Below are 143,698 nucleotides of genomic sequence, written 5' to 3' on the forward strand. Positions count from 1 at the left end.
AATAAATAAATAAATAAATAAAAGATTTAAACTTAAAATATTATCTTTCAGAATTTCTCCCAATTCATTTATTCATCTGTTCAATAAATATGTATTAGTACCACTAAATACCAGACACTGTTCTAGGCTCTTGGGAAATGTTAGTGAACAAGTTAGATGAAGGACCTCGCCCTTGAGAACTGATAATCTAGCAGAGGAAAGCAGGCAGACGATGACCGACAAATACGCTAAGTAAATAAGCAATATTGTGAATGATAGAAAAACAGAACTGTAGACTTGGATTGGAAGTAATGGCAGAGGAGGGGAAGAGTGTGCATGTTTTCAGGCAAGGTAGGCAGGGCTGGCCTCGCTAATAAGGTGGTTTTCTAGCAAAGATTTGAGGGAGATGATGGAGGGGGTCTTGTGGTGTCTCGGGGAAGGGTGTTCTAGGCAAAGGGTCAGTGCAGAGGCCCTGGGCCAACAAACGTGCCTGCCACAATCAGGGGCCAGCATGGGTGCCTCGAGGCCAGAAGGCAGCAGGCAGGGAGTAGAGCATGGGTGGGAGATGACGTCAGAGACAGGGCAGGGCAGGTGCTGGGGCAGAGCCCTTGGGCCTGGCAGACCTCGTGAGGACTGGCCTTTCCCCGAGGGGAGCTCCAAATGCACAGCTGGAACCAGACTCTGCCCTCTTGGCACTCTCAGGGCACAAAGCCCTCTCTAAATCAGTCTCTCCTCTTCCCTTTTGAGTCTATAAGCTACTTGAAGGAGATTCCTGGGTTCTAGGGATACGAGAGAAGGAAGGATGAAATTTCTGTTGGGCTCTGTGGGACAGAGGACACTAAGGGTGGCGACATCCCTGCCTTGCTCCAGACAGCAATGAAGACTCTCAGTCCAGGGCCAGAGTCCACCGGCCTCTGCTGTTTGCCTGTGAAGGGACTTGTCCATCCGTGGGCTCAGGGTTTCAAGAAGAAGCGGAAAGTGACTGTCTTAGGCATGTTCAGCTGCAATGGCTCCTCCCTGCTCTCATCTCTCAGAAGAGGCTGATTCAGGCTGAAGCTCAGAAGGACAATGAGGGCTAGCTTTCTGTCTTCTAGGGAACCTGTTGGTTCCATTTAGGGGCAGCTGGCTCTGTGCCACCTGGGGGCTAGACATGCGGGTGTGGCACATGTGGCCTTTTGGTAGGAAGATAATTAACAGAGCAGTCACCACATAGAGCGTCCACCTTAGTGCTGGAGTAGGGAGGTGACAGATTCCACCTGAGCCTAGGTGAGGAGGAGGAGTGGGCTTCAGCTGGGAGAGATGCCCACTCTGAGAGAGCAGAGGGAACTGCATCTGGAAGGGCATGTGCGGAGGCTTTGTGCAGAGCAGGAGGTTGCTCAGCGGCCGAGGTGAGGAGTGGCGGGCACAAGGGCACAGCTGCAGGGCTTGGCGCAACTGCAAAGGCAGGGGATGAAGAAGGAGCGCATCACGGCTCTCCTAGCTCAGAGGAGCTGGGCAGGTGAGACGTTGCGACAGGAGGCCCACACAGAGGTTGTTTCTGTGTTTCTGCTGGCTCAAGGTGATGGGGCCCCCTGCATGTCCCAGGTGATGATGACATTGGGACAGCAATAGAGGTGGTGACAGCAGGGGACCACGAGTCAGGCAGACCTGGGTTGCATCCCAGCTCCTCTGGTGATTAGTATGTACCATGGGTAGTCACTTAAGTTTTCTGAGCTACAGTTACATCATCAATAAGATGGAAATGATTTTACTATTCAAAGTACTGCCTTGATCCGTGAGCAAGAGGGCTGCCTGGGCTGGGTTTTAGAGAACCCTGCCTTGCGCTTTCTCCAGGCAAGATGGCCGGGGGTCAGGGGGTGCCCTCTCAGAATCCACTGCCTCCTTTCCACCTGGGACCTAGGGCCCAGGGATCTCCTGCTCAGATGGGCCACGTTCAGGCCTGTGTGGCCTCTTCCTGGTCTATGGGGTTTGGATGAAGGCTGGGCTCTCAGGCTGAGCTGCTCCCCTGTCCAAGCTCTGGGTGGGAAAAGTAAGAGGGGGGTCACAGGTGGGGCCTGAGGCCTCACTCCCACCTCCCTTCTTTGTTCAAGGGTCCAAGAATGCAAATCAGAGCCTTGCTTTTGAAGTTGTTATAAAGGCATATTTGTCAAGGCAGGAGGAAAGAACAAAACCTATTTTCCAGTTTATTAACTTGATTTATAACTTTCAAATATTTAGAGACATGGCATGTGGGCCTCCCTTTGTGCATTCACTTTGGGCCTCTCAAATGTCAGGCTGGGACTGATTTGAGCCTTTCTTGCTGGTTTGTTTAAGGAGCAGATTACGCAGCACACCGCACACAGACATGAGCGATCACCTCCCGTATCCTGCCCCTCTCCATTGTGATGTCTTTGAGTTTGTGGAGTTTGCTGTTTTATCTTGTGAACACTTGTAAGAACATCTTCTAGAATACGCTGTGGAATGTGTTTCCAGGCCCAGCACCAGCACATCCTTGGTGACACCTGGAAGGAGGCCTCCTGAACATGCACAGCATTTGTTTTTGTTTTGTTTTGTTTTTTGTTTTTTGGGGTTTTTTTTTTTTTTGAGACAAAGTCTCTCTCTGTTGCCCAGGTTGGAGTGCAGTGGCGTGATCTGGGCTCACTGCAACCTCCGTCTCCTGGGTTCTAGCGATTCTTGCATGCACAGCATTTGAAGGGCACCAGAAATGTCACCACTAACAACAGAAGAGCGGCAACCCTGATGGGCAGGGGAGAGCCTTCTAGACATGATTCTAAGCAGTCCTCTCACCCAGTGAGCCTGGCTACTTTGAGTAATGGAAAGAGCCCTGAGTAGGAGCCAGGAGATCCAGGTTCCAGGGTGGGCTTTTTTACTAACTGGAACTTTGTCAAATCACTTCCTTTGGTTGGATGGCTTTCTTTTCACTAGAACAAGTGGTTCCAGCTCTGCCATCCTCTGACCCCTGATTCCATGACACTCTGCACCTGCTGAATAGACTCTATCCTGCTGGGCAGAGGCAGGAGGCCGGACCAGGAACTTTCAATTAGTGGGGTCTGGCAGTTACTATAAATCAAGGCCAGCAAGATAAAAGAAACAGGCTGGTTTTGAGGCTGGGATGAGAGCCAGCCCAGGATGCTCAGGAACAAGGCGGCACCCCCATCCTGGGGAAGAGCCTGCTTGAACTCAGGGTGAGGTGGCCCTTGACCTGCAGGCAAGACCAGGACCTGCAGTAGAGCTCTGCCCCTTATGGAAGCCAGGACAGGGAAGCCCAATGTCTTCTCCAACTCAATAGCCCACGGCAACATCAGTGATGCAAGAGCGAGGACATAGGGGCTCATTTCATCTCCATCGGCCAATCCCTGATGATACCTTGAGAAACCAAGGTGCAGAGGACAGATTGATGAACACTGGTGTGGGGGGAAGCTTGTTGCATACAGGGATGATCATTCTGTCATCAGGAAGGCCGAGACATGAGGCAGCCTTTGGAGGCAGGAGTGAAACAAGGTGCTAAAAGAGAAGGACGGCCTGTCATTCACCAGTGCTGGGGGGGATTTTTGGGGAAACGGGACTTTGGCTCTTAACATTCAACCCCTTTTCAAGAACTGTACCCCGAAGAGATACTGGGGACAAAGCCTCCCTTATACGTAACTTCTCTCCTAAAATCAGCTCTAACCCACTGCCCTGTAGATGTTCAAACAAAAGGAACGCACACCTTCTTTCCCATCCCCATCCTGGCCAGGGAGGTGGGGAGGAAGTGTATGCAGTGCAGGGTGCGGTTCTATCCCCGGGTCTGCCCTTTGCTGTCAGGCTGCTTTGGGCAAATCCCTTAGTCTCTTGAGCCTCAGTTTCCTCCTCTACACATTGGCAGTACCAAGAGCTACCATGAAGTTCACTGTGAGGATTAGAATTAACGCCTAGAAAATGCCTGACAGTCTTAGACAGGGAGTAGCACACAGGGAATGCTGGCTTTTTTGTTTGTTTCTTTTTCTTTTTCTTTTCTTTCTTTCTTTCTTTTTTTTTTTTTTGAGACAGAGTCTCACTCTGTCACCCAGGCTGGAGAGCAGTGGCACAATCCCAGCTCACTGCCAATCTTTGCCTCCTGGGTTCAAGCGATTCTCCTGCCTCAGCATCCTGAGTAGCTGGGATTACAGGCATGCGCCACCATGCCCAGCTAATTTTTTGTATTTTTAGTAGAGACGGGGTTTCGCCATGTTGGCCAGACTCATCTTGAACCCCTGACCTCAGGTGATCCGCCTGCCTTGGCCTCCTAAAGTGCTGGGATTACAGGCATGAGCCACCGTGCCCGGCCAACACTGCTTTTTATCATGTCTGCGCGCCAACTGCTCTTGGCTTGTGCACCACCTGGAAAGGGGTGTGGCTTTCACTCATTCTGGTACCAGGCACAGCATGAACAAATATTCAACAAGCAAACTGGCAGCATTCCTGGATATTTTAGCTACCTTGTTTGTCTTCCCAGAGCATGAGGTAGCCCTGTTTGGAACCTGACACCAGCAAAACAGGCTGGCGCATGGAACAGACAAACATGCCCCGTGGTTCAGCCACAGTTTTTGGGCACAGACTCCAGAGCACTTCCTGGCCCAGGAACACAGCAAGGCACTCCAACCTGGTCAGCTGCCATGCTATGGTTCACATCTTAGGATTGAGACTTGGTTTCTGCTTCACAGAGAGAACTAGAGGCAGAAAAGAAGAGGAAAATCAATACAGGCACCCAGAGATGGGCTTACCTAGGGTCCTGGAAGATGCGAGAAGCCACAGCGCAGAGGACAGACTGATGAACACACAGAGAAATCACTTCTGCAAGAACCCACTGATGTTTCATGGTCTGATCAAAATGTTTCACAATCAGCCCTCCTGGACAAATGGCTCTGTGGGATGATGCCATAGGCTTATGGGGAGGAGACAGGGAGGAGGAAGGAGAAAGGGAGGGGAAAAGGAGGGGGTAAGGAGGAAGATGAGGAGGCAGAGGGGGAGGAAGAAGAAGAATCACAATAACATCAACAGCGAAGGCGACATGAAGGGTGGGGGGGAGAGGGAGAAGGGAGGCAAAAGGAAGGGAAGAGAGAAAGGTTCAGAGTGGGTTGCACTCTGCCCAACAGCCAGGTGTCCTGCAGTGAGGAGCCCGTGGGAGTCCCCTGGACACTGTCAGAATAAACAAATGAGCAGGACTCTTCCCCTCTTACTGTCTCATAAAGGCCTGGATCCAGCAGACCGGGCAGTCCAGTGGTTGCAGGAAGGGCCAGACCAGCCTGGGGCTAACAGTTCTGCAGCCAAGGCCCACCGTGGTGCCCCCACCTTAGGACAGGTTCCCCAGCTTTTCCTCTGGGACCCCCTCCCTGTGCCCCTCCAGCCTGGCCTCAGTTTTCCTACTCAGTTTCCCTATGGGCCTCTCTGCACCCTTGTGCATGCTCACAGAGTTGAAGGACTTGGATTTTCTTTGAAGTTTTCCAAGGGGAAAAACGATATGTTGGCAATTGGAAATACCTTAGAGCGTCTGCATAAAAGCCTCTCAACCTCACCCCACCCCCAGCTGGGCCTTCTTACCCTGGTGTTCAGCTGCGCAAGTCACTCAGGCTTCTAAGATCTCAGAGTCTAAAAGAAATCAGATGAGGCCAAAAAGAAATCAAGCAGAAGCCAAGATTAAAATACAGTTGAGAGCCAACCTTTTACACATCATACTCCTTCTGAACCTCCTGCAAAAGCCTTCCTGCCATCAGAAGAGCCATTACGTTTTAAAAATCCACCCCACACAAGCACACCCATACAAACATATCCAGTACCAATTATATGATCTGACTCAATCAGGTCAGATGTGCCTATTTGCAGGTCCTAGAACAAACAGATTCTCTAATCTTTCCCTAAATGTATTGATTCTAGCTCCTTTCCCCTGCTCTATGTCCCCTCCCCCAACTCAAATTGCTGCCCTTCACCTGTGTTTCCCTATCACCTGGGACACCTGCCACTCCCACACTCACCCCTGTGGCCGCAGACCTCTTGGTTATCCTCCCAGTAGACTACGAGCCCTATGAGCTCAGGGGTGTTTTCTTATTCATCTTTGAGTAAGGAATGTTCCCAGTGCCTAGTGCAGGGCTGGAATGCAGTGGGTACGTAATCAATGATGCTTCTACAAGTGAACAAATGGATGAATGAATGAGCGTGCATTCTCAATAACTGTTCTGCTTAGTTTCCTCTGTTGAAGAAAGAATGGGTGGGAGATGAGCCAACCCAGGGAAGCCAGGAATGTTCCAGATGGGTAGTTGGTGCCGGGCTGGGTGGTGTGTGAGCCAAGCCATTTGTCCTCTCCAACCCTAGGAATGAAGCAGGAGGAGAGGAAGGAGAGGCCAGAGGAAGCAGCGCCCTTAGTTCACTGCTGATGTGATGTGGCCACCAGTGCCCACCCCCGCCCCCCAGCTTTCCCCCATCCCCAGTCAATGACAGAAGGACAGGCATGGATCTCCCCGCTGTTTTTAATGGGATTGTGTGATCTCGCCTCTTTTCTAAGGAGCTAAAATGGAGTTGTAGAAGATTCCATCTTCTTTCTCGGGAAATCGGCAAAAGGCAAACTTTGACAAACTTTGACGCATCCTTTCTGTAGACAGAGAGGCTCAGATCCCTTCACGAGGTGCCCCCAGGCCACAGGGGAAGCTGGGCGTGGACTCACCATCCTCCCTAGCACCCAGTGCTGGTAGCAAATATGAGTCCCTGCCCAGGCTTGATGGCGGCGTTTATCCTCCCACAGCCTTCCGCCCTGAGCCAGGAGCCAGGCCTGTGCAAGTGTTTTCTGCTCAGACATAGGACAACTTGGGAAAATTCTATGACTTGCCCCACCTCCCTCCAAAGCCTCTGGGAGCCCAGGTGTTTGCACCTGGGTTTCTGGAGATTCGTGTGAGCCGGGGTGGGGGAGGATAGAGACAAGGAAGGGAACACAGGGCCCCAGGGCCTTAAAACCATTCCTGGGGGGATCACTGCCTTGGCCTGAGCAAGAGGGTGGGAACTTAGGCAGCCTCTGGCTTAGAGCCCTGTGTAAACCTAAAACGCTCTCCTGTGTGCCTTGTTCGGGAGACGGTGTTTTGGGCTGGAGTGGGGGTGCCAGGACGGAGGCAGGGCCTGAGTCTGTGGCAAAGAAATCGGGGTGATGGGAAGGGAGAGTGTGTCTGAGCAAAGCTGGGGCCACCCACCCCTGGGGAGGCCCTGAGGACAGGAACCGAGGCCAAGGGCGACAGCGGCCTGGATCCGCAAAGTCAAAGAGGCCTCCGTTCCCTGGACTTATCCTGGGCCTGGTCCTGCCCAGCCCGGCCTGTTTGCTCACCACAGAGCCGGTCCCCAAGGCAGTCAGGTGAGGAAAGGCAGCTCCTCTGGGAGCTGAGGAAAGCTGAGGGGAGATAAGGGTCTGGGAGCTGAGGGTCTGCTTTTCCTGCCAGGGAGGAGCAAGTGGCTGAAGGCCACGGCTGAGGAGAAGGGCAGGCCTTAGGCAGGAAGGGCCCGGAACAAGGCCCACCCACCCCCTCCTTCCTCTCAGCCCCTTCTCTGCAGGAGGCGTCCATCCTCTCCCATCCCCTTCTTTCTGGGGGAAGCACTCAAAGCCCCCTCCCGTTCCCTTTTCAGCTCCCACCTGAATTCCCATAGCCTTGTTCAATTAGCCCTTGTTGGGGGGTCTCTGGGAGCCTGTGCTCCGCACCCCATGCCCCCACCCCATGGAGCCTGCACTCCATCCCACAGGGCTGCCTCCAGCTTGGGAATTCTTCATCCTTCTCTCTTCCACCTAATCCTACTACTCCTCGCACTTGGACATCTTATGAGGCTTCCTTACCTCAGGGAGACCCACTCTGGCTACCACAAAGGGAAGACGCCCAGTTAGGGGAGGCCAAGCACTGGCTTCCTAGATAGATCCTTCTAGAATGTTTGCTTTTTAAAAGAGAGTGATCCTTTACCCCGAGCCATCTAACTGGGGAATTTCAGGTCCCAGGACACAGTTAAGCCCTCTGTTTTCTCCAGAGTCCGCCACATGAAGCAGCAGCCGTGGCTGGCATGCACCAGTCACACCCGGCACTCAGCACACGTATTTCTTTATCGTTTTTCAATCATATGTTTAGATTTTTTTAAAAAATAGAGCCTTTAGTTTTTGTTTCTGTCCCATTTCTTTTTGGATGTCGGAAATTTGAAAAAAAGGAAAAATAAAAATTTCTCCCCAAAAGAAAATAGCAGTCATCTATATTCCCATGAACCATAACGAACTGCTATTGACATTTCAGCATAATTTCCTCTATGTTTTTCATAGCCCATATTATTTTTAAAAGTATGCTAGATGTAAGTAAATTGATTCTTCTTCTAGAAAATTCTAACATTATAGGTAAGGCTAAGCCCTTTTTAACCAACCCCCACCCCTCAATGCTGCTTCTGGCTCCTCCTCCCCATAATAATCTCTACTATGAGTTAAGGGTATATTTCCCTAACCCATTGTTATGACTTCTACATGCAGGTGTATATAAAGCACATACAGTTTTATTTTGTTTATTTGTATTTTTTTAATGGTTTTAACATTGTAGTTATATGCATTGCTCTGCAATTTGCTTTTTTTTGTTTCTTGCAATTGGCATTTTGATTTTTTTTTGTTTGATTTTTATGAGATGGAGTCTTGCTCTGTCACCCAGGCTAGAGTGTAGTGGGGCAATCTTGGCTCACTGCAACCTCCACCTCCTGGGTTGAAGTGATTCTCCTGCCTCAACCTCCTGAGTAGCTGGGATTACAGGCACACACCACCACACACAGCTAATTTTTGTATTTTTAGTAGAGACGGGGTTTCACTATGTTGGCCAGGCTGATCTTGAACTCCTGACCTCATGTGATCTGCCCGCCTCAGCCTCCCAAAGTGCTGGGATTACAGGCCTGAGCCCCTGCACCCAGCTTGGCATTTGCTATTGATACACACAGATTTAAGCCACTTCAACAACCCACTCCCTTCCTGTTGGGCATTTCAGCTGTTCTCAGTCACTGCACTGAGATAGCATCCTGTTCACCCATTCTTCTCGAGCACAGGCTCCCAGAGGTGACATCCTAGGTGACTGGGCCAGCACATGTTCTGTTTTACTAGAGACTGACAGAATTCACTCTATATATCGATGTAACCATGTATATGCCAACCACTAGGGACCTGTTTACCTATGAACCAAGCCAACTCCTGATAGTGACTGACATTTTTGTGTGTGATATGGGAGAACAATATCTTACTGTTATTTTCATTTCTCTTGTTACCACTTAGGTGAGCATGTAATTTTTTTTTTTTGTATGGATACCCAAGTACTCCATCGTCATGTAGTGAGCTGTTTATTGCATCATTTATCCTTTCTCTGATGGTTGAAAATGCCAACATTTTAATACACTTTATTTCAATATATGCATGGGTCATTCTATTCAATTCTATTGATCTAGCTGTACATTCCTGAGTTAATTGATACCACACTATTTTAATTATTATGGCTTTATAATGCATTGATATTTCTAATTTTGCTCTTCCTTGTAGTCATTCTTTTTTTTTTTTAAGATGGAGTCTTGCTCTGTTGCCCAGGCTGGAGTGCAGTGGTGCGATCTCGGCTCACTGCAAGCCTCGCCTCCCGGGTTCACGCCATTCTCCTGCCACAGCCTCCTGAGTAGCTGGGACCCTTGTAGTCATTCTGTAAATGTATCATTTTCTTTTGATTGATGAGGAAATTGAGCCTCCAGAGTTAAAATGATTTGTCCAAGGCCTGTTTTAAAAAGGACCCAAGGCCCAAAGGGGCTTCAAATGGGGTCCATGGATTCTCCTGCCCACTCTGCTTTCCCTGGGCCTTCCCGCCCCTTGGCATGTAGTGTGGGACAGGAAACAGCCCATGAGCCTCATTCTGGGCTTCTGTAAGGAGTGTTGGAGTGTTGAAGGCCGGAAGTGTGAGGTTCGTGATCAACTCAGTATACCACTGGACGCTATATGAGTAAACAGCAAACTATTCTCATGAGAGCAGGATGTTGGGCAAACTGACAAACTGCATCTGCAGCCCAGAAGGAATGCTGAGGGCAGTCACAACCCAGGCACAAGTGTTTCTTGTGATTAGGCAAATCTGAAGCCGGTTAGCAATAACGTGAACCTGTGATCAATCAAGCAGCTGACCAATCGTTACCTCCTCCTCCCTGCTCTCGCTCCCCAATAATACGAAGGGCTGTAGAAGCCCAGGGCTACTGCTTTGCTCACTAGAAGTAGGGAGCTCTTTTCTTCTTCCCCTGGCCCCTTTCTTTAAAAGAGTTTTTTTTTTTAAGTTTTCATTTCTGTGTTTGTCCTCCTTCGTTCAGTCTCGTAATGACGGTCTCAATTAGTAACAGCAGTAACTGTTATAATGATGGTCTCAAGTAGTAATTGCGACAGTCTGCCACACTGGGGGGTCATGTCCTACATTACACAGCATCCCCCCCAAGGGGACTCACCAGACATTCCGGAACTTTGGGTGAACTTTGTGTGATCTCAGCCTCAGGGGAACTGGGCTTCTTTGAACAGCTGGCTGTTTTTTCCCTCTTGGACATGGATCCATGAACGGTGGGGCTGTGCTCTTCACCCTGGCTCCTAGATAAGGAGTGTTGGGGTGTTGAAGGCTGAAAGTGTGAGGGTCGTGATCAACTCAGCATACCACTGGAGGCTATAAGAGTAAACAGTACACTGCTTACCCACCGCCCCATCACGTGGAGAGGCACTCATGGCAGGCTTCGTGCCTGCAGTCCCCACTCCCAGCTCCATCATACTCCTCTGCTCTTATCTTCCCCTTTGACTCATTCCATCCCTCCCCTCACCAGCTTCTTTAAAAATGTTTTATTTGGTGTATTATAGTTGTGCAGTGTTTTTTTTAGAACAAGGTAGTAAGGCACTCTGTGAATGAAAAGTTAAAGTGAAGCATTTCAGGTAGTGTGGGGGCTATTTGGGGCCTCACCCCAGTGAGTTAGGAGATTCCAAGGTCTTCTGGGGGCCTCCAGGCTTCCCTGTCCCATCCAGAACCTCTTTCACCTCCCCAGAGAGAACCCTCCCCACCCATGCCAACGTCCGCAGCCACCACACCTCCCCAGCCCACCCCAGCTCCAGCCACACCCTCCTGCTCCTGGAGTTTGGTTTGTGTCCATCGAGTGATGCTGGCTTAGTCTCGGCTTCTGGTGCTGCCCTGGGCGAGGCCAGGACTCTCCTAGGCATTCAGGCCTGAAAGAGCTTCCCTTGACTCAGCCATGACTCACCAGGGGTGGGCCCTACCAGGGCGGGGTGGCCCCCTGAGGGGTCTTGGGATGGCCTGGAGTTTCTGAGCTATAAACATTGCCATTTAAATTATTGAAAGTACTGAGAAAGTTTGATATGTGGCAGCTCAGCCTTCAGGGGTTGAAGTTCCCAGAACATCTGCTTTCAGCTCAAACCAGTCATTAGTGGGATTGTGGCATGGAAGTCTGGGAAATGTTTCCTAAAAGGCCAAGTGTTGGAGAGAAAAGAGGACTGGACTGCGGGTTGGGAGACCTAGGATCCAGTCTGGGTGTCACTCCTCACTGGACTGCAACCCTGAGCAAATCTCTTTCCTTCTCTTGACCCTGTAAAATGGGGAGAATAAGGCCTGTGTGTGAGGGTCCCTTTAATCACTGAGTAATTACGACCAAGCACCTTTAATGAGCTAAGGAGTGTTCGAGGTTGCTGGGGGTACAGTGGCGGAAAAGAACGGCAAGGCAGTAGCAATCAAATCCACCAATGCACCAGGCACCTTTAGGTATTGATAAATACCATTAAGAAAACAAAATAGGGTGGCTCAGGGGAGAGTACTGGGGGCAGGGGAGTTAAAGGTGATCAGAGAAGGCAATTGTCCAGGTAACTGATGCCTCGTCCCAGCTGATAGCAATGGAGATGGGGAAAAGTGGGTTGACTGCAGATAACAGTGGAGGTAGAGCCCTTAGGATTTGCAGACTGGGAGAATAGAGTCACCAGGATGATGACCACCAGGGTTTCAAGGTTGAGCAACATAGTCAATGATGCTGCTGAGTCATTGAGCTGGGGAAGAAGTAGGTCTAAGAGGAAAAATCAAGAGCTTGGTCTTGGACATATTAGGTCTGAAGCCTTAAGTTGACACCCAAGTGGCACCAAGTGACACCAAGTGAAGATGTGATGCAGACAGGCAGGCACATGACTGGAGAGCGTGGTGCAGAGCTATAGCCAACACAGGGACTCACAGGTGGTGAGGGGCTACCGGAGGCATGGCTGCAGGGCTCTAGAACTCTTTACTGTCTCCTCCCTGCTCTATTCCCTTTCAAATACACTTACACTCCTCTCTGCCCCCAGCGCCTCGAGCCTGAGCCTGTGCTGGCCCTTAACTTCCCCTGCAGGTGGCTCTGGGGCCATTCCCAGCTCTCTGCACAAAATCCACACATAAGTCCTGGGCCCAGAGGCCGGCTTCAGTTAGCTGACAAATAGGAAAGCAGCCAGTGGACTTTCTCCAAGGGCTCAGCCACACTGGGCATCTTATTTTCTGATAGGGCATTTCTGCCTTTCTTTTTTTTCTTTGAGGGGGTGCTGTTATGTAGGAGCAAGAGAACAATGTACCAATCCACAGGCACTATTGACAAAGTTCCCGGGATATTTTTAGAGTGGGGCCTAGCTTTGAGTAGTTGAGAAACCTCTGGAGGCCTCCAAATAGCTCAGTGTGGGAGCACCTCCAGCAGGGAGGGCTCCTTTCCCTGAGGGAGCTTTGGAAGACAACAGAGGGTGCCAGCTCCTGGGATGGGTGCCCCCGAGATTCCACATGGCAGCTCTTAACACTTATATCAGGGCTTGAAAATGAGAAGTTTGGGTTCTGGTGATACAGCCATGGTTGGTGAACTCTGGTATAAAGAAACATCTTAGCAAGCCCCAGATACACAGAGACGAACTCCATTGTCCCCAAGCGACAATGGGGTCCAAATAATCAGGAACCCTAGTGAGCACCTGCGCCTTGCTCAATATTAGATCAGTTCATTGTTCACACACACAGTCACTCTGTCTGGTGATGATTGCTGTCTCTAACTGCAAATTGACAGGGCAGGAGGTCAGTAGGGAAGCACTCCAGATTGTTGGCTGAGTTGGCATCTGTATTAGTCCTTTCTTGCGCTGCTATAAAGAAATACCTGAGACCAGGTAACTTATAAAGAAAAGAGGTTTAACTGGCACAAGATTCCACAGTTTGTACAGGAAGCCTGGCTGGGGAAGCCTCAGAAAACTTACAATCATGGCGGAGGGCAAAAGGGGAAGTAGGCACGTCTTACATGGCGGGGGGAGCAGGAGGAAGAGACAGCGGGGAAGGTGCTACGTGCTTTTAAGCTAGATCTCAGGATAACCCACTTACTATCATGAGGGGATATCCACCCCCAGGATCCAATCATCTCCCACCAGGCCCCACCTCCAACACTGGGGATGACAATTAGACGTGAGATTTGGGTGGTGACACAGAACTGAATCCTATCAGGATCTTTATCTCAGGACAGGGCCTGGGATCTCTGCAGTTGAGTAGGTGAGCTACGACCTGTCCAAGGCCCTGGGAGGACACAGGCTCATCTTCAGGGACTTTGATGGGTCCTCATAGCCCAGCCCCATCTCAGTGCTGCCAAATGAGGCCAGTGGCTTCCACTAGAAAGCAGAGTAAAGGACATCAGCATCACTCTGTGGAGGGTGCGATCAAATAGGATGGATCTGCTGCCTTGTTCTCCCAGTGCTGTCACCCTGAACCACTCAGCGTCTGTCCATGACTACACACAGGACTTCTCCGTGTCGTCGGGAAAACACCCACCAGCAGCCAGAGCCTACTGACCTCCACGGAGGGCTTGGGCCGTGAGGTGGGGCTCTCTGGCTTGCCGCCCTGGCTCAGCCTTTTACTAACCTTGTGATTTTGGACAAGTCACTTAACGTCTCAGAGAACAGTAAAAGAAACTGCAGTATCTCACTGAGTTGTCTGAGAACTAGAGGAGATAATACCTGAAAAGAAATTAAAACAGCAGGTGGTCATAGTAAGAGTGCAATCAGTGTTAGCTGTTATGAGTATTCTCTGCATGGGAATCCCCCACACGGCTGTAGGGGGCCATGCTGGGGCCACAAAACCACTCCATGGAGCAACGCCTGTCATCAGAGAAGTGGGGCATTATAATCAGCAGGCGCCAGGTCATTACTGTCCCCTGTGACCAGGGAGCACTGTTCTTACCAGAGGAAGGGGGACGGGGAATTTTGAAAGGTGGACAAAAACACCAACCAAACAAAACACTGAGGCAAAACTAAAAACAACAGCATCCACAGTCTTCTACAGATTGCCCCCAAACTATTTTGTCTACTGTCTCAGAGAGTAGGCAGTAGGCTTAAAGTACGCAGCCTATGGCTGTCCATGGAACTCTGTACCAGTCTACTCAGGCTGCCATAACAAAATGCCACAAGACTGGGTGGCTTAAACAATAGAAGGTTATTGTCTTACAGTTCTGGAGGCTGGAAGTCCAAGATCAAAGTGCCTGCTGGTTTGGTTCCTTCTGAGTCCTCTCTCCTTGACTTGCAGACAGCTGTCTTTCCCCCCGTGTTCTCACACTGTCTCTCCTCTGTTCATACACATCCCTGGTGTCTCTATATGCTTCCTCATCTTATAAGGACACCAGTCAGGTTGGACACAGGCCCTCCTGAAATAACTCATTTTAATGTAATCACCCCTTTAGGGCTCTATCCCGAAGTATAGTCATTCTGAGGTGCTAGGGTCAGAGCTCCAACATATGAATTTTAGGGAAACACAATGCCCTTCATAACAAACTCTATCCACAGAATTTCGAGATGTGCAGAATACAGACTTTAGGAGGACTTTAGAAATAACTGAGTTTCCAGCCTGGGCAACATGACGAGACCCTGTCTCTATGAAAAGTTTTTAAAAAGAAGCCAGGCAAAGTGACATGCAACTGTAGCCCCAGCTACTTAGGAGGCTGAGGTGACAGGGTCACTTGAGCCTGGGAGGTCGAGGCCGTGATGAGCTATGATCATACCACTGCACTCCAGCCTGGGCAACAGAGTGAGAACGAAAGAAAGAAGGAAGGAAGGGAGGGAGGGAGGGAGGGAGGGAGGGAGGGAAGGAAGGGAGAAAGAAAGAGAGAGGGAGAGCGAGGGAGGGAAGGAAGGGAGAAAGAAAGAAAGAGGGAGAGGGAGGAAGACAAGGGAAGGGAAGGGAAGGGAAGGGAAGGGAAGGGAAGGGAAGGGAAATCACCGAGTCTCTCTGAGTCCCTCCTTTACCTCAGTTCAGAATAAAGGAGCCTTGGTTCCCTCCTGACTGTCATTCATTTCATGTGTTCAGTCACCATGGCTACAGTGAGGACGGTAAATGTCTTGTATGTTAGAAACTATTCTAAATGCTTTGTATACTTCAGCTTGTTGAATCCTCACAAAGAGATAGGTATTACTACTATCCCCATTTTAAGGCTAGGAAACTAACCATGGCTAGGTTGGGCAACTTTTCCAATTCTTGGAGCTGTTGAATGTCTGTGGCAGGGTTCGAGTCCAGGGAGTCTTGCTCTAGAATCCAAGGTGTTAACCATTAAACTTTTTCAGAGACACATGAGGACACACATGTAAAGACCCACACTATTCATGCATCTTGCCTTTAATTTAAAAGAAAAGGCAATGAACATTTTCCGATTGCCTTTTGAGGGCCAGCCACTTTACAGCCTGCTCTCACAAGAACTCTAGGAATTCTTGTAATCTCAGTTTTGGAGAAAACTGAGGCTCAGTGGTGAATTGACACAGCTGGAATCTCACAGCTGGTAAGTTTATGAAACTAAAATTTCAACTTTGAGATGCATGGTAGTAAAGTGCTCATCCTGCTGGACTCAGTTGCTTCCAAGGCTGAAAAAAGTTCCTTCTGAACACTCCACACCAGTGGTTTTGGGGGGTTTATTTTTGTTTTTTGTCCTGTGAGGCTTGATGCCTGAGTGGTAGTGAAAATCAACTTAGTTGGTCAAAACCAACTTTAGAAAATGAAATAGAGATGAAGTGGTATCAGCAAAAAGGCAGACTAGGCAGTCCCACCCCTGTTCACCCATAACAACTATGATTTAACAACTACCCAAGTATGAAAATGGCTCTGAGAGAACTCCAAAGTATAATTAGAAAGCTGCAACACCCCAGTGGATTGCAATAACAGAGGACAGCCACGGAGAAAACTGCTGGAAGCATTTCATTTGCATCACCCCAATCCCACGCTGGCACAGCTCAGATGCCAAGAGATACACCCTTGGTCACAACTTCCTCCAATGGGAAAAAAGGATAGCAGGACCCTGGAAACCTTTACAACTGAGGACACTAACAGCCCTTACTGCTGTTGCTTGCTGCAACAGGCACCCGCAGCCTTTGCCACTGAATACCACAGAGTCTTCGCCAATGCTCAACCTAGCTGACAGACCTGCCCAAAGTCCATAGCACTGTGCCCCTCCAGAGCCAGAGCCATCACTGCTCCTTTCCTGGGACCTGAGTCACCACTATGCCTCCCCCAGGGCTGGAGTCACCACCATGTGCATTCTTGCACCCCATCCCATTGTATATGTACCCACCAATCAGACCCATCACTAATGGTGGCCATGTGCCCACTGGCCAGACCTAGCATCACCATGTGCACCCAGAAATGGTACCTCTGCATGCCTTAGAATCAGCATCCCTGGACCTTGTGCCAAACCCAGCACTGCTCACGCCCTTTCCAGACAGTGCCCTTGTGCCCACCCATAGGTAAAGGCCTTTTCCTACCAAAGCTGGTTTGTAAAGTCTGGAAGAGGTGGCTACTCCTTTATGTGAAGGCACAAGGCAAGGGTAAAAGGTGCACCAAAAAATCAAGGAAACATGACAGCAACAAATTAACACAATAAATGTCTAGTAAATAACCCCCTCAAAATTGAGATCTATGAATTTCCTGACAAAGAATTCAAAATATCATTTTAAAGAAGCTCAGTGAGTTACAAGAAAACAGAGTTCCTGAACTCAGGAAAAGAATACATGAACAAAAGTAGATGTTCAGGAGATAGAAATAATTAAAAAAAAAAAAAAAAAAGAACGAAGCAGAAATTCTGGAGTTGCAGGATACCATCAATGAAATGAAAAATGCAGTAGAGAGCTTCAACAGCAGACTTGAGCAGAAGAATCAGTTAACTCGAAGACAAGTAATTTGAAATTACAGTCAGAGGCATGAAAAAGAATTTTAAAAAATAAAGAAATCCTATGAGATTTATGGTATAGCATCAAGTGAAACAAATACACATTCTGTAAGTTCCAGAAGACGAGAGAGAGAAGTAAAAACTTACCCTCACTTCTAATTCCTGAAATTTCTGGAGATTCTGTGATGAAAATAGAATCTTCTCTTTTCTTTGTTGATAGCTAGTTTTATCAAGCCCATATTTGGTTTCATTGATTATCTCTTTTTTTATTTGTCTTCTATTTCATTGATTTCTGCTCTAATTTATTAATTTCCTTTTACTTACATTGTGTTTCACTTGTTCTTCTTTTTCAGTGATTGTAGACCAACCTTGTATTTTTTCTAGTATTAATATTTATAGCTATAAATTTCCCTCTAATTTTTTAGCTGCTGCCATAAAATTTTATGTGCTATACTTTCATTTTGATTCAGGTCAATGTATTTCTTAATTTTTCATTTAATTTCTTCTTTGGGGTTATTTAGAAGTGTGTCGTTTAATTTACACCAAACAAATTTACACCAAATAAATTTAACAAAATTATTTCTGTTATTGATTTCTAATTTAATTCCATTATGGTTGGAGAAGATACTTTGTTTAATTTTACTCCTTTTATAGTCATTGAGACTTTCTTTAAGACCCTATGGCTTACATAGGGTCTATCCTGGTGATGTTTTATGTCAGCTTGAAAATAATGGATATTCTGGGCGGATTGCTTATATATGTCAGTTTAATCAAGTTGTTTGATAATGTTGTTCAGATCTTTTTTATCCTTTCTGACTTTCTCTCCACTTGTTCTATCAATTACTGGAAGAAAAGTATCAAAATCTTCAACTATAATTGGTATATTGTGTATTGAACTTTTTAGTTCAGTCAGATTTTGCCTCACCTGTTTTAGGGCTTTTTAAAAAGGTACATGAACATAATTTTGACAGCTCTGGCTATTGCTTGCTCTTTTCTTATTACGAAGTCACCCTTTTTTCCCAGTAATATGTGTTATCTTAAATTCTATTTTGTCTGATATTAATATAGGCACCCCAGTTGTAATGTATTTATTGTTCACATGGTATGTAGTTATTTTGGATCCTTTTACTTTTAATCTGTTTGTGTCTTTGAATTTAAAGTTTATTTTTTGTAGCCAGCATAGAATTGGGTCTTGCTTTCTTTTCAGTCTAACAGTCTTTGCATTTTGATTGGAGTGTTTAATTCTTTTAAATTTAATAAAATTTTTTATGTTTGGATTTAGATTTAGAATTTTGTTATTTTTTCTACTTGTCATGTCTTTTTTGTTCCTCTATTATTCTTTGACTAGTTTTATTATTTTATTTTTAATTTATCTTTGAGACAGGGTCTCACTCTGTCACTCAGGCTGGAGTGCAGTGTCACAATCATGGCTCACTGCAACCTCTACCTCCCAGGCTCGAATGATCTTTCCATCTCATACACCTGAGTAGCTAGGACTGCAGCTACTCCCGATTAATTTTTGTATTTTTTTGTAGAGACAGGGTTTTGCCGTGTTGCCCAGGCTAGTCTTGCACTCCTGGCTCAAGCAATCCTCCTTCATTAGCCTCCCAAAGTGCTGGGATTACATGCGTAAGCCACCATGCTTGGCCAACTACTTTTATATTAAAATATTTTTAGTACACCATTTAAATTCTTCTGTTTATTTTTCTAACTCTGTTTCTTTAAATCTTTTTTCCTTAGTAGTTGCTGCAGGGATTACAATAGGCATCTTCAATTTATCATAATCTACTTTAAATTCATACCGATTTACTTTTTTTGGTGAAAAATAAAAACTGCACAATTATAGCTTCATTTCTTACCCTCCCTCCTCTGTGCTGTTATTGTCATGTATATTCTATTTATACATATAATGCCATACTGTGTTATAAACCCACAGTTATAAAACCACAGTATGGCATTATAATTTCTGATTTAAATAATTGTATGTTTTAAAATAAGAGAAGAAAAAGTAATGTATACATATACATTTTATACTTTTATTATTATATTATATATTTTCACCTTACCTACATGCTTACCATTCCCAGTGCTCTTCTTTTCTTTCTGTGAACTGGTTTACTATCTGATATTAATTTCTTTCATTTTAAAGGACTGCCTTTAACTTTTCTTGTAGTGTAAGTCCAACAGAACTAAATTCCCTGTTTTATCTGGAAAAATATTTATTTCACCTCAATTTTTGAAGGGTAGTTTTATCAGATAGTAAATTTGTAGGTGAAAGTTCTTGTTCTTGTTTTTGTTGTTCTTTCAGCACTTTAAACATGTCATTCCACCACCTTCCAGTCACCATTATTTCTGATGAGAAGTCAACCATCAATCATGTTGTCTTTAATGTGATGTATCTCTGTTTCTCTCTCTTTCTCTTAGTGCTTGCAATGTTATCTCCTTTATTTGGCTTTTGGCATTTTGACTATGACATCTAGGTGTGATTCTCTTTAAGTTTTTTTTTTGCTTTGTTTTTGTTTTTGTTTTTTACCTTGGGTTTATTCAGTTTCTTGACTCTGTAAGTTAATGTTATTTACTCACATGGAGACTTCTCAACTTTTTAAAAAAATAATTGTTCTGTGCCTCTTTGTCTTTCCTCTCCTTTTGGGACTCCTATTACATTTGTGTTTGAATACTTTATATTGTCTGGCAGGTCTCTAAGGCTCTGTTTATTTTTCTTAACTTTTCGTTCTCTGTTCTTTGGATTGCATAACTTCTGCTCTATCTTCAAATATATAGCTTCTTTCTTCTGCCATCTCAGATCCGCTCTTGAACCCATGTAGTGAATTTTTGTAATTTTCAGCTGTAGAAATCCCATGTGATTCCTTTTTTATAATTTTCATCTATCTATTGAAAGTATCTGTTGGTTCACTGTTAACAAAATTTTCTTAAATTCTTTGAACATTTTTCCTTAATTCCTTGAGCATAGCTATAACAACTGCTTTGAAGTTGTGTCTTAATCTACTGTCTGTGTTGGTTTTTCTGGTCACAGTTTCCTGTTTCATTGTATGTCTAGTAATTTCTGGTTGAAAACTAGACATTGCAGTGATTCTAGATTCCATTCACTTTACTAAAAGTTGTTGGTTTTCTGTTTTAGTAACTTTTCTGGACTTAAATTGCAGAATTAATCTCCTCCATGGTGTGCAGCCACTGATACTACAGTGCAGTTTTTATTATAATATTTTTCTTTGTTTTTCAGTCTGGCTCCCTAAAGGTGTCCTCTATTCTTGTATTATATGATGATGAGACAATTATTTAGACAGAAGTTATGCTCAGGTACCTTGAACAACTAAGCCTCCCATCTTCTGCTGCCAGAGCTGTGTGTGGCCGAAGAAACACATTCACATGTACAAGTCCTCACGCAAGGTGGGAGGGTGAGACGGGTGAGGGTTGAAAAAGTACCTATTTGTTCCAATAGGTAGTTTTTGTGGCAAAACCCTGTCTCTACAAAAAATACATAACACTAGCTGGGTGTGGTGGCATGTGCCTGTGGTCCCAGCTACTTGGAGGCTGAGATGAGAGGATCACTTGAGCCCAGGAAGTCAAGGCTGTAATGAGCTGTGACTACATTATGGCACTCCAGCTTGGGGGACAGAGTGAGACCCTGTGTCAAAGAAGGAAAAAAAAAAACTACCCATTGGGTACAATGTTTACTGTTTAGGTGATGGCCACACTAAAAACCCAGACTTCGCCACTATGCAATATATGCATTCTAAGAAACATGCACTTGTACCCCTTAAATACATAAAAACAAATAAATTTTAAACTAAACAAAAAAATTTTTGCACATCGTCAGGTCTCCCTTGGCTCTCACTTTTTGCTGCCCTTTTTTTTGGGGTTTCTTCCCTAGTCAGAGATGTGCAGGGAGTTTATTGTCCCAGCCCTCTCATGGCTTGCTTACTTCCAAGTTCTCCTCATCACAATTCTGGCTGATCTCCTGCCTACCATGAACAGAAGCTATCATCTCAAGCCAGTAAAGCTGCACATTTTTATTTTCTCCCTAGAACTGATTCCATGAACTTTAACCCATAAAACTGCAGATGCTCATCTCCCCCATCCCAGACCAAATCTACCAACTTCTGCTGGTATAGCTACTAGTTTTCTTTTTATCTATTTATTTATTCATTTATTTATTTAATTTCTGTTTGAGGTGGAGTCTCGCTCTGTCACCCAGGCTGGATTGCAGTGGTGCGATCTCAGCTCACTGCAACCTGGGCCTCCCGGGTTCAAGCGATTCCTGTGCCTCAGCCTCCCGAGTAGCTAGGACTACAGGTACCCACCACCATGCCCAAATAATTTTTGTATTTTTAGTAGAGATGGGGTTTCACCATGTTGTCCAGGCTGGTCTCGAACTCCTGACCTCAAGTGATCTGCCCCGCCCTCAGCCTCCCAAAGTGTTGTGATTGCAGGCGTAAGCCACCGCTCCCCGCCTAACTACTGGTTTTCAGTGACAGCCCTCAAACCAAGTCCACCATTCCCATTAGGTAACCTGTGCTTTTCCTCACTCAGGCCAGGGGCTGGGGAGCTTCAGGCAAGATGTCCGTAGACTCATGGCCATTCTGATGCAGGAGCAGCTTTTTAAGATTAAACACTTATCAGATCATTGTCTGCTTTTGGTTTTTCTAGTACCCAGAAACATTTTCTAGTACCCAGAAATTGTTGTTTTTGACAATTTTGTCTAGTTTTATACTTGTTTTCTTCAAAAAGAAGTTGGCCAACTTCTTAGACCCTTCTGAGGTGAATCTTGGACTGGATTGGTTTCATGTTTCTTCCACTTACTTTATTGCCTACAGCTTTTGATTTTGATCAGCGATGTACTGATATTAGGAGGCTGGTGAAGGCACATGGAAGGAGAGCTGAATTTTGCATAAGTCACCTCAAATGTACAAAAATAAATGGCAGAACCAGTGATGCTGAACGCTGAACTGGGCGTTTCAGAGCTAGGGTCTAGTCTCAGTCCAGCCTTGAGAAAACCGCTTTGAGGTTTTCTAATAAAAGACTCACCAGCCTCCCCTAACAAGTGTCACTGTTCCCATCTTCTCCCCGGGGTCCTTTCCCCACCTCTCTTCCGCCTTTCTCATGGGCCCGTGACTGTGAGGGTGAAAATGGCTGAAATTAACTTTCACTTCTGCTCAGACATCTGGAACCCATGAGCAAAGTCATTTCCTTGTTTTCTTTCTGCGTGGCTGCTGGAATCGTGTGTGTGTGTGTGTGTGTGTGTGTGTGTGTGTGTGTCTGGTACTGTTATTTTCCAACCTGTGTCTGTTGGGGTGGGCATAAAGGTGATGTTTTATCACAGATCACATAAGGGCCAGCACACCTCCCTGCAAACTCTCACATCCCCTCCCACTCTAACCTTGGGTAGACAGACCATGTATTTTCTTTGTAGGATGCTGGGTTTCCTGCTCTCCACTACATTCTCTATACCCTCGAGTCCAAGTATATAAAAGTTGTCTAAACATCAGCTATTTAGGCCCTATTGAAAAAATGTTAGAGGCGGTTCAGGCAGCGTCACAACATCCTGGTTCAGTAAAAGACTCAGCCTAGGGATCTGTCTCTGAGAGTCTGTAGGAGTCTTAGTCACGAATCATGTTCAAAGCCTTCTCCTTGGCAGCTTCCCCCAGTGACCCCTGATAGAATTATTGCCCCCACCTCTGGTCTAGCACTGTGCCCCGCTGAGGCCTCTGTGGCTACATCTACTACGCTCCACTGCAGTGATCTGCTTATCAGGCCCCTTCTCCAAGCTCCTTAGGCTGAGACTCTCAGAGGAGGATGGAGTGTAGCTGCGTTGGTATCCCCAGCCTCCAGCAGGTGCTTAGCACTGAGCAGGTGTTCAGAAAAACAGTGCTGCATTAATTGAATTGAAATAGGAAGACTAAGTTACCTCATCTCAAATCAGTCACTTTTTAAATCAGAAGCTCGCAGAGTTTGGAACTCATGTTTCATGTTTGGATCCATGTAGTAGGTATCAGGAAGTGAATGTAAGAGTAAATTAACAGGAGCTGCTATGGACTGAGCAGGCCCAGGGTTCTGGACATTGTTGTGAGCCCTTTGCTACCACGTGGAGAAGATCAGCTTTGGGACTTAAAGCAATTAGCCACATTCACATCAGCTTCCAGGTATTTGCAGTTTATTATGTGCTAAATACTGTAATAGATACTTTTTATGCATGAATCCATTTATTCTCACAAAACCCCTTGGGGAAGTGAAACAGATTATTTCCATAGTGTCTTAAAACCCCAGAACTCTGCGTTGCTGCGTCTATTGACATGAACACCTGTCAAACCTGCAACTCATAGCTCAGTATTGTCTCAGTCCAATCCAAGGAAATGAACTCCTTGAGAAAGCTGACATTCTGGACCATGGGGTAGAAGCTACCCTGTCTGCCTCCCACACCCACTCTCAAGGATCCAAGACTATGAAGGGAGAAGAGAGAGCCCACTGAGTGGCTTCCTCTTATAAGCCAATATCAAGACACTAGTGGAAAGGAACCAGCTGACCACTGGCTCACTGTGTCTGGCTGGACCAGCAAGACTCTGAGGTCATCACAGAAGCCTTCTTGGTCCCATTGGTCCTTTGACTGCTGTGTACAGGATGCCACCCACCACTCCAGACACCACTCACCACTCTAGATGTTGGGATCCTTCTCCTGTTACCTCCATTATTCTTGTACTCTACTCCTCTGAGTTTTCATAGCCAAGCAAATTTCCACCATTGAGGAGGCTCTGAGATCCAAGTCAACTACTGGCTAGGGTACTGTAAAACACATGGGAAATTAGCTTTTACCAAGCACCAATTCTATGCCCACCATTCATACCCTTTCTACCATTTAATGCTGATAGTATCCTGTGAGCTAGCTATTTTAGCATCATTTAAAGACAAAACAAAACCAGTGAGGCTGAAAGAACGGCTGCCCTGGTGCACACAGATGGCACATGGCAGAGCCCAAGCCCTCTCCATGAGATCTGCAGCATTTGTCCACACAGCAGGGCAAATTACCTTGTAGAGTCAGCATGGAGGTTTGCTAACTCTGCCGGACTTGGTGCAGGAAAAATACCAGCCGTGCTGTTAAACCAAAACCCCATGAGAAAACTTTCTGGTGACAGAAGGGCATTGTGACCCACATTGCCCAGGGCCAGGGACAGGGCAGCTGCTCATGGTTCTTCCTCACGAGTTTTCCTGGAGCAGAGGGACACCCCCAAACCCAGGGAGCCCACAGGAGCTTCAGAAGGGCTCGGCTGGAGGGCGGGGCCCCCATTGCACTTGCTCACTGGGGACTGGGGAGGCTCTGATCGCAGACCGGGGGTGCTGCCACCTCTGTCTGCTGCCGGCAGAAAGCCACAAGCCATGAAAACTGATTGAGATGAGAAGAATTCATCTGGGACTGGCTTTTGCTTTAGGATGGTGTTGGAAGTTGCTCGTTGTCGCTAGGAGCCTGCTCCACTGTAAGGGTGTCGGGATCTGAAGAGCTATGGTGAAACACCACTGAAGCATTGCCAAGGTGAGGCCCTGCGTCTTCCGGGTTCTTTATCGTCTTCCTTTAAACTGTGCAAATGGTGCTGTAAGACCTGTCGTGGGGCAAGCAGGCAAGGACATTGCTGTGGGTGCCACAGACGGAGGAAGAGGCATGAATGGATCGCTGCCTCAGCTATGAATAGATTGCTCCATGGTTTGTGCATTTCCAGTTTTGAGAATTTTTAATTTGTAAAAGGTCATCCATCTAGGGTAGATTCTGCTTTTTGGAAAAGGCAGTGAATGTGCCACAGAGGAGAGAAGGGACGTGGGATGTAGAGAGGGGGTTGAGCGGGCACACACGGGCCACTGCTGCGCTCCCGGCGAGTCACTCGGCCTCTTGATAGGAGGTGATATTGACTGTGCAGAGCTGACAGAGGTTAGTGGTCACAGGCGGGCAGCATCTGGCTCAAGGCAAATGACTGTTGCTTTCGTTTTATTTTGTTTGTTTCTGAATGAAGTTGTTCCATTTTTCAGGCATTCAGGAATGGGGTAACTGAATAGATGTAATGATGATCTTCTTGTTTAAGAGATCTATTTCAGCAGGAAACACCAACTGTGAAAAGGAAAGCATAGTTGATCACATATTTTGAAAGGATTTGTGTAAATTGTAAGGTTTTGACAACGTTTCCATTTATCTGGTAATGTGGGTGGATGAAGTTCACCCTCATCCACCCACATTACCAAGGAACTAAGGAATTGTGCGTTTGCAGTAACAGAGAAGAAATTGCCGTGATATGTGCATATCCTCCTCCCTCGGGAGAGGGGGACTTAATTCCCCTCACCTTGAGTGAGGTTTGGACTAAGAGTATGGAAAGGGAGAAATAGTAGCTCTGTAGAGGAGAAACCTGCAGATGCCAGCTTCACCAAGGGACCAAGCTTAGCATCACCGGGAATAAGCTGGGCTGCTATTGTGAACTGCCACGACAGTGCGGTTCTTCCCACCAACTCATAACCCCAGTCAAATCATGAGAAAACATCAGACAAATCCAAACTGGGGAAGATTCCACAACATATTTCACCTTCAAAAATGTCAAGGTCATGAAAAACAAAGAAAGACAGGCAAAGCGTCACAGATCAGAGGAGACATGATGGTCAGGACACCCAAACCCAGAATTCGCATCCTGTATTGGATCCTAAAGCAACACCGCAAAGGTCATTAGTGGAAAAATAGGTGAAATCTTAACAAGACCTGGGATCTCGCTAATACTGTGGTAACAATTACTCCTTAGTTCTGGCAAATGTACCATGGTTACGTAAGGTGTTCACATTAGAAGAACCTGGTGAAGGAAATATGGAAATTCTCTGTATTATCCCTTGTAATTTTTCTCCAAATCTAAAATTATTGCAAAATAAAGAGTTAAAAAAAATTAGACTCATTCTTCCTCAGAGCAGAAGTAGCCAAATCCTGAGCATTCTTGGGAAAACTGGCGTTCATGGCCTGGTGATTACACCTTCTCTTTGAACATTCTGGAATATAGCAGGCCTTTTGAATTTTTGACCATCCATCATTCTCTCTCCCAACCCCTACCTGATTCCAGAATAGCTCTGTATTTGCCTCTCTTCATAGTATTTCTCATGGATGATTATGTTGTTGTTGTTGGTGTTCAATGGGTTTTGTGGGGGTTGTTTTTCGCTTATGTTTTTTGTTTTTCAGAGATGGGGTCTTGCTCTGTTGCCCAGGCTGGAGTGCAGTGGCAAGAGATCATCGCTCACTGCAGCACTGACCTCCTGGGCTCAAGCGATCCTCCCAACTCAGCCTCCTGAGTAGCTGGGACCACAGGTACGCCACTGTATCTGGCTAATTTTTTAATCTTATTTTTTGAAGAGATGGGGTCTCGCTTTGTTGCCTGGGCTGATCTCCAACCCCTGGCTTCAAGCCATCCTCCCACTTTGGCCTCCCACAGTGCTGGGATTGCAGGCATGAGTCACTGTGACTGGCCCAGCATGCATTTTTGAGCCTTTGCTCTGTGGCAGGGGCTGCAGGACTGAATACACCCTCATCTGCCCAGCGAAGCTCACTGCACTGGTGCAGGCTCCTGGCACCCCAAGCACAGGCCCAGCTACCCAGACCTGACTCCTCTCCAGGAAGGAAGCAGAAAGCCAGGAATGGAGAGAATGAGGACCCAGGCCCCTGGGGGAGTACAGAATTCCAGCCAGGAATCTGCCATCCTCTGGGCTCAACCACCCCACAGAATCTGGTCAGCCAAGTGGCTGTGAGCTGGGCTTGACAGCCTTCCTCGAGAGTAAACTGTGGCCTCTAGGATGTAGAGAGGGGACTCAAAGGGCCAGATCCCATTTGAGTGAGGATTCTGACCTTGTGAGCCCACCTGCAGCCTGGGGTCTGCAGCCTTGGGGACTGGCCACCGGTGGCCAGCATCCTGGCTTGCAGGGTTCACGTGTATAGAGAGGTAACAGCAAGACAGAGAAGCCTGGCCCCTCTTGCAGGCCCAGCAGAGCAGGTGAGCCGTGCTCAAAGGTGATGCTGCGCCTGATTAGAGAAAAGCTTCCAAAGCAGGTGAGGAGGAAGAAAAAATGATGAAGCCGCAGGAAGACAGCACGTAGATGGAAATCTCAACATACTGAGATGGAAATCAATCACAAAACTCTTACAGGAAAATCACAGCTAAAAGTTGGTGATTACATGTGGGCCTGCAGTGCCTTTCCTGTCACATCTGCTACCCCACTGCCAGCCTGCTGCTACCCCACAGCAGCCCTCCCATTTGTGGAATGTTCCCTGGCGTGCTCCTGCTTGCCTGAATCCCTTCCCCACCTTCCCACCTAGGCAACTTGCATTTGCTCTGACGTCCAGGGCAGGTGCGAATGTCCCCTCCCAGTCACAGTGCCCAAGCCCATTTGTGTGTCCCCAGCAACCACCAGCACACACCCAGGGCTCTGGTTTGCAGGCCTGCCAGGTTCTCTGGACCAAAGCTCCTGAGGACAAGGACATGCCCTACATGTGCCTCCAGGTCCCAGCACCCAGCGCAGTGCCTGGCCCACCAGGGGTATCTGGTAAAGTGGTTCTTGAGTTAAAGACACAAGGGCAAAACCTTAAATGAAAATTCAGGTTAAGACATGAGGATGAAAGCTTGAAAGAGGAAAAGCAAAGATAATTGAATGATCATCCCTAATCGTGGTGCACCCCAGTGCCATCAGCATGCTGGGGTTTTGACAGGACCCTTGGAAGAAAGAGAAGAGGCATCTGAGGCCTCTGGCACATTCCACTTCCTGTAAGACAGTGTGATATAGATGAAAGCATTGGGGCTTCCTGCCAGCCAGGTCAGTCTGGCTCTGCACCTGCCAGCTGGGAGTGTGAACTGGGAGCAGTTGCACCCACTCTCAAGCACAGACATGAGAACTGAACAGAACCACGGAATGGGGGTCCAGAGCCTAAGACATAGACGAGGCTCCTCCTTGTCCACTGTGGGGCTTGTGCAACCCCTTCATCAAAGCGCTGGTGCTTCCCACATTGTAATCAAGGAAGTTTTCTCACGTTCCTTCTCATCTCAACTAGCTGCTGGCCTTTTTGCACACTTTGGTACCTAGGATGCTGAACCTGGACCAGTGGGAGGCAAACAGGACACACCTGGGATGCAAAATGTAAGGAGGCTCCCATGCTCAGGTCGTTCAAGTGCAGGAAAAGTTTGTGTATGTGTGAAACGCACAATGCCATGTGGTGTCTATAAGGGCATTTGAGGTTCTGTGCTTAATGGATGAAGTGGGTTCTGAGCATTGAGTCTGCGGATTCCTGATGAGTTTCCTGGTGCTCTGAGCTCCATGAACTTGTAAACAAGCTTTTGTGTAGGTGGGTACTTACAGTTTTTGTCAGATTCCCAAAGGGGTCTGTGAACCCCAAAATATTTGGAATCACACAGTCAAATATCTAGGAAGAATACTTTAATTTTCTCTCTCAGCGTGTTGTGGATATGAGGAAGTGGAAAGGACTTGGACATAGAAGTCAGACAAAGCAGCCACATCTGAGTGGTCCCGTCCTGCAGTGTAGTGGTTAGATGGCTAGCCTTGTCAACCAGAGGGCTCCAGTGCAAGGTTCAGCCCTGGCAATGTGAGCAAGTCACTGTGTGCCTTCCTGAGATGACAATAGTTTGACCCCACTATATACTAGCAGCCTTACCTGTCTCGGGTAGGTTAATTATATCCTCTCAGTCTTATTTCTTCATTCATTTATAATAGCACATCACAGGATTAACAGAATTAAATTACAAAGCCCTAATTTTTAGGTGAGTTGAAGCTGAGGAGCACACAACTTTTCTTACAGGGTGCACTCAATTCTCAATGTCAGAACCACCAGGGGGTCCTTGTACTTCAAAAAGACACACCTTACATGACAACTTCTTTGATTTACTTTTATGCCCAATATTCATTTTGAAACCTCACAAAGGAGAGCATGGTGGTGTTGTTTCTCAAAAGAGAAAGTAAATTTAATAAGATTGAGAGCCATGAACCTAGACACAGTCACAGGGCACATAACAAGATTTCAGTCAATGACAGACTACATATATGATGGTGGTCTCATAAGATGAAGACACTTTATTTTGCCTGTACCTGTTCTATGTTTAGAGACACAAATATTCACCACTGTGTTACTATTGCCTGCAGTATTTAGTACAGTCGCAGGCTGTATAGGTGTGTAGCCTAGAAGCAACCGGCTATGCCGCAGAGCCTAGGTGTGGAGTAGGCTCTACCATCTAAGTTTTGTATACGATGTTCGCAGAACAACAAAATCACCTAATGACACATTTCTCAGAACAGATCCCCGTAGTGAAGCAATACGTAACTATATTTTGGGAACTTCCCCTGTATCCAGATAGTCAGTCCAAGAGCTGTGTGTTTGGATCTCACAGTGCTTGAGATCCTGAGAGAATCTCATTTCCTGAGTCAGATGTGGGCATTCTTTCTTGGCATGGGTACATTGCCGTGGCTTGTGCTGAAGGCTGCATAAGAAACAGAGGTTGGAAACTCACAGTGGAATTTATTGCTGAGATGACGTTAAGCTGTTCGCATTTCACCCAGGACCTCCACAGGAGGAGCCCAGAGAGGATGACTCTCAGACTCCAGATCCAGGAAATCCATGCCTCTCTGGAGCAATGGATGTCTTACAGACACTGTGACTCTTCAAACTGATTATTTTCTTCTTTGTGCTTGGACTCCAGGACACTTAGAACCCAATTTGCATCTAACCACTAGCAGTTTGGTGACAGCATGTCACAGTTTGTATTTCCGTGCACCAGCTTTATACACATTTTTTTTTCTGCCCTAACTTACCCTTTGGTCTAATGTCTTTATCTGTTTTTCTATCCTGTTGTGTTGTATGTATTTTTATAAGCGGTCTCAAATCTTTTCTGGAAACACTAGGAAATGAATATATAAACAAATACAAGCAGGACAGCATTTCTGAAAGAGCCTGATATACAGTGAGGGTGCTCACTAAGGATTAGTTCCCTATCTGTGTACAAAACAGAAAAATTCACTGAGGGAGCCAACCTGCAGTCAAATGTCCAGCTGTGAGTCTATTACAGTTATAGAAATAGCTTATTTTTACACATATTCCACCTTAGATTGATTTGGGGGGTGTTTGTTTTTGTTGTTGTTGTTTGAGACAAGGTCTCACTCTGTTGCCCAGGCTGGAGTGCAGTGGTTTGATCTCAGCTCACTGCATCCTCCGCCTCCCGGGTTCAAGCAATTCTCCCACCTCAGCCTCCCGAGTAGCTAGGACTACAGGTGTGCACCACCACGCCCTGCTAATTTTTGTATTTTTTTGATAGAGACAGGGTTTCATCATGTTGGCCAGGCTGGTCTCAAACTCTGGACCTCAAGTGATCTGCCTGCCTTGGCCTCCCAAAGTGTTGGGATTACAAGCATAAACCACTGCACCTGGCCTGTTTTTTTGTTTTGTTTTATTTTGTTTTTGTTTGTTTGAGATAGAGTCTTGCTCTGTCTCCCAGGCTGGAGTGCAGTGGTATAATCATGGCTCACTGCAGCCTCCACTTCCCCAGCTCAGGCAATCCTCCCACCTCAGCCTCCCAAGTAGTTGGGACCACAGGTGTGCACCACCATGCCTGGCTAATTTTGGTTTTTGTAGAGATGGGTTTTCACCATGTTGTCTAGGCTGGTCTCAACCTCCTGAGCTCAAGCAATCTGCCTGCCTCAGCCTCCCAAAGTGCTGGGATTACAGGCGTGAGTGACCATGCCTGGCTCTACCTTTTATGTTAAAGTTTATATAAATTATTTCATTTTAAGATTCTTTTATTCCTGCCATTTCTGTGGTGCAATTGGATTTTTACATGAAGTTAAATAATACTTTTTATTTTGGCCAGGTGTGGTGGCTCACACCTGTAATCCCAGCACTTTGGGAGGTCAAGGTGGGAGGATTGCTTGAGGTCAGGGGTTCGAGACCAGCCTGGCCAACATGGCGAAACCCCATCTGTACCAAAAATACAACAATTAGCTGGGCATGGTGGCAGGCACCTGTAATCCCAGCTACTCAGAAGGCTGAGGCAGGAGAATTGCTTGAACCCAGGAGATCTCAGCAGTGAGCTGAGACTGCCGCTGCACTCTAGCTTGGACGACAGAGTGAAAAAAATTAAAAATTAAATGATACTTTTAATTTTATTATTTTATTTGAATAAATAAAAGGATCCTTTAAAAAGTATTACACACGAAAATAGGGTCAAAAGTCATAGCCCATTTTCTAGATTTTATTTGGTGCTTTATGGGAGAGGCTAAACTCTCTCTTTTTTTTTTTTTTTTTTTTAACACATTAACATGGAAAGGAATCATTTCTACTTTGTGGTGTCTGTCTGTCTATCTGATGGGCTCCCTGGCACCTGCCAGCACAATGGGGGAAGTGTGAGGTCAAGATAGGCATCTTGTAGATGAAGAGCATGGCATGCTGGTAAACGTTTAACAACCAGCTTTCCAGGAAACAAATGTATTGTATACATACATAAGTTTATAGTAACATGTACTGATATAAAGGGTGCATAGCACTTAATTTACAAATAATAACAAAATATGCAATAGTCTCTGTCCTAAATACCGCAGAGGCGATTGAGTCTCATAGAAAGCTCTCGTGACTTTGCACTGTCATATCCGTAGCCAAGCAATGGTTGCAGCAGATGAGCAAGTGTGGTGTTGGCACAAACACTGAAATGTTCATTCATGTTAAGGAGCAGATCAAAGTGAAACAACAAAGACGTGGGGCAGGCTGCAGCCTTAGTGCCATGAGCGGCTTCTTTGTTGAATTGGATAATAGTTTTTCCATATTCAGAAAAGTTTCCTCAATGTTTTGTGCTACTCACAGTGTTCTAGCTACAGACAAGATGCTCTTTTAAGCATAGAAAATCCATGAAACAAATCACTGCCGACCTGTAGCATTTGCCTGTTCCTGTTGTGTAAATACTCCCACCAGGGCCAATTTCAAGTTGCCAACATGACTTGCGTGAACATGGGTTTGAGATACGCAGTAGCACAGCACGATAGAGTACTTCCGCCTTATAGACTCAGTCAATTAAAGAACCTCAAAGCATAGCTATTATTAAGATGCAGTAAAAATAATAAGGAAGTGATGAGGTTTAAGTATTTATAACCTTTGTTTTAATAGAATTCATTTAGTTATATCTTGTATAATTTAACATTAATTTTTTATCATTTTAATTTTATATAGTTTTTTTTTCTTTTTCTTTCTTTTTTTTCTTTGAGAAGGAGTCTTACTCTGTTGCCCAGGCTGCAGTGCAGTGGCACGATCTCCGGTCACTGCAACTTCCGCCTCCTGGGTTTAAGGGATTCTCCTGCCTCATCCTCCCAATTAGCTGGGATTACAGGCACCCACCACCATGCTTGGCTAATTTTTGTATTTTTAGTAGAGTTGGCCAGGCTGGTCTTGAACTCCTGACCTCAAGTGATCTGCCCACTTCGGCCTCCCAAACTGCTGGGATTACAGACATGAGCCACCACGCCCGGCCCCTATAGTTTTTATACCTTAATCTTGCATAATGATTTGAATAATTCAGCTCACAAAATTCCTGAGAATTTAACAATCGGCTCTTGCATACCGGCACAAGCTGGCCCCCAGTGCATCACTGACGGGGAGGCCGAGTGTCTTGAGGCCACACTGCAGATCAGGGTCCTGCCTGCAGCCGAGTGGGGACAAGTGGAGAATAACTTGCCTCCTGGGCTCTCCTGAGTCCCGAGCCTGACAGCAGAGGCCCAGGTGGGTGACCCTGCTTTGTGCTCGGTGGCAGGGGAAGGCGGGTGGGCCTGTGGGCCTGGATGGAGAACCTGTCCCCATGGCTGTCATGTCCCTACACCAGCTGCTGCCAGCCACTGTGGGGTTCGCAAGTCCCCACTCGAAAAACGGCTGCTGTTTTCCACAACCATGGGATACAAGGATGTCCCCTTGGGTGCCTTCTCATCTCTACTCTCTGCTGGCCTCTTTGCACAGATTGATACCTGGGGTGCTGAGCCAGGACCAGGGGGAGGTAAAGACACACCTGGGGTGCAAAACTGAAGGAGGCCCTGATGCTTGAGGTTGTTCAAGTGCAGAGAATGTTTGTGTATGTGTGAAGCACACAACCACACGTAGCATCTAAAAGGACATTTGATGTTCTGCACTTAATAGATTAAGCTGGTTCTGACATTCTACCCCTGGGCTTCTGATGAGTCTCCTGGTAGCCTGTCAGCTCCTGATCTCAGATGGGAGCTTGTGTGTAGGTGGGCACTCTTCGGCAAAGTGCATTTATGGCTTTTATCTGGTTTCTTCTGATCAGAAAGATCTGGGGGGGCTGGCACACCCAGATGACTGGTAACTCCCAAAGGGAGAGGTGCAGCTTTGTCACTTGCCCCTGTGTCAGGTGGGACGTGAGATGCTCTATTTTTTTCTGCTCCATCCTGTGCCCAAGCCTTATGCAGGGTGACCCTTTTCAGAGAGGCCTTTGCCACCAGGTCAGTGTGAGCATGTGGCTGGGTGATTTCCTGCCGTGGACCAGGGATCTGTGTGCTGTCTGAAGTAAGCAACGGTGCTCTTTCTTGGCAAGGTCTGAGGGCTGAGACTTGCAAGGAGACACCTGCTCTCTTGGTCACCAGACTGGAGGTTCCTATGTGCAGGTGTGGAGGATGGAAGGGGTCACTCTGCCCTCTTTCCTGCCTGGGCCTCACCTCTGCTGAGGCTGCTGGCTGCCCTGGGCTCGCAGTGAAAGGGGCCATCTTCCACCCTCCCCTGCTGGTCAAGTGCATCTTCCCAGGCTCCGGCACTCCACGTTGCCACCCAGACAAGTGTCCTGTGGGAACTAGCAAGTGGGAATCAAAACTACCCCCAGAGAGGCTCCTGGCCGGGAGATGAAGGGATCTACCCTGGGGCTAAAGTCTCCCCAGCCTTTCTTGGAGCTTAGGTCCTGGCTTTAGAAAGATCCCATTCACAGCCAGGCACGGTGGCACATACCTGTAATCTCAGTACTTTGGGAGGCCGAGGCAGGCGGATCACTTGAGGTCAGGAGTTTGAGACTGGCCTGGCCAACATGGCGAAACTGTCTCTACTCAAAATGCAAAAATTAGCTGGGTGTAGTGGTGTGCGACTGTAATCCAAACTACTCGGGAGGCTGAGGTAGGAGAATTGCTTGAACCCAAGGAGGCAGAGGTTGCAGTGAGCTGAGATCGCACCATTGCACTCCAGCTTGAGCAACTGAGCGAGATTCCATCTCAAAAGAAAGAAAGGAAGGAAGGAAGGTAGAAAGAAAGAAAGAAAGAAAGAAAGAAAGAAAGAAAGAAAGAAAGAAAGAGAAAGAAAAGAAAAGAAAGATCCCATTCACCTGCACAAAAGCCACACCCCTTTTTGGCCAAGGAAAGGGTTTCAAACCTTTCTCTACAAGGCCCCTTGAAGAGGGATAGCATGGATTGCAGTGGGGGCCACATGCCATGCATTCATTGCAGTCACTTGGAATGGTTCCACACCATTCATCCTGGCAGCACAGAACCTTCTGTTTTGGAATGAGGTTCCCCTAATTGCTGTCTGCCATAAAGCCACCCTCTCATGATGGAGCTCCATCCTTCTCCCTCCCTCCTCCTATTTATTTTCAGACTGTCAAAATGGCCTATCTGTGGCCATTTTGACTGCCTGCATGTACGAAAATTGGCATCTTGATGTTTTGTCTTCCTTTTGTTGACTGAAGACCTGCTGACAAATGACTGAGGAAGAAGGCATAAATCTGAAGGGGGAGAAGTAGGCGCCTTCAGAAGCTGGTTATCCATGTGTAATGCCATCACAGGGACGTGCGTTTAAGATCTTTTATCAATCTTCGTAGCTAAATACTTTTAGTTAATTGCAGGCAGGAGGCGCTGCTAGCTCAGGCTACATGGAGCATGTGCTCAAAAACTGTCTCCAATATGGTGACTTGCTGTTTGAGGACGGTCTAAGCGACTGAGGAGTGTGCCCCCTGTCCCCACCCTTGAGATGAGGCCTGATAAGGGTGCTTGCATATTTAGTATTGGGCATCCTGGTGCTCTCCAGCATGTGGTGTTGGCCTAAGTGGCCCATGTGGACTTTGTTTCAAGGATTTTACAACAAGAAACACCAAAATGAGGACATCTCTGTGGCCATGTTTCAGGCAAGGGGGTAATGGATACAGAGCATATGCACACACAAACACACATGCACAGAGACACGTACAGACACATACATGCACACAGACACATAGATACAGACACACACGCATAAGAATACACACAGAAACACACAGACACCCACACATATACACACATGCACAGACATGTAGAAATACCTAGACACAGAGGAACACACAAAGATACACAGGCACACATGCAGGTACATCTACACGCTTATCAAAAACAACAGCAAAACCACCTACCATGACAAATACTATTGCAGCAAAACTGAACAAATAAATTCTGTGCCATAAAGTTTCCTAAACCTCATCTATTTTGTAGAAATCTACTCACTTGAGTACCATCCTTCACAAAGTTCTTTCTATTCTTTCTACTGTACAAAGTTTTCTGTTGTCAAATAGCAAGAGATCTCTGTTTTCTACTTGGAATGGGCGTGGAAAAGGGAGACAGCACCCGCTCCCTCCACCCCTTGTCCCTGAGCCCAGCATGGTGACCTGCCAAGCCAGAGGGTGACGTGGACACTCACATCTCAATGCAGGGCCAACTGTAGCCTCTGGCCGGTGGCCCTGAGTGAGGGCAAATTTGTAATAACACCTGTTCTCTCCTTTCTCCAATTTTCTCCCAAGCTCCATTGCTTTCGTTCAGGCCCTCCCCCTTCTAGACTGGGCAGTTCCGCATCCTTGGAGCTCATTTCTCTGTCTTCAGAATCGGATGCTCCAATTCATCCCATGTGTGGCTGCCACGGTCTTTCTAAAACTCAAATGTGGCCCTATCACCGCCCAGGGTAAAGCCACCATAAACTCCTCTGTGTTTGAGAACAAGGGCCAAGTCTCCCATTGAGGCCTCCAGGGAGTGGACAGTCTGGGTCTCCTTTCTTCTCCAAGCACGCTGGGCCCATCTGTCCTGTCCCTGAGGACTCCCTGGCACACATGACACTTCAAAGCTTTTGCCAACTCCACTCCCTGCCTGAAAGGCCCATCTCCTTCAGAGAGCTTCTATGTATCCTTGGAGGTCCAGTCCTCATGTCCCTGCCTCCAATAAGACCTCTCCCCATCTTCCTCTCGCCCTGCTCCTGTCCCTGCCAGGCATGACAAATCTCTTCCCACAGTGGGCCCAACAGGGAGGTAGATGGTAGAACACGTTTTGGGCCAGGTGCCAGGTGCACGTGGCTCTTCATCTTGGTTCCCCACCACACACCTGGAGAGCTGAGTGCTTTTCCTGAGGTCACGCAGAAGGTGACCAGCCTGGCTCTGGAGCTGTCTCTTTGCCACATCGTGGGGTGTCTTTAAGGTGACCTTGAATGTGCTTGAAGCTGTTTTATGTCCTATTTGCAGACCTAGGGGAGGACAATGCCAGGGCTTTTTGCCTTCCCAAGGTCACAGCCTGAAGACACTCAGAAAGATGTAGTTGGCTCATTTATCATTTTTTAGAAAAAAAGAAAACAACAGAATGGGCTGAATCCTTGTAACTGTTGGCAATGGCACTAGTTTCATGGAAGGTGGAAGGGCAGGTTAGGCTTCTTATGAGGGCGTTTCTGGCCTCTGGAGGGGTGTGGGTGGGCTCAGGTGAATGACTGACAGACTGGATTTACGTACGTTGAGTGTGAATCTCAGTCCACAGCTTGGTGTGCAAAAATAGAAAATCTATCTGGTAATAGCTACGTCTCTGTTGGGGAGAGGAAACTGACCTCTCAATTCAGGGTCTTCATACCTTTCTCCAGGGTGGGGTCTAAGTTCTGGGAGCCTCATGAGTCTCAGGAATTCTGGGGTGGCCTATTTGGTCTTTGTCATCAGTCCATGCAGGGGGCTGCTAGAATGTCATGTCAGCCTCTGACCCTGGCCAAGCCCCCTCTCAGAGATTCCGGGCCACATCCCAGGTTGAGGGATGCATCCTCCCACTCTGGGGCCCCCCAGGTGGGACTCTCAGGGAGGCCACTTGAGACGCGGTTGCCCAAACTGACTCAACAAGATCTGTCAGTCACGGGCTGAAAGATCTGCATCACGGGCTGAAAGCAGGAAAGTTCTTTTGTCTCTCTTTCTGCTTTCCTGTGACAATGGGTGCAGAACCATCGTGAATGGGTTCAGGTGCGGGTAGAGAAAATAATAAATAGGAGGAAGAACAATCTCAGAAAGGCAGGTAGCCTGTCCCATCTGCTGACAGAGCAGTGTGTAAGCGTCACTGAGCTTGTGACATTGATGTTTTTTCCAACATGCAGTATAAATGTACACTGTGATTTTACAAGGCCAGGAGCCAAGCAACAACACCCTTGGCAGAGGAAGAGTGAAGTGGGGAAGGAAACTGAAGCAGGCTGGGGAGGATGGACAGCTTGACAACTAGTTAGAATTGGAAGGACGATGGACTAGGATTGTAAAAGAATAAGGCAGAATGTCCTACCTTCCCACCTGGGCAAACCCTGCCCCTGGGAGTGGTCTTGGATTTGCAGTGGCCCTGGCCTGGACCACCATGTAGATGTCACTAATGGATCCTCCCAGGGGATGGGCCTGTCATGGCCCTCAAGAAAGGCAGGGATGACCACCCCAACTGTAGGGGAAGACACCACCCACCCTGAGGGCTTTTGGGAGCTTTTAAAAGAAGGCAAGTCAACGCTTTAAAAGAACTTTGAAGAGACAGGAGCTTAGTGGACCCAGTGGAGATAAAAGGTCCAGGTAAGGAGTGGCCAAGCACTTGGAATTTAGAAGAGGCCAATCAGAAAGTCCCAGTGGACCAGCTTGGGGGTTTGGGGGTTACTGGGTCCATGTCAACATACAGCTCAGTGGGTGCCAAAGATCAGCCAGGCCTAGGGTGCAGATGACAGTGAGACAGGATGGTGACCTGGATTAGGACTGGAGGGGGAACCTGAGGCCAGGAGAGCAGGGAAGAGATTGCTAAAGACAGTCAGCCCATGGCAAGCTAGTTTTCTCCCCGAGCCAGCATTTCTACACCTGAGCACTGGCCTTGCTGTCTGGCTGGGTGACTTCCTCTCTCTGGGCTTCAGGACCCAGTGCTGCTAATCGGGGGTAGAGTCAACGGCCTTCCAGTGCACCCTTTGGTGGCTCTGTGTGGCACATCAGGCACACTGGTCAAGTAGGGGGTCATCACCAGGCCTTGGGTGCTTCTCAAACCTAAAGTCACGTGGTCCTCACAACAGCCCCGTGATGTCATCAGGAACCTGCCCAATGGCCCAGGGCTGGGAAGGACTAGAGCCAAAGTGCAGGCTCAGGACTGTTTGACCCCAAAGCCAGTGCTCTGAACCCTCCATCTGTCTTCATTAACCACCGCCTCTGCCACTACTGTAAGGCAAGAGAAGCGTGTCACGGCGCGAAGGCTAAGCACATGCTGGGAAATCACCCGTGGCTTGCAGACACACGCACAGCTACTCGGGGGAGATCAAGAGCCAAGAACGGGTGAGCTCAAGCTGTGCTCACACGGGGCGCGTGCTAGGTGACTGTAGGCCTCAGAAAACCTGGGATCCAGAACAGCTTTCCTCTGCTAGGAGGCTCTGGCACAAGTTTGCCTGAAGACATGGCCCCATGGCGAAGCCATCATGTGTGGGACCTTCCTTGGCCCCCTCTTGGTGAGCCACATTCCTGTCCACGCAGTAGCTCCAGCCCCCACCCGTGGCTTTTCACTTCTTCCTTGCTTTCCACTTCTGACCACCCTATACCAGAAGGTACTTCATGTCAGTCCTCTCCCGCATTCCCTCTGCCTCCGGGTCTCCTGGAATTGGAATTGTCACTAGTCAATCATTACTTACGGGGATATGCAGAAAGCCAGACACCGTGCTGGGCCTCGGGGGGCAGAAATAAGACAGCCACTGTAGTGTCAGCTGTGTGCACCCATCTCTCCTTCTGACCCAAACGCAACTGTGATGGGGGCCGGTCCTGCCCTTTGGGGCCATCAGACGAGGGAGCAACTGACATTTGCAGAGGCCAGAGGAGCCGTGGTGGAGGGGTTTTCTCAGGGTTCGCGGGAAGCGCCTGCCCATCCACTGAGAGCTTTGGGAAGGAAATGCTGGGCGCCTTTTGTGCCTCCTACTCACCAATTCCCCCCAGCTGCAGGCAAGGGAGGTTGTTAGCAGCCCAGCCTGTGGGGAGCAAGCAGGCCATGAGCTGCATGCAGCTGGCACTGCTATTACTTAGGAGGCATCACAACAATGACTCAGGTGCTGACCATAACCCTTAACCAGGTCACAGTGGCTGCCTAACTGTTGAAGCTGCTACCCCTCCTTTAGGTTACACTGCACGAAAAGTTGGCAATCCTCTCTCGGTGGCTGCTGTGGGAGCAGCTAACCTCACAGCACCCGAAGGGATGTCATCGGGACCCCAGCTCTGTTTCCAGCATCAGCTGATGCCAGCAAGAAGCCAGCCAGGCCTGGGGCTTGGCAGCCCAGGGACTTTACCATCCACCACCCACAGGGCTGTTGCCCTGGACAGGTCATTGATATCTGACTCACAGCCAATTCATGGATGATGTGAATCCAAAAATCAGAGGCCCACGTGGATTTAGACATGGAAATGCCTCATCAGCTTCCATGAGCCAGTCTCTGTGCGGCAGACTTGAACTGCACGGGGGCTGATAGGAAGCAGCGTGGGCGCTGGGACATGACTGTGCCCTTGCCACTGTTTCCAGTCACCCAGCTCGGGTTCTGTGGTTGTCTAAGCCTGGGGGTGCTCTGCCGGGTCTGCGGCGGCCCGGCTGCCTTTTCAGCCTAATCACCAGAGAAGCCACAGAAAGAGCTGGACCACTTAGAGGGGCAGGCTGGCCACAGCCACTTGGAAGAACAGGCTGATTTTGTACAGATGTGTCATTTTCTCCTGACTTTTAAACTGTAAACATTATATAACACCCTAGAAAAATTTGAAAACAGATATAAACCATCAATAACACTGGCAACCTAACACTTTTACCTAAGAGCTACCCATTTTGATTTATCTGATGCGCAGTTTTCATTGCTGGAATCCTAAAGACATAGCACCTTAGATTCTTCTCTTTTCTTTTTCTTTCTTTTTATTATAACATAAGCATGTTTCCCACTGCTACTTTTGATCACTTTTGAGGACTCAAAATGATCATTTTTGGGCCTGCATAATATTTCATTGTGTGAACTCTATCACCATTTCAATAGGGTGTTTCGTTTGCTTCCATATTTTTGTATCACCATAGCAGGTGATGACTGAAAAAATAAATGCAGCTTGCAAAGTCATTCTGAATTACATCGTGGAGCTGGAGAGTGTTCTTTCCTAATCCCTTCAAGGAATTACGATGATATGGGGAGATGAAACATTCATTTGGGGGCTGGCGTGGGGTAAGCTTTGAATTGCGTTTAAAGTCAGTGTGATAGTGACTTGAGTTTTTCATCTCTTTTCTCCAGCTCCTTGACGGCCATATTTGCTGGCCAGGGTTACTGGTGTGGTCTTTGGCCAGAGAGCAGACTTTCCTCTCTGTGAAATGAAATGACTCATAAGGAAACAAACCCCAAGGCTTTGGCTGCATTTGTCCCATCTTCTAAACCAGGGTTTCTAATCAGAAGTCCATGAATGATTGTGGGGCTTTGTCGGGGGAGAGGTCCTGAAGCTGAGCACAAAATTTGGCATGTTTGTGATAAGTGTATTTTATAGGGATAGTGTCTGTAATTCCATCAGGTTCTCAACGGGGGCTGTGGCCCCAAAAATGTTTTTTAAAAAACCCAGCTTTCTCTCTCTGTCTCTTTCCCCCTTTCTGGGAATCCGAGATTGAAATGAAAGAAATCGAAAGATCTTTGCCTACATACAGAGGTCCAGTAATGGGATGGGGAATATATTATCCCCATTTTAAAAATGAGGAAACCGAAGCTCAGAAGTACTCACCAAAAAGCACACACATAGCAAGCATGTGGGGAACCTTGGATTTGAACCCAATCTGTCTTGCTGTCAAGTCTGTGTGCATGCACCCACTTTGCTAAAGTGCCTCTTTGTGGGCTGGGCGCGGTGGCTCATGCCTGCAATCCCAGCACTTTGAGAGGCCGAGGCGGGCTGATTACTTGAGGTCTGGAGTTCGAGACCAGCCTGGTCAATATGGTGAAACCCCGTCTCTGCTGAAAATACAAAAATTAGTCAGGCATGGTGACGCGCGCCTGTAGCCCCAGCTACTCGGGAGACTGAGGCTGGAGAATTACTTGAACCTGGGAGATGGAGGTTATGGTGAGCCGGGATCATGCCACTGTACTCCAGCCAGGATGACAGAGACTCCATCTCAAATAAATAAATAAATAAATAAATAAATAAATAAATAAATAAAGTGCCTCTTTGTTAAGGCAGTTGCTTCTATTTCTACTTTTTAAACCAAAGCTAATTGCTAGTGTGTTAAAGTACGAGATTCTGCCTTGATTATGGCCGTCCGTGGTTCTTAACTAAAGGAAATGCTTTGGCATTTTAAAACACATGGATCCCCGTAAGCTTTGCATTTCTCACCAGGGAGTCAGACTGACACACAAATATTTGTGGTTAGTTAATTGTTCTTTCCTGCTACAAACACTCACCATAGGAGGTGAGCTGTATTTACCAAACTGAAATGTTACTACTTGAGGCTGAAGGAGCCAAAGAAACCTTGAAATTCAAGAGAACAAATCCAAAAGTTCCACCCAACGGAGTGGGAGACTTCAGCTCATTGAATTCCTGAATACAGCTCGGCCTTTTGTCTTCACACAGCAATGAGAACACATGGACGCAGGAAGGGGAACATCACACGCCGGGGCCTGTTGTGGGGTTGGGGGAGGGGGGAGGGATAGCATTAGGAGATATACCTAATGCTAAATGACGAGTTAATGGGTGCAGCACACCAACATGGCACATGTATACATATGTAACAAACCTGTATGTTGTGCACATGTACCCTAAAACTTAAAGTATTAAAAAAAAAAAAAGCAGTTTCTGTTAACAACAAACTCTGGCACCAGTCAGCGGGTTTGACTTCCTAAAAAAGTTTGACTTCCTTTCTCTCTTAGAAATTCTGTCTTAAATTTCCTTAAAAGCAAGTGTGTACACCTGGAGCAAAGAACATGGGGTGTAATTCAATTTCTCTTCTCCTTTCTTCCTCTGGGAATCTCTGCTAGGTTTCCCACTTATTATTGTTGAAAACTGGCAGTCTTTAAAGGGGATGGACTTCCTGAAATACGGCAAACGGTCATGCAACAAAAAGGAGAAAATTATATTTTCATTTTGGGTGTCTTAGATGTAGTGCAACATTCAACATGAGATCAATGTGCCCTCTTGACCCCAAAGTATTGGCTAATGATCATTAATCAATATTTAGGATAACACTGGTTGGGAGTATGAATGACATCTTTCCACCATTGTCTTGGTAAATGAAACTATTTACTCTTTCTGGCAGTGGATGCTGTCGGGAGGTGGAAAAGTAAGCATTTTCTTATGTTTGGGTTTTCTGTGATTGTTTGATTATTTAATTTATTCGTTCAAAGAAGAGAAAGATTTACTGCATGTCTACAATGCATCAAGTGGTAAGATGGGGCCTGAAAATACAAAGATAAACAACCAAACAAACAAAAATGGCTTTTCCTTGAAGAGCTCAGGAGGAGTCTAGTTTAGAAGGCAGACACGCAAGTTCTATGCTACTGGTCTGTAAGAAGCGCTGTGGGATCAGAAGAAGGGATGACTTAATGGGTACAGAGTTGGTGACGTGTGGATGACCTCGTGAACGAAGACTAGTTCTTCATGCAGATCCGTGGACCACAGAAAACTGTGTTGTTTGTTTAGCTCTTTTCCAGAACTTGTTATGATCTCTTAACAAGGTCTAGCCAATATCATTATAAGCACGTAAAATTCCTCATCCTAAACCCCACCCTGAAATCACTCTGACGACATGTCAGCCGTCTGACACAGATGTGGATAGTCTGAAAGCCCAACAGTTCTAATCATTTAGGTTCAATTTGGTCTCAACAGAGATTTTTACATGGGACTTCACGTTTTACAAATTATTTTAGTATTATCAATTTGATCCTTTAAGGCGGGCAGAAAACATATTTCCACCCTCTACTTTATAGATAAAGCCATTGAGGCTCAGAGAGATTTTAAAATTTTACTGCAAATTACACAGGCTTCTGGTTTTTTTGTTTGTTTGTTTGTTTTTTTGAGACAGAGTCTTGCTCTGTCACCCAGGCTGGAGTGCAGTGGCACAATCTTGGCTCACTGCAACCTCCCCCTCCTGGGTTCAAGTGATTCTCCTGCCTCAGCCTCTTGAGTAGCTGGGACTACAGGCGCCACCCACCACCATGCCCAGCTAATTATTGTATTTTTAGTAGAGATGGGGTTTCACTGTGTTGGCCAGGCTGGACTCAAACTCCTGACCTCAAGTGATCTGCCCGCTTCGGCCTCCCAGACTGCTGGGATTATAGGCGTGAGCCACCGCGGCTGGCCAGATTATTCAATTTTAAGGTCTTATGGGCCACATAACATGATTGCCTTTCTAAAAGAATTATTTATTCATGGAAGTCTGAAGCAAGAGTCTCTTGAAGTTCTTTTTTGTCCTTGATAAAATATTTACTTTTCTTGTTTTATCCTCCTACGAGATCCCTCCTGTCCATGCCCACGGCCTAGATTGGTCTCTGGCCTTGAGCCTTACAGAGCATGCTGGGTCCCAGGGCTTGTCCTCAATGCACCACACGCAGTTGGCTCATGAACTAGGACCTCTGTGTCTTGAAGTGGGAGTGGATGGTAGGAAGGGGTAGATGGAAAAGCAGGGGTACAAGGCTGATGCTGGCAGCAATGAAGACCTTGGTGATTCGTGGACCATAGTGGAGACTGAGAGGGAGTGGAGAGACGAAGAGAAACCAGATCATCATTCCTGATGGAGCCCTCTGTTATCCCCAGGCTCCTTTAGGGCATGAGAGTGCCAGGGCTGGACCATCTCCAGGCTCCACACTCTTTCTCCGCAGCTGTGAGCAGAGCCCAGGCTGTCTGTCCCTCAGCACCCCCTAAATCTGCGATGCAATCATAGCCCCTGAATGTTAGGGCTGGAGGCAACTCAGAGATCATTCACCCACAGCCCTCGCTGCACAGAGACAGAAGCAATGAGATGAAGTGACTCGTACAAGATTGCACCTTGGGCTGCAAAATTCATACCAAGTGATCCAGGGAGGCCTTTGAGGCATTGCATTCCCAAAGTGCCTTCTAAATAGTTAGCCAGAGTTACAGAGTGGTGCTCAGAACAGGTTGCGGACGTTTATTGAATTCCATGTGATTTAAGTGTGGTTGGCAGGCAGTCCACACCACCGCCGTGTGCTGCATGAGGACCCTGTGTGAAGGGGGCTTGGGGTAACGGAGCAGCTGGGCCCGACCCAGGTGGATTCAGAGTCTCCCATCACTCGGAGAAGCCTGCACCTTGGAAATAATTCAACTCTTTGGCCTGACTTTTGCAAGGGAAATGTATTGGGCATTTTATAGGTCTCCATGGCTGTGGTGTTTTATGACATTGAACCCAATAAAACTCGTAATGACACAGGATCTGCCAAGGGGATCGGACCTTCCCTTCTGGCCCAAGGAACCATTCTGTTTTGGTATCCCAGGAAATGAGTGGAGTTAAAATCCTTGTTATTTCAAGTGAACAGGGTCTGGGCAAGGTCTCTGTCTCTGGTCACCTTGACCATGTGCTACCTGTCGCTGAGTCTAACGGTTGCTCCAATTCAGTCAAAAGACAGGACTCAGCAAATAGAACCTTGATCTGTCCACGGGGTACTCCTGTCCACTGTTCCAGCAAATGTGAGAAAACCCACTTGTCCTTTGCGAGAGAGAGGCAATGCTGTCTTAGTCCCATCCTAAAGGCAGAAGGACGCTAAACAAGGGTGTCTGTGGGCTACAGGCAAGAGCCCCGCAATGGCCTCCCCGAGGGATCTGAGGCCCAGCAGGCCATCCCAGGTCTCAGAAGCCTTGTAAGAGCAGAGTGGAGGACACTTCTTGCACACTGAGCTCTGAGCAGTGAGGGGAACAGCTGGGAGAGAGGCTGGGGTACAAGTGACACTGTGCAGAGATGCTGCTCCCAGCCGAAGCTGCCACTGTGGGCCTTCTCCGTCCACCCAGCCCCTGTGATTGCACTGCCCCCACCTCTGGGCTCAAGTAGCCCATGAGCCTGCTCTCTGGACCCATCCTGACAAGTTGCTGGTGGATATGTCTATGCAGCAGGGCCACTGCAGGCTTAGGAGGGCTCCATTCCAGCCCTGGCTGAGCATCAGAACGGGGATGAGAGGTAAAAAATACAGATTGCTGGCCCTGTTTCATACTTTCTGCATCATATGCAGGAGCCCAGGAAGCTATTACAGTCCCAGATCATTTCTGATCCAACCCACCAGCCAGCAATACCTGCTCAAATCTAGGAGTCACTGACCTCAGCCCCCTCCCCTTCCTGGGGAGCTCCCACTCCAGGGTTGAAGCACGCACATGACTTTCACCTCTTCTGGAGTCCTCCCCCCGACATTCCCAACAAGCTGCTGCTCTGGGATTCTTCCCCTAGTCTCTCCACACAGGCCAGCAGTCACTGCAAACGCCCAGTTGCAATGCACCAAGAACTTTCAGGGTTTTGCCCTGTTTTGCTGGTTGGTGCCAGGAGATGGAAGCTCTCGAGTGGGGTGTGCTGTCCCCTGGGCTGGGTGGAGGTGGCCACAGCAGAGAAGGAAGATGGGTCCTGGAAGTACAGGCGGTTTGGGCTTGCATCCTCCCTGCGCCACTCCCGGCTGAGGGACCTCGAGCAAGCTTGACCTCCGTCACTCTTCATTTCTTTACCTGTAGAGTGGAAGTCTGGAAGCCGGCCTCCTGGGATGCTTCGAGGATGAACAGGAGGTGAGAGGTAGTGCCAGGGGTCAGCCATGTCAGTGGCTCCACCTGAGTCCTCAGGGCCTGGGGGAGTGTCTGGGACGAAGTAAGCAGCCGGCGCACGGGGGTCCTCCCTGCTCCCCTTTAATTGCTTGCATCTCTCTGGGGCATTCTTTTACTGTCTTTGGCTTCTTCCTTTGCTGCTGCCCTCATCTGGATGCCCGCCTCTATTTCCCCCTTCCTTCCACTTTCTTTAACTGCATTATTTTTCTGTCTTTAGAGGCCAGTGACTTACCTCCTTAATTTTCAAAGTTGTGTCTTTTCTAATATTGTATCAGTGCTTAAAATGCAATTTTCCCCGCCACTGTAGTGCCTCATGTCATATGCGCTGCGCTGCACGCGGGGACGGCCCAGAGCAGCTTCCTGCAGTGTGTGTTCTTCAGAACAGTGGCTTCAAACAGGACATCAAACAGGGAATTGCTTTAGTTGTTCATGAAATCAAGTGGGCTCCTGCTGGCATTTTAAAAACTAAATCATATAGAATAGAGAATACCCAGGGGCATTGCCTGTAGGAAAGGCTTTGGGAGGCTTTTGTATCCTGGTGTGGGAATGCGTGTGCACTCGCGTGCCTGAGATGTCAGGCACTGTAGATGGAACAAAAGTTCATGCCCAGATGAACTGATAAGCAGATGGTGGCCTGTATATTCCATGGAATATCACTCAGCCTTTGAAAGGAAGGAAATTCCTTCACATACTGCTACATGGGTAAACCCCGAAGACATGATGCTAAGAGGAGAGAGTCAGACACAAAGGAGAAACACTGCAATTCCATTTAAATGAGTCCCTGGAGTAGTCCCATTCAGAGAACAGAAAGCAGAATGGGGGTGCCAGGGCCTGACATCTTTCTCACTGACAGCCACAGTAACAAAGAACAGAAAGCCCGACAGACACTGTCGTGGACGCTCTTAGACCACACCGCACAGTGGGGACTTCACAGACCCCGAGTCCTGCACTTGGTGGGTGGGTCTCACGACCGCCCTTCCCCCTTGCGGTGCAAAGAAAGTTCAGAAGGGCAGTGGCTGCCCTATTGCTGTCTCTCCCACAGGATCTTTCTGACCATTTATTAATAATCCATTGAGAGAAAGACAATCTAGTAGGTCCTATGCATTTTCTATCTTCTCCCATTTTTCCATGAACTATATCTGTTATAGCAGCCCTATTAAACTAACTCCCCTACCCAGCCCCCAGCCCCTGACACCTGTTACTCTACCATCTGTGTCGATGAATTGGGCTACTTTAGGGACTTCATTTAGGTGGAATCATACAGTGTTTGTCCTTTTGTGTCTGGCTAATTTCACTTAGCACAATGCCTTCAAGGCTCACCCATGTTGTAGCATGTGCCAGAATTTCCTTCCTTTGTAAGACTGAATTCCATTGTACATATAGCCCACACTGGGCTTATCCATTCATCTGTCCATGGACACTGGCTGCTGCCACATTTTAGCCACTGAGCAACACTGTTGTGGACACAAGTGTACAAACACCTGCTCAAGTCCCTGCTTTCTGTCATTCTGGGTACACACCCAGAACTGGCCTTGCTGGATCATATGGTAATTCTGTGTTTAATGTGTCGAGGAGACTCCATACAGGACTTTGAATTTTACTCTGAATGAGGGTGACACTAGGGAGTTCTGAGTAGGGAAGCGATGTGATGGGACCTAACATTTTTATAGGGTCACAGTGGGCTGCCTTTGGGAATAGGCAGGTGGGAGGACAGGGAAGAGGAGAGCAGGGAGGAGTTGCTGTGTGTATCCTGGAAAGAATGAAGGTGGCTTAGACCCGGCTCTCGGCCGAGGCAGAGAGATGTCCATTCCTGGCTGCCTGTAGATGGGAGAGCCAACAGAAATCGGGGTTGCATGTGGATTTGTATGTGCAGAATACGAGAGAAAGAGCATGAGGAAGAGAAGATGGAGCTGCCATTCACAGGGATGGAAATTGACCAGGAACTCACCTCTGGCCATTTTAAGTCTGAGACATTTACTAGAAGTCCAAGTGGCCACATCACTTGGTGACATTGTCAGGTGGTCCTCTGACTTCTACCAGCCACTTTCCCTGGCCCCTTTTTGGCTTGATCCTCCCAGCTGCCAAGCACGCCTGGATGCTCCAGATGTTTTCAGGTTCCCAGAGCCCTTGCTGTAGCAGCTCACGCCTTCCTCCGCGGCCTCATCTGCTTTCCCCGTGATGTTTGAGAGCTTTTCTCAGGTGTGTGGGAGGAAACAGCATGTTGGGGGCCAGGAGACAGCCACCCAGACCTTGACAAGGCAGGGGACGGCTTCAGCTCCCGAAGACCCTCTTGCGTTCCCAGCCAAGCCAGAGGCTTACAGGCTGCTGAACGCACCTGAGGCAGCACCCATGGTGCAGCCCTGGTGCTGCAGGCAAAGTTCTTGGTCCTGTCACAGGGAGAAAGTCTATGCCCCAAGGCCCCGACAGCTTGAATCTGAGTCAAGGGTCACCTTTCAGAGCTGAAATTTGCTTCTGGAAAGCCAGAGAAATGCATTTTCCTATAGCATTGAGAGCACCCCAGCCCTGTGCCCACTGAGGGAGGGAAGGGGGCTTCTAGAGGCATCATCAGAGCAAGATGTGAGCTGGCTTTGCTTTGACCTCACTGTCAGGGCCTGCCACAGATGCCAGCACTCAGAGCTCACTCTGCAGAAGAGGGAACCCAGGCTGGGAGGGGCGAGAGAGTGTGCAGGGTACACAGTGGGTGAATAAGTGAGTCAGGTAGAGAGCCCAGTTCTCCTGGGCCCCAGGTGTGCCAGCAGCCTGCACAGAGTGGCCTTGGCTTGGCGGTCTTTCCCCACAAAGCATGGACTCTCAGAATCAGACCCCAGCTGAGACGAAGCACTAGATAGATTGCTTTTTAGACGGTGCATCCTGTTAGAGCTTAGGCTTCCCAGAGTGAACACGCACTTTCGTGTGAGTTTTTGCAATGCATTCACTTTTTTAGAAAACTTCCCCGTAGATGCCCGCTAGATACTGGGTTCTGATTCTGAACACAGACACCCCAGTGTAGGTGGATTGGTGGGGGTCAGAAGATTTTAATCTTTGGGAGGATTGAGGGGTGTCTCTCACCCTTGCACCTCTGAAGGTCACTGTCACGCTGTTGCTGGCATCTCAGCATTTCCATCCACTTCTCTATTTCCACTAACAATGCCCTAGCTCTGCCATGGCCACCTCTCACCGGTCTCCTGCGGTGGCCTCCAATCTAGTGTCCTGCTTCACCCGCAGCCCACAATCTCCTCCACAAAACAGCTGCAGTGATCCCTTTAAAGGTAAGTCAGCTCCTCCTTAAAACCATACAATGGTCCAACACGGCATTTGGAAAGAAATCCCAACCCTTCCCCAGCTGGTCTTTGGGCCCTGCCCTCCTCTCGCCATCCCTGGCTGCTCTGCTGCAAGTGCAGGGAGCCTCTTCCTGCTCTGGGAACCTGCCAAGCCTGTGCGCTTTTAGAGCCGTCTCTCTGCTCTGCCCTCTGTGCTTTGCAAAGCCTCTCCTTGCCACTGAAGACTCCAGCATGCGTCGCACTTTCTGGGAGAGGTCTTTATCTTATCTAAATACCCCTGGGCCTGTCCCGTCATCCTGTTTGAATTTCTTTGTGGCACTTACCTCTCCTAGAAATCAGTGGCCGTTTACTTTGCTAGTCTGCCGTCTGCCTTCCCCTCTGCTCTCCTCCCTGCATCAACTAGAATGTGGGCTCCATGGAGCAGGAGCTGCCTGCTGTGGCCTCCAGCATGGTGCAAGATCTATCTCAAAAGTTCTTGTTCAGGGCATAATGGATTCCTCAAGGGAAGGAATCAGACCCTCTCTGGGACTCCCCTGGGTGCTAGAGAACCTCGCTACCTTCATGTGGGGCTGCTGGGAGCCAACACTGTCACAGCCTTTCTGGACAGCAATTTGGCTGTCTAGACCAGAAGCTCCGAAACAGTTCCACAGTATTCAACCAAAGCAATTTTTCTTCTGAGAGCCTAAACTGAGGGAAAAATTCTAAAATGTAGGCAATAATTCATACACAAATATTAGATGAGGCTATATACATACATCCACATGTAGTAGGGAAATGTCAAAAGTGGTATTTATTATAAGCTTGAATGACATTAAAAAGGTTTACGGTACAATATTAAGTAATATGAAACATACAGAAGTTTATGTACAGCATCGTAACAGTTCATGCTTATTTAGAGGACTTGTGCCAGGCACCACATCGAGAACTTTATTTACATTTCCTAATTTTCTGAACAATCGTGTGAGGTAGTTATTATCTCAATTTTATTGACTGAGAAAATGAGACATGAACATATCAAGGAAGCTGACAAATATGGCGTAGTTTGTAAATTGTAATGTGAGGATTTGAATCCGGAGCCTCTCACTCCAAGCACTCCATTTAAACTCTACTGTATGCTGATGTGAGTTTCATAAACAACTTGAAAATGTGCGTATCCCTTGCTGCCCCCACTACCAGAAAGACTAAGAAGAAATACACCAAAATATTCACAGAGATTGCCTCTGGGTACTGGGGTTCTGGGAAACGTTTACTTTATAATTTCCTGTATTTAAATATTTTTCTGTAAAGAGCACACATCATTTTCATGTAAAGTTTTGAGTTTTATCAAAAGATTAGTAGTCACACACAAACCACAGATAACTTTGGCTAATTAATATAGAATCAAAAATACTTCTAAAAAACAAGCAATTTCAATCAAACATGATGTTTAATATGATTAAGGAGGGCTCATTCCACTGTGAAAAGACAACTTCGCATTAAGAACCATATAGCCGGGCACGGTGGCTCACAAGTGTAATCCCAGCACTTTGGGAGGCTAAGGTAGGAGGATCGCTTGAGCCCAGGATTTCGAGGCCAGCCTGGTCAACATGGTGAAAACCTGCCTCTATAAAATTTACAAGAACTAGCCAGGTGTGGTGGTGCATGCCTGTAGTCCCAGCTACTTGGGAGGTTGAGGTGGGAGGATCACTTGTGCCCAGAAGATTGAGGCTGCAGTGAGCCGTGATCATGCCACACACTTCCAGCCTGGGCAATGGAGCAAGACCTTGTCTCAAAAAAAAAAAAAAAAAAAAAAGAAAAAGAAAAAAGAAAGAAAAGAAAAGGAAAAGAGAAAAGATAAAAGGAAACATAATCAAAGGCATCCCTGTAAAAGCTTGTTGTAACCTAAAGAAAAAGGTAACTTCCTAGATATCTTCTGCAAGCCTATAGCCAGATTCAGAAGTAAGAGACACCTGCTAACACTGAGATAATTTTACTTTGTTTTGGGAATTCTTGCCAGTGTAATACAACAAGAAAAGGTAATACAACATCTACACATTTCGAAAAAAGGCATAACAGATGATCTGTTTGTCTTTCAGGGAAATCTAAGACAAGTAATTGAAAAGCTATTAGAGCTAATAAGAGAACTGAAATAGACAAAAATCAATAGCTTTCTTTTTTTCAACAATAACATTAGCAATGCCAATTCTCCAAAAATTGTATATAAATTTAAATTTAATGCCAATAAAAACGAATACAGGAATTTATAGCTTGTCAAAATTATAGCCTGAAGTTAAATCAGAAAAATGAATGAGAAAGAATAATGAAGAAAATCTTTTAAAAAAGAACTGAAACTGTATCATTAAACTGGAGTAATTAATTTATGTGGTTCTCTGCAGGAAAAGACAGAGTCCAGAAATAGGCCCATGATTATGTGGGAATTGAGTAAGTGATAAGGAAGGCAATTCAAATCAGTAAGAAAAATGGCTTTTAAAAAATTTATTATCTAATATTTGATTTGTCAAGTCATTAAATAATTATCTATATCCTAAAGATATCCTGTATTTTTTCTAAAAGATTTAATTTTCGCCTTTGATTTACAATTATTAAAATGTTTTCTTGAGACAGAGCCTCACGCTGTCACCAAGGCTGGAGTGCAATGGCACCATTATGGCTCATTGCAGCCTTGACTTCCCAGGCTCAAGCAATCCTCCCATCTAAGCCTCCCGAGTAGCTGGGACTACAGGCGTACATCATCATATCCAGCTAATTCTTATAATTTTTGTAGAGGTGAGGTCCCACTCTGTTGCTGAGGCTGGTCTCGAATTCCTGGGCTTAAGTGGCCCGCCCAACTTAGCCTCCCAAAGTGCTGGGATTGCAGGTGTGAGCCACTGTACCTGGACCATATTTATGTCTTTAATCAATTTGGATTCAATAGTCAAGAATGGTTGTGCAGTAAGGCCACAGTTTTATGTGAAGGAAAACGTTTTCTCAGCCTCATTTATCGAGTAGCTCATACCGCCCTGGAGACGCACAGTGCCTCCCCGGCATGTGCCTGAGGGTCCGTCTGAGACTCTCCGTTCACTTCCTGTTCTATTTTTACACTCCCTGGTCCGCTCCATCTTCATTACTGCAGCTTTTAGTAAGTGTGGACATCTAGGAGGGGAATCCTCTCTATCTTGGTTTTTTTTCTCTTCATAGATATCTTTTCTATTTTTGAGCCTTTTCTTATCCATAAAATTTTGAGAACCAGCTTGTAAAGTTCCTCAAAAACACCCTTTGGAATATAGATTGGAAACACATTTGATTTTTAAGTAATTTGGAGAGAATATGCCTCTTAATGATGAGTCCTCCTAATCATGGTAAATCCATCTTTCCTTCTGTTTAAGCCCTTCTACGTCTCCATACAAGTTTGCACATATTTTATTAGGTCCATTTCTAGGTAAATTATGTGTTTAGTTGGCATTGGAAATCAGCTTTAAAAAAAAACTACATTTTTCTAAATGGTCAAAATATATGAATAGGCCATATACAGAGGCAAAGAATCCATATAACCGATGAGCATCTCAAATATAATCAAGGGAAAACAAATTAAAACAAAAAGATTTAATTTATTACCTATTCCACTAGTAAAACTAATGTTTGACAATACGAGTTTTGGTGAGAATATGGGGAAAATGAAAACTCTCAGGTATTTGGTGGGATGATAAATGGGTTCGATCGCTTTGGGGAATGTTTTGGGAATCCATAGTGCCACTGAGGGAACATAGCCCACTGCCCTGTAAGTCCATAGGTAAATTAAATATCTAAATTCCCTGTATTGTTCAGAGAAACTCTCACATATGTGCAAAAGAGGGAATGTATGAGGTTGCCCATCCCAATGCATTTCATCATTTTGAAACAGTGTCCCTTAGAAAATGAATGAATAAAAGGAAGTTTATTCACTTAATAGAAAAGGATACAGAAAAAAAAAAAGCACTGGGAATCTATGTATTACAACAAACAAATCTCAAAAACACATATTTCTGAAAAAAAAAGCAAGTTGCAAAAAGGTTACATACATTATGAAGCCATTTTTTAAAAGTCTAAAACAAACAGAGCAGCAATATATATTGTTTATAATTGCTTATACATGTCGTAAATGTTCAAAATCATACATGGTTAACACCTACTAACTCCATGAAAATTATTAATTTTGGAGAGAAAGAGGGGAGAAAATAATGAACAATCTTTAGTTGTATCTTCATATCTGGAACATAAAAAGAGAGAGGAAAAAAAGAGAAGGAAGGAAGTGTACCAAAATATGAATACCTGTTTGATCTTAGCAGTGTCACATTATTTTCTGTGTTTTTTAATACATTTAAAATATTCATAGCTAGTGGTGAAAAAATTTCTTAAATAGTTGTATATTTCTATCATCTTGGAGTGAGGAAGACATTTGCAAGCGTGAACGACAAAGGAAAGATTAATAGGAAAGATTAATAAATTGACTAGGTAGAAACGATAGCTTTTACTGCATAATACATACCATGTTGTAATACATAATACAAACACAAAGTTCAGTTGGCCATGGAGGCTCACACCTGTAATCCCAGCACTTTGAGAGGCCAAGGCAGGAGGATCACTTGAAGTCAGGTGTTTGAGTCCAGCGTGGCGAACATGGTGATACCCCGTCTCTACTAAAAAGACAAAAATTAGCGAGCATGGTGGTGGGCGCCTGTAGTCCCAGTTACTAGGGAGGCTGAGGCAGGAGAATCACTTGAACCCCGGAGAAGGAGATTGCAGTGAGCTGAGATGGCGCCACTATACACCAGCCTGGATGGCAGAGCAAGACTCCATCTCAAAACAAACAAAAAAACATTAGTAAGTTAAAAAGCAAAACCTAAATTAAGAAAAATATTTACATTTATGAGATTAATGTAAAAATTAAATATATTTATCACATAAAGAGGTCTTCCATATCATTGAGAAAATGATAAACACCTTAATGTAAAAAGTGGTAGAAGACGTGGATGATCAAATCATAATATGAGAAACACAAGTGGCGAATAAGTACATGATAAAATCAATAGAAAAGTAAATTAATACTATGTTGTTCATCACTTTTCACTGAGCAGATTGACAAAGTTGTTTTTTTTTTTTTAATTTGTTATAAACCATTGTCCAGGGACTGGAGAAATGGCTTCCTTCATCACGGTGAGAATGTAAACCAGTCTTACCTTTATAAACATTAATTTAGCTTCATAGATCAAGATCTTTAAAAATGTGCATATTCTTAAACACCGTAATTCCGGTTATGGAAACATAGCTTAAAAATATTGGACAATTGAATATTTACCTTACAACAATGTTTACTGTGGGTTTATTTATAACAGCCAAAGGTTGAAAATAACTTATTTGACCGTTAGTGGTTAAATAAATTAATGGTAAATTTGTACAATAGCATGCAGTTATTCATATGTTTCAAAATTACATATATTTATATATAATTTATACTGTACTGTTCACAGAAATAACCAAGTTATGACACAGTATAAACAGTTTGGCCCATTCTTCAAGAGTATATGTATATGTAACATCTTTGAAAATGCATACACTGAATATTCACAATGATTTTCCATTGGTGGTAGGGTTGTAACTGATTTTTTTTCCTTTGCGTAGATGAGAATTTTCTGATTTTCTACATGTGCAGTGCTTGCTTAATAAAAAATGAGACTGAAAAGTAAAAGACCACTTTTTTGTAAGCCAGCTCAGAAAGGATGAAAAGAATAATAACCCTTGTTAAAGAAAGTGTAGGGAACTACATACTTCCATACTGCTGTATGAAATGTCTGAAGGACAATTTGCCAAAATATATTGGAAGACTTAGAAAGGTTATGTATGCTCTTGAGCGTGGGAATTCCACTTGTGGGATTTTTAACCTCAACAAAAATTAAGGGAAGATATGAGGAAAGAGAAAGGGCATGAGCAAAGGACATTTTTGCAGCATGTTTATGATCTTGAGAAAATGGAAACAGCTGGGGTGTGCGGCAGAAGAAGTGGGGAAAATGACAACGGTTCATTAAACCTCACGATCAGATGCTGACAGCCCCTCACAGGTTGCTGCAGACAAAACAGGGAACGACAGGAAAAAGATGACCGTGATACGCTCACTAAAAGCAGGTCACAAAACAGGATGTAGATAATGATCCCATTGTGCTTTTTTACAAAAAAAAAAAAAACGCCACGGAAAATTACATATCACGAATGTTCAGAGTGGCTGTCTCTGGATGATGGCGTTGGAGTTAATTTTTATCTTTCACTCTATTTTCTGAATTTCCTATATCAAAAGCAAATTGAGGGTGTGAAGGGGAAAGCATATTTAATGTGATTCCTAAAAGGCTCAGCCCTCCCTGCATGGATTGAGCACTGAAAGAAGAGGGTTCTGTCACCTCTTTCGTCCTGACCCTTGCCTTTTCTAATGTTGCTCAGAGGCACGCAGACGTATTTGCTTTAAGTAATTGCTTGTCTGTTTTTAATATCACATTTTGAAAAGGTATTTAGACAACATGAGTTTGTTACTTTCTGTTTAACCCAAATCCTTCAGAGGTACTTAAAGCAAAATGTAAAGTCCTCTCATCCCTTTGTGAATTTCAGTCCCCAGAAGTCTCACTGTTAGTAGTTTGATTTTTACCAAAAATGTCCAGGCATTTTCTTTTCATCTGCAAATGTGTTAATAGACTCTTTTTTTAAATTTCACACAACCAGGATTATATCATACAAAACATTCTGCAATTTACTCTTTCATGTAACAATAATGTATCCTGGGTATTTTTCTTTGCCAGTTCAGATCTCTTTTATCCTTTTACTAATTTATTTACCTATCTATTCATTTGCTTAACTAGATTTTATTATTATACAAGTTATCCATGAACATTGTTTTCAAAAATTTAAACAGTCAGAAAAGGTATAAACTGAAAACTCAAAAGTTCGCCTTCCCTGCCACCACTGATGTGCCCTCCTCAGAAGCAAGCAATGGAGCAGCTTTTGTGGGGTTTTTTGTTTTTTTTCTGAGACAGAGTCTCATTCTGCCGCCCAGGCTGGAGTGCAGTGGCATGATCTCAGCTCACTGTAACCTCTGCCTCCCTGGTTCAAGCGATTCTCCTGCCTTAGCCTCCTGAGTAGCTGGAATTACAGGCACCCACCACCACGTCCAGCTGATTTTTGTATTTTTAGCAGAGACAGGGTTTCACCGTGTTTTTATTAGAGACAGGGTTTCACCATGTTGCCCAGGCTGGTCTCGAACTCCTATCCTCAGGTGATCTGCCCGCCTCGGCCTCCCAAAGTGCTGGGATTACAGGTGTGAGCCACCGCACCCAGCTGCAGCTTTTGTTTTTAAACATTCTTTTCATTACAGTTACAACTTCAAGAAATACTAATGCCAATATCTCTGAGCTAAATACACTGACAGATGCAGAATGCACTTCATCATGCTGTCTCTTTTCTTACCTGGCTTTCACCTGCACACTCCCCTCTCGATTTCCTAGATTTTTATCAGCTGTTTTGTATCCTAGTGATTGGCTTTATTACTTTAAATAATATATTTAAATGTTTACGTCTCAATTCATTAGCTTTAGGCAGTATCTAAACTTAACACCTGCCCGCAAACACTGCTTTCAAATTCACATCCTACTTTTTTGTTATACTGTTATTTTTACATATTAAGGCTTATCATATTTATATTCTGGCTGGACTTGGTGGCTCATACTTGTAATCCCAGCACTTTGGGAGGCCAAGGCGGGTGGGTCACCTGAGGTCAGGAGTTTGAGACCAGCCTGGGCAACATGATGAAACCCCATCTCTAATACAAATACAAAAATTAGCTGGGCGTTGTGGGACATGCCTGTCGTCCCAGCTACTTGGGAGGCTAAGGCAGGAGGATCACATGAATCTGGGAGGTGGAGGTTGCAGTGAGCTGAGACTGTGCCAGTGCACTCCAGCCTGGGGGACAGAGCAAGACTCTGTCTCAAAAAAACAAAAAATTTTATTCTGTTGTGTTCAGTGCTTATATAATTTTACTGTGTTTCATCAGTAGGTTAGTACTCAAAACTTTTTCAGTTGAAAATCAGGCACTACAATAATATAAGTATGTAAATTTTGTTCTGTAGAATCAAGTGGGATAATTGAATACATAGAGAAGGCCATCTGATACTATGTCATTAAAATTTGCCATTTGAGGGAGAATTTCCCAAATATCAAGGTTTTATGAAACCTCTTTTGTTTTCTTTTATGTGCTTGGGGGTCACACTCGGCTATCCTTATTTCTTATAACATGTCATTCTTATTTGCAGTTTTGTTAGAGGATTTCCTAGTGTCGCTTATTCTTTCCTGTATGTGCATGCTCGCAAGGGGCCTTTCATTGTCCTTAAGGCTGAATGTGGATGTCTAGACAGCAATAAGCTTTTTCTACCAGCTTACAAAACTCAACACACCAAAGACTATACAAAACTCAATACCCTTCAATGGCATGCAAATGCTCTTTTTAAAAGTCACCTCTAAGGGGGTGTAAATAACATTCCACAAAATTCACCCATTTGGGGCACAATTATGCATTTTTGCAAATATATACTCTTGTATAAACTGCACCACAATCAAAATGGACATTTTCACCACCCCAATAAGTTTCCTTTAGCCCTTTCTGTTCATACCCCTTATGCTACCTCCAACCACTGATCTACTTTCTAGAACCATAGCTTTGCCTTTTCTAGAATTTTTCTTTCTTTTTTTTTTTTTAGTGGGGAAGGAGTTTAATTGACCTAAGCCTAGCCCACACAGGAGAACTGAGTAGTCACTGAAATTAGTCTCCCCAAAGGTGTGAAGGTCAGGACTTTTATGGACAAGTTGGTGGGCAGGGGAATAGAGAATGGATGTTGCTGATTGCTTGTAAAAGAAATCGTAGGGGTGTGGAAAATTGCCCTTGTGAGTGGGTCCTCCTTTGGGTGGGGCCACAGGACAAGTTGAGTCATGAGTTTTGAGTTTGGGTGGGGTCCATTGGTTACCAGAATGCACAAGTCTGGGTGTAAAAAAAAAAAATCTCAAAAGACCAATCTTAGGTTCTGCAATAGTGATGTTATCTACAGGACGAAATGGGGGAGTCAGAAATCTTGTGACCTCTGGCCACATGACCCCTGAGCAGTAAGGGATTACAGAAACTATGCCTACATTTTAGCAGAATTCAGGTCCCCCCATAATCCTGTTCTTGTGGCCTTTCTTAGTCTTACAAGGGTGATTTTTGCTCCCTGAGCAAGGAGGGGGTTAGTTTTAGGGAGGGACTATTATCATCCTTGCTTTTTCTTTGAGACAGAGTCTCACTCTGTCACCGAGGCTGGAGTTCAATGGCGTGATCTCAGCTCACTGCAATCTCTGCCTCCCAGGCTCAGGTGATCCTCCCACCTCAGCCTCCCAAGTCATTGGCACTACAAGCACATGCCTCCATGCCTGGCTAATTTTTGTATTTTTTGTAGAGATGGAGTCTTGCTGTGTTGTCCAGGCTGGTCTAGAACTCCTGAGCTCAAGTGATCTCCCACCTTGGCCTCCCAAAGTGCTGGAATTACAGGCATGAGCCACTGCACTTGATGATCATTTTTGCTTTGAAGTTAAACTATAAACTAAATTTCTTCCAAAGTTACTTTGGTTTATGGCCAGCAATGACCAAGGAGAGCTTGGAGGTCAGAAGCAAGATGGAGTCAGCCATGTCAGATTTCTCTTACTGTCATAATTTTGCAAAGGTAGTTCAATCCCCCTCACACACACTTGGGCTTCAGCACCCCTCAATCCTAAGGTGTTAGCTATGGAAATGAGAAAAGGCTAATGATTGCTCTAACTTCTTCCTGCTGACAGGGGGCGTATTTGGGGGAGGGGTTGACCCCAGGGTAAAAGGAGTGGAAGTGTCTTGCAATTGCCTGTATGTATTCAAGTGCAACTTGTTGGGGTCCAAGATGTGTATAACGAAAACATTGGTGCTCTTATCCACAGCTTTAGTACAGCATTTAAAGAAGAAAAATAATGAGCCGTAAAAAGGAACGAGATTATGTCCTTTGCAGGGAAGTGGATGGAGGTGGAAGCCATTATCCTCAGCAAACTAACGCAGGAACAGAAAACCAAACACTGTATGTTCTCAATTATAAGTGGGAGCTGAACGGTGAGAACATATGGACACACGGAGGGGAGTAACACACACTGGGGCCTATTGGGGAGCGGGAAGGAGAGCATCAGGAAAAATAGCTAATGGATGCTGGACTGAATACTTAGGTGATGGGTTGATAGGTGCAGCAAACCACCATAGCACACATTTACATATGTAACAAACCTGCACATTCTGCACATGTACCCCATAACTTAAAATTTAAAATAATAATAATAATAATAATAATAATTAGCCCTAATATAAGGAGTGAAAGTGTAAATCGCCCAGTGGGTTCACCTTGCCCGCTGCCTAGACAAAGCCAATTTATCAAGACAGAGGAATTGCAAAAGAGAAAGAGTAATTCACACAGAGCCAGCTGTGTGGAAGACCGGAGTCTTATTATTACTCAAATCAGCCTCCTTGAGCATTCGGAGATCAGAGTTTTTAAGAATAATTTGGTGGGTGGAGGAAGCCAGTGAGTCGAGAGTGCTGATTGGTTGGGTCAGAGATGAAATCACAGGGAGTCAAAGCTGTCTTCCTGCGCTGAGTCAATTCCTGGGTGGGAGCCACAGATCAGATGAGCCGGTTTCTTGATCTGGGTGGTGCCAGCTGATCCATCAAGTGCCGGGTCTGCAAAATATCTCAACCGCTGATCTTAGGAGCAGTTTGGGGGGCGGGAGATCAGAATCTTGTAGACTCCAGCTGCATGACTCCTAAATCATAATTTCTAATCCTGTGGCTAATTTGTTAGTCCTACAAAGGCATCTAGTTCCCAGGAAAGAAGGAGGGTTCTTCTGGGAATGCGCTGTTATTGTCTTCGTTTTTAACTACAAACTATAAATTAACTTCTTCCCAAAATTAGTTCAGCCTATGCCCAGGAATGACCAAGGACAGCTTGGAGGTTAGAAGCAAGATGGAGTTGGTTAGGTTAGATCTCTTTCACTGTCTCAGTTGTAATTTTGCAGAGGCAGTTTCAAAAGTCCTAGCTTCAGGAGTCCCTGTAGAACTGACCTGAAGCCTCAAGGAATCCAGGTGAATAATCCCAAAAACCAACCAAATATGGGGTCATCAGCAGAAGCTCAAGAACAATGGATGAGACTGGAATCTAATAACAGGTGTGCTGTAGCTGTTTTGAAACATAATTTTTCCCTCTCCAGTTTATTTTTACTAAAGACAAGACCAATTTATTTGCAAAATAAGCTTGCCTTATTATACTTTGCCTAAGTATTTACATAAAGTGCAGCAAGAATAATTATTGGCCATATAGGCTCTTTTTTTCTAACTGGCTTTGCTGGAATTTTTTTCATAAGGAATCTCAGATTAGACCTTTTAAAAGTCTCTTAAGCCCAGCCAAGAATTTATTTGTGCCTGCAGATACTTGTATGAATTGGGTGAATTCCTTTCTTCTTGAGGTCCCAACAAAGCTTGGAGTTCCTGGGCCTGTCAGAAAGTGACATTCTTTATTTGCCACAGGTCTGGAATCCTGTACAGGACAAGGTAGGAGGCCAGCTCCTCCAAGGGGCTTTCATCAGCACTGTAGGTCAGCCTCGATTTCTTAAAGCAGTCTGAAAATATGTCATTTCAGTCAAAGCCTTGGTAAAATAAGCAGTGTCTCCAACTGTGTCTTGCTACAAAAGAAAACACATTCTTATTGAACTTACTCAAGTAACTATATTGCCTTATGTTAAAAATACTCACAAATAATTTCCAAACTCTGGAGAAGGCAGGTAGAGAGAAAGAAATACGCTCTAAATTTTGTTTACAGGAGTATATTTTGCTCAATTGTTAAAAGTTGTAAATAGCTCAGTAGAAGTTTTCTTTACTCAGAAAAACAAAACAAAAAGAATCAGCAACATTTTAAGTGAAAAGTCAAAAAGATTTTTCCAGTTACTGAACATTTTGGTTGTTTCCAGCTGGAGGCTAATTAATATGAGTAACAATGCTAAGAACATATATGTCAAGTCTTTTTGTGGTCATATGTTTTTATTTCTCTTTGATAAGCAACAAGAAGTGAAATATCTGGGTCACAGGTTAAGAAGCTCCCAAATTGTTTCCTAAAGTTGTTTCGTTTCACCTTACCATCAGCGTCATGTGAGCATTCCAGTTTCTCCATATGCTTGCCAACACTTGGTATGATCGGTCATCTAATTTTAGCATCTGGGTGGTTGTGTGGCATTTCCCTGTGGTTTTAGTTGCCATTCCCCTAATGACTGATGACACTGAACACCTGTTCATGGGTTTGTTTGCTGCTCAGCTGTCTTCTTTGTTCAACTGTTTGTTAAATTGAATTTTTGGCTTCTTTTATAGAGTTTAAAAGTTAATTATATATTCTCATATAGATACATGTTTTTCAGAAATGTCCTGCCTGTCTCTGGTTTAGCTATTTCTTTTCTTAATGGTGTTTTTAAAGTGCAGAAGTTCTTAATTTTGAAAAGTCTAATTTATCAATTTTTCTTTTATACTTTGTGATCTTCTATTCTAAGGGAATAATCTATTCTAAGGGAATAGAAGATCACATTTGTATTCTTGTGACTCATATTCTTTATATCCTTTGTGACACCAAGGTCACAAAGATTTCCTTCTATGTTTTCTTCTAAGAATATAATGTACCTCTTTAAAGCAGCTTTTAAGATTGTTTTTATTTATCATTGGTTTTCAACAACACAATTATAATGTACCTTGGTGTGGTTTTCTTCATACTTGGGGTTGATATTCTTGAGTCTTCAGGTCTATAGTTTCTATCAAATTTGGAATTTCCATTTTTGGTTTCTTTAAGTTTCATAGTCTTTGTGGTAGCCCAGTTACGTGTCTTCTGACTGTGTGCTAATTTCTCCCCAGTCACTGATGCTCTGTTGTTTCTGTTCACCTTTTTCTCCCAGTGCTTCACTGTGGGTACTTTCAATTGCACTGTCTCCAAGCCCTCTGACCTTCCTTCTGCAGCACCTAATGTACTATTCATCCCATCTAGAGTTTTGCTTGTTTGTTTGTTTGTTTTTGAGACAGAGTCTCGCCCTGTTGCCCAGGCTGGAGTGCAGTGGCACCATCTCGGCTCACTGCAACCACAGCCTCTCGAGTTCAAGTGATTCTTCTGCATTAGCCTCCCAAGTAGCTGTGATTACAGGCACCTGCCACCACACCCAGCTAATTTTTGCATTTTTAGTAGAGATGGGGTTTCACCATGTTGGCCAGGCTGGTCTCAAATCCCTGACCTCAAGTAATTCACCTGCTTCGGCCTCCCAAAGTGCTGGGATTACAGGCATGAGCCACTGTACCTGGTCATGTTTTTTTTTTCCTTTTATAAAAAATTTTAATATTTATTTATTTGAGACAAAATCTCGCTCTGTTGCCCAGGCTAGAGTGCAGTGGTGTGATCTTGGCTCAAAGCAACCTCTGCCTCCCAGGCTCAAGCAATTCTCCTGCCTCAGGCTCCCGAGTAGCTAGGATTACAGGCACGCACCACCATGCCCAGCTCATTTTTTTTTTTTTTTTGTATTTTTAGCAGAGACAGGGTTTCACCATATTGGCCAGGCTGGTCTCGAACTCCTGAGCTCAAATGATCCTCCTGCCTCAGCCTCCTAAAGTGCTGGGATTACAGGCATGAGCCGCCACTTCTGGCCTCTCTTTTTTCTTAATTTCAGATATTGTATTTTTTTTATCTCTAGGAGACCCATTTAATTTTTTTATGTCTTCATTTTCTCTCTTCATTGTCTTATTGCTTTCAGTTATATATTTGAACCAGTTTACATATTTTGTCATTTCTGTTTTAAGGCACTAGTCTACTAATATCAAAATGTGTGCAATTTCCACTTATGTTCCTATCAATTAACTTTTCTCCTAGTTGAGAGTCATGTTTTTCTGTTTCTTTGCATGCCTGGCAATTGTTACTGGATGACAGGCACTGTGAGTGCTGAATATTATCGTGTTTCTTTAGAGAGTGTCACACTTGCATGTGGCACACTGTTAAGTTACCTGTGGATAAAATTGGTTTTTGAATAACAGTTCTGTGACTTACTGTACCTTCAGCAAGCCCTTAAGCCTCAAGGAGCCTGAGTTTCTTCATCTGTAAAATGGGAAGGTATATGTCTGCTGTCAGGGCTACATATACTACATGAAAAGCATGCAGTAAAATGCCCAGCCTTGAGTCAGAAGGTGTACTAGGCACTGTGCCAGCATCATTAGTATTCATGTTTTTATGTGATAGGCAAATCCTGCAACAGTTTTATGAGTTAATTTTAAATCTCTGCCTCTCTAGCGGGACATCTGTGTCTGTAGATCCACTCAGTAATTACAGTCAACCCAAGCATGTTAAAGGCCTGAGACCTTTTCTTTCCTTTTTCTTTCTTTAACATTTTCCAATCTCATGTTTGAAAGCATAAAAGAGAACCTTTCAGTCTAAATGTTCTCCTGCACCCTCAAACCCGATGGAGGTGCTTCTCACTGCACGCTCCCTTCTTACACATTCCACCTCTGGGTTCTGCCAAGGAAACATTGGAGAAACAGCTCCAAAGGATTGAATGATGTCCAGAGCCTTTTAAGAGAGGTTCAAGTCGTGACCAGATGTGTATCTGGGTAAGATACGTGTGAACCTCTGTGGGAAAGACCAAGGGTTTGAAGTCAGAGATGTGGCTCAAATCTCTGTTCTGTGCTTCAGTTTCTTCCCTGTCTGCCAGAGGAGGAGGAGGAGGAGGAAGAGGAGGAGGAGGAGGAGAGGAGTAGGAGGAGGGGGAAGGGGAGGTGGAGGAGAGGGAGGGGGAGAGGGAGGGAGACGGGGACGGGGAGGATCTGTCTAGTTTACAGGGTCCTTATGAGGCTCATGTGGGAAAATGCTTTGCAGGCTGGAAAGTACCACAGAGGTGTGAGTTATTATAAAAAGGGAAGTTATTTCCCTCTGTCAAAAAGCTATGCAGAAATATACTAATATGTAAGAAATGTTTGTATGGAGGACAGAAATAATTCATTTCATGGAGAGACAAGAGGATCACTGGCAGTAAAACTGCAGGCATTATTTATGGGAGACTCAAAGGAGGGAATGCCCCGTGTTGGCGGGCCTGCCTTTCAATCCTTGTCACAAGTCATGATCCAGAAGCTCGGCCAATTGAAGAAAGGGTCTCCATGAAGTGGAGCTCATGATCTGCCTGCATCAGCATCACTGGGGGCATTTTTTGAAAATGCAGATACCAGCACTGCTGGGGCTGGGGCTGGGAGTCTGCAAACTCCCCTGCTGGTTAAAATGCAAACTGAGGTTTCAGAACTATTGTGCCAAAGAATCATAACTGACTCCATTGGGAAGTAATGACCCATGATTTGATTTCTCATTTAATTTTTCAAAATGCAAACAATGCAAAAAGTTAAAAATTGAAAAATAAGTTAAAGCCCATAGTCTCATCAATACAAGACACAACTGTAGTTGGATTAACATTTTGGCATATTGCTAACATATTTTAATAATCACTACTGTGAGAGTTTTTTAAAACATAAATTTACATGGTGTTCCCAAAAAAGAAAATTCACTCACATAAAGGAATTTTATCCGTCCCCAGAATTACCTAATGAATTTCAAGCTTCTCTGTTAGCAGAATCAAATGTAGGTGACTCGATAAACAAGTGTCTGTCTTTGACTTAACACAGCTTTATAAAAATGCCTTCTTCCTTCCTTCCTGAAGGTCTGCTCAGCACCCTCAAACTTTTTACCACCTGAAAATCTTTTCTATCAATTTTACCACAATGGGGGGAGGTGAATTTCCCCAAAAGACCTTTTCACTTTAAAAAATGGAAATGGCCACATAATTTCTCCTCCTAACTGTGCCGAAGTACCTAAAAGTCACAGGTTGGCATTGCTAGGTCAGCCTTTTGCAGGGGCCACACGTGCCCAAGGCCCTTACACACCCAGCCAGGTGTTACAGAGCAGCCTCTCACCATCAGGCTCTGTGCTAGTGCTGGGAAAAGATTCTGCTGGCGTTTAAAAGTATTGCACAAGGAGGCCAGATGCAGTGACTCATGCCTGTATCCAACCCAAAACTTCGGGAGGCTGAAGTGGGAGGATTGCTTGAGTCCAGGCATTCAAGACCAGCCTGGGCAACATGATGAAATCCCACCTCTACACAAAATTGTTTAAAAAATTAGCCAGGCATGGCGGCGCGTGCCTGTGGTCCTAGCTACTCGGGAGGTTGAGGTGGGAGGATCACTTGAGCCCAGGAGTTCAAGGCTGCAGTGAGCCATGATCACGCCTCTGCACTCCAGCCTGGGTGACAAGAGACAGACAGATGAATGAAAGAAAGTAAGAAGGAAAGAAAGAAAGAAAGAGAAAAGGGAAGGGAAGGAAGGAAAGGAAAGGAAGGGATATACTGCACAAGGCATTAGCTGTGAATGACTGTAGCACACACTCTACAATCCAGCAATGGAAAAGCTTTGTTTTCTGAACATGTTTTCTATCTTCACGTGTTTGGAAAAACACCTATTTCTCAAATACTACCCAACCCTGTTGGGAGTATGCCTGGTATTTTTTTCTGGTGTTCCCAGTTTCTCATCCTTTGCTCTTTCAACTCCCAGCTAACAAGTGTGGAAGGATTGATGGAATCAGAGCACGCCCATTTTGTAACCACTAATGGGACTTTTAAATGTTGGTGAGGAACTTGTCAATGGAGGAATAGGGACGCCTGAGCCTGGACCTATCTTAGCATCACTAAAATCATGCAGGTAAACACTGTGAGCCTCCTGGTAGGATGCAACATGGAGCACAGATCACCTCCTCGACAGCACCTCTACCAAGAGGGGCTGAGCTTGAATCTAATGGAGCCTACAGAGGTAACTCTATGTGTAAGAAGGACGAGAGGGAAGAGCAAGTGATGAACCATCACAAAGACGCAAAATCCAGAATGGAGAACATTCTATAGGACTGGCCTTTACAAATCAAAGGCTTGAAACTAACCGAAGTCAGAGCAGAAGGGACTCCTGTTTAAAGGAAACCTAAGACGTTGAGTTATATACGAACCTTGTTTGAATCCTGAGTAGGACAAACTAAGCAAGAAGCTATTTTTAAGTCACTTGTTAAAATGTGATTATGAATTGGGTTCAATGGCTAGATGGTTAGATGATACCGTGGAAATATTGCTAGTTTTGTTAGATGTGATGAAGTAACATTGGGGTTATGTGAGCAAATGTCTCCATGCTTTAGAAACAAATGCAAAATATGGGGTGGTGAAATGACTTGCTTCACTACATTGATTTCATGTTGTTTCCAAGTTTCATTCATTTAGAGGAAATAAAATGGTATGATGTAAAATACTTCAACCCAGAAAACAATTTTAAAGATAATTATTGAATGTGGGTGATGAGTGTAGAAGAGTTTTATTATTATTATTATTATTATTTTATTTATTTTTTTGAGACAGTCTCACTCTGTCAACTAGGCTGGAGTGCAGTGGCAGGATCTTGGCTCACTGCAACCTCCACCTCCTGGGTTCAAGCGATTCTCCCACCTCAACCTCCCAAGTAGCTGGGATTACAGGCATGTGCCTGGCTAATTTTTATAGGCACGTGCCTGGCTAATTTTTGTATTTGTGGTAGAGACGGGGTTTCACCATGTTGGCCAGGTTGGTCTCAAACCCCTGACCTCAAATGATCTCCCACCTCAACCTTGCGAGTGCTGGGATTACAGGCATGAACCACTGTGCCTGGCCAATATTCTTGACTTTAGTATATTTTGGAAGGTTTCATAAAAGATAGTTTTCATCTAAAAAAATCTATTGTAGCCATCCTTCTCAGGTCTGGCTAGCGTTTTCTCCCAGGTGGAAGTAATTTTTTTTGCTGAGCTCACAAAACACTTTACCCAGGCCTCTCTTTGGTACAGAATCGTGCCCACTCTGAACTGATGGAATCGGGTGCATGCCTTTCCTCCTTATTTTCCTGTGAGAGCGGGCTCCATCCTTGTTTCATGCCTGTACCTTCCGCTATGCCTGACATAGTTCATGGTTGACAGCAACTGAATGTCTGTGGCTGAATAAATAGAAGAACCTCAGTGCTAAGAACTGTTATCGGGGCTGTTTCAGGTTCACATGTGGAGAGGTCAGTATTAGGGCAAAGGTGAGGAAGCCTCATTTCAGTGGTGTTGTCCTGAGTTGAGACATGAAACATGAATTTTAACTCAAATTCTTTGGCCCCTTCTTTAATTCAGAGCCATAGGCCAATCACTGTTCTTTCTTCATTTACAAGATAAGTATAGCATTGGTGGTTTGTACTGGGAGAATTTGGAATTCTGGACGTTGGTGAGATTCTCCATATGGGATCTCACGCCGGCAGCTAGCATGGCATTGTGATCGCGACACCCAGGTTGAGTCCCAGCTTTCCCAGTAGGTACCCCTGTTCTACCTGGATGCTACCCACCTATGTCTGGCAGGTCAAATCAGAAAGGCAAAGCTTCCAGCACATAACATGGCAAGGCTTCCAGATACAAAATAGCAAAACAATTTTGCCACAGGGGAGATGACATGGAATCTGAACTGTCCCCTCCAAGGGACACAGAGCCTCAGGCAGGGCCACAGGTGTACCTGTTTTGTGCAGAGGGCTCAAGCAGCCCTGGAGACAGTAACACCCTCCAGCTGCCAGCTCTGCCACCTTCAGCATGACCTTACCAAGCCACCTCGCCTCGCCTTCTTCAGTGGTAAAATGAGGATAACTGTAACCAATTTATCAAGGCTAACATGAATTAGAAAAAAAGAAAAACTCGTTATCTGTCAAGTGCTTTTCAACCATGACACGCTAGCCAAGTGCAAATAAGGGGTTTCTAGTTTCTCTATTTTTAGTTATTGCCTCCACCACACCCCTTGTTTGACTGAAGCTGTGTTTCAGGCTTTGAGCATCTCCCAAGGCAAACATTGACTGCCCTGCTCTGGTGAAAGTCTGCATTAGAGGGCCTAGCTGGTTTCAAATAAACAAACAACTCCCGTTTCCCACTTCCCCTCCTCTTGCTAACTCCCCCGACTAGACACACACGCACACGGTACACATGCATGCTCTCTCACACATGCATATACACGTGCACACATAGACACACACACACATATATACGCACACATATTCAAGCACATACACACGTGTGTATTCACACGCATGCTCTCGCTCTCACACACACACAGGTGCACATAAGTGTGTATGCTTCCTCTCCCACTCTCTCACAAACATACACAGACTCACACCCTTCCCACAATGCAGCAAAGCCATCTGGAGCCCCAGCCAGTGTGTGATGCATTTTGCCTCTGTCTGGACTTCTGCACTTCCTGGCTTCACCCAACCTGAAACTGCTGGGTGCAGCCCGAGCACCAGTGACAGCCCTGGTTGTCCCATGGCCTCTTGAGTAACCCAGGTCTCCAGTCAAAGCCACTGGAGTAGGGGGACCCATAGAGACCTGAGGTACTCATGAGAGCCATGGAAAATCATCTGCACACACACTGCTAAGGAGTCAAAGGACAGAAGTGTAAGTAGTGGGTCATTTAATCTTACGAATTTTACTTTCCGTCCGGTTCTTTGTTCAATAAATTGAACAACCAATGTTCAATTATGTTGTCTCAGTGGACACAGGTGTTTGCCAGGAAGCTTAAAGTCAATGGCAATATGGCTGGCCGGACTAAGAAAGACAAGAGGGCTGGTCACCTGGGCAGATGCGGAAGTATGAGTCCAAGTCTGGGGAATATACTAGGAGCTGCTGACCACTGGCCCTTCGTTGAGTCAGGGAGGCTGAGAGAGGCCACGAAAGGCCTGAGGTTCAGGCAGCCCTGACTGGCCACTTAACGGTCATTGTCAAGAACTGCAGGCTGGCCCTGGCTCCAGGCCTTATGTCCCTCTGTTGCCGGGCAAATCACTCAAATCCTCCTTTTATTTTTCTGCTTCTATCAATAATATATGCTTAGTATTAAATAATTTAAGAAATATATACAATTAAAAGAAAGAAAGTCAAAGTCTCATGAAGTCTTATAATCCAAAATCCGTTTAGAAAATACTTTGGGGGGCACTGCTTTGCATTAGCACACACACCGTTTTTTAAGTCCGCTGGTTTTTTTTTTGTTTTGTTTTGTTTTGTTTTGCCTTACACCACACCTCTGTTTTGTACTCTCCCTTCCTCTAACAATAACCACAGTAAACAACTTGGTGTTCATCCTCCCCAGCCTCTTTCTGTGTAATATGCAAACATATCTACACGCCTGAATAGAGGTTTCTTTTCATTTGGTGTTTGCAAATATGGGATTCCCTCATGCACCTCTTTGGGTCTTACTTTTCTCATGTAACAACATGGTACCGAAATTCCTCTTGACCTCACTGGTGAAGATCCAGCACATTTTTTTTAGTAGTTGTATGAGAAATTTATAGAGTGTAGATTTATTCAACAAGTCTTTAATTGCTGGGCAGTTACATTGTTGTTTTTTGTTTGGGATTTTTTTTCGGGGGAGGGGATTGTTTTTCCAACTATTACTACAACAAACATTTTCATGTCTCACATATGTCTATATAATGATGTTTTATTAACCTGAGATAGTCCAGAGTGGGACTGAAAATCAAAAGGTATGTGTGCTTTTTTATTTTAACAGAATTTAAAAGATTGCCCTTTAAAAGAATTTAAAAGATTTCTTCTTTCAATAATATTCCATGTTTTGTCTAATAAATATTTATTAAGCCCACACTCTGTGCCAGACATTGGTTTAGCAATTTGGATTCAGCAATGAATAAAACAAAGATTCCAGCCCTCATAGAAGATTAATCCTAGAAATGGAGTGTGAAGGAACAAATGAAACAATAATTATAATAAACACTTTACTATTTGGGTTTGTGTTGCACTAACTTCCTATTTCTTATCTTTACACATTTTTCTATTGAATGAATTATATGCTGCAATATACTTCTTGTCAAAATTTTATGAGCTTTGTATATATTATGAATAGACATTTATCTGATGCTTTGCAATCTCTTACCCAATCTATTGCTTATCTACGAACTTCATGAGTAGTTTCTTATACCATCTAATATTTTTAATGTTTATGAATTTGTACTTTTTTTGTTCTCTCTTCGCTTCTGGCTATTTTATCTTTGCTAGTAGTTGTCTCCAAACTCTGGGTTATATACACAGTTTCTTACATTTCTTTTAATTACATTTTTGTTTTTTATTTTTTTCAGTCATACACCTAGAATTTATTTTTTAATATCATGTGAGGTAGGGGTTCAGTTGTATTTTCCTTAAGGTAAATAGTCATTTTCCTAATACCATTTATTAAAATAAACTATCCATTTTGTACTGAATTAAAATGCTATCTTTTTCACATACTCGATTCCTGTATTTACCAAAATCTGTTTGTATGTTTTTTATTCTGCTCTGATGATTGTTGTTTACTTTTATTATTCCAATTTCATGCGGTTTTGATTACAATCTTCTATTTCATAATTATAAAGCTAGGTTAAGACTTAATTTAGTCATGTAAAGCTTCAGATGATTTTATCCAATTACAAATTATAATTTTAATTAAAAGAACATTCCATTTATATTAGGAAAAAGAAAAACACCACAATCAAAAAAGAGAACAGAGTATAATAATTACAAGACAATGCTACATAAAACTATGGCAACAGATTGGAAAACGTAGATGAAATTAAAGATCTATAAACCATATAAATCATCAAAATGGCACAAGGAGGAGAAAAAATGGGAATAGATCATTCCTATAGAAGAAATTGGAAATGTCTTTAAAGATTTACTATTTGAAAGGGCCCCAGAAACAGATGGCTTCACAACTGAGTTCTATTTAGCCTGTGAAGAACAGATAACCCCACTGTTAGGAAACCACTCAAGACGATAGGAAAAAAAAAATTGTAACAGTGTAAGGTGCACTGTTACAATGCCAGTGCACCTTAATGCTAATGCCTCATAGACAAATCTCCCTTGGGAATATAGATTCTCATTCTAAATAAAATATTAGCAAACAGGGCCGAGTGTGATGGCTGACACCTGCAATCCCAGTACTTTGGGAGGCTGAGGTGGGCAGGTCACTTGAGCTCTGGAGTTTGATACCAGCCTGCATGACATGGCAAAACCCTGTCTCTACCAAAAAATAAAAAATTTAGTAGGGCATGGTAGCACATGCCTGTCATCCCAGCTACTCGAGAGGCTGAGGTGGGAGGATCACCTTAGCCTGGGAGGCAGAGGTTGCAGTGAGCCAAGATTAGGTCATGGGACTCCAGCGTAGGCAACAGAGTGAGACACTGTCTCAAGACGAAATAAAATAAAACAAAATAATTAGCAAATAAGAATCCATCCATGTGCCAAATAGACTAATATGCTGTAATCAAATAGTATTTTCCCAGGAATGTACAGATATTTCAATAACAGAAAATTTACCAACATAATTTATTACATTGACAAATTAAAGGTGAACATATATCATATTGATAGATATTGTATAGGCACCTGCTAAAATTCAGTAGCCATCCGCAATACAAACCCATCGTCTCTCTTTTTTTTTTTTTTTTTTTTTTTTTTTTGAGATGGAGTCTCACTCTGTTGCCCAGGCTGGAGTGCAATGGCATGATCTTGGCTCACTACAACCTCCGCCTCCTGGGTTCAAGTGATTCTTTTGCCTCAGCCTCCTGAGTAGCTGGGATTACAGGCCTGCACCACCACACCTGGCTAATTTTTGTATTTTTACTAGAGATGGAGATTCACTGTGTTAGCCAGGCTGGTCTCGAACTCCTGACCTTAAGGGATCTGCGTGCCTCGGCCTTCCAAAGTGCTGGGATTACAGGTGTGAGCCACCGAGCCCAGCCAAACCCATAATCTCTTGTCCAAACTTCTGAAACCCTAAATCTCTGAAAACTGAAGTGATACTTGTAACCCTGGCACTATAATTCACTTAGTGGTAAAGCTGATCTGAGCTCACATAAAGAAATACTTAGATATAAAAAGTGTTGGTCTTTAAAACTGTGAATTATTATGTGTTCTGTATGCAAGGCATACCGAAAAAAACATACTTGTGAATTTTTCGCTTCTGTGGCTTGCTGTCCTATATCGAAATTTGTTATAGTGTTTTCTTTTTCACGGTGGGTTTGAGGAGCAATGACATGAGGAATGTGCTTTCAGCTCTCTGGAAGAAATGCATGACTGTGTTTCACTTAATCGAAGACGCCACTGATAGGAAGGCTAGCATTTAATTATGTATCACTAAAAGAGAAAAAAAATGCTGCTACTAATTATACTGCAAAGCACCCTCCATTGTGAGACACCTCCCAGTTCAGAGATATTGAAAAGTGAAAAAAGGTCCATCTTAGAATTGATGAAATATGGTGTGTACATTTCCAAAGGAAATCACCACTAACAACACGCCCTTCTGACACGCGTGGGGACTTGGGTGCTTCCTCTCTATGATGTCTGCATCTCGAGGAAGAGCCCGATGTAAGTGCAGGAGTGCAGTGGTCTCAGGTCAGACTGGACTCCAGAGCTGGCTCTCACGGGCCAGTTGTTTGACCCTGAGCAAGCTCCTTAACATATAAATAGCAGCCCCTGGAATGAGGATGGTGACAACATGGTGGTGTTGATGGTGTCAAAAGGGCCTGTCCCACATCTGCCATCCTAAAATTCTTTACCAAAGAAAAAAACCTGACCACAACTTCCCCCCTTTAAGGAGACCCCTGATATTACTGTGAGGCCGCAGCTGGGCCTCGATGCCTGTGCTATCAATCTGTCCTAAATGTATATAGTGTCTCACCCAAAAATCTGAGAGGGAGAGAACGTTAGTCATCTTCTAACAAAGCCCCTGCTGTTTACCAAAGAGCTAATGGGTCAGAGAGAAAATGTCACATTCCCAAGTGACACAGCCAGCGACAAAATGAAGACTAAACCCAGAGCCCCAGACACATTGGTGGGCTCTTTCTAGAACACCACGTGGCCTCCCGCTCAGGCTCCTGTCACCTGAGGACCAGGATCCACCCCAGCGGTTTCCGGCGGTTATCTCCAGCCAGAGGATTTCTGTGTCCTAAATGCAGTGCTTTCTGCTGTATGGGCCCCCGAAAAAAGATGGACACCCAGTTAGCTCACCCACCTGCTTCTACCCACATTCTGACTTTGAGGTCTTTGCTGCACCCACTTCCACCCCACCTTTCTAACCAGCCTCCCGGAAGGGGCCAGGGATCCCCTCTGTGCAGAGGATCTGAGGCCCCGCTCTCTCATGTCCTCTGTCTCCTGTGTGTCTCTGGCAGGATGGGGCTGGTAAGCAGCAAAAAGCCGGACAAGGAAAAGCCGATCAAGGAGAAGGACAAGGGCCAATGGAGCCCCCTGAAGGTCAGCGCCCAAGACAAGGATGCCCCGCCACTGCCACCCCTGGTGAGTGATTGCCCACCCCCACCAAGAGCAGGTTACTTACTTCTCCTATGCCTTAATGTCCACATTTGTAAAATGGGTATAGCAAAAGTGCCTTCCTGATAGGGATGTAACGATCTGCAATGTATAAGCAGGTGTGCCATGCAATATAACACGCACAGGACCCGGCCTGGTTAGCTCCCAATAATTCTTAGCCAGAGCTCATTTCTCGAGGGCAGCCTTGAAAAGAAAAAGAAATGTAAAAAGGTCAGCTTGGGGAGAGGGTGTCATAAGGAAGGATCCGGGTATCTAGCTGCAGCTACTACCTCTCTTCTCCCCAGCAGCTCCTGGAGACCCTTGTCCTCTATGTGGCATTGCTGCTGGCATTCCAAAGAGTCTGCTTTCCTGGGATAAGCATCATGAAACAGGAGGGTGCCTGTCCTCACCTCCCGAGCAGGCTCTCAAGTTTTCCTGGAATCCCATGGGCATTTTAAATGAGGAAAACTTTCCAAAGGAAAAAAAAAAGTGAAATTTCAAGTGAAAAGGTCTTATTGCTGGGGAATGCATTTTCCTAGTCATGCAGTTTGATTGTTTATAAAACACTTAGCTCCTTTTGATGGCTACAGCATGGCTGAAGATGCATTTTTTTTTTTTTTTGAGACAGAGTCTCGCTCTGCTGCCCAGGCTGGAGTGCAGTGGTGGCACCTTGGCTCACTGCAACCTCTGCCTCCTGGATTCAAGTGATTCTCGTGCCTCAGCCTCCTGAGTAGCTGGAATTACAGGCACACATGCCACCACACCTGGCTAATTTTTATATTTTTAGTAGAGACAGAGTTTCACCATGTTGGCTAGATTGGTCTCGAACTCCTGACCTCAGGTGATCCACCTGCCTTGGCCTCCCAAAGTGGTGGGATTACAGGTTTGAGCAACCGTGCTGGGCCTGAAGATACATTTTTAGATGATTCTTTGTGCTCCCCCCACTCCCTGACCAGTGACCCCCTTTTGGTTTGGGGCAGTTGGGAGCCTTGCCTCGACCCCCTCTCCTGTGCTGTCCACATGTCCACGTGGTCATCTCTTTATTCTAACAGGGACCTGATGGGGAGACGGGGATTACAAATCCCACTTCCTAGATGAACCCAGGCATCTCACCTATCTGTGTCCCAGTTTAGCGCCGGTCTCAGCGCACAACCACAAGATGTTTATTGAATAAATAATTGATCAAATGGGGAAACTTGGACTTAGACTGACTAATTTCCCCAAAATTACATGATAATAAGTAGTAGCACCTGGAATTTTTTTCACTTAAAAGAGTCACATAATATGTATATGGAAAAAATTATAATTACTCATTATTCCACTATGTAGAGTCACCAGAGTTGTCTCGAGACCCTTCTTCCGTGTGTTCTTTATTTCATGTGTTCCTATTTTTAAGAGAAACATACATGCACATCATTTTGCAAAATGCTACTTCAAAATTGTGTTCAATAAATATGGAATTAAGAAAAGAATATTTATAACATATATCAGGTTGAAAGAATACACCAAAACGCACACTTGTATAGCCACCTCCCAACTTCAGACACAGAAAGAGACTCGTTCCTTTGAATCTCCCTCCTCCCTCCCCTGTTTGTACCCTTCACCCCAGGCCCCAATACCCAGAATCTGTTTATCATTCTTTAGCTTTGCTTTTTAATATTATCACATATGTATTACCCCTAAACAATATTTAGTTTCATTATTCATGTTGTAAACTTTAAATCAACTACATCAAACAGCACATATGCTTCTGAGACTGGGGTTGTGGCTCCGTGTTACGCATGTGAAATATATCGACGTTGATGCACGTGGCTATAGCTCATTAATTTTATTGCATGAGTATACTGTAATTTGTTTATTCTTCTGTCATGAGGGTTAGGTCCATGTTTTAAAATTGTTTATGTATTTGTCGGGCATGATGGCTCATGCCTGTAATCCCAGCACTTTGGGAGGCCGAGGTGGGCGGATCACTTGAGGCCAGGAGTTCAAGATCAGCCTGGCCAACATGGCGAAAACCTGTCTCTACTAAAAATACAAAAATTAGCTGGGCGTGATGGCGGGCACCTGTAATCCCAGCTACTTGGGAGGCTGAGGCTCGAGAATTGCTTGAACTGAGGAGGCGGAGGTTGCAGTGATCCGAGATTACGCCACTGCACTCCAGCCTGGGCAACAGAGCGAGACTCCATCTCAAAAAAAAATTGTTTATGTATTATGATTTTTGCTAGGAGCACTCTTGTACACATTCCCTGGTACACATACACAGAAGTTTCTCTACAGGATATATACCTACAAATATGTTTGTCAAGTTTTGGGGAAATATGCTTTTTAAATATTTTTTCTTGTCAACAAATACCCGTTTGCAGTTTGATCTTGTAATGGTAGAGCCAGGATGTTAAGCCCAAGTGGTTGGGCTGTCCCTCATTGTCCACAGCTGCCTCTTATCCACATTGGAGCATCCCCCAGTGCGGTCAGGGCAAAGGCAGCAGAGGGCGGGGGTCTGTCTGAGGGTGGTGCTGGTCCCTGGGTACAGAATGTCCCTGAGCAGCCCCCACAGGCAGCTGCCTCTCCTCCTACAGTAGGTCCCTGGAGATACCCTGGCTGCCCGGCTCAGCAGTCTCAACCCCCAGGCCCCACCCACGCAGCAGGGACTGAAATAACTCAAGCGTGTGTTTTCTACCCAAGGTTGTCTTCAACCACCTTACTCCTCCACTGCCCGATGAACACCTGGATGAAGGTAAGAACGGTGGTTTGGGAAGCTGAGGCTCCACAGCCCTCTCTCCTAGGTCGCAGCTTTGTGGAGTTGGAAAAAGGTTGAGTCAGGAGCAGCTTGAGGGCTGGAGAAGAGAAAACGGGGAAGCTGAGAGAGGCCCCGGCTCTGTGCCTCTTGGGGGGTCTCTTCAGGAACCAAGAACGAGTTTCTTCAGTATGCCTGAGCCTGGGTGGGACTTTTAAAAAATGAAAGACTTTACAAACTGTAAACAAGAACAAAAACAAGAGTCCCAGGGAAGACACACAGCATCATCAAACCCAAGTTTTCAAATATGCTAACTCTCAAATGCAAAGGGCTGGGCCAGTGGCTCCAGGCCCTCGCCTCCAGCCCCAGTCCGCTCTGTGTGGAGGGCACCTTCTTGTTTCCTGCTCCCAGCCACTTCGAGAGTCCCGCTGCTGACCACCTAACCACCCACGCCCCCTCCCTGGTCCCCAGACTCCACTTCTTTTTGTTTGAGACAGAGTCTCGCTCTTGTCACCCAGGCTGGAGTGCAGTGACCCAACCTCGGCTCACTGCAACCTCCACCTCCCGGGTTCAAGTGATTCTCCTGCGTCAGCCTCCCAAGTAGCTGGGATTACAGGTGCACACAACCACACCGGGCTAATTTTTATATTTTTAGTAGTGAGGGGGTTTCACCATGTTGGCCAGATTGGTCTTGAACTCCTGACCTCAGGTGATCCGCCCGCCTCAGCCTCTCAAAGTGCTGGGATTACAGGCGTGAGCCACTGTGTGTGGCCCCTAGACTCCACTTCTGCTCTGGTGGGCTGGCCTGCTGGGTACTGTAGGGAATGAGCTCGGCCTTTCTGGGCCAGAGGCTCCACCCCTGGGGACTCCCAAGAGGGTGGCCTCGTTCAAAGTGACTTCCCGCGGCCTCCTCATCATCCATGTCCACACAGCATGGGGAAGGGATGCCTCGGCCAGCCAGGCCCCACCCATTAACCTGCTCATATCATGTGTACTGGGCATTCAGCACACAGAGCCCAGCTCTGTCCAAGGAATGGCGAAGGGGTGACAACAGGTAGATGCGACCCCTTCCCTGGAAAAGCTCAGAATCTGTCACACTTGTGAGCAGAACCTGAATCTTAAAACTTCAGGGAACCACTGTCACCCATTCTGACCCTTGCTTTCCTGCTGAGAAGAGGTGACCAGCCCAAGGTCACAACACTCAGCTCAGTGACAGAGCGGAGCCACCCCACCCGGGGAAGCTAAGTGCTCTCCAGGTGACCTTCATCAGGTGGGTCCTGTGGCTCCCAGAGCTGTGCAGAGAGCCTGCGTCACAGCAGGGCTCACTTGAAGATGGTGCTCAAGCTCCTGAGCCCTCTTCCTGCCTTCCATCCAGGGTCCGCCAGCAAGGTGGGGGGCCCGGCAGGGTCACTGGCAGCCACAGACAGTGTGGCTGGGGCTCTGGGCACAGAGAGTGGAGAGGCCAGGGCTCCAGCTGCCACGTGGCAAGACCACCCCTATTGGGGATAGAGGCAGGCGGGGCAGAGGAGGAAAAGGATAAGAGGAGACTTATGGGCCTCCGAGGTCAGGTGTAGAATAAGAAGATGAGGGCTCCCAGCACTATGTCCGAATGTGGGCCTGAGGCCACCAGCAGCCCGGCAGTGGCTGCCTCCCTGTGGCTGACCTCTGGCCATCAGCTTCCTCACACACGCCTTGTCCAGGTCATAGGGCTTCTTAGTGGGTCCACAAAGGAGGACAGGATGGGCTCTGGGGGGCAGCCCATCCCTGGTGGGGTCACAGGGCTGGGAGTGGGGGCCTGTGCTGGGTGAGAACATCATTTCCATCATGGGCAAGCAGAAGCCTGTCCTCCTTGGTAGCCAGGCTAACCCCAGCCCCACCTTCCCGCTTGTGGGCCTGAGTGGTGGTCATCTCTCCCTTGTTCATTTCAGACAAGCATTTTGTGGTGGCTCTGTATGACTACACCGCTATGAATGATCGGGACCTGCAGATGCTGAAGGGGGAGAAGCTACAGGTCCTGAAGGGGTGAGGTTCCAGGACACCATCCCCTGTCCCTGCAGGACCCCCCTCCCCCACATCTCTCCTTTCTCCACCCACCACATCCTCCATGGCTGACCCTGGAAGTCTTCTCCATTGCCCTGCCCCCAGCCCTGACCCCAGCATTTTCTTGAACTTGGCCCTTTTATCTTCCTCTCCAAAATCTTTCTGGTGAAGTAATTTCCATTCACAACCTTCAAAGTCCACGTTCCATGCCACCACCTCCATGCAGCCCTCCTGACTCTTTTGGGCATGTGGACCTTGTCCTTTATGCATGCTGGTCTGGCTGTTCCATGACAGCCTTGCATTTAAGCCAGTTGTGTCCATATTTGTCTCCTTTTCAAGACAGGAGCCCACACTGATGACACACACCAATCCCGCTTTAGCTCATTTCCCATGTCCTTCTCAGAAACTCCTTCTAGGTCAGATCCCTCTCAGTGGCCAGGCTTGTCCTGTGGAGCTCTGAGGGTCTGATTTGGTTCTTGAAGTTCTCCAAAGGCCTTGAGCCAAGCTCATGAAAGTCCTGACTGCTGATTCTATACAGTCCACGCCAACCGTGTTTTTCTCAAGCCTGTCCCCAGTCACTCACCAAGCTCTGAACACGTCCCATTCATCAAGAGGAAGGCTGCTGGCTGGATCCTTGTGCCCTCTTGGCTGGTCAGGCTGTGTAGATAAGCTCTTCCCCCTAGAACTTGCCCAGATAGCCACTGTACCACTGAGCAGTGGGCACAAGCCCCTTCCTGCCTGCCGTACTGTCTACCCCTGCGGATTCTCTGCCCTCCAGGGAGAGATGACTTTGTGGAGGCCTGAGAGCTGCCCAGTGACGGGCCTACAGGGGCCATGATCTCATCTCTGTTTCCCCTGCTCCCATTAGAACTGGAGACTGGTGGCTGGCCAGGTCACTCGTCACAGGAAGAGAAGGCTATGTGCCCAGCAACTTTGTGGCCCGAGTGGAGAGCCTGGAAATGGAAAGGTAGGTGGGCACGGGAACCCCCCTCGAGCCAAGATGCAGTCACTGTTTCTGCTCCCTGGGCTGTTAGGCAGGGCAGGGCCAGAATGGGACTGACCAGGGAGCCTGCAGGCACTGGCAAAGAGGGGACAGGAAATGAGCTCTGCTGCAAAAGGCCTCTCTGCTGGCTCCAGACAACATTCAGACTGCTGTGTGACACTGAGCAAGCCGCTCTTCCCAGCTAAACAAGAGCGGTCCTTCTCCTGGCTTCCCTGGATGGAACCGGCCCCAGTGTCTGATGGCCTCGAAGGCTACCGGGCAGGCACTATGACCAGCAACCCGTCCCCTACAGCCTCCATGGGCAGGACTCAGGGCTCAGCCCTCGGGGGCTCCCAGGAGGGTGGCCTTGTTCAGAACTGATGAACACGAAAGCAAGATCCCAATCTTCTAATCCCCCAGCCCCCATCTTCCCCCATGTCCCCATTGGCACTGGGAATTTCGGACTCGGCCAGCCAGAGCCCCCACGAATCTGCTCACAGGGACTAGCTCTGCCTGAGGACTGAGGCCCAGGAACGAGTCTTCTCTGGGCACTGTGGGCCCCGCTTCTTTCCCTGGAACAGTGTGGGGAACCGTGGGGCTGTCCTGCACAGAACAACCCCATACTGAAGGGGACATACTGGTGTCCCTGCTCAGAGAGTCTCGGCAGTTTGCCTAATTCAGATCTCAGACTGCAAGGAGGAGGCACGTGCCTGTGATACGCAGCTGTGCTTTGGAGAGTGTGATCAGGGGCATTTTTCCAAAGCAAAATTAACAAAGGTCAACCAACTAGTGTTCTTGTTTCATTTTAGGAAAACAGTGAGTCCAGGGCTGACAGGAAGCGGAACTGGAAGGGCAGCGGGGCAGAGGGCACTGACTCCATCACGGTGTGAGGAGCAGCAGCTCAGGGCCGACTGGGAGCAGAAATGCTAGATTTTTCTTTCTTGGGGACAGGCAGTGCAGGAGGGAGGCTGTGTGGGAATACTCCGAGGAGCAGGGTCGCTCTGAGTTTCACCTGTTCCTGCCATTTTCCAGGTGGTTCTTTAGATCACTGGGTCGGAAGGAGGCTGAGAGGCAGCTTCTTGCTCCAATCAACAAGGCCGGCTCCTTTCTTATCAGAGAGAGTGAAACCAACAAAGGTAGGTTTGGTGGCTTTGCCTGCCTTCCTTGCCCTGCTCCTCCCGGGAAGGCCCCTCCAGAGGCCTGGCCCTGGAGTGAGAGGGGAAGGGGTGACTGCCAGGAGAACCAGCAGCTTCCGGGCTTGTGTCCCTCCGAATTCAGGCCCTGCCCGGGAGTTGACATGGGGGCTGTCCACACAGTCCTCCCTGTCCAGGCTGGAAACCACCTGGGCACAGGAAGCCGGGTGGACAGGGGTGGTCCCACGCCAGACTGGCCCTGCTGCCCAGTCAGCAGGAACACCGAGGCCAGTGGGGGCCAGGGAAGGGGGAACCCTGAGCCCTCAACCACCAGCCTCTTTGGAATCAAGGATTAGGGGGAGCTCAAAGAATCCTTCAAGATCATCTCAGCCAGAGGCTGCAGGTAGCATATGTTAGGAAGTGGCCTGTGCCGTGATGTAAGAGAAGAGGGTGGTGATTGTGGGGAGCCCATGCCAGTCTAGACACTCATGAGTTCAAATCCACTGACTGAGCAAAACAGCTGCCATCACCCTCAGGGGTTTTCTCTTTCTCTGTCATTCGGCTTTCTTTCCTTCTTAATGTTTTTTGGTGTAAAATATAAAACACGTATAAAGCTTGCATGAAGTATGAATGTGTAATTCTAAATCATATAGGGTAATAATAAACAAATCCCTGTGTAATGACAGCCAAGAGAAAGAGCATCCCAGACCACCCTGAGCCCCCTCACTCCCCCACTTGGGCTCCTTCCTGATTCAACCCCCAACCTCAAGAGCTACCTGCTGTCCTGACTTGGATGGAAATCCTTCCTTGCTCTTCTCTGTGGTTTCGCCACCATGTCTTGTCTGTTTTTTCAGCTTGATGTAGATAGAATCACTGTTTTTGTTTCTGTGTGTCTTGCTCCTGTCACTCAGCAGTGTTTGTGGGATTCTGTTAGTTTCCTGGGCTGCCGTAACAAAGTGGCACAGACTGGGTGGCTTCCACCACAGAAGCTTATTATCTCACAGCTCTGGAGGCTGGAAGTCCAAGACCAAAGTGTCAGCAGCGTTGGCTCCTCCCGAGAGCTCTCTCCTTGGCTTGCCGGTGGCCGTCTTCTCTGTGTCCTCATGTGGCCGTCCCTCCATGCATGTCTGTGTCCTAATCTCTTCTTGTAAGGACACCTGTCAATTTGGATTAGGGCCCACCCATATGACCTCATTTTAACTTAATCACCCCTTTAAAGGCTCTGTCTCCACATATAGCCACATTGTCAGGGCCGAGGGTTAGGACTTTAACATATGAATTGGGAGCACACATGATTCAACCAGTAGCAGATTCATTCATGTGGTTGAGGATGGTGAGCCTGTTCATGTTCATTGCTATACAGAATCCCGGGTGTGACCGTTCCAGAGTCAAGTTAGCCATTCTCATGTTGTGGGCATTGAGTTGTTTCCAGTTTGGGGCCGTTAATGCATGTGTTGCACCGAACCCTATTATGGTCCCTGGTGCTCACTGGCCACTAGCTTTTCATCTGTAAGATACCAATCCACTTGACAGATGAGGAAAGGGAGCCCCTGAAACAGGAAGTGACTTGCCTGGGGCCAACAGTAAGCATCAGAGCCCAAAGCACCAGTGACCACATCATCTAAGAGGCTGAGAGGCTTCTCAAGCTCTACAACGTGGCAAGCTAGGGTGACCCAGGGGCTTCCCATGCAGTATGAAGAATGCTTTGCTCATCAGAAAGCTGTCCACAGGGACCAGGTACAGCCTTGTAGCCAATTTTAACTGGAGAGGAGATGGTGACAGTGACATCAGAGGAGGAAAGGGAGAGAGAGTGTCTGGAATATCAGTCTGGTTCCCTGTGGTTGGGGCGATGAGAATGGACAGAGGTGTCACCTGGTGGGAGCACCCTTGGGCTGTCCATTGCTTCCATCTGTGGCTCAAGAACAGCAGCCAGAGTGGAAACCCAGAGTATGAAAAGCTGTCATAGCACCCTGTGATTCTCTGGGGACATCATGAGGCCTTGGTGCCCCACAAAGGGGCAGGACCAGGTTGGGGAGCAGGAAGGGTGCATTGGAAAGCTGGGGTGCTCTGTGCAGGATTTCTTGGAATATGCCAATGAATGCATATACATACATATACATACACATAGATATATGCATTTTATATTTATATTCATATTGGATATTGTCACTATTTCATTTTTGTGGCAGAGCACCTCTGTACAAGAAACAATTTGGGAATCACTGGAGATGACATAAGTGTTTTATTGTTGTTCCAGGACATTTCAAACATACACAGAAGTAGAGAAAATAGTTTAGTGGAACCCCTGGTACCCAACAGCCAGCTTCAACAATTATCAACTGAGCCAGTCTTGTTTCATCTGTATCCCCCGCTCCACCCCTGTTCTTTCGAAGTAAATCCCAAACATCATGTCATGTCACCCTGGAAATGATATTTCAACCATTGCCTATTGCTAAGGTGAAAGCCTCCCCACCCCCCACCCAATCTGGTGTGGAGGAAGAAGGGGTTCTCTATGAGTCTGGCATCTTTTCCTGTCCATGTCCACCCCAGGAAGCCAGTCCAAGTTGGGAATAGGCCAGATGGGACCAGGGCTGCAGGACTGTTCAACTATCATCACCACCACACGCACATACACATGCACACATGAACACACATGCACAAATGCACACACATACACACGTGCATACACAGGCATGTGTGCACACATACACATGCAAACATATACACATGTCCACGCATGCACATATACACACACATGCACACATATATACATGTGCACATATGCACAGATGCATCGCACACGTGTGCAACACATGTACACACCTTACACGTACATATGCACACACACACAACTCCAAAGCAAGACTCCTCTGCTTCTGGGAGCCACAGCAGTGAATGCAAGACAGGGATGGAAGCAGGGGAGTGAGTTCTACCCTTCGTGGCCTCCGGGGTGTCCTTGAGCCTCTCAAGCCTCAGTTTACTGGTGTCTATGTGAGGACAGACTAGTTTCACAGCTCAAAGGCAGGCGGTCCTTCAGTGCTGAGAAATCTTCATCTCAGAGCCAGGCCCTGCCTGCCCAGGGCAGTCCAGACATACCACAGAGGCAGGGGATCCAGGTTTTGTGAAACTGAAGCTGATAGGATCTGAGGTCGTCTTTACAAAGGACACCAAATTGTCAGAAGCCATCAGGGACGGGGCCTTAGAGCAGCCAGGCAAGTGAGGGGCCTAAAGCACCAGCTTGGGAAGCGTCACTGCGTGGAGAGCGGGCTCCTGGGCTCATCGCCCGAGGCACCCGACACAAGTGCAGCCTACAAAATGGAGAGAAGAGCCCTTGATGAATGAACTCCCTAAGGCCAGGCTCGGGTTCCTTAGAGACTAGGGGCACAGCTGCACCCGGGCAGGGTCGGGGAGACAGTTTGCAGCCTCTGGGCTGAGGCTGGGGTGGGGGTGTGGAGGGGCTGTGGCAACAGCAAGGCGTATGCCTCTGGGTGTCCTTTTGCAAGTAGGTGATGAGAGAGGCACATTGGCTGAGGGAAACTGGAGGATGGAAGGGGGTTGAGGCAGGGGAATTGACAGGAGAGGAAAGAGCCTTAAGTCAAACAGGACCGCGGAAAACCAAGCGTCCACAACGAGAACGAGGGGTCCGTGCCTGACCCCTGGCGGGGACGCGTGGTACTGCTCGTGGTAGGCGTGGACTCGGGGAACCGGGAGCCCCCCAGCCTGCCGCGAACTCTGCTGGGCCCCAGCGTCCTCATCTCCCAAATAATGGGTAAGGGGCGCGGTGAGGTCATGGTACTCAAGTAGCTGGACAGACGCATTTTATAAAAACATCAAGTTCATGGAAAAGCGTTTCTTACCTGGAAACTCTTAACCTCCTAAATTGTCCTTAACCCTTGACATCTGCTACCACTTGCCTGCGGGAAAACAATAACCTAGAAGACAAAATAACAGGTGTATGTAACAGGCAGCAAATGACTTTGAACAGAGCCCCTGGGCATAGCTTATTACGGTGTCCGCCATGGACATGGGTACTTGCAGCTGTGACTGGCTATCTGCTTGTAGGAGTAAGAGATACCCTCTTTAGCCAGAAAATAAAGCCCCTAGTCACTCCAACGAGCCTAGATTTCTCAATAGTCCATGACAAAGGGTCCCCGAGTGACCAGATGCCCAAGTGGGGACCTCCATGATTGCTGAGAAACTGTGCTGCCTGCCGCAGGGCTCTGTGATTCCCTGGCTGAGTTTTGCAGGACAGTGGGGGGATGTCAAGGTCAGAGTCAGATGGAACTTACAGGGGAGGCTTCCGAAAGCGTGGAGGTTGAGATGCAGGGAAAGAAAACTTGTGGAGGGAGTGGTGATAATGAAGAACAGAATTGGGGAACTTTTTTCACAGCTTTAAAATGAGGCCCAAATTCCAGTCCCGTTTTTTGTCTTTGTGCCTTACTTCTCGTGTGTGTCTTCATGAACCCTCCAGGTGCCTTCTCCCTGTCTGTGAAGGACGTCACCACCCAGGGGGAGCTGATCAAGCACTATAAGATCCGCTCCCTGGATGAAGGGGGCTACTACATCTCCCCCCGGATCGCCTTCCCCTCGCTCCAGGCCCTGGTGCAGCACTATTCTAGTAAGAGGGGGTGTGCAATGGGGGCAGGGACTTGTGCCAAGAGCCCCTGGATCTCTCGCTAAGATTCCCAATTGTGTGAGTCATTGGTGCCACCTTGGGGGATGGAAAGATTATCCCAAAGTTAGACCTAAGGAGGTAGCAACTCTGAGCACCGGGAATTGGTGGCCCTAATTCCCTCTCCTGGCTCAGCAGGGAACCCCTTAGAGAGTAGCAAGCATTTTCAGTCTTAGAGTGAGCAGGTCGATTTTAGAGATAGCATGCCCTGCTTTGCGCAAACGAGAAAGAGTCGAGTGTGTGTGCATGTGCAGGCGTGTGCACACACCCATGCAGGGGGGTGGGGTGGCTGGGGAGTGGGGGGCCAGCTAGGAATGATACAGCTCCCAAGGTAGAGCCTGGCTGCTCTGGTAACCCCCAGCCCTGTCTTTTCTTCCCTAATGCAGAGAAGGGGGATGGTCTATGCCAGAGGCTGACCCTGCCCTGTGTGAGCCCGGCCCCGCAGAACCCCTGGGCCCAGGATGAATGGGAGATCCCCCGGCAGTCTCTCAGGCTGGTCAGGAAACTCGGGTCTGGACAATTCGGCGAAGTCTGGATGGGTGAGTGTGTGCACACGTGGGAGCATTTCTCCCCCCATTCCACCCGCGCCGCATCCTGAGTCCAGGTTCAGCATTTTCATAGATTGTCATCTCTCCCCCAGAAGTCTTGAGAGGGAGCGAGGACAGAGGCGAGGACACCCATTTTACAGAGGAGGAAGTGGAGGTGCAGAGCCACTTTGCAACAGCTGGGGCCGCTTATGGTGGTGGCAGAGCAGGAACAGAATCCAGCTCACCCAGCCCCGAAGTCGCTCCCTCCTTCGTTCTCTGCCTGAAGCTGGCTTTGACATTGAGCTGCAGCAGCGCGTTAACTCCCCTTAGCTTTTCATCACCCAGATGGAAACAGGAGGTTAAACGTGATGAGCCATGACGTTTCAGAGCCTGAGTGCACACCGAGGGCAGCCGTGGGACTTTGGCCAAGTCACTGAAGCTCCAGGCCTGGTGTCCTCACATTTCCATCGCTGCTGACACCTGCCCCCTTCCCCCCCACCCACCAGGATATAAAACTCATGTTCCGTTTTATCCCTGGATTGGTCCATGAGTCCTCCCTTACCTGGGGCTGGTCCATGAGTGCTCCCTTACCTGGGGCTGATGCCCAGGGTGCTTTTGGCAGGAGCTGTACCCAGGTCCCTGCCAAGGCCCATGTCCTCTAGAAAGGCAAGTAGAGTTGTCTTTTGCCCTTCAGGGGACTTCACGGAGTACAGGGAGAGTGTGGAGATACAGGTAGTTTAAGGAGTGGGACAGGATCGCCATGGGGCTTCAGAAGGAGGGAAGGATACCCCCATGCCTCATCCTCCTGCCCAGTGTACCCCAGGCTGTGTGCTTATTTCCACCAAGGAGTTATTGTGTGATAGAAGAGACTCATTATGTAGGGGAGGGGTGGGGGAAGGACATAGGTTCCGTGCAGGACAGAAGGACACAGGCCCAGGGTGTGGGGCAAATAGGTGAAATGCCCCCCAGGCAGGGTACATTCCTCCACTGCCTGAGGCCCCATATAGAAGGGACCTGGAACACAAGGTAGGCACCACACAACCATGGCCTCCGGAACTGCATGTTCCAGCTCTGGCACCTGGAATGGGGTGGCACCTGGGCACTTACCCCGATTTTGGTTAAGGGATCACCTCCGAGCAAGCTCTCTGTCTTCTGAGTGGCTTCTTCACTCCCCCGGGCTCAGGTTACTACAAAAACAACATGAAGGTGGCCATTAAGACGCTGAAGGAGGGAACCATGTCTCCAGAAGCCTTCCTGGGTGAGGCCAACGTGATGAAGGCTCTGCAGCACGAGCGGCTGGTCCGACTCTACGCAGTGGTCACCAAGGAGCCCATCTACATTGTCACCGAGTACATGGCCAGAGGTGGTGCCCCCCGCACAGCCGCATCCTCAGAGCGAGGCGGGAGGGCCGGGCTTAGCAGGAGGAGGAGGGTCCGCTGCGGTGGGTTCACCAGGCCAGGGGGTCCTGCAGATCTAGGGCATGGCACGGTGTGGGGACAGGGAGGGATGGAGGGAGGGGGAGGGACAGAGGGAGGGTGAGAAACAGGAGGGTGAAGTGGTTCTGACAGAGCCATGTTCTCAGCCCAGGAGCAGTTCAGACAGCATTTCTGGAGTGCATCTTCTGTGCCTAGCACTCTTTGATGCCTGCTGGGAGGGATAGAGCATTGCAAAGTCAGAGGAACACCAGGCCAGGCATGCAGGGACAGTACTAGATCCAGGTCTCCTGCCTCCTGGTCATGCAACCATTTACAACTGTGTGAATATTTTACAAGGATGGCCAGAGAGGTTAGGCTTGATGGCCTCTGAGGTCCACGGCATGGCCAAGTTCTCATGCCACTTTCTCACCCCTCCTATGACCCTGACCGCACACTGCTCCTATAGGATCCTAACATGCCCATGTTGATATAGCTCCCTAACAACTGTCACCAAGGGGCCCCCGGTCGGAGGCTGTGCTGGGGGTGCCTCTAGCCTGCCCCTAGGGCAAGCATCCATCCCTCCCAGCTTTCTGATTCCAGGGGGAGCTGCATTTGTCCCCTGCACCAAACCTGGGGGACAGTTCTCTCCATTCTGGTGCTTTCTTGCTGATGCCTGGTCCTCAGAGGCAGAGGGTGTCTGCCAGCAGGGATCAAGGGAGCGAGGCCAACACGGGGGGAAAGACAAGAAGGGGCATGAAACTTCGAGTCAGAACTGGGGTCCCACTCCCAGCTCCCCGCTGGGTGACTTCAGACTGGTCCCTGCACCTGGCTGAAACCTAACTTCTGGGCAACTGCTGGTATATTGGCTGCCTCCCGGGGTGCTGAGACTGGCATTTTGTAAAGTGGAAGGCACTTGGCAGCAGTAGGTAGATCCTTCCTGATGCACCGAGAGATCTGAGGGTGCAAACTCCCACTTCCCGCCCCCATGGGGAGCCACTCACACCAGAGAGAGGCTGGCACCACCAGGGGCGGGTCACTTTGCAGAAGGGCACTTGCAACTTCTTTTTTCTTAGGATGCCTGCTGGATTTCCTGAAGACAGATGAAGGGAGCAGATTGTCACTCCCAAGGCTGATTGACATGTCGGCGCAGGTTGGTGAAGTACCAGGTGCAGAGGAAGGGCGGCATGTGCCACCTGCTGCCCACAATGGCCGCTCGTGCCTTACCACCCCATCCTCTCAGCCAGCAGGAGAAGTCAGGGGGTACTGAAGGCCACCTTCCTCTAGGCAGATATCTCCAAGGTCACCCACTGCACTTGGACTTGCAAACCCTGGCCACTGTGCCTCCTGCCCCACGCAGCTGTGAGGGAGCCCAGGGAATGGAGCTTTAGACCCGGGCAGCTGTGTTGGAATGAGGCTATTCTGTTCCGAAGGAAGAGAGGGTGAATGAATGTCATGGGAAACACACAGAGTTAGCAAGAGTTCCATTGAACCCGGCAGGCAAGTGTGTTCTGTTGTGACCTCATCTCTTCCTTAGATGGTGCCCACAAACATCTCCTGTAGGACTTCCCATCCCAGGGGCCCTCAGCCTTTGCACAGCCCTGGCGTCGACCCCAGGCTGATGGGCAGGCCTGAGCTACACACAGATGCCAGGGACATGACTTCTCTGAGCCCTGGAGGACAGCCCCACCTTCTGCCACCAGGGAATTGCGAGTGCTGGACCTCCTCGGCTACCCAGGACTGGTCCTCAGTGTCCCTCACGTTCACATGCAGAACCTTCTGGACTCCATGGGGTGAAGAGCAGAGTGGAGAGGAGGGTTTTAGCCGAGAGCTCTAGCTGGCAGGAAGCACATCTGGTGGCCCTGTTAAAACTGGAACTCTCAGCAGAAAAGTTTTGGTCTGTGGTCAGCCTGTGAGGCACACACGTGCGTACACATACGCACACACATACAGCTGCCACCAAGAGGAAACGCTCCCACCCACCGCCCACATCAGCCCTCCCACCTCCCCCCTCGCCCAGCCTTACCCAGTAGCGCCGCTGCAGGAACTGATGCCACAACGCCTTTTTCCACTGAGGTGGGCAGACAGCCATCTGGGCAGGCTGGTTTTGGAAAATGAGTGCTGGTAACCGGCTTCAAACTCCAGGGCAGTGATAAGCCTGCCCACTGCTGCTGCTTCCTTTCCCCTTCCTTCTCTCACCCTCCGCTGTCTCCTATTCAATCCCCACTACACCCCCTTGGGAAATCTCGTGTGACCCAGGGGCAAAGGATGTGAAAAGCCATCGGAGTTTAATACCTGGATGTAGCCACAGAATCGGGGGTGAGGAGCCAGAAAATCAGAACTTCCCAGAAGGGCAGCCTCTAACCACATGCTGACCATGCCAATGGCTCTCCAAGCACACATGTACACACACACACTCTCACACACATAAAAACACAGACTCACACACGGACAAACACACAAACACACAGACTCACACATACACGCAAACTCACACACAGACACAGACACACACACACACACAGACTCACACAAACTCAGACACACAGACTCACACGCACAAATACACAGACTCAGACTCACAAACACACACAAACTCACACAAACACATTTACACAAACTCACAAACTCACACAAACACACACAAACTCACACTCAAACACACAAACTTACACACACATGAGCAGACACACACCCGGCCCTTCTGGGCTCTTCTTTTCTTACTCCATAGGAAGCCATGCAAAGTCTCGCCAGACCTTTCCTCCAAGGCCAGATCTGGCCAACCCCACAAGAACCCTGCAATCACAATCCCTCGGGCCCCACTTTGCAGCCAGATGCCACCGGTTCCCATGCCCCATGCCTCGCCACCCCTCTCCCTCCTCTGCCCAGGAAGCCTTGAACACTTCCCACCTGGCAGAATCCTTATCATCATCCATGGCTCAAGTGTAATGTCATTTCTATGACGGTTTCCCTGGACAAGAAACTGCCAGAGAGCCCTTAGCTCAGGTGTTCCCGGAAGCACTGTTCTTGCTCAGCAGATCTGGGCAGCTTCTTCTTGAAAGCAGATCTGGGCCCTACTCAACGTTTTTTAAAATATATTTCTGGTACTGCTCAATAAATATTAGTTATCAGAACGAGTACTGTTAGATGCTGCCCAGATATATTTAGTACTCAGTTTTATATTCCCCACAGTCCCATACTAGTAAATGTGTATTGATTGAATGGTGTAGCAAGGGGATGGATGGATGCGGGGATGGGTGGATGCGTGGGTGGGTGGGTGGATGGATGGATGGATGGATGGGTGGGTGGGTGGATGGATGGATGCATGGATGGATGAATGGATGGATGCATGCATGGATGGATGAATGGGTGGATGGATGGATGGGTGGGTGGGTGGATGGATGGATGGATCCATGGATGGATGGATACATGGAAGGATGCATGGACGTGTGGATGGATGGATGCATGGATGGATGGATGGATGGGTGGATGGATACATGGATGGATGCATAGATGTGTTGATGGATGGATGGGTGGGTGGATGGATGGATGCATGGATGGATGGATGGATTCATAGATAAACCAACAAAATGCAAGCATAAGGAGAAGTGGAATCAATTCTAGTGCTGGCTTCTTGAAGACGCATGTCTGAAGAGGTAAATGGGGTCTTTGCTTTCTGCCTCAGTTTCTTCATCCATTGATTGGGTGAATAAAGCCTTAGTTTCCTCAGCTAAAAGGTGCCAAGTAGCACCAGCTGCTATCCCTGGCCCAGGCTGGTGATCAGGGGAGGAGAGACAAGGCTCTTCTTCTTCACAGCCTCTGTCCACCTGGATCTGCCAGTGCTCCCTGGGTGCCCCCACGGGGCAGGCGCTGGGTGAGGTTCTTGGTCACAAATCACCTCGTCTAATGCTTGCCTCAACCCCCTGCCCTGGAGACCACATCCCTCACGTTCCAGGTCAGGACTGTGGCCCCTCAGGGAGGTTAAGCAGCTTGCTAGAGGTCAGCGACTTCAGCCGAGGGCCTCCACCTCCAGGAGCTGTGCTTCCAGCCAGCCAGTGAGAGCTGCCTGTCCTTGCCTCCCGCTCCCCCTCTCCCTCCTTCCTTAGCATTTCTTCTCTTCTCCCTCCCTCTCCTTTTCTCCTGCCTGTGTTCTTCTATCTTCCATCTCTGCAGACCTTTGGACACAGCTGTGTGGAGCGAGAACGAGGAAGGGGAGGGGCACAGGTAGCCCCTGTGTCTCTGATACCCACGTTGCTGCGTTGCTGTTCTGGGCTTCTAGGAGAGGAGTTTATTCGGCTGAGGAGCAACACAGCCACCTTTCTACTCCATCCAAGAAACAGCTCCTTCCCCAGCAGCCCACAGGGGCTGTGCGGGGGACACAGTGTGGGCTCGGTCTTGGCGTGGAGGCCCCCAGGCTGTCCTTCACCATGTGCCTGTTCCCTCAGATTGCTGAAGGGATGGCATACATTGAGCGCATGAATTCCATCCACCGCGACCTGCGGGCGGCCAACATCCTGGTGTCTGAGGCCTTGTGCTGTAAAATTGCTGATTTTGGCTTGGCTCGAATCATCGACAGTGAATACACGGCCCAAGAGGGTAAGCACAGCCCCTAACCACAAGGGAAACCTAGGGCCTTATCTTCCCCAGCTCCTCAAAGCCCCCTTTAACTTCTCCCAGCACAGCCCTGAGGGAAGACACCTGAGGGCTATACGGTTTCTACAGCTCTAGATCAGCATTTCCTTCATTTACCCAAATGTGTTCAGCAGAATGGTAGTGCCCTGAGACCTCCCATGGAGGAACAGCTTTAGGATAAGGTAGGTTTGGAGAAACAGCAGTCCACCCTACTCCCTGTCTTGGACATTCCCAGTGCACATTAACATATTAAAGGCACTGAGAAGTCCTGCAGCAAAGAAACAGTTTATGTTTGCCTCACCTAGTGCCTCCCAAACTAATTTGAGCTCCAAATACTAATTTTTTTTTTTTGAGATAGAGTCTCTGTCACCCAGGCTGGAGTGCAGTGGCACAATCTTGGCTCACTGCAACCTCCGCCTACTGGGTTCAAGCAATTCTTCTGCCTCAGCCCCCCAAGTAGTTGGGATTACAGGCGTGTGCCACTACACCTGGCTAATTTTTGTATGTTTAGTAGAGATGGGGGTTTCACCATGTTGGTCAGGCTGGTCTCGAACTCCTGAATTTAGGTGATCTGCCTGCCTTGACCTCCCAAAGTGCTGGGATGACAGGCGTAAGCCATGCCCAAATACTATTTTTATATAATCCCTATTAACCTTCCACGGAATTAGGCTTTCACAGAGCACACTGTGGGAAACACAGCTCTCATGTGCGAGCAGCAAACCAACCTGTATTAGGGTGTCCACGGAGCACTGTTTTACTCTGTGAATATAACTGAGGTGGAAATCTACATCACAAGAGAATCTGAAGGGGTCACATATATTTATCAAGCTAGCAAGCAGTGTCTGCTGAACCTACGTGTCAGATGACAAGCAGACAGGATATGGTTTGTTCTCTCGGGGACTTCAGGCTGGCTGGGGAGACCGAGAAATGGAGGCCAGGGGAGACTGTGAAGTGCCAAGCCCTGAGGTCTGCTCCAAATGCTGGCAGGGGCTGCAGCCATTGAGGTGCTTCACAGGGCAGCGGATGTGAGTTCTTCCTCATAGCGGCCCTCGGAGATACAAGTGTCACCATTTCCATTTTGCAGGAAGGGACTAACGGAGGCGCGGGCAGGTTTAAATGGCTTGCCCAGGCCATGTCTTTTTAATTAAACAAGGCCCCTGTAAGGTGAAACAGGCCCCTTCCATCCCAGGTGGAAACGTGGTGGCTGCCCATTGAGGCCATTGCTCTCTTTTTAAAGAACCAAAGTGGGTGACTGTGTGGTATTGGTGTCCATATCGTCTTTCTGTGCTGCAGATGCCGTGTCTGCACTCACCTGGTCATGTGTCCTGGTGTGCAGTAGTGGCTCCCCCGCCATGCCTGGCCGCCCCGCCCTGCGAGGCCCCGCAGTGGGGGCTTGATGGAAGGACAGCAGGAGCAGGGGTAGGGGTGAGGATGGAGGGTAGGGGCCACCGGCCGTGGCCTCCCAAAGCTTGCATGGCTTTTCCCGCAGGGGCCAAGTTCCCCATCAAGTGGACAGCCCCGGAAGCCATCCATTTTGGGGTCTTCACCATCAAAGCAGACGTGTGGTCGTTTGGAGTCCTCCTGATGGAAGTTGTCACTTATGGGCGGGTGCCATACCCAGGTAGGTGGCTCACCGCACAACTCGCGGCTCCCTGCTTTCCCGGCCGGTCCTGATGGCAGGTCGCCTGTCCTTGGTGCCTGTGGCTGCCCTGTTCTTTTCAGAGTGAGTCCCAGAGCGAAGACGGAGACCCAGGCATGGCATCTGGGGTGGAGCTCTGCCCCCTGCATCACTATTGCTCTGGGCCACAGGGCTGTGTCTCCTTCCTCCAGCAGAGGTCAGATGAGTCCCACAAACTGAAATCAAGACAAAGGGCACATCCGAACTCGTTTACTCCCAATGGCTTGTTCTCAGTTGAGGACAGGTTGTGCCTACCTTGGCTTTGAACCCATAGTGGATTCCCCAAAGCCCCTTCCTGTGTGGCCAGAATCGTGGACGACAGCCCCCAGCCCCAATCGAAGGGCTCCAGTCACTTGGCCCCCACAGGTGGGCAGGCTCTGGGTCACCTGCTGCTGTGTGCACCTGGCAGCTGCCCATGAGTGATGGGCTTGGCTGTGCCCCTGGTGGTCACAGGTAATCAAGAGAGGGAGGGTCCCATCCTCAGAGGACCTGCCCCGTACTCAGTAGAAAATCTACAGCCTCATTTCTAGGCATTCCCCAGGCAATAAAAAGTGAATAAAGGGCTGTTTAGAGACCGGGCAGCCAGGCAACGCACGAGGCTGGAGAAGTGGTCTGGGACTGTGGGCACTGCTGTCCCCTGCCTGGGCCCACTGTGCCCCGCGGGACGCTCAGGGCCCCCCACCCACCGAGGACCCCAGCCCCTCACCCCCGCTTGCGGTCTCCTCTGCCGCAGGGATGAGCAACCCCGAGGTCATCCGCAACCTGGAGCGCGGCTACCGCATGCCGCGCCCCGACACCTGCCCGCCCGAGCTGTACCGCGGCGTCATCGCCGAGTGCTGGCGCAGCCGGCCCGAGGAGCGGCCCACCTTCGAGTTCCTGCAGTCGGTGCTGGAGGACTTCTACACGGCCACCGAGCGGCAGTACGAGCTGCAGCCCTAGCCGGCCGCGCCAGCCTGCGCCCCGTGCCCACCTCTGCGCGGACGACCCCGACTTCCGTGCCAGCCCAGATGGGCCGCGAAGGCGGGGTGTCGCCTGTGCCCTTTTCTCAGACCCGGAAACCAGTGGGCAGAGGCAGCTTCGCAGGGGGTCCCCGGACGGACTCCTTCACCGACTGTATCCTCGGGCGAGTTACGCGGCCTCTCTGTGCCGCTTCATTTGTAAAGAGGGCTGTAACAGTGACCTCGCACGGTCATCCAGAGTACTAAGCCCCAGTAAGGTGTTCAGGACTGGTAAGCGACTGTCATCAAGTATGGTCCCCGTGCTGGGCACCCCCCGTGCTGGCCGCGTCCCCGCCTCTGCGCCCTGCGTGGACCCCGCCCTGCCCCGCTGCAGAAGCCAGACTGGGTCCCGCGGACGCCAGCAGGGGCAGCCCCAGCCTAGGCTGCGCTCCAGCACTGCGGGGCTTTTCTGCAATAAAGTCACGAGCGTTCGAGCTGTTCCGTGTCGTTACCTGTGACAAGCTGGACATCGCGTGCAGGACGAGCACGGGGCGCAGGCGTGGCGCAGCCAGGGAGTCCCGCGTGGTCTGGGCTCCCGGCGGTTGAGCGGGGCCCGCAGGGGGCGCTGTGGCCTCATAAATCCGTGGCTGGGGCCCGCGCCGGGAGCTCTGGGCCGGGAAAAGCCAGGGGCTGACGCTGTGGGCCGGCGCTTTGGGGACGGCTAGGACGAGAGCCCAGCTCCAGAGGCTCCGAGTCCCCAGGCCAGGTGCATAAACAAGGATCGGGTGACGATGGGGCTTAAAAGCGAGGAACGTCGGCGGCTCCCACTGCATGGAGGCTCTTCACTTGGCATGTTTTTGTTTTGTTTTTAATAGACCGATTTTTTTTAGCAGTTAGGTTTACAGAAAAAAAAAAGTAGGAATTAAGTAGACAGTCTCCATATCTCGCCCATTTCCCCTATTACTAACATCGTGCAATGGTGGTGCATTTGTTATCACTGATAAGCCAATACTGATAAAATATCATTAACCGAAGCCCACCTTTTGCATCCAGGTTCTCGCTGCCTGTTGTACATGCCGTAGGTGTAGAGGAAAGTGCAGAGATTTGTACCTACCGTTCTGGGTCCCCCACTTGAAAGCCCCCTGGCTCCACCTGTGCATCCCCTTCCTTCCCCTTGAACCCTTGCCACCCGGCTTGTCAGTGTTGACTCCTCTGACTGTGAGAACACCCCGAGGTAGGACTGTAGCCACCCGGAGTACAGAGGTGGAAACTGAGGCACAAAGTGCTCACACACACACCTCTTAAGCAGTAGAACGGGGGTGTAGGTGGGGAAAGCTGCAGGACGGGGGTGTAGGTGGGGGAAACTGCAGGTCTGGGCAGCAGATGATGAGAGTGGGGACTTGGTGGGAGAACCCCCGGAAAGGGGGCAGTCACTGCAGGGGTGCTGGGTGACGACAGCCACCAGCCAGGAAGGATGCAGTTCACATAGCGTGATCACCTACAGTGTGTGGATTCTCCAGCAGCCTGGGGTGGGTGCATCACCATTACTACCACGAAGCTGTTTCTGCAGATGATGAAATGGACAGACTCCATGCCACCAGGCTCCTCTCAGCCAGTTCTTGGCCCTCACAGCCCCCACTGGCCGTGGGCAAGCACTGGATGGGAGCACAGCACTTTAAGGAGGAGGTCTGGTTGGGGCAGACCTGGGGCCTCGCTGAGGAGCCCAGAGGGACAGGTGTCCCCAGCTGCTCCAGGATGCTGGAGGTGGAGGAACCTAGAGGTGGAACTCTGTCCCAGACAGTGGGGGCTCCAGAAATTGTGGGGCCTCTGACCTCCCCCAGGACCTGGTCACACCAGGGTGCTGGAAGGAGGAAACTGCCTGGCCAAGAACCTGGTGCCAGGGGACGTGGCTGGTGGGGGGTAAACAGGAGCGTGGGACAACAAGATCAGTGGGGGCTACTGCCAGTGGGGGCCACTGGGACTCATGAATGGGAGGGCCAAGCTGACCTGCTGGGGCTCCTGTGGGGTGGGGCTGAGGAGGGAGCTAAGATCACGGGATGAGGAATGAGCCCTTCCTTCACCTCATGAGCAGGGACCATACGCCAGGGCACCACCTCCCCGGCCCCTACAGCCCCTCTGAAGTGGCTGCCATGACTCGGGAGCTGTCCTCGAGTTGCAAGGCTTGAGACTGTCTCCTCACCTCCCTGGACCCCACTGTCATCCCCTAAAGATGAGTCACCCAGTGCTTTGCCAACGTCACCTCAAGTTTTTGTTTTAAAATGCAGGCTGGGCGCGGTGGTTCATGCCTGTAATCCCAGCACTTTGTGAGGCCAAGGCGGGTGGATCACCTGAGGTCAGGAGTTCGAGACCATCCTGGCCAACATAGTGAAACCCGTCTCTACTAAAAATACAAAAATTAGCTGGGCGTGGTGGCAGGTGCCTGTAATCCCAGCTACTCAGGAGGCTGAGGCAGGAGAATCGCTTGAACCTGGGAGGCAGAGGTTGCAGTGAGCTAAGATCGTGCCATTTTACTCCAGCCTGGGCGACAAGCATGAAACTCAGTCTCAAAAAACAAAAGTAATAATAAATAATAAAATAAAATGCAGGCCGAAAGCCTCTCCCTCTCCCACGGAGATTCTGATTCAGTGGGTTGAAGTCTGGATCTGGAAACGTCCTCTTTTAGAAGCACCCTGAGTGATTCCTGTGCAAGCATTTCCGGCTTGGACCAGCAGTTCTCAGCCCTGGCTACTCACTAGGGTCACCTTGGGTAGAATGGGGTTGGAGTGGGGGGAGGCACATTAAAAAGTGCCAGTGCCAGGGTTCCAGGTGAGCATACTTTATCCAGGGCCTCAGCATACTTTAAACATCCCCAGCTGGTGCTAATGTCTATCCCGGATTGGGAACCCCTGGACAGGGCTGTGTGAGGTCGGAAGTGCTCCATCCCAGCGGGCCTGGCTCCAAGTACCTGGGGGCCAGGCTGATGTTCAGGTCCTGAAACTCCAGGACCAGCAGATGCCTGTGGCTTTTTCCAGCTCTGGTATGCAAGTGGCAACCTGCGGAAATTAGAAAAGAAACCCAGAAGACCAGCACATTCTCAGAGGCACGTTCTCAGGCAAGGACACCCACCTCTCCTCTGGCTTGGTTTTCCTGGGAAAGGTGAGGCTGGAGATCTTGAAGGACGAGGGAGAGTTTCTCCACTAGGGGTCGCACTTGCCCGAGTGGTGCCCGGAGCTGAACCCGTGTCCTGGTGTGTTCTTGTTCGGGACATAAATATGTCTATTTTTTTTTTTTTTTTTTTTTTTTGAGACGGAGTCTCGCTCTGTCGCCCAGGCTGGAGTGCAGTGGCGCGATCTCGGCTCACTGCAAGCTCCGCCTCCCGGGTTCACGCCATTCTCCTGCCTCAGCCTCCCGAGTAGCTGGGACTACAGGCGCCCGCTACCACGCCCGGCTAATTTTTTGTATTTTTAGTAGAGACGGGGTTTCACCATGTTAGCCAGGATGGTCTCGATCTCCTGACCTCGTGATCCGCCCGCCTCGGCCTCCCAAAGTGCTGGGATTACAGGCGTGAGCCACCGCGCCCGGCAAATATGTCTATTAAGGATGAGGAGCCCAGTCAATTCTCAGCCAGAAAGTGAAATGTGAGAGTGTTGGGGGGAAGAGAGATGGAGAGAGGAGGCAGTGAGCGCATGAATGGACGAAAGCATCATTTCCTGCTCTGGGGCTTTGCCTTCCTTGTGGGAGGGAGGGTATTTCATGGCCTGCAGTCGGCCTTCTCCCAACCATAAATCTGCACACATGAGGACATTGCTGAGGGGCCCATGCCTGAGCCATCCGGGGCATATGATTGTTGTACCGACACCCAGAGCTCTGGTGAAGGGGGCAGCCCAGGTCTGGGAACCCCAGACCTCTCCTTGCCTGTGAAGGAGCTGGTGCCTTTCCCTTTGCCTCCATTCCTCCATTCCAGAGCCAGGACACACCCTCAGCGTTGCTGTGAAGTGAGCAACAGCAGGGTCTCTGAGTCAGACAGACCTTTCAAAATCAGGCACTTCCTCTCCCCGGATGTTTGACCTCGGAGACTTTGCTTCATTTCTCTGAGCCTCGGTTTCCTCATCTGTGCAATGGGCACAATGCTGACACCTGCATTGTAGGCTTGTTGCGAGGTTTGCACAAAGCAGCACACAGGAAGCATTTACCAGAGTGCCTGTCTTATGCTAAATGCTCAGAAATGTTAGCTCTCATTAGGGCTATAATAACCCCCAAAGAAGGGCCTCCAGAGACCCCGATCCCAGCTAAGCCCCCTTAGCCGGGCTTCCCTGGCCTCTGCCATACCTCCCCTGCCTCGGGCTTCTAGCTCTGCGGTTCAGAGCTTTGTTCTCTCTTTGCTGCTGTGATCTGTTTTGTCTACAGTAGTGGCCCCTTATCTAAGATTTCAGTTACCAGCGGTCAACTGCGGTCCCAAAATATTACATGCAATAAGATAGTTTGAGAAAGAGAGAGAGAGGGAGGCCACATTCACAGAACTTTTATTCTAGTATATTGTTATAATTTTCTATTTTATTCTTAGTTATTGTTGTTAATCTCTTACTGTGCCTAATTCATAAATTAAACTGCATCATAGAGATGTGTGTATAGGAAAAACAGTGTATACAAGGTTCGGTACTATCTGCAGTTGGGAGCATCTAGATAGTTTGGGGGCCTTGGAATGTATTCCCTGTGGATAAGGGGGACTCCTGTACTTTCACGCTTTTCCCACCCTCAGGGCAGAACTTCCAAAAGAGCACATGGGGTCAGAAGCCAAGGACCTAGGCAGCCTGGCACTCTCCAGCTGTGTGACTTTGAGTGAGTGACTCCATTCTTCTGAACCCTGATTTCCTTGTCTATAAACAGAGGGCAGTGAGGCCTCCCTTGCAGGGTTGCTTTAAGGATTCAAGGAGTATTTTGGAAATGGAATAGTGTATTCGTTTCCTAGGGCTACTGGAACAAATACCACAGGCGAGTGGCTGAAAACTTAAAAGTTGATTGCCTCACAGTTCTGGAGGCTGGAAGTCTAAGATCAAGGTGCGTGCAGGGTCGGTTTCTCCTGAGGTCTCTCTCCTGGGCTCATAGATGGCCACCTTCTCCCTGTGTCCTCATGTGGTCGTCCCTCTGTGTGTGTCTATGTCCTCGTTGCCTCTTCAAGAATACCAGTTATATTGGACTAGGGCCCACCCATACGACCTCACTTTACTCATCGATTTTTAAAAAGCCTATCTCCAAATACCATCACATTCTGAGGCAGTTGGGTTAGGGTTTCAATATAGGAATGTGGAGAAGAGGAGATACAGTTCAGCCCTTGAACCATAACACATAAGCATATGTGTTATTTCTGCTTTTGTTTCTTTCACTCTAACTGCCATATGGTAGGTATCCATGTATTCTTGTGACTCATTGATTAGTTTCAAAATCAAGAATATTTGGTGTGAATAAATGTCCCATCTACAAATAAGAAAGACCCAAAGCTAAGCTGGAACACCAGTAGAGCAGCCTTAAGCAAATTCACATATGAAAATCTGGATTTCCTCCAAAGATAAAACTGCCTTTAATGAAATATTTTATAAAAGTTTCCACCACGTATTCCATTAGATACTAGAAAACCAGGACTCGAGTTTCCCCAGGACTCATGATGTCGTTTTTTTTTTTTTTTAAAGGTAGTAAAATACATACACATAACATAAAATTTGCCAGCATAGGCATTTGCTGAGTGTTCCATGCAGTGGTACATTCACACTGCTGTGTAGGTGCCACACCATCATCTCCAGACTTTCTCATCTTCCCAAACTGAAACTCTGTCTCCATTAAATGCTAACTTCCCATTCCTTCCCGCCCCCAGCCTGGCAACCCCCACTCTACTTTCTGTCTGTAAGAATTTGATTCTCTAGGGACCTCAAGAATCGTGCAGTATTTGTCCTTTTGTGACTGGGTCACTGCTCTTAGCATAGTGTCTTCAAGGTTCATCTATGTTGTAACATGTCAGAGTTTCCTGCCTTTTTAAGGCTGAATAAGACTCCCCTTTATGGATACATCACGTTTTGTGTATCCATTCGTCAGTCGATAGACATTTGGGTCGTTTTCACCTTTTGGCTGTTGGGAATAATGCTGCTGTGAGCCTGGTGTGTAAATGTCTCCATGAACCTGCTGGACCAGATGGCAACTTTAGGTTGAATGTTTTGAGGAGCCGCACGCTGCTTTTCCCATCGGCTGCGCCATTCCGCATTCCCATCAGCTGTTCACAGCTTCCAGTTTCTCTGCCTCCTCTGTTATTCTCTGTTGCTTGAAATAGTTGCCATCCTAGTGGGTGTGAGGCTTGTGGTATTGTTTTAAGAGCAATAACTGCATGTTTTTAACTTTGGTCCCCATGGCACCTCAGCCCTCTTTGAAATGCCCTCACGTGTTTTAGGGGTTCAGGGATGTTCGCTTCAGGGCCTGGCTGGGAGGAGCCCGCTCACGCTGGGGGCAGGAGTCCTTCCCTCTGGAAGAGCCCCTGGCTCTCTTCTTGGGAAAGAACCTTTTTCTTTCTTCCCCTGGGCAGGTCTGCCCTGTGCTGCCTCAGGGTCAAGGGGAAGTTGGTCGATATCCTCACCAGACATCTCCAGGCGGGTCTGCATCCCAGTGGGCACATGCTCGGAACCCCCACCCCAAAATCCAGACATCTCCAGACAGATCTGCATCCTGGTGGGCACGTGCTCAGACCCCCACCCCAAAATGTTCACAAAGACTGGCTGGACACACAGCATCTCAGGCAAAGCAGGCAAGAACCATGCCTAGCTCCAGGCACTCAGTCTCAGGTAGCAAGGACAGAGAGCAGAAGGCAGCGCCACTACGACCCACGGGCAGATCAGGGAAAGCAGAAGCACCGGGCCCCTGACCTGGGCTGTGGGCACTCCCCACAACATCGCTGGGATTGCAGAGTCACCCGACTTAAAGGTTGAAACTTCATACCATGCTTAGAATCTTTAGACAGCTAAAGAGACCTTCATACTCAGTCACCGTGTATTGAGTGTAAAGTGGTGATGACTTGAGCAATCCCAAGAGGTAGGCTTCTGATCCTTATTTTACAGAGGAGGAAGCTAGGGCCCAGAGAGGGTAAGTAGCTGGCCCAAGGCCACACAGCTGATAAATGGCAAAGCAGGGACCCACTGCTCGCAGCCTTTCTTCCAGAATGGCATAGCCACCGCCCTCCACATTTTACAAAGGGGTTTCCCGTGCCTTGCCTCGGGGGCTCCTCACAGCAGCCTCTTGAAGGTGTGGCATCTTCATTCTGTTCAGTCTGGACAGAAGAAAGGCAGAGATGCTGAGCCTGTCGCCCACATCACATCCCTAGAAATGATGGGGGGCAGTCCTTGAATCCTGAGCTCAGCTCCATGGCCAGCACTTGAGGGGCCCCAAAGGGCAGTGAGATTAAACGTGCTCTTGAGCACTTGAGGAACAAGGCAGACATAACCCACGGGGCCTGTCCAGTGGCCCTCAGGGGGCAATCCTTTTAATAAGGTTAAGCAAACTGCTGAGAGGATGACAGGAAGGTTCGTGAAAGCCTGGTGGAAAAGATTCCAGGAAGAGAAACATCTGGTGCAGATGGGGCCACCAGGCTTAATGGATCCGCATTCTCATCTCAGTATGGCAGCCCTTGGAGGGGTGAATTGGCCAGTCCCCGTGCAGGAGGCCAGGTGCTCTACTGATGATTCAGAGAGAGGCAGCTCCACCTGACATCAGTCGGAGACCAAAAAAATAGCCCTGGGCGAGTATTCAGGAGATCACAGGGAGATGTTAAAATTTATGGGTGCACACAGAAAATTTCCAACTGGCACCGTGGGGACTTCGCGGCCTCTCAGGCTTTCACTTGACCCTGCGGAGATAGCAGACCCCCACTCCCAGGGAGCTCTGCCATGCACCCTGTTTGACGGAAGCAAAGGCCTCCCCACGCTCACAGACACAGATGCTGATGTCATTTCCCCTGCCGGTCACGCCACCGAGCTGTGTGACGTGCTGGGGACTATGCTCACACGGCAGGTGCATGGTCCCATTAAGCCAGCACGACCGCCCTTAGGAGTAGATCGTTACTGGTCCCATTTTGTAGGTGAAAAAATGGAGGATCCAAAAATGGAGGCCATCTGCCAAGCCCACGCAGCTGGGACAAAAGCCCAGGTCAGCCTGGCCTCCTGCCGGGCCTCAGCAGAGCCGCCTCCAGCCAGAGCTTCTTGGGAGGGGCGGGGAACAAGGCTCTGAGGCTGCAGGTCACACAGCGAGCAAGAGCCAGAGCTGGAGCTGGCCCCAGGCGCCGCCAGGCTTGTGCCCCGCCCACACCCCTCTGGCCTGGCCTCCTTGCCAGTTGCAGGTCATGTTGTAGAAGAGCAGGCTTTGGAGGAGTCAGGCAGGGCTTACTTCACCTCTTGGTTCTGCCTGCTATCAGTTATGGGATTCTTGGCAAATTTTGTAACCTCTCTAAGCCGCAGTTTCATTACCTTTAAAATGGACATAAGCATACCTGTCTCAAAGGGAAGCTGGGGATGAACTAAGATAATGTACACAAAGCTTTGGCCACAATGGGGTGCACACAGCAGGATGTCAATATATGCACACTCCCTTTCCCCATACACCCTTGACAGCAGAGGACCAGGCCAGACAGCACCTTCCCTGGGGGCACCTAGGAGCCTGGTCTGCCAGTCCCCTGGTCTCCCTTCCCAGTCTGGTCCCATCCTCCTCCATTTCCAATCAGCAGCTTGGCCCCTGGGCCACCAGGCCCCTGTGGGCTGCAGAGGCTGACAGGGGCTGATGGGAGCCAGCCCCAGGGGGTTGAAGGCTGATTACTGAGGACTGATGAGGTGAAGAGGGACTGCTGCCCAGAGCTGACAGCCTTGCCTGGGAGGAAGGACAGGCAGGAGGGCAAGGAGAACACTCCAGTCTCAGCCTGACATCTCTGGAAGGGCCAGGGGTCCATCTAGGGGCATCTCTGTTGGTGCCTTCTTTTCTGTGCCAAGGTCACTCCACTGCTCTTGGTTAAAATTAGCCTCCTGCTCACTGCTCTGGACTGAGTGGCCTTTCCTCATGACCAGTAGGACCTGGTCTTGCACAGGCAGGGCTGGGCTACATGCCCTCGGCTCTCCAAAGAGCAGATACAGTACATGCCCGGCGCCTTGGAGGCTGGAGCAGGGTGGGGTGTGTGCATGGACATGTGTACCTGTGCCTGTGGTGGGTGTGCCTACAAGTCTAACTAACCAAACCAGGGTGTCTAGGAAGGTAACATTTGTGGAATTGTGCAAGCATTTCATCATCAGCATCATTCCTAGGTTGTGTTATTTCTTGCTTATCTCCAAGGCTCCCATGTAATGGCTGATGGCCTCAGCTTACTCATTTCTACCCCAAGCATTAAACACTTGGCCCAACTCCACCCACACATCACCCCTGAGATTAAGAAAGTGCTCTCAAAGGATATTTGTCAAATACACAAAGGAATGGGGACAAGTCACTATCTTATTCTTTGTCCATATCCCATACCTGGTAACATCTTAATCCAAAACTACACACTCAGTCAGGGCTCAGGCAAGGATGATTTGAGCTGGAAGAAAAGCCAGCTGAGGTTGAAAGGAAGAGAAGCACAGTGGTCAAGGCTCTGGGGCCAGTTGGATGTGGGCTCAAGTCCTGCCCAGCCACATGGCCTTCTGCAAGCAGTCACCTCCCTAAGCCTGTTTCCTCACTTGTCAAGCACATTTGCTAAGCAGCAGCCTTGCCCAGAGTGGACGAGATGGTGCCTCTCCAGTGCTCAGCAGAATGCCTGGCACAGTTAGGTGTACAACAGAAGGAAGTTGTTAGTATTTTTACTGGATGTCAGAGAAAAAAAAATGTGGATTAAACCCTTAGAAACAGAGGATAGCATTGTTGCTAATCCTGCAGAGGGAAACCTGATGAAGGACGTTGTGAACAAAGTTAAAGCAAGTGTCAGGCAGGAAGATAATATTTGCAGTGCCTGTATAACGAAGGATTACTGCAAAGAAAACTGAAGAAGTTCTTCCTGTTCCTAAACAACCCAAAGACAAATGAGCCAACGATAAGAATGGGCACTGCACAGAAAGAGGATTAGAACAGCTAATAAATAAAGCAAACAGTGCCCAGCCACACCAGTCCATGGAAAAATGCAGTTGAAATAGTAGTGCCAGATACTTTTACCATCAGGTGGCAAAATGGCAATACTGCTTATATCCAATAATACTGGTAAAGATATGGAAAACTGTTGCTCTCATAAAGGTTAATGGCAGTGTAATTCGATAAAGCCTTTTGGGGAAGCATTTTTGGGATCCAAAATGTTGACGCATACACACACTGATGAAGCTACTGCATTTGTAGAAAACTATCCTATGGTAAGATATGCCCTTATTCCCAAAGATAAACATACGATATTCTTTACTGCAACTTGTTTGTAATTACAATGGGAACAACTTAATGGTACAACAAGAGGGTAGCTGAAAGAAGTGGGGCACAATTTTTTTTCCTTGTTTAATTGTCCGAAGGGCCAGCTAGAAGGGCATAATTATTTTATAAACTACTATTCTGCCATTAAAATGAATCGGCAGGCCAGGGATGGTGGCTCATGCCTATAATCCCAGCACTTTGAGAGGCCAAGGCAGGAGGGTCTCTTGAAGCCAGGAGTTTGAGGCCATCCCCTGGAAAACATAGCAAGAACCTGTCTCTGCAGAAAATATTAAAAAAAAAAAAAAAAAAAACTTAAAAAAATGAATGGGCACGTCCATAGGTTCTGATTTTGACACATGGCCAAGACTATCAAGTGAGGGGAAAGGGTGCAGAAAAACACATACATGCGGCATGATGTACACACTCACACACACAATTTTATGTTCATCACACACATGCATATTTGTGTAAACATGCAGCAAAGGGATCCCAGTGATACCAACCAAAGAGAGCCCCGTGACCTCCGAGGAGGGAGCGGCTGGGGCTGTCAGCGCAGAGGGATAAGGAAGGGCGCTGGCATTTTACCCACATTGCTGGAGTCTTCTGTAGTGAGAGTGCATTAATGCATTCGGAGAAGAAAAAAGCCAGGCCGGCAGGCAGTGATGGATGGTCCGGTGCAATTGTGCCTGGTGGCAGAGAATGGATGACGCGACCCCTGGGGTTGGGTCCCGCCCTGGGGCTCTAGCGGCCCCCTCCGGCCCCATCCCTGCCCACTTCCTCTCCCGATAGCGCCCTCCCCCAGGTTATCAGTGGGGAGGCCACCCCACACCACACTGCCTTCCCTGTGCCCGCCGCGGAGCCCTCAGAACAGTCCATCACCGCTTATCGTCCCTGTCCCTGCGCCAGAGAGGCTGCTGGGGGGTCCAGGCCGTGCACCCACCAGCTGAGAGGACTGGCCCCTCCCCTCCACCCAGGCCAGCATCCTAATTTGGGGGAGGGGACTTCTGGCCACTAGGGACAACTCCATGACTATGACATCCCAAGGAGGGCATTCTTCAGAACCCCCACTTCCTACAATAACAGTCACGGCGCCTGGCATTGATGGCTGCCTACTAGGGCCAACCACTGTGCCTGGCAAGGGATGTTCTTTTTGTTCCTTTTCATCTTTTTTTTTTTTTTTTTTTTTTTAGACAGGGTTTCGGTCTTGTTGCCCAAGCTGGAGTGCAGTGGCGCAATCTCAGCTCACTGTAACCTCCACCTCCCGGGTTCAAGTGATTCTCCTGCCTCAGCCTCCTGAGTAGGTGGGATTACATGCGCTCACCACCATGCCCGGCTAATTTTTGTATTCTTAGTAGAGACGGGGTTTCACCATGTTGGCCAGGATGGTCTCGAACTCCTGACCTCAGGTGATCCGCTGACCTCGGCCTCCCAAAGTGCTAGGATTACAGGCGTGAGCCACCGTGCCCGGCTCCTTTTCATCTTTACACAATCCTAACTAACTTCAGAGATGGGGAAATACTCAGAGATAGTAAGTAACCCAGGTCACCAGAAGATACACAGCAGAACCAGGACCAGGTCACCAGAACCCAGGTTTGTGCTGTGACTGCAAACATAGTAACAGGTCACTGCAGAGTCTTCTGCCCGGAAAGCAGGGGTCCCGGTGAACCTAGTTAGTGCCACCCTGGCTCTCCCACAGTGTCCCTCATGATAAGTGGTGACACACTCTGCCCCCTTATCCTTGGCAGTGAGCGAGGGACCCTCTCCATTGCGGGTGGTGAGACGTGGTGCTCACAAAGGCATCACTAACTTGAGCCCAGTAACAGAGAATGGGAGTCTTCCCGGCTATCCTGGCAGTGGGTCAGGTGGAAAGAGCCCTTCATGGAGTCAGAGCCCTGGCAGGTCCCACGGCCTCTGGAGCTCAGCTGTGCAGTTTCCCAGCCTCACTTTTCTCATCTGTAAAGCAGGTACAGGAGAAGTCCCAATGGGAGTAAGGGAGATGTCAAATGTATGCCAAGCCCTGAGATGCCAAGTACATGAAAACCAAGCACCTCGAACCCAGCTGGCCCGAGTGCCAGGAACTGGGCACTGTTGTCATGGAAACCAAGCACCTAGAACCCAACCGGCCCAGTGCCAGCAACTGGGCACTGTCCTCATGGAAACCAAGCACCTCAAACCCAGTTGGCCCCAGTGCCAGGAACCGGGCACTATCGTCATGTAGACCAAGCACCTCGAATCCAGCCGGCCCCAGTGTTAGGAACCGGGTACTGTCATCATCAGCATTAGGGCCAACCTCTGGACCCTGGCTTCCTCATCATTAACAGGAAAGGTTAGAAGCCCTGTTAGGTCTCTTCCAACTTTGTCTATAACTCTGAAAAAGCAACGTGGAGTTTCTCTGGCACACTCTTTGAGGAAATAGAATTCGCCAAACCAATGCAAATGGAGAAATACATTTCACCTGAGTAGGGAAGAAAAACCTTGTAAAGGCTTCCAAGAACCTCCAGAAACCTATTGGATGTGCTTACCACTAATCTCTTTTAAAGCAATTCCCTGACAACACTCTGTTAATCTCTCCTGAGCTCCTTAGTACCCCTGAAAGTAGCAGGACAGCCTTACTTTCCAAATCTTCACCTTTGCAAGAGTCTAGTCTGTGAGTCCAGGCTCACCTGAAGTCTGAGATTTTGGGAGCTTTGGAGAATTCTGGATAAAATCCCTTACTGAACTTAGACAGCAGGAATCTCCGATCTGTGGAGAAGTCTCCTCGGTTTTCAGAGACTGAGCATCTGTTCCTAGCTCCCTCCAGGCTCTGATGCCATTAATGACTGCAGGAAGCTGTTCCAGGCCTCAACACAGAAAGAACCCTTAGACCTCAGAGCTGGAGGTGTGCAGACTGGTCTCTGCCTGGGCTCAACCTCTGGGATTTCTGGCAAGTTACTGAAATTCTCTGTGCCTCAGGTTTCTTTTATGAAAATTATAACAGTTTTATCTCCTAGGGTTATGGTGAATACCTAGGGCAGGACCTGGCACTTAGAAAGCTCTCATCCAATGTCCCCTAACTCTTGGAGACAATGATCAAGACTTAGAGGAACTGACTGGGGGAAACCTCAACACTTTCTTGGTTCTCCCAGAGGCCTGTGGAGACGCTGCTCCATTCTGCCTGGATCATTTCCCAGAGCAGGTAAAAGTGGTGGGACCCCTACCCGGGAGGCCAGGAAAGATGCAAAGATGGATGGGTGTGTTCCCCAGGAGTGAGTGTGTCCTGGGGTGGGTGGGTCATGGGGAGTGGGGTGTCATGAAGGCGGGTGGCTATGGTACCATGGGAAGTGCTGTGGAAGTGTGGTTGTGTTATAAGAAGTGGGGTTTCAGAGGGCTGGGTGGGCTGTAGGGGTCTGTCCAAGAGGAATAGGACTAGAGTTGAGGGGAGCAATCTTCCAAGTCCAGAGCACCCTCAACCCAGCAAGCCTGAACAAGTGTGTAGGGCCTCTGGCAAAATAACAGCCAGGCAGACGGGCAGAAGAGATGGAGCAGGCCAAGCGCCGGATGGAGAGAGGTGAACATGGCCACCACAGTGTCTGGCAGTGGCCTAGGCATCTCTAGGGCCCAGCAGTGGAGCTGGGGTAGGGGTAGCTGATCCCGAAGTGTTCTGTTCTGGCCGTGCGTCTTCATGGAGACTTTCTGAGCTGAACTTGGTTCTCGGTGATTCCAACTCACTCCCCACAGACTTACCCGGCACTGAGTGCAGGCCTGGAGGGAGACACTTCACTTAGATCCTTTCACCGGATGGCATGATAATGCTGTGGGAAGGTACAGATGAGGAAACCAAGGCTCAGGGAAGTTGCGTGTATTGCCCCAGGTCACAGGGCTTTTGAGCTCCAGTCCAGCGTCCTTCCTGCGTTCCCCCATTGGCAAGGTTTGCCGACGGGGTGGGCCCAGCTGCTCCCAGCACAGCTGGCCCTGGAGAGCACTTTGCAGGGACAAAGTCAGCCACGTGAGAAAGGACTTGGCATACTGTAGGATTTAAGGGTTCTAATCAGGGCTTCCCAGCAAATTCTGTTGGGCCAATGTGGACCTCTCAAGTATGAGGTTGGACCATATAAAACTGCAATTTTGTAGATCAAAAATCATTGAATATTAGCAATTTCATACAGTTCACCCTAACAGTGTTTGGGGGGAAAAGCCCACAAAATGCATGACTTGCCCTTTTCTTGCAGTATGAGACAGGCCTTCATCAGAAAGGCCGGGCCTGTGGATGGAGGCAGGGGGCTGATGGAAATGACCTCTGTGCAGCTAAGGATGCTATGCTTTGTTTCTTGAGCTGAACTGCAATTGTGCCCAGCCTTCCTGGGACAAGGGTGGGAACTCAGGAGTTACTACAACCACCGCCACCCCACCCTGGGAAGGCCACATGTGGTCTTGGACAAGTTCCCTCCCACGTGGCTGGACGAGCCCTCAGACGACAGCTGCGTTCTGTCGAGGAAGCCACGTAAGGGGGGTGGGGCTGGGGTGGGATGGGTGGTGGGCCTTGTACCCACTGACCATGAAAGACTCCACCCTCTTCCCCCTCGGTGTTCTGAGTGCCTGTGTCACACTGGCATTCCCACCGCAGATGCAGCTGGAAAGGCGCCAGTGGGAATTTCAGTGGGCTCCCGTCCCGGGCAGTGGCGTGAGGCAGGGTTCCAGGGGTCCCTGGACGCAGCCACGCCTGGATGCAGGTCCTGGCTCTGCCCCTCCCCAGGGCGTAGTAACCTGAGGCATGTGGCTGACCCTCTCTGCTGTGCCTCAGTTTCCACAGCTGCACAATCTGGATAGTAACAGGCCCACCCCGCTGGGCTGTGGTGAGGACACTCGAGATGGTGTTTGTGAAGTGTTCAGTCGAGGTTGGCCAGTGTTTTGGTTGCCGTCCACTGAAGCAGTGGGCATTCAGTACACACCCGTGTGGAGCCAAGAATGGACCAAGCCTGAGGGGTCCTTCCCCCTGGCTCCCCCTTTGCTTCAACTCCACCTTGTCTGGCTGCATCGTTGGTGGTCTGGGCCCACCGCATAACTGTCTCCCTGGGACAGCTTTGGGGTCAGGGGGGTCAGCCCGGGGCCAGCAGCTGGTCCGGTATGTCCACTCTCCCCGCTGCTGGGAGGGGCTGTGTTGGAAGCTCGGGGCTGTCACCTCCGTGAAGATGGTGTAAACACCAGGCATCCACAGCCAATCTGGATGAGCTGGGCATGTCTCCCTGGGCTGGGAGCCTCAGGCTTGGCTGAGAATGGCAACATCCCAGCCTAGGAGGGCCTGATCCAAGGACCCAGGGCCTCACAGGTGTGTTAACACAGCTTGTGCATGTGGCATGTTCAGGGTTGTTCTCTGAACGCTACCCATCTGGCTTTCTACTTACTCCTGGCATGCTCCCATATTGTCCTTTGAATTTCATGGAACCTCTATAAACCTTAGTCTTCTCTTCCACAAACAGAGAATAATCCTCCTACCTCCCTACCATGGCCTGGAATGGTCATGAGCATTCAGTTAGTTGCACAGTGCACAATGCAGTGCCCAGGCACAGAGAAGCACTCAATACTAGTGAGCACCCAGAAGTTTTGCCCTCTCTGATAGTGTTTTTCCAGATGCTAAGGTCCCTAGGATGAGCCACAGGGGCAGTCCAGCCTGTGGCATCTGCCAGTGAGGAGAGTGTCACAGTGGTGTCCCAGAACTTTGAAGCTGAAAGACTGCTGTTGAACTGGGCTGGTCCAGTCCTCAGTCCAGTCCTCTACTTTATGAAGGACTCCGGGTGGGTCAATCAGTATGGACTGCTATAATGAAGTGCCAGAGGCTACACAGCTTATGAGCCATGGAAATTTATTTCTTGCAGCTCTGAAGCTAGAAGTCTGAGGTCAGCTGCTGGCATGTTTTGGTGGCTGCACACTGCTGACTTCTGGCTGTGCCCTCAACTGCCAGAAAGAAGGCAAGAGAGCACATTGGGTTCCCTTTTATAAGGGCAGTAATCCCATTTGTGAGGGCTCCACCCTCATATCCTCATCACCTCCCAAAGGCCCCATATGAATTCAGAATTCAATGTGTAAATTATAGGGGGACACAGACATTCAATTTCAATGAAACAGGCCTCAGTTAAAGAGCCCAGGTTGCATTTCACCAGCCGTGTGACTGTGGAGCAGGCACTCAACTGCCCTGAGCCTGTGTCCTGGTCTTCATGTGGGCATTGGAAAAATAACACCTGCTCCACCAACTTCACACAAATGAGATGAAATACAAGAAAATGCTTCATGAATTTAAAAAGTTCTTACTAGTTATTTGCATTGTTTTAAAGGCGTAGGTAGGTGTTTCCCCTACTTAATCTGGGATCAGACTCACCCTGGACTAATGCCCATGCTCCTGCCTCCAGGCCCATAGAAGGAGGAGGCAACCCATCTGGATGTCTGGAGGAGGTTTTGATCTCCTCTCCTTGGTCAGAACTGCTCATAAGAATCTCCACTGCAGGATCGATATTTGCTGCCATTTCTTTTCCTCTGCACACACATTCTAGAGTAAGCAGCAAACAGAGGTGACCACAGATGCTAGGATGGGAACATGAGGGGTCTGGAAAGTGCCCCACTGAGCGATCAGAAGCTGGGTTTCACATACTCACCACGGCTAGTCTAGCAAGTTTGCAGAATTCAGAAATGGGATGAGACCCTGAGGTTTGCCTTTCATTAGCCTGGCTGTCCACTTAGGGGACAGTCTCTGCAGGAAGGAAGGAAACAGGGGAGGCTCCTACCTGCCCCATCAGCTCACCTTTTAAAACATGCTCACCTGGCCTCACCAAGTGAGGTGGGAGGAGAGCCCGAGGTCGGTTCACTTTGTGCTTCACATGTCCTTCACATGTCCCCTCTCTATTCCGTGAACTTGCAAGGCTCACCTGGGTCTCTCACTTTCCATTCCCGGTCTCTCAGATCTACTAGAACAAGGCTACAGCCACAGAGCACTTATATAGTTGGGCCCCTTTGCTGACACGTGACATGCAATTCAGGGATGCCTCCTCCTCCCCCTAGAAGTGATGAGTGCCTGCAGCTATTGTAAATGTTAAAGTAAAATTAATGTTGGTTGTACACCCATGTTCATAGCAGCGTGACTCACAATAGCCAAATGTAGAAGCAATCTGTATTAGTCCATTCTCAAGCTGCTAATAAAGACATATCTGAGACTAGGTCATTTATTTAAAAAAAAAAATAGGTTTAATGGACTCACAGTTCCACGTGACTGGGGAGGCCTCATAGTCACGGCAGAAGGTGAAGGTGTAGCAAAGGCACATCTTACAAGGCAGCAGGCAAGAGAGTGTGCAGGGGAACTCCCCTTTATAAAACGATCAGATCTTGAGAGACTTATTCACTATCATGAGAAAAGTATGGGAAAAACCTGCCCCCGCACGATTCAATTACCTCCCACTGGGTCTCCCATGACATGTGGGGATTATGGGAGCTACAATTCAAGATGAGATTTGGGTGGGGACACAGACAAACCATATCACAACCCAAGTGTGCATTGGCAGATGAATGAATAAGCAAAACATGGTCTATCCATGTAGTGGAATATTATTTAACCTTAAAAAGGAAGGAAATTGGGGCTGGGTGCAGTGGCTCATGCCTGTAATCCCAGCACTTTGGGAGGCTGAGGTGGGCAGATCACTTGAGGTCAGAAGTTTGAGACTAGCTTGGCCAATGTGGTGAAACCCTGTATCTACTAAAAATACAAAATCAGCCGGGCGTGGTGGCAGGCACATGTAATCCCAGCTACTCAGGGGGCTGAGGCAGGAGAACCCTTGAACAGTGGAGGCGGAGGTTGCAGTGAGCCGAGATCATGCCATTGCACTCCAGTCTGGACAAAAAGAGTGAAACTCTGTCTCAAAAAACAAACAAACAAAACAAAAGAAGGAAGGAAATTCTGACCCATGCTACAACATGGATGAACCTTGAGGACATTATGCTAAGTAAAATAAGCCAGCCACAAAAGGACAAATACTGCATGATTCCACTTATAGGAGGTCCCTAGAGGAGTCAAATCCAAAGACAAAGTCGAGGTTGCCAAGGTCTGGGGGAAGGGGAATGGGAAGTTAGTGTTTAACGGGTGCAGAGCTTCAGTATGGAAAGATGGAAAAGTTCTGGAGATGGATGGCAGTGATGATACAACATTGTGAATGTTCTTAATGCCACAGAAGTGTACACATAAAAATGGTTGAGGTGGTAAATTTTAGGTGTATTTTATCACAATAAAACAAAACTTTAAAAAAATGAAAGTTGGTGCCTAACTTGGCAAATTAGTAGCCCTCAAAAGTGTTCACTGAACAAGTTATTTTTGTTTTGGACTCTGGGACAGCCATGTGGATGCTTGGAGAGAGCTGGCATGTCACTTGCAGCTGAGTCCCCTGGGTCCGAGGCGGTGCCTGGCACATGGTAGGTGCTCAGCAGATGTTTGAGGAGGGAATGAATTGAGAAGGTCAAGTGGAAACCCCTGCTTGACCTTATTTCTACCTCCCACCCCACCCACTGTATTCCCTTCCCCATCGCCATCACAGAGCAGACTCAGCTCTGAGGCCCCAAGTTGCAGAGACCTTGAGGAGTCTTGTTGTTCATCCTCCTCCCTCAGGAATAAATGTAGCAGACAATCAGTGTCTGTGCTTTTTAAATCCCTCTGGGTCGTGTTTTTAATGCTCTGTGATTGATGGGACATTCCTCCATGAGTAATCCCAGTTCCTTTCACTGTGGTTGAAACCTCCCACATCCACGGTCCAATTCTTTCCCCATGAGAAATGGGAGAGGGAACTCTGAGAGCAGATGGGGGCTGCCACCAGGGCTAGGGTGAGGGAAGTGATGAGAGTGGGACTCAGCCACCTCTCAAAGACTGTCAGCCCAGGCACTATGTTAACGGTAGTAAGGGGACCACTCCTGGAGGCAGGAGATGGGTTATGTGACCTTGGGAGGTCCCCTTCCCAAGTTGCAGGGATTCCTGGAGTCTGTGAGTCTACCTGCAGATGCTCCAGGGCCAGGCTGCGTGAGCGGCCACTCGGGAGCTTTCCCTGCTGAGTGTGTTCCTAAAAAGCAAAGGAGGCCAGTTAGTGACTGTCGAGTCTCATGGAAAACCCAGAGAAATAATTGTACAGCAAAAGAGCACAGAGGGAAAATATTAACAAATAATGCAAAACTCACAAATTAGGAAAATGAATCCAGTCTGCTAACCAGAAAGAAGAGAATCCCTGCCTAAGAGAAGGCCTCGCTTGAGGTTCATTGAGTTTCCCACACATCTTAGAGATTATGAATAACTAGTATGATTAGTATAAGAAGGCAATGTAAGTGCAGCAGATGCATGGCTAATTAAATATGCAAGCAGAACATACGTCACCGTGGCCATGATGACATTCTCCCAAGTGCCATCCCGCTGCTGTCTTCCAGCAAGCGTACTTCATAGGAGAACTGATAAAGAAATTTCCCAAAAGCGTGCACCGTAGAACCCTATGTAAAGATGGACTTCTTTACAAAGAGAAAAGATGGCAGTGATCAAATGAGTTTGGGAAATGCTTAAATTTATATCTGCCCCTTAGATGTTAATACATGTTAGCATAGTAAAAGATTTTTAAAACACTGCAATAAAGATATGTTTTATTTGCTTCATCTAGCATTTCCCCAAATTAATTTTGTACAAAAAACACTTGTCCGCCAATATCTATCATTCTGTGGAAATGGAATTTCTTGGGGCATATTTGGGAAGTACTTAAGTACATCATTTGAATGCACATGAATTATTCAATGATTCATTAAACTGTGCTCATTCACTGAGACTGGCTGTGCTGTCTGGCACTAGGAATACAGAGATGGGTGAGACATGGTCTATGCCCACCAGAAACTCAGTGTCTAGGGGATGCCATGGGCAACTGGTTTAGCAGGGGCTGTGTAATGCAACCTAACAATTGGATAGGAGTTGGAATGGAGGGAAGGACACAGGAAGTCACCTGCCTCCCAGGCCAGACAATCAGGGAAGGCTTCCGATAGGACATGGTGCTTGAGCTGAGTTTTGAGAGCAAGTAGAGGGTCTTGCCAAGCTGATGCTGGGAGAGGGACATTCTAAGAAGAAGCTCATGCAAGGGCTCAGAAACATGAGCTAAAAGAGGCTACAAGGAAGGGCGCATATTAAAAGAATGTGAAGAGGAGAGGCCAGAGAAGACTGGGGAGAGATCAAGGAACCCACCACCTTTGGGAGTTTAGACTCCATCCTAAAGACAATGCAGTATCAATGGAGGTTCTAAGTGTGTAATTGTCACTTACTGTCACTCTACATGACGCTGCCAGATGGGCAGATCACTTGACATCAGCAGTTCAAGACAAGCCTGGCCAACACAGTGAAACCCTGTCTCTACTAAAAATACAAAAAACTAGCTGGGTATAGTGGCACTTGCCTGTAATCTCAGCTACATGGGAGGCTGAGGCAGGAGAATCACCTGAACCTGGGAGGCAGAGGTTGCAGTGAACCAAGATTGCACCACTGCACTGCAGCCTGAGTGACAAAGCGAGACTCCATCTCAAAAACAAACAAACAAAAAAACACAGTGAACTTCAGATCAGACCTTTGCTCCCATATGGGCATTCTCTCTTACTCCTGTGTCGCCCCTGAGCTGTCACGCAGTTGTCTCAGAGAAGGGCTCCCCCGACCCTACCTTTCTTTCTCTTGCTTTTTTCATCATTTTGTTTTGGAGTAGAGGGAGATTTTTTAATGACCTCAATCATAAATGATAAGAGATAGTGAAGGGTCTGTTTAATGAAAGGAAAATGTATTCTGTTTGAAGTGGAGCAGTGTAAAAAAAACAAGCAACAGACTGGATTAAGAAAATGTGGCACATATACACCATGGAATACTATGCAGCCATAAAAAATGATGAGTTCATGTCCATTGTAGGGACATGGATGAAATTGGAAACCATCATTCTCAGTAAACTATTGCAAGAACAAAAAACCAAACACCACATATTCTCACTCATAGGTGGGAATTGAACAATGAGATCACATGGACACAGGAAGGGGAACATCACACTCTGGGGACTGTTGTGGGGTGGGGGGAGGGGGGAGGGATAGCATTGGGAGATATACCTAATGCTAGATTACGAGTTAGTGGGTGCAGGACACCTGCATGGCACATGTATACATATGTAACTAACCTGCACAATGTGCACATGTACCCTAAAACTTATAATAATAATAATAATAAAAAAAAAAACAAGCAACACCAGACACAGTGGCTCCGGCCTGTAATCCCAGCACTTTGGGAGGCCGAGGTGAGTGGATCACTTGAGGTCAGGAGTTTGAGACCAGCCTGGCAAACATGATGAAACCCCATCTCTACTAAATATACAAAAATTAGCCAGGTGTGGTGGTGCACACCTGTAGTCCCAGGTATTTAGAGGCTGAGGCAGGAGAATTACTTGAACCCAGGAGGCAGAGGTTGCAGTGAGCCAAGATGGCAACACTGCGCTTCAGCCTGGGTGACAGAGCAAGACTCCATCTCAAAAGCAAACAAACAAACAAAAAAGCAATCCATCTTCACAGTACAGCACCTGCAGGTTCTTGGAAGCGCCCTTGGATGAATGCAAAAGTCTCTGTATGTATCTCTGCATTCTTTTGATTAAATTAAATTTTCCTCAGGAACTAGTATTTGGGGAAAGGAAATGATAGCTTCATCAAATTGTTTTATTTTATTTAAATTAAAGGTTCCCAAGCCCTGGGCCATGGACTGGTACCATTCTGTGGCCAGTTGGGTCACGCAGCAGGCGAGTGAGGCTTCATCTGTATTTGTAGCTCTCCCCATCGCATGCTTTACTGCCTGAGCTCCGCTTCCTGTCAGATCAGCGATGGGATTAGATTCTCATAGGAGCAAGAAGCAGCAGTGTTGCCGAAAGCCCCTATTGTGAACTGTGCGTGCAAGGGATCTGGGCTGCATGCTCCTTATGATAATCTAATGCCTGATGATCTGTCACTGTCTCCCATCACCCCCAGATGGGACTGTCTAGTTACAGGAAAACAAGCTCAGTGCTCCCACTGTTTCTACATCATGGTGAGTTGTATAATTATTTCATTATATATTACAATGTAATAATAACAGAAGTAAAGTGCGCAATAAGTGTAAAGTGCTGGGATCATCCCGAAACCATCCCTTCTCCCCAGTCTGTGGAAAAATTGTCTTCCACAAAACTGGTCCCTGGTGCCAAAAAGGTTGGGGAACTGCTGATTTAAATTACATACAAGTTTGCAACAGAATGTATTTTTTGCTGGAAATAGATGTCATTTTAGGAAATGGGTTTGGGAGATTTTTGGATTTGGAAGCATTCCATTGTTTCCACAGGGAAGCGTGTGACTAGCTCCAAATGAACCCATCCATATGAAGGCACTCCCCACATCATCACTTCCTTAGCTTTAAGGTTGAAACGGGCCCACCAGGAGAGACGGATGGATAGCAGCAGACCAATGGATCCGGCCTGCACGACTCTTTCAGGAGACGAAGACGGAAGACTCGCTGACTGAGCTTCTGGTTCTAGAAATAGTACCATGGACCCTGTACTGGGACACTGAGGGACACAGCAACAGAGGAGCCGAGAGCCCAAGCCACTGTGAGGCCCAGTGACCTCTACAGCAACCATGCTGTGCTCACGGCGCCGGGCGGGACAGCTTACAGAACTGAAGGCAAGGTTTCCCTGGCCATTCAACAGACTTCCAGGCACTTGCCATTTGCAAGTGAGACTTGCAACATGAAGCCAGATATGACTATCCAATGAGGCCCTGCAGTCACCGTGAGGATCCACGGGAATGCACTCAAGTTATGAAACTACAGGAATATCACTGACTCACATTGCAGGCTCTTGGACCTATGAGAGGTGCTGTCTGTGCTACTGCTCCCAGGAGAAGCAGCAGGCATGGCTCCTGGGTGCCGCACCCCCACCCCCCATGCGTGTGTGGGCGCACACACACACACACACCAACATTCTCACTTAAGCCCTCCCCTTATTTGGGGATGAACAATGGTCTCTGCCTTCCCGGGATCAGGAGAGCTCCTGGCCGCCTCAGGGACACTTTGCTCCTCTGTGTATGGATCTCCCCCCAGTGGGATCCGGGGAGCACACTCCTGCCTGTCCCGGAAGAATTGGGGCACTCCATAGCAACCATGATGGCGACAGGCCAGGCTGCGGGTGAATTCTACAATCCTGTGACTTTCAAAGGAGAATATTGATGATATTCAGTTTCTTTTCTTGCCTGCTTTTTTCTCATTCCTTTTCTCTACCCTCCTTTCTCTCAGGCATTCTCATTCCTTTTCTCTACCCTCCTTTCTCTCAGGCTTTCTCATTCCTGTTCCATGCCTGCTTTCTGTCTGTCAGAGGTGATTCCAGGATGTCCACATAGAAGGGCCTTGAGGCTCTTGCCAGCTACTTGGGAGGCTGAGGCAGGAGAATCGCTTGAACCTGGGAGGCGGAGCTTGCAGTGAGCCGAGATCGTACCAGTGCACTCCAGCCTGGGCGACAGAGCGAGACTCCTTCTAAAAAAAAAAAAAAATTTTGAGAAAACAACAATTGTCCATATCAAAGACGTAAGGGTGCTGATGGAGGCCGGGGGCCCGGCTCTCGCTCTCCTCTCAGCCCCCGCCACTCCCTGGCCTTCTCTGTGCCTGCATCCGTACAGCCAGTGTCTCCCAGCCAGGCCACCTCCTCGCAGCCCTCCAGTCCTCAGGGTGGCTATCTGGCCACCCCATCAGCTGGACAAAGCATTTGTCAGCTCTAATGGATGTAAAACTCCCTGCCCTGACATGTTTTATGCATCCCCAGGGGCTTTGATCTCCTTGTCTGCGTACATAAATGAGAGGATTACTGAGACATCCCGAACGCGAATGCGGCACCAAAAATGTCTTTCACGGAGGCGCTTTTGCCTCCAGGAGATAAGGTAACAAGCTGCCACCCCCCAGGGCCATTACGGCCTGTGCTTTGGGAGGGACTTCACTCAGGGAGAAATGTTGTCAGGAGGCTGGCCTACAAGGATCTCCCTGTCATTATTTCCCCATATTGTTTATATCTGGGCGATGTGGATAAAGAAACCGGCCACTTCTGGCACCGTCTCACCTCCCTGAAGATTACAAGCGACTGCGGCTGACATTTGCCAAGGTTTCTCTGAGTGACGTGGAGGCAGCACATGGTTACTGTCAGGGATTTCTGGGGGTGGGGGCTGGGGTAGAGCACTGGGGCGGGGACTGGTATTTTTAGGACACTCGGAGTCCTCTACTGGATTTAGGCCAGCTGTCCAGACCATTGCAGAGTGGCAATGTCATTCCTTTCATACTCCGTCTCCTGAGGGAGACAGGAAGGACAAAAGAGAGACTGGGGGCTGCTGCCCTGACCAATCCTCTGCCCCTGGAGGTAGAAGGCCGGTGTTGGAGATGGGGGCTCTTTGATGCACACCCAGAGTTTCAAGATGGCAGCCCAGATTGGGGAACCATCTGCAAGGCGAGATGGGGCCCCACAAGTCATTTGGCTAAGCAGATTACAGCTCTGATCCCAGTTCTCTGTCCCCCACTTGTTCAATAAAGCCCATTATATGTATTAACATCATTACCATATGTGCCGCTAGGGACAGGAGATGCCAAAGAAAGCACATTCCGGCTGGGAGCAGTGGCTCACGCCTGTAATCCCAGCACTTTGGGAGGCCAAGGTGGGTGCATCACCTGAGGTTAGGAGTTCAAGACCAGCCTGGCCAACACAGTGAAACCCCCTCTCTACTAAGAATACAAAAAATTAGCCAGGCATGGTGGCGCACGCCTGTAATCCCAGCTACTCCGGAGGCTGAGGCAAGAGAATCGCTTGAACCCAGGGGGCGGAGGTGGCAGTGAGCCGAGATCACACCATTGCTCTCCAGCTCAGGCAACAAGAGCGAAACTCCATAATGGAAAAAAAAAAAAAAAAAAAAAGGCACATTCCTTCCCTCAGTGAGCTCAAGGGCTTGACGTCATTTTCCTCTTAGTAAAATAGCTGTCTAGGCTGTATGGGTTGGAAGGGAACCTGAAAGTCTGTCCAACCCAACCCCACCTAATGTTTTAGGACTTTCTACAGTATCACTAACACATAGTCATCTGCCTCAGCTTGAATACTTCTCGTGATGGGCACCTCACTGTCATAAATCTCTGGCACTGTGGTTCCTGTAGAGCTCTTTCTGTGTTAGACTCACACTTATCTGCCCGCACTGGCTCAGAGCAGCGCAAGTATGACCCGCCTCTACAGATCTCATGTGGAGTAGCCGCTAACCCAGGGGCAGGTCATACTCCACAGCGTCAAATGCTGAAGTAAAGTTAGGTAACGTCTAAGCCACACCCCTCACTTTACCCCAAGCTGCCACAAACCCAGGCTGGGCGTGTTGCTGAATTAGAAAAAGGTGCTTTTCCCCAAGACCCATTACCGCCACCTGCTGGAAGATTGCAGTAATGACCTTGCATACCCTACAGCCCGCACAGCAGCCCTGGGGGGCCCTGGCTCCTCCCAGCGCCCAACACTGCGATTCTGTCCCCTTCACTTCACCATGAGGAGGGAGAAGAAGGGATGCTCAAGACCCTCAACACTGGACGTGGATCGGTGATGTACAGGCAAAAGCCAAAGTGTATTTTTTTAACTATTTTTTAAAAAGCAAATAAAAAATTACTAAGCCTCTAGAGCAATCCTGCAAAATTTCAGAAAGTCTCACACTCCTGGCTGCTTGTGGCCTCCTTCCCTGCCTCCTTTCATTTTCTTTCCTGTGTTGATTTCTCATTCCCAGGACCTGACCCCCACTGCCTCATCCTGTAGTAGATGGAGAGGCTCTGAGGCCGTGGACAGGCGTGGGCCACGCAGACATCCACTGCAGGAGAAACCAGGTTACAATTCTCCCACCCTGAGCCACCCAGATGAGCTCCCAGGAGCATCAAGCTCAGTCATCCTCTGTGTCCGAAGAAATAGAGGCTCAGCTGGGGCTGCACTGGGGGCAAGAGGCCCAATCATTGCCTTCCAGTGGCCTCCAGCCCAGTCGAGAATCTGACTTGAACTTAACACAGACATTTCCTTCTTGAAAGAAAAGGTCACTCTATCGGTCTGATTCTTTCCGTTATTTCCAACAGGTGAATTTCAGTGCCAGGAATGTGACAGCAGGCTCCAAATCGGCAAAGACTTTGAGCACCATGTGACCTTTGCTTTCTCTCCTGTTCAAGTCAGCTAGGAATGCTGGGGTGGGAGAAGGGCTGTGACCTCAATGCAAGCCCCCTGGTGACACCAACCCTCCATTCCTGGTTGTGCTCAGCAACCCTGTGCAGTGCAGCTTCGTGGAGGAGGTGACATTTGCACTGGGCCTTAAAAGATGGGTAGATTTAGAAAAGTGGAAACAGCCCAAGTGGTCATAGACCCATAAATGGATAAGCAAAATGTGGTCTATCCATGCAGTGAAATAGTCCTCAGCTTTAGAGAGGAATAAAATTCCGACGCGTGCTACAACGCTGGGTGAACCTCGAGGACATCATGCTAAGTGAAATAAGCCAGCCACAAAATGACAAATGCTGCATGATTCCACTTATAGGAGGTCCCTAGAGGGGTCAAATTCATAGAGACGGAAGTAGAACGGGGGATGCCAGGGCTGGGAGAAAAGGGAATGGGAAGTTAGTGTTTCATGGGTACAGAATTTCAGTTAGGGAAGATGGAAAAGTTCTGGAAATGGACGGTGGTGATGGTTGCACAACAGTGTGAAGTAATGCCCCTGAACTCTATTACTTAATGCCCCTGAACTGTATATCACTTAATGTCATGAAACTGTAGTTAAACAAGGTGAAAATGATAAATTCCATGTTATTTTGATTTCACCATAATAGTAATTTTTTAAAAAACATAGGTAGAGATTGGAGATTGGCAGGAACAGCATTCCAGGAGGTGGGAACAGCCAGTGTGAAGGCATGGAGTATCCCATTCAGTACCGAAGCAGAATTTGGTCTCCTTAGTGTGATCGCTTACCTGGGGAAAGTCAGCCAGTAGCTCTAGGTCTCATGGGTAAAATGTGGAATGCGAATCCCAGCCCAGTCCCTCTCTAAAGGGTCAACAAGGAGCAAACAGACAGCGGATGTCAGAGCACTTTGTGAACCACACAAGTGTGAAGTGGCCGCGGTGGCCTTGCCGGCAGCTGTGGTGAAGAAAGCATTTGGGCCACAGACTCTAGCAGACCCAGGTTCAATCCCTGCTTCTCCACATACTGGCTGGGTGGCCTTGGACAGGTCACTTCACTCCTGGGAGTTTCTGTTCCTCTCGGCTGTGACATGGGTGGCAGCATGACTGTCCTTGGGAAATGCAGCAGTCAGCCTCCAACCAGGAAGAGGCAGCGTCCAACCAGGAAGAGGTATCTATTCCGAGGTTAAGACAGTGGGGCTGTAAATGGAGGAACAGCTTACCCAGGCGACACAAGGGCTGAGATGCCAAGCAAAGGGGAGGGGGGCTCTTGGAGATGAGCAGGGGCAGAAGGACACCAGCCTTGGGCCAGAGGAGATGAGAGGAGCCCCAGTCACTAGAGTCCAGGGACCAGAAAGTTGTAGAGTAAGTGGGGACCTGTGTGGGACTGTTCAGAGGGAGCAAGGGCATTGATCTGAAAGCAAACAGGGCTGAAACAAGGACTGAAATCCAGGCCACTCTTTCTCTCCTCAACACCCATCCATACCCTTCTACTGCCACTTAACCCTCACACAGCTTTGCCTGACATGGACAAGTTTCCAGCATAGGCCAAACCCAGCCAGAGCGTTGGGGAGCAGGAGCCCTCCAATGTCCCACAGGGCAGCTCCCAGCTTGGGCTGCTGACAGGAGAGGAGCATGGAGGGGCGCATTGTGTCTGGGAGAAGGCACAGTGCGGCTGGAACCCTCCAGGTTCCCTGGCTCCGCACTGGTCTGCACCTGGGAGGCCCAGCCCTGGCTCAAGGACCACGAAGGTGAAATCAGGTGAGTTGGATCCAGCTCCTGGGCCGGGTGGGGGCTAGTGAAATCAGGTGAGTCAGGTCCAATTCCTGGGCTGGGCTGGGCTGGGGCTAGTGAACTGGTGGTGAGCCCTCGGTTCCATCAGAGCCTGATGCTCCACCCTGGTGATGCGGGCCCACCTCAGCTTTGCTAGGAGTCTGACTCCGGTTCAGTCCCGGCTAGGGCAACCCCCTGTGGGTCACTTCACCCTTAGCCTCAGCCTGGGCCACCTCCTTAGCACACTCTCAAAGCTGAGCTCAGCTCACTCCCTGCCCTGGGTCCTTTCCATGCCCCAGGACCACGCAGGCCTCTCTGCAGCCACCCTGCCCTGCCTCCAACTTTTCTCTGACGTGGCTTCTGCGTGCTGGCTCAAGGGTCATCCTGAGAGGGGATCCCTCCAATAGCTCCATGAGGGAGGCAGGACTGAGGCCCTGTGGCCCCGATTCCCCTCCACCTGCCCACCACACCACCCTCCAGGATGCTGCCTTGCCCGCCGCTCCCGGGGGCCACATCCCCTCCATCCTGCCTGCCACCTGCCTCCATCCCCAGGAGGGTGAGGTTAGGTGGGGGAAGGCAGGAAGCATTTCAAAGCATCAGCTCCCACAGGCAGGATGGGGCATTTGAGCTGAACCTTGTGGAGAAACCTTGGGGAAATTCCAGGTGGCTGGGGTGAGGGAGGCGGGCAGGGAGTAGAAGGTACGTCCAGCGTCCAGTGACGGGAGGCTGAGCTGCGGGGCCGGGGGGCCAGGCCAGCGCCGCCTGGCCGGTGAGAAGTCACAGCTCTCCCATGTGAGGATTTCGAGCTGAGAGTCTCCTCACAGGGCCTGGGAGCTTTCAGGGAGCAAAGTCAAGGGGTCTTTCTTGGCTTCAGCTTCAGAGATTTAAATTGTGCGCTTTGGGCCTGAAAGTCTTGAGCAAGGGATCTCTGTTTTCATGATGGAGCGGAATCTCCGTGGAGGAACTTGCCGGACCAGGGATTAAAGGCAGCCTTCTGCTTACCAAGGACCTTTCCCCATAAACACCTATTAGGCCCAGCTGAACATACTTTCTTGTTGCCTGAATCCCAACACTGACAGAGCCCACCCATCTTCCCCTCCTCCCTGCCCTCATCACTCTCTCCCTGGGCCAGTCCTGCACCTAGAAGTCTCTCCCTGCATCCGAAGTGAACTTCCTCCCCTCTAATGGCTTGCAGGCTGAGATGTACTCTGAGTGGGACCTTGAACTAGGCTGTCTGTCCCTTAGAAGCTGTGCCAACACCCCTCGCTGGGGACCGCCACAGCGAGCATCCACCTGAGTCTCCTCTGCGGAGCGGACCTCCTTGTTGGTCAGCCCACGCAGATTAGGAGACCGGGGTCTGCGTCGCAGCTGCAATGTGGTGTCCCTGAGCACATCACAGCCTCGCAGGGCTGCTGTGTCCTCGGTCGGTAACACAGGGAAGGAGCTGTCCTTCCTCCCTGATGGTTTCAGAGATCCAAATGGGACAATAGACACTACAGGGCATCGTTGATTACAAACAGCTGTGAAGTTGGAGGGGTTACTGTCGCCCTGGGTACTTTCACAGAACCAGTATGGTCGCTTCTAAAGGAAAGTTCTAAAACGTGTCTCCCCATGACCCCTCTCGGCCTAGCTGCTGGACCAGCTCTGTCCTCGAGTGCAGGAATACATTAGAAGCGGCCTCCAGATGCCACAGATGCTTTCAAACACATCTATTTCAGTCCTGGGATTACTGTTTTAAATTTCTGAGATGCCGGAGAAGCAAGAGGCGCCCTGACCACGTGCTGCTGCCTCCCGCCTGTCTCCCGGAACCTTCCTCCCATGGCTGCCCCTCCAGGACGAGGGCAGTGGGGGCAGCCCCACACTGCGCAGCTCGCAGCCTGGTGCTTGGACCCCGGCCAGCTCGGAGCCAGGATAACGAGGCAGCTCTCCTCCCAGCATTTGAGCCAATTAAAAAGACAAATGACCGCAGGCTTATCTTCCCTCCTCCTCAGCCCCTCTCTTCCTTTCCATTCCCACCCCGACAGGGAAATGGCCTGGGGACCTCAGGGCTTTGGGCCTCGGCTGCTCTTCTTCTCTGGAACAGCCAGGCTGCTCCACCCTGCCTGGGCCTTTCAAGGCTGCTGATGGATGGGGCTTCTCCAGCCTCCTCTCAGAGCTTCTGAGTGTTCCGAGACCTCGGACTAGAAGGGAGGACACCGGGAGGGATGGGGTGGATTGGGAGAAAGTGAAGCAGAAAGGCCGCAGGCTCAAAGACTTTATGTAAAAAATGTCAAAAGCCTTGGAGCTTGTTTTTCAGCTCTGGCCTTGGGGCCCAGAGCTTTAGCAGAAGGCTCTGATTCTGAGGGCCATTTGCTTCATGTAACCCGGTGGTTAGCGCAGCTGGATCCCATGTCTTGGAGGAGGGCCAGCTGTAGCTGGAGGAGCTCTGAGACCCAAAGCAAGTTCCTGGGGTCCTCCGAGCCTGCACCCGAGTTTGTCCATGCCTGTCATGGGATGGTTGACAAGTGTGAATGCCTGTGAGTACCTGGCACAGCACCAGGCACAGACGGGCAAGCCGCTAATGTTTGTCAGTTCCCTTCCCCGTGGCAACCTCGAGACACTGATTCCAATTTCTCCACGGCTCACAGCTTCGCCTCCCACCATAACTTACTTACAGGTCTTACAGTTTCATCAACAGAATGTTTATCCTTAAATCTAACTGAAGAAAACAAACAAACACTTCTGTTCTCATCGCTCCCTGATAAAATCCTATGCATCTTTCAAAACCCAGTTTGATCGTGGCCTGTCTGGTTTTAGCTTCTCCGAGGTCCTCTCAGCACCGTATCCCTTCCATCCTCACCCTGTGGCACCGTGATTGTTCCATTAAGTTAATGAATATTAACTATTAGGTCTGAGTAACACCCTGGTAAACAGGATGAAGGAAATCCCCCCTCCTGCAGTATATATTCAAGATGGAGAAAAGAGGCATTTAAAAAATTCTAGAAATGAAACTAAAAGCAACTTGTGCCTCCTAGACAGCAAACTCCGTGCCTTCCTTCTCATTACGTTAGGAGAATCTGCGCAGCCAGCAGAGCGGGGGCACGGCCGATATTCACCCTCCACACCACGCTTCGTTCTCGATGCTTCTCTTCTCTGGGAAGATGACCAAGGGTCTTTCACAGGCCCTTTTAGTGGTCAAGGTCCATGCTCCTTAGGTCTGGACAGCTCTGAAGCCCATCTTATGGACACACTTGTGGGCTCAGCAGCCGGCCCTGGAATAGATAAAGCTCCCTAGACCCTCGCTGCTTCCGAGTGAGAAGCACAGCAAAGAGGCTTGGCTGAGTCTCACTCCAGGCTGGGACCCCGGATGCGCTCCAAGAGCTCTCCCCCAGGAAGGGTTGTGTGTGCAGGCTCAGGGGAGACCTGCCTACAATCAGGAGCTGCCTGCTGAGCTGGGAGCTGCTTCCCAGAGGACCCCAAGAGGCAGGAGCTGGCTTCCTTTCTGTTCCTGGCTGGAGCCAGCTCACTGGAGAGAGGCATTTCGGGTAATGTTCAGCTCAGCCAAGGCATGGAGTCTCAGAGTCCTCGAATTAAGGAGCTACAAAGAAATTCAAGGATCAGTCAGCCCAAATTCGTCATGCATGGAGAAGGCAACCGAGACCCCAGTAGAGAAGAGACCAATTTTAGACTAATGGGATCTCAGAGGTCATCTACTTTAGGGAGGGAAAATTCATGGGTTCTATGCTCCTGATCCACTAGTGAATCAATAATGGTGCACACACCACTAATCAAGGATGCCACTCCCTGTGCTGAACCCAGACAAGGCCCTCAATCCATTCGACGTGGCTCTCCAGACACTGACCACTGAACACCACTTGAGATGGTGGTGATGATGATGATGATGGTGGTGGTGGTGGTGGTGGTGGTGTTAGCAACCACTCATACATGCTGGAAGCCTTCTCCATGTTGAGTCTTTACCTGCATGGCCTCATGTGATTCTCACTGCGCTGTGAGGAAAGTATTTCTATTATCCCCATTTTGTAGATGAGGAAAAAAAGACTTTGAGAGGGAAAATCACTTGCCCAAGACCCCACAGCTAGTGATTCAAAAGCTTGCCCAGCCTCTGTCATGTGGGGAGGACAGGTGTGCAGGGAGGCACATGGGTCAGCCTGAGGCTTGTCCAGAGACAGCAGGACATGGTATCAACTCTTCCCAGCCTCTACCTGCGCCAGGGACTCAGCCGCGCCAGGATAATCATAACAGGAGTAGCTGATATTTATTTAGCATCTGCTGTGCTACAGGTACAGTGATGGAAAACTGACATACATTATCTCATTTAATCTTCAATGCGGTCCCACCAAACAGGCATTATTGCTTTCACTTTACAGGTGGAGAAACTGAGGCTCAGAGAAATTAATTGACTTGCATAAGGTCATGCAGTCCATCCGAGGCAGCATCAGCATTTGCCCTCAGACCTTTCTGACTCCCAAACCCATGCTCTTTTTCTGTGGCATTGCGCTTCCCCTCTGGACTTGTCACCACCCATGGAAGTTGTTGGTGAGAGCCCAGGTCTTCCCATGTTTGTGGGCCCAAGTGCTGCTGCCGGCATGTTTCCTAGATCGTTGAGTAGCCATGGCACCCAGGGCAGGGGGCAGGTGACCCTATCCTCAAGCCCGTGTATAGGTCCCCATCTGTACTCCCCACCCTTCCTGCCCACCAGTCTTTCAAACAGCTAGATTGGAAGCACATTGAGGGCAAGTCTTGGTCCCAAACCTACCCGCACCCCCATCTCAGGTATGGTGGCATGATGGAGGAAGAAGTACTCCAGATCTGATTTCGGGAGAGTTAGTTGAAGTCAACTCTGCCTCCAAACAGTTGTGTGATGTTGGGCACTGGTGTAACGTCTGACCACCAGCTTCACTTGAGAAATGAAAAGCTCCAGACCTTCCTCTCAAGGCTGCCAGGGGACCAGCTGAGTTCTCAGATGCCAGAGGGCTTGTCCTGCCACCTTGGGCTGAGCAAGTCATCCCACCTTGCTAAGTTCACTTCCTTCATCAGCAAGATGGGCATGTGAACAACAGCATCTTCCCCACTCTTTCCCACCGTGCAGATCAGATGCAGTGGTATGAGGGGCGACCCTGTAGACTTTACAGCACTATGCAGATGGTATTTGCCACATGCTTGATAAATGGCCACCGCCTGACAAAACAAACCCTATTCCCAAAGTAGCAAGGTTGATGGCACAAAACCAGCAGTTATGAAATGTTGCCGGCTGCCTCGGTCCTGCAAGTGTCCTTGTGCTTTTCCTAGACAGTTGGGCTCTCGGGAAAAGGGCCCCTTCCCAGAGTGGGCTGTTTCTCAGGACCATCTCCTCCAATGCACAACAAACTAAAACTTTCTGACACTCCCTGGCAGCTGCAGCTGCTGCCTGAGACATCTCCGTGCCCTTGAGAAGGTAGCTTGTGGTGCAAGTTTAGTCTGAAATTCCATCCCGGGGCCTCCCCCTGCCCTGGATCCCAAGGCCTTGAAGTTGTTGCTCGCTGTGTGGGCTGGACCCGGTGGAAGCACCAGGGCGGGAGCAATGGGAGCAGGACTCGGAGACCCTGAGCTCGCAATAGTCAGGGGTCAAGGTCAGAAAACACAAGCACAGACCAGAGGCCCCAGAATCCTCTTCTGGCTGCAGCCATTATTAGTGGTGATAAATAAAAGCCTCTTCCATGGCTTTTATCATCTCACGACCTCAGATCAGTTTCCAAACACAAGTCACTCTCACATCCTTTGTCTTGGAAGACAGCAACACCTTCAAGTCTCCAGCCTGGACGTGCCCAGGAAGCTGCCTGCATTTCACCTGCATCTTTTAAATGGTGGAGGCTTGGGGACATTCTCCACCCCCAACCCCTCCTTATAGCCTGACCTGAGCTTTACAGTCAGCATGATCTGCCTGGGCTCTGTTAAGGAATGAATTGTGTCCCTCAAAATTCACATGCTGACGCCCTAAGCCCCTGACCTCAGAATGTGACTGTACTTGGTCTTTGGGGGTAAAGTAAAATGAGGTCATGTGGGTGGGCCCAAATTCAATATGGCTGGTGTCCTCATAAGGAAAGGAGATTGGCTGGGTGTGGTGGCTCATGCCCGTAATCCTAGCACTTTGGGAGGCCGAGGTGGGTGGGTCACATGAGGTCAGGAGTTCAAGACAAGCCTGGCCAACATGGTGAAACCCTGTCTCTACTAAAAACACAAAAATTAGCTGGATGTGGTGGTGCATGCCTGTAATCCCAGCTACTCTGGAGGCTGAGGCAGGAGAATCGCTTGAACCTGGTAGGTGGAGGTTGCAGTGAGCCAACATCTCTCCACTGCACGCGTGGGTGACAGAGCAAGACTCTGTCTTAAAAAAAAAAAAAAAAAAAAAAAAAAGGAGATTAGGGTCTGGGTTTCATGGCTCAAGCCTGCAATTCCAGCATTTTGGAAGGCCAAGGCAGGCAGGTCACCTGAGGTCAGGTGTTCGAGACCAGCCTGGCCAACATGGTAAAACCCCATCTCTACTAAAAATACAAAAATTAGCTGTGCATGGTGGTACCTACTCGGGAGGCTGAGGTAGGAGAATCGCTTGAACCTGGGAGTTGGAGGTTGCAGTGAGCTGAGATCAAGCCACTACACTCCAGCCTGGGTGACACGGCAAGACTCTGTCTCAAAAATAATAATAATAAAAGAAAAGGAGATTAGGCCACAGAAACACGGAGGGATGACCATGTGAGGACACAGCAAGAATGTGGCCATCCACAAACCCAGGGGAGAGGCCTCAGGAGAAACCAACCCTGCCGGCACCTTGAGCTTGGACTTCTAGCCTCCAGAACAGTGAGAAGATGAACGGCTGGTGTTGAAGCCACCTGGTCTGTGGGACTTTGTCATGGCAGCCTGAGCTGATTAATGCAGGTTTCATGCCAGCTTCAATTCAATTCAAGAAATGCAAATCTCCCAGCCACTGTCCTCTAGGCATTAGGCTGGATAGTGTGGATTCAAAGAGGAAACCCTGGAGGAGGGCATGCTTGAATACAGGATCTGAAAAGCTGGAGGAGAGAATTCATTTGCACAGGCCTCAGAAGACATACAGAGTGTGGCCTGGTGAATTAGGAGGGACTGTCAAGGAATTCTCCTCAGAGGGGGTGAAATAGAAGCAAATTTCAAAGGCATATTAAGGTTTGGCCCACCAGTCAGGCAGAGAAGGGGGAAGGATCACAGGGCAAAGTGAGCCGTGGGTGCAGAGACTGCCTGTGAAAAGGCACAGCTGCATGGGTGGTGGGAGGCTCAGAACTGCTCCCTCTGCTTGTGCTGCTGTAACAAAATACCATAGATTGGGTAATTTATAAAGAAGAGAAATGGATTCCTCACAGTTCTGGAGGCCGGAAGTCTGAGATGAAGGGGCCGACACTGGTGTCTAGAGAGGGCTGCTCTCTGCTTCCACGGTGGCGCCTTCCTGCTGCGAGCTTACCAGGCGCATGCTCACCTGGCACCTTCTCACCTGGCGGGAGGGGGAAAGGCCTCAGCTGGCCCCTGACTGCCCCTTGATGAGGCACGAATCCATTCATAAGGGAGGAGCCCTCACAGCCTCATCACCTCCTGAAGCCCTCACCCCTTTATACTGCCACCGTGGGGATTAACTTTCAGCATGAATTTTGGAGGGGACACATTCAAACAACAGCACTCTCCAAACTTGGTTTCTCCATCTGTAAATGGGATAATAATATCTCAGGCAGTTGGCATAAGGGTCAGCTGAGACAATAGGGAAAGAAGAATGTTTATGGCAAAGCACTCCCAGAGATGACTTCAGATGAAGCCATCACAAGCCTTCTGATTTTTCATTCAACTCACCCACCTCCCACCTGTAACCCTTATTTGGCACAGGCGTCCATCAAACCAGGCCAGGCACAATTGTTTTTTGTTTGTTTGTTTGTTTGTTTTGAGATAGGGTCTCACTCTGTCATCCAGGCCGGAGCACAGTGGTGTGGTCAGGGCTCACCACAGCCTTGGACTCGTGGACTCATGCGATCCTCCCTCCTCGGCCTCCTGAGTAGCTGGGACTACAGGTGCACACCACCACACTCAGCTAATTTTTGTATTTTTTTGTAGAGACAAGGTTCCATGTTACCCAGTTGGTCTCAAATTCCTGGGCTCAAGCAATCTACCGGCCTTGGCCTCCCAAAATGCTGGGATTACATGCGGGAGCCACCATGGCCAGCTGGATTGTTTTTAATAAACTTTCTATTTTAGCATAGATTTCGATTTATGGAAAAGCTGCAAAGATAGTACAGAGAGTTCCCACATTCCTCCACGCAGTTTCCATCATTGTTAACATCTTACATTAGTATGTTAAACTTGTCAAATTAATGCACCAATACTATTATTGATACGTTACTACAAACTAAAGTCCATATTTTTTCAGATACTTAGTTGTCACCTAATGCCCTTTTTTTTCTTCCATGACCTTGGAGTATATGTCATCATCATGCCTCCTGAGGCTCCTCTTGGCTGTAACCGTTCTAGCCTGATTTTTGAATTCCAGGATTTGCTAAGAAATGTACCTATGTATAGAAGTAGGAATGAGGGAACAGTTGGAGGATTTTTGGAGAAAAGCACATTATTTTTCAGCATTGTATCATTTGGTGAATCAACAACACGTGTTTGTTACAAATGAGACTATCTGTTCACTGAAGGAGCCCTAAAGAGCCTGTGTTTATGATATTCTCAGTTCACTTTATCCTTTGCACTAAAAAATACTGATTTACATGTGTACATACACATAGACACACGCACACACACGCAATTTTAGAATTCACTCGTGTGATAGCCCCAGTCCTTCCCAATAGCCTGTCTCTGGCCCCAGGTGTTCTGTGTTCTCAGACTGTCTGAGCCCCTGTTCCTTGGAGGGTGAAAGGCTGCCTCCCTTGAGCCCAGAGGCCCAGGGTCAGTACACACTCAGCTGCATTCTCTCTGGGGCCCTCTGCCGTGGGCAGCACCGTACCCGATCCAGGCAGAACTGGACTCTTCCACTCTGAACCTCATGGCCTTGGAAGGGAGAGTGGGTGGGGGCTGTTCCTCATAGGCTAGAGGGCATCACAGCAGCTCCTGCCTCCAGGCTGCAAAGGGGTCAGCTCCCAGGTTGCCTGCAAGAGTGGTGATAAAGGGACACACTCTCCTTGCTTTGCTTGGCCAGGACAGCACTTTTGTTTGGAACACTAGGTTCCGAGACTCTGTCCATCTGCAGGTTTTGCATGTAAATGACGAGAAAAGAAAGCAGCAGAAGCCACATCTATGAGCCTGGAGCATCAGCAAAAAGCAGCTCCTGCCTCCTCCCCACCACCCCGGCTGGCACGAGGCCACGGCAATCACGGCGTCACACTCTTGCCTGAGTGTATTTCTTCCTTTTTTTTTTTTCTTTGAGACAGGGTCTTGCCCTGTTACCCAAGCTACAGGGCAATGGCATGAACACAGCTCACTGCAATCTCAACCTCCCAAGTAAGCCTCAGACTCCTGAGCAGCTGAGACCACAGGCATGTGCCACCACACCCAGTTAATTTTTTAAAACATTTTTTGTAGAGATGGGTCTTGCTATATTGCCCAGGCTGGTCTCGAACTCCTGGCCCCAAGTAATCCTTCTGCCTCAGCCTCCCTAAGTGCTGGGATTATAGGTGTGAGCTGCCACACCCCACCTCTTCTTCTTCTTTTTTTTTTAATAAAAAATAATGGCTCAAGTCATTGTAAAAATAATAATAATAAAATAAAAAAAGTAGCAGAAGAAGTAAAAACTCACTTTGACCACTACAAAGTCCCCATCTCCTCCCCAGAAATAACTTATGCCCTCAGCTGAGCATGTCCTTGGAGACCTTTTTCTTTTTCTTTTCTTTTCCTTTCTTTCTTTTTTCTTTTTGTTTTCTTTTCCTTTCTTTCTTTTTTTGTAGCTTAAGTTCATTTTAGATGGTTTGTTGAAAACCTCAATTTTTTAAAAAACACAATTTCAACTTTTTAGATTCAAGAGGTGTGTGTGCAGATTTGATACAAGGCAGTACTGCATGATGCTGGCGTTTGGGGTATGATTGATCCTGTCACCCAGGTGGTGAGCATAGTACCCAATAGTTAATTTTTTAACCCTTGCTCCCCTCTTTCTCTCCCCCTTCTTATAGTCCCCCATGTCTATTGCTGTCATCTTTGTGTTCATGAGTACCCAAGGTTTAGACCCCACTTATAAGTGAGAACATGTGGTATTTGTTTTTCTGTTCCTCCGTTAATACACTTAACATAATGGCCTCTGGCCGCATCCATTTTGCTGCAAAGGACATGATTTTGTTTTTTCACGGCTGCATAATATTCCATGTTGTATAAGTGCCACATTTTTTTATCCAGTCCACATTTTCCTAACCATGAGCACCGAGGTTGATTCCATGTCTTTGCTATTATGAATAGTGCTGTGCTGAACACATGAGTACATGTGAATTTTTGGTAGAATGATTTCCATTTCTCTGGGTATATACCCAGTAATGGGATTGCTGGGTTGGATGGTTGGTCTGCTTTAAGTTCTTTGAGAAATCTCCAAACTGCCTTCCACAGTGGCTGAACTGCTTTATATTCCCACCAACAGTGTAGAAGCGTTCCCTTTTCTCCAAAGCCTCACCAGCATTTGTTGCTTTTTGACTTTTAGTAATAGCCATTCTGATTGCTGTGAATGGCATCTCAGTGTGGTTTTGATTTGCATTTCTCTGATGATTTGTTATGTTGAACATTGTTTCATATGTTTTTTCGCTGCTCATATATCTTCTTTGGAGAAGTGTTCATGTCTCTTGCCCACTTCTTAATATAATTATTTGTTTTTTGCTTGTTGAATTGTTTAAGTTCCTTATAGATGCTGGATATTGATCTTTGTTGGACACATAATTTGCAAACATTTTCTTCTATTCTGTATGCTGTGTTTACTCTGTTGATAGTTTCTTTTGCTCTGAAGAAGTTTCCTTAGAGGTTTTTTGCAATGTATGAATATGCATGTATGGGTGCATTTAGGAAAAGAGAATATAATTTTACATAGAGTTTCAGAAGTAGGAATACTGGCCGGGCACAGTGGCTCACACCTGTAATCCCAGCACTTTGGAAGGCTGAGGCAGGAGGGTTGCTTGAGCCCAGAAGTTTGAGACCAGCCTGAGGAACATGGTGAAACCCTGTCTCTATTAAAAAAAAAAAAAAGTAGCCAGGCATGGTGGCATGGGCCAGCTACTCAGGAGGCTGAGGTGGGAGGATCACCTAAGCCTGGGTGGTCGAGGCTGCAGTGAGCTATGATTACACCACTGCACTCCAGCCTGGGTGGAAGAGTGAAACCCTATCTCAAATAGAAATAAAATAAAGTAAGGATACGTTATGATTATGTAACTATTTGCATACAGATATTTGGGGTTTTTTCCCAATTTTCCCTATTACAAACCATGCTGGAAGTCTAATTTTTTTCTCTTTTTTATTTTGTAGGCAAAGCTGTTGGGTATCAGTTCTCCACAGGGACCTGATGATCTTAGGTCTTTCTCTTCCTCTTGGGAAGAGTAAGGAAGCTGTTCTCATCCTGCCCTAGTGCGGCTGATGTGACATGACCGGCTGCGCCCAGCGTCCTGCTTTCCTTCCCAAGTTGCGTCTATGTCCACAAATCCAGCTAGTGCATCATTGAAAAGGTTGGTGTTGCTCAAGATTATTCCCAGTCATAACTCATTATTGAGGTTTCGGCCTGTTTGGCTGGAAGACAACTGCAGAGATGACTGAGAGATTTTATTTGTTTCCTGTGGCCGTCATAACAAATGATCACAAACCGGGTGGCTCAAAACAACAGACATTTACTCTCTCACATTCCAGAGGCCTGAGTGTCAAAACAAGGGCCTTGAGGCCTTCTGACACCTTGAGAAAAGACTGGCCAAAGACTCCTTCCCTGATTTTTCCAGCTTCTGGTGGTTCCAGGTGTTTCTTGGCTTGTGGCTTCCTCACTCCAACCTGTGCCTCCGTCTTCACATGGCTTCTCTAGAACTCTGTGTCCACATCTGCTTCTCTTCTGTCTGTTATAAAGATACCTGGCATTAGATTTAAAGTCCACCTTGGAAGAACAGGATGATCTTGTCTCAAGATTCCTCACTTAATTACATCTGCAAAGGCCCTTTTTCCAAATAAGGTCACATTCATGGGTTCTGGGGCTTAGGACATGAACATATCTTCTTGGAGGCTGTCATCCAACCCAGTGCAGGAATCATTAGCACAGTCCTCTGCTTCACAGATTAGAGTACCCCTCCTTGCCAGGTGGTGGTAAATGCTTTGAAGGAAAATAAAGCAAGAAGAGAACAACTTGGGGTGCCAGGATGGAGGTGAGCTTGCGATTTCAAATAGGGTGCTCAGGGAAAGCCTCTCTGGTGACAAGACATTTGACCAAAGAACTGCAGACGTGGGAGAGCAAGTCACACAAGGGCTGAGGGAGAAAGCCTTCCAGGCAGAGGGAACTGATTGTTCTATTCTTTGTGTATTCTTGACAGTTTGTTCTTGTTGTAATAATTTGCCATGTTACTTTTATTTTTACCATATACATATTGCACTCCTGGATTAAACTGTGAGTTATTTGGAGATAGAGACTATGTCTTCTTGTAGCATCCTCAGCACTAGCAGAGAGCTTGATGCATGAAACATGGTCAGTAAATATTTATGAGAGAGTAAATAAATGACTGCGGTATAAAAGGATCCATGGCTTAGATGACTTGCTTGAGGTCACATGGCTGGTCAGGGGCAATGCTGAGACTGGAACACCATAATCCTTGCTCTCATCAGAAAGCAAGGTGGTGCATTTCAGGCTGGGTGTGGTGGCTTATGCCAGCACTTTAGGAGGCCAAGGCAGGAGAATTGCTTGAGCCCAGGAGTTCAAAACCAGCCTGAGCAACGTGGTGAGATCCTATCTCTGCAAGAAATTTTTAAAAAAATAGCCCCGCATGGTGGCAAGCACCTGTGGTTCCAGCTACTCAGGAGGCTGAGGTGGGAGGATTGCTTGAGCTTGGGAGCTCAAGTCTTCACTGAGCTATAATTGTGCCACTGCACTCCAGCCTGGGCAACAGAGTGAGACCCTGTTTTAAAAGAAAAAGAAAAGAAAAGAAAAGAACAAGCACGTGGCACATTTCAAAGGAAGCTCATTTTCTAGCTGGCTGTTTTTAAGGAGACTGCTTGCTGTATCAAGACACATGTGGTAGATGTGACATGATGGGATGGAGGCCAGGCCTGCACGGGTCATGAGCCTAATTGAAAAGGAATATCTCCCTGCTCTAAGCTCATTTTGAAACGTTTCATAAATGGCTAGTCATGGAACCAAGAAAGAAGAATGGACAAAATCAATAAATTGGTTGGCTCTTGAAAGTCAACCATATTCCAGGGAACAACCACTCACCAAGCCAGGTGGCTGAGAGAGGAGGTAAGGGTGGAGCATGCAGTGCTGGAGGATCAGGTCAGCTTGTTATCAGCAGGGACAGTGGTAGCTAAGAGTAAGCCTTGACCAGCTTGAAGAGTGAGACGCAAGGTTATCGTGGACTGCATCAAGTGATCTCAGGTCCTAGAAAGTAAGTGAAAGAGGACAGTGTGATGTGACAGGCCAGGTGTGATGAGGACTAAAGTCAGGAAAGGCTGCAGGCCAAGGACAAAGGTAGAATAATGGAGTCGATTGATGATTCAGAGCACAGGTCAAAGCAGTTGCAGGACCTTGGATAGCTCCACAGGAAGCTCTGCCAAGAGGCGTTGGATGACTGAGCTTTTAGCCCACAGATCCCAAGGGGTGACATTTGGATCCACCTTTCGTAGGACACTCTAAGATTTCAAGGACCTTGTGCAGTCATGGTGGTTCTAACCCTTCGGCCGTGAGGGACAGAAAGGCTACGACTCTCCGGACATATTTCCCAAAGTACTGTCTTTCTTGGCATTTTTAAGGTGTTATGCTTACATGACTGACCATTGTCAACGTCATGAGGCATGAGAGAGCAGTGGCCAAAGGTGGGGCTATAGCTGTCTTCCAGGTCTCCTAGCTCCAGCGGTGCAAACGCCACCCCAGGCCGGGCTTTCGGGGCTCACCTCCGGAGGTTGGACATGGCTATGGCTTGGGTGGGGGAATCTTCTGCTGATCAAGAATCCCAGGCATCTTCAGGCCCTGCCAGCACACCAAGGGGTGTCAGAGTGTGCATGGACTTTGAAACCATTTCATAGCAGAGCACGTTATTTTGGTTCTTTAAGCCTCTGCTCTTGCCACTTGTGAAGTGCGGATAACATCTTGCACAATGATTGTAAGGATTAGTCAAACAACATAAGCTATTTAGAAGCATCAGCCCAGAGCATTCTTCAGCAGACCCACCTCTTACCAACATAACAATGCTGAGGGGATCGTTTGTGGCTAAAAACCTGATCCCCTATAAGGAAGAGGAGACAGTGTGCTGGAATCAGACAGATCTGGATTCAAAAACTCTCTGGTGCTCACTAACTCTAGGGCCTTAGGCAAGTTGCAAAACCTCACGGATCCTCAGTTTTCTCATCTGCAAAATGGAGAGCTGACACCTACCTCAAGGAGCCATGGTGAATAGTAAATGAGAAAACATGTCTACAGCTCCTCGCACATAGCAAGCACTCAACGACTGTGAACTCCCAACCCTTCCTCCCATCGAACTCAATATCAAGATTTTAAAGGGAATAAAAAGCCTGGCTTTTGGGTTTCATTGGAAGTGTTTTAGGTGAGCTAAACAATGACTTCTCACTTCTCATAGGTAACATCGAATCCCAGAGCTGGAAGAGCTCAGCACTCACCTATATCACTGCCTATATTTTTACGAGGCCTTAGTAGCAAAGTGGGCTTTTGCATCACATCTCCTTTAGTTTCAAGGGACACACCCCAACTCAGACCAGGATAAGTAACAGTGAAATATTTGGGACCTTGGGTGATACTGGGACTCAAAGGAGGTTTCCAGAGCTTGTTCTGTCTCATCATCTCCTGGCTCTCACTCCCTTTGGCTGTTGACCTTATTGCCTTCTATGGCTGGCAAGCTTTCTCCATACAGAGGAGAAAGAAATTAATGACAGCTCTAGACTCCTATTGTCAGTTTTGCAACCCCAGTAGGAACTTCCCACTGCCAACAGTGAGGTTGAATGAATGAGGTTCAATGAATGAACCTATATCATTCATCCCAGGGAAGGGCACTAATGGTCCTGTTGGCTAATCATTGACTCCACCCCCTGAGACAGTGGCTGGTACACCAATGGCTGGCCAAGCTTGGGATGTGATGAGTGATCCAGGACCTCATGGCAGGTGCTGGGCAGAGAAGGACAGCATGTCTATCATTGTGTTTGCCGGTCACCTAGCTGGTGAGGGATACTGATAGAATGAGCATGCAAGCGTTCTGGCTCCTAATTTTGTAGTTTTCCCTTCTATCATCTCACATTCCCAGGCCCATTGGTAGACACTATTGATCAAGTGTTTGAAGTGGATTTGTGCTATTATCGTCCCTTAGGAAATTAGGGGGCCTACAGCTCCCACTTAGGGACCAGCAAACCAGAATTTGTGGTAAGGTCAATCTGCAGCTGTAAGACTGTAATCTGGGGGTCTTAAATATTCATCCATAACCAAACCAGCTAAGCCACCCTGCACATGGATAAGACACGCTGGGGGCAGCATTGTTTTCAACCTCCCTGCAATGTTGTCAGCATGATGGCTAGCTCCATCTCCCATCAGAAATTCAGCATCCTCCTACCCAGACACTAAGCATGTGCCCTCGCACTGTCAGAGAAAGGCTCTTATCTGTCCGTGAATCTGGCTGTGCCTCTATAATAAAACATATCAGGTTGATTGCTTAAATTGTTTATAAATCTGGTGCTATCTTTACAGTTTATAAAAATTCCATTGTGGTCAATATTGGTCCCTACTGCTCCAATTAAAATGGCCAAATGAACCTCAGCACCAGCTGGAATTTCAACTGTGGCCAATCCACGTGGAGTTTTGCACTTCTGCAAGAGTGGAAGTCATGGAATAGTAGAGCTGGAAGCAGCTCTAGTGACTGTCCAGTCTAATTCTTTCCTTTTACAGATGAAGAAGGTGAGGAACAGGGAGAGAACCACATGACTTCAGGGCAGAGGTTTTCAACAACATTGCTTAATGAAATATTGAGCTCAGGCTGTGGCCAAGTGCTGATCCAGAGGCAAGGCAGCCACCATAAAGAGAGCATGGCAGCCACAGCCACATTTGCGCTCTCCTAGTTCCCCTTCCGTGGTCATTTGAGTCCTGGGGACATAGGACCTTCAGTCCTTCTGCCTCAAGTGGACCAACATTGGGAGAGTTGTCCTGGCATCTGAGGATTAAAAGCCAGCTCCCCTGATCCCCTGAGGCATCCCCTCCTGCTCCCCAGAAGCACTCCAGAGACCCAGCTTTGGCCAGCTGTTTCACGTCTATTTGAAGAGCTGAAATTCTAATAAGGATGATTTATGAGTTTCTGAGCGAGGATAATGGGAGCCATGCTTTCCCCTGACACAGAGCCTGGTCCCGGGGGTGCCGGGATGAGTAATGCTCTACCATGGAGCAAAGGGCTCTTGTCTGAGTCAAGGGATGATTTAACTCCTCAGAGAGCCAGAGTTTCCCTCCAATAACTCACCCTCTCTGAGAAAAGGAGTGGTACCCCCCTGTCTTGTTGGTGTCTGTGCCCACTCAGTGGCAGGAGCTGCCTTGCAGGCAGTCAGCATGGATGTGCCAGACCCCATGGCCAGTGTCTTGCAGGGTGGGGGTGGGGCCAGCAGGCACTCAGGGGGACCAGGAAGCAGGGTCTCTACACTGACTGCGTGGGCAGTGGATGCTCTAGTCTGCTGAAGGGACATCCCGAGGAAGAGGAAACAGACTTAGATGGACTGATTCCCAGGGCCAGGCCAGGATTGTAAATAAAGAATACACGGGGATTTCAACTCAGTATAAGAACTTTCTAACAATCGGATTTGTGCCCCATAAAGAATAAATGGTTTTCGGAGGCTGTGAGACTTTCATCAGTAGCAATATTAAAGTGCAGCTGGATCCCACTTCACACACATTTAGATAGCTGTTATCAAGGAAAACAGAAAATAACAAGTGCCGGCAAGGATGTGGAGAAACTGGAACCTTGTGCACTGTTGGTAGGACTGTGAAATGATACAACTACTGTGAAACAAAAAACTGCTATGAAATAGTTCATCAAAAAATTAAACACAGATCTTATAACTAGAAAAACTTAAAGACTCTATGAAAAACCTGTTAGAGGTGATAAATAAATTCAGTAAAATTGCAGGATATAAAATCAACACACAAAAATCAGTAGCATTTTTATATGCCAACAGCAAACAATCTGAAAAAGAAATCAAGAAGGCAATTCCATTTACAATAGCTACCAAAAAGAAAAGGCTAGGAATAAACTTAACCACAGAAGTGAAAGGCCTCTACAAGGAAAACTACAAAACACTGGTGAAAGAAATCAAAGAGGACACAAGCAAATGGAAAGACATCCCATGCTCATGGATCAGAAGAATTAAGATTGTTACAATTACCAAACTACCCAAAGCAATCTACAGATTCAGTGCAATTCCTATCAAAATACCAATATCATTTTTCACAGTAATGGAAAAGATATGCTAAAATTCATATGGCACCAAAAAAGAGTGCAAATAACCAAGGCAGTCCTAAGGAAAAAGACCAAAGCTAGAGGCATCACACCATCTCACCTCAAAATACATTACAAGGATATAGTAATCAAAACAGCATGGTATTGATGTAAAAACAAACACATAGACCAGTGGAATATAATACAGAACCCAGAAATAAATCCACTTATTTATAGCCGACTGATTTTTGACTAAAGCACCAAGAACATATGTTGGGGAAAGGACACTCTCTCCAATAAATGATACTGGGAACACGGGACATCCACACATGGAAGAATGAAACTGGAGCCCTATATCTTAAAGCAACTGAAGATGAATTAAAGATTTAAAAGTAAGACCCAAAACTATAAAAGTAGAAAAAAAAGCATAGGGGAAACACTTCAGGATATTGGTCTAAGCAAAGATTTTCTGACTAAGACCTCAAAAGCATAGGCAACAAAGACCAAAGTAGACAAATGAGACTATATTAAACTAAAAAGCTTCCGCACAGCAAAGGAAACAATCAACAGAGTAAAGAGAAAACTTGTTGAATAGGAGAAAATATTTGCAAACTCTTCATTCAGTAAGGGACTAATATCCAAAATATATAAGGAACTTAAACAACTCAACGGTAAAAAAAATCAAATCATCCCATTAAAAATGACCGAAGGATTTGAATAGCCATTTCTCAAAAGAAGACAAACAAATGGTAAACAGGTATATGAAAAAATACTCAACATCACTAATCATCAGGGAAATGCCAATCAAAACCACAATGAAATATCATCTTAGCTCAGTTAGAATGGCTATTACTAAAAAGACAAAAAAAACAGATGCTGGAGAAGACGTGGAGAAAAGGAACTCTTATACCCTGTGGGTGGGAATGTAAATTAGTACAGCCCCTATGGAAAATGATATGGAGAGCTTTCAAAAAACTAAGAATAGAACTACCATATGATACAGCAGTGCCTCTACTGGGTTTTTATTCAAATGAAAGGGAATTAGTATTAGTATAAAAGACCTGCTCTCCTCTGTTTATTGTAGCACTCGTCAGAATAGCAAACATATGGAGTCAACCTAAGTGTCCACCAACAGATGAATGGATGAAGAAAATGTTATATATATACATATATATATACGAATATTACATGATCATTAAAAGAATGAAATCACGTCATTTGCAGCAATATGAATGGAGCTGGGGGTCACTATATTAAGTGAGATAAGCCAGGCAGAGAAAGACAAATATTGCAGGATCTCACTCATACATGGGAGATAAAAATGTTGACCTCATGGAGGTAGAGAGGCTGGGAAGGGTGTGTTGGAAGGGAGTGATAAAGAGAGGCTGGTTAATGGGTACAAACATTCAGTTAGATACAAGAAAGAAGATCTAATGTTGATAGCAGAGTAGCATAACTATAGTTAAAGCAATGTATTGTATATTCCAAAACAGCTAAAAGAGAGAACTTGAAATGTTCCTAACACATAGAAATGATAAATACTGAAGGTGATGGATATCCTAAATACCCTGACTTGATCGTTTCACCTTCTATGCATGTAACAAAATATCACATGTACCCCATAAATATGTACAAATATTATGTACCAATGAAAAAAGAAAAATTTAAAAAATTAAACATATTATTGCCATTTGATCCACCAATTATAGTTGTGCACGTTGAAGTAGATATATTGGGTACATTTGGGTATGTATATATATATATATATATGCATTATTCTCAATAGCCAAAATGTGGAAGCAACCCAGGTGGCCATCGACAGATGAATGGATAAATAAAATGTGGTCCATCCATCAAATGGATTATTATTCAGCCTCAGAAACAAGGAAATTCTGACACATGGGTGAACCTTGAGGACATCATGCTAAGTGAAATAAGCCAGTCACAGAGAGACAAACACTGTATGATTCTGTTTATATGGGGCACCCAGAGGAGTCAAATACATAGAGATGCAAAGTAGAATGGGGGTTGCCAGGGGCTGCGGGGGAGGAAAAATGGGACTTCGTGTTTTATGGAAGTAGAGTTTTAGTCGAGGATATTGAAAAAAATTCTGGAGATGGATGGTGGTGATGGTTGCATAACAGTGTAATATTCTTAATGCCACTCAACTGAATACTTAAAAAATAGTTACAATGGTAACTTGTAGCTAGGTTCTGTATATTTTATTACAATTTTAATTTTAAAAAATAAAGCTGGATTCACAAAAGAAGGGACTCAGACTTCTCAAGGGCCCAGATGATTTTGAAATGAACAGATTGTGAGCACTGGGGAGAACTCGGGCTGACCCTGAGACAGAAATGGCAGAGGACACTCTGGGATGTGCACAGCTTGGTGCCTCCCAGCCCGAGAGGGTGCATGCACGAGGAAAGCGAAAATTGACGCAAGAGGTGCATCAGCCCTGACCATCAGCCTCCTACGCCACTCTTCTGCAAAGCACCTCCCCGATAACCTTCCTGTAGTAGTGACAATCACTACAAAAATAACCATGGCTAACGTTTCTGGAGCATGTATTCTGTGCCAGTCACTGTGCTGAGCACACTAGAGGCTTTGTTCCTTTAAAACCCACAACAAGCTTAGGAGACAGGAAAACTGAGATGCAATATGACGAAGTAGCTTGAGCCAGAGACCCGCCCACCACCCCCCTCCCCAGCTCTGTCCAGCGTGCTCTGCAGCCCCAAGGGGCTGGGGGAGTGGGTAGAGATGGTAGGAGGGCAACATGATGAACTGGGGCTTCAAAGCACATGGGCCTCTGGCTATGAATCCAGGCATTGTACTCACTGTGGATCACTTAACTCTAAGCTTCAGTCT

The 143,698-nt window shown here is 47.9% G+C and overlaps 1 protein-coding gene and 2 long non-coding RNA genes across 9 annotated transcripts; 2 read left to right on the forward strand and 1 right to left on the reverse strand.

Moving 5' to 3' along the window:
- Nucleotides 1-23,477: 23,477 nt before the first annotated feature.
- On the forward strand, nt 23,478-95,258 carry BLK (BLK proto-oncogene, Src family tyrosine kinase). 7 transcript variants are annotated; one of them, XM_063816874.1, is made up of 14 exons: nt 24,471-24,715; nt 46,140-46,190; nt 73,881-74,004; nt 76,699-76,750; nt 78,679-78,772; nt 79,659-79,757; nt 80,805-80,908; nt 85,377-85,523; nt 85,964-86,116; nt 87,288-87,467; nt 88,593-88,669; nt 91,962-92,112; nt 93,638-93,769; nt 94,560-95,258. In XM_063816874.1, the coding sequence occupies exons 2-14, from the start codon at nt 46,180-46,182 to the stop codon at nt 94,763-94,765; spliced, it is 1,530 nt and encodes a 509-aa protein (XP_063672944.1). In that variant the 5' UTR covers nt 24,471-24,715; nt 46,140-46,179; the 3' UTR covers nt 94,766-95,258. The 7 variants fall into 7 exon arrangements, with proteins under 7 accessions (XP_016814585.1, XP_063672948.1, XP_063672944.1 ...); XM_063816880.1 differs by having other exon boundaries at nt 24,480-24,715; nt 76,593-76,750; XM_016959096.4 differs by lacking the exon at nt 46,140-46,190 and having other exon boundaries at nt 23,478-24,715.
- LOC134810816 (uncharacterized) lies at nt 83,129-88,611 on the reverse strand. Its single transcript, XR_010159411.1, has 4 exons — nt 88,521-88,611; nt 86,350-87,291; nt 84,763-84,837; nt 83,129-84,213 (listed from the first exon to the last, which is right to left on the reverse strand). It is a non-coding gene; the product is annotated as an uncharacterized LOC134810816 (long non-coding RNA).
- Nucleotides 95,259-107,435: 12,177 nt separating the features above from the next.
- On the forward strand, nt 107,436-112,388 carry LOC104004257 (uncharacterized). Its single transcript, XR_677161.4, has 3 exons — nt 107,436-108,382; nt 109,416-109,687; nt 111,516-112,388. It is a non-coding gene; the product is annotated as an uncharacterized LOC104004257 (long non-coding RNA).
- The last annotated feature ends 31,310 nt before the right edge of the window (nt 112,389-143,698 follow it).

Source organism: Pan troglodytes, chromosome 7 (assembly GCF_028858775.2).
Source record: "Pan troglodytes isolate AG18354 chromosome 7, NHGRI_mPanTro3-v2.0_pri, whole genome shotgun sequence".
In the NCBI taxonomy this organism is placed as follows: Eukaryota; Metazoa; Chordata; class Mammalia; order Primates; family Hominidae; genus Pan; species Pan troglodytes.

Excerpts from the sequence above, each read along its gene's own strand:
- BLK (XM_063816874.1), top strand. Across the intron at positions 76,751-78,678 it reads CGATGAACACCTGGATGAAG|ACAAGCATTTTGTGGTGGCT; the intron begins GTAAGAACGGTG and ends TGTTCATTTCAG. Across the intron at positions 80,909-85,376 it reads AGAGAGTGAAACCAACAAAG|GTGCCTTCTCCCTGTCTGTG; the intron begins GTAGGTTTGGTG and ends TGAACCCTCCAG.